The 136502-nt window shown below is 39.3% G+C and overlaps 1 long non-coding RNA gene, 1 other non-coding gene and 1 pseudogene across 3 annotated transcripts; all 3 read left to right on the top strand.

Moving 5' to 3' along the window:
- Positions 1–19540: 19540 nt before the first annotated feature.
- On the top strand, positions 19541–19670 carry LOC123615104 (small nucleolar RNA SNORA18). The gene has a single exon (XR_006722637.1). It is a non-coding gene; the product is annotated as a small nucleolar RNA SNORA18 (small nucleolar RNA).
- Positions 19671–43858: 24188 nt separating this feature from the next.
- LOC141575008 (KANTR integral membrane protein-like) lies at positions 43859–44341 on the top strand (annotated as a pseudogene).
- An 18273-nt stretch (positions 44342–62614) lies between these two features.
- On the top strand, positions 62615–128703 carry LOC141574970 (uncharacterized). Of its 2 annotated transcripts, none has more exons than XR_012502144.1 (3): positions 62615–62920; positions 122941–122992; positions 127875–128703. It is a non-coding gene; the product is annotated as an uncharacterized LOC141574970 (long non-coding RNA). The 2 variants fall into 2 exon arrangements; XR_012502145.1 differs by having other exon boundaries at positions 125555–128703.
- The last annotated feature ends 7799 nt before the right edge of the window (positions 128704–136502 follow it).

Here is a 136502-nt window from a genome sequence, read left to right as displayed (position 1 = left end):
TAGCTAGACTCACTAAGAAAACAAAGAGGATTCAAATAAATAAAAATCAGAAATGAAAAAGGGATACAAACAATACCACAGAAATAAACAGGATCATAAGAGACTAATATGAACAATTACATGCCAAAAAACTGGACAACTGGAAAAAATTGATAATTCCTAGAAACATACAACCTACCAAGACTGAATTATGAAGAAATAGAAAATCTAAACAGACTGATTACTAGCAAGGATATTGATCAGTAATCAAAAACTTCCCAGCAAACAAAAGTCGAGAACCAGATGGCGTCACTGGTGAAATTCTACCATTCAAAGAATAATTAATGCCAATTCTCTTCAAACTTCTAAAAACACAGAAGAGGGGATAACTCTTCCAAACACATTTTACAAGGCCAGCATACCCTTAAACCAAAACCAGACAAGTTTGCCACACACACACACGCACAAACAAAAAAAAAAAAAAGAAGAAGAAGAAGAAGAAGAAGAGAAAATTACAAGCCATCCCTGATGAACACAGATGCAAAAATTTTCAACAAAATATCAGCAAATTGAATTTAACAACATACTAAATGGATCATACACCATGATCAAGAGGGATTTATTCCAGGGATACAAGGATGGTTCAACATCTGCAAACCAAACAGTGTGATGGATTATGTTAACAAAGTGAGGGATAACAATAATATGAGCACCTCAATAGATGCAGAAACAGCATTTGACAAAATTCAGCAACCATCTATGATAAAAACTCTCAACAAAGCAGGTATAGAGGAAACATGCCTCAGCATAATGAAGGCCATATAGGACAAGTCCACAGTTATCATATTCAACAGTGAAAAGCTGAAAGCTTTTGCTCTGAGATCAGGAATAACACAAGGATGTACACTCTCACCACTTTTATTTAATATAGTATTGAAACTCTTAGCCAGAGGAATTAGGCAGGAAAAAAAAAATAATAAAAGGCATTCAAACTGGAAAGGAAGAAGTAAAACTGTCATTACTGGTAGATGACATGATATTATATACAGAAAACCCTAAAGACTCCATCAAAAAACTATTAGAACAAATTCAGTAAAGTTTCAGGATACAAAATCAATATTCAAAAATATGCTGTATTTCTGTACACTATTAATGAGCTATCAGAAAGAGAAATTAAGAAAATAATCCCATTTACAGATACATCAAAAAGAATAAAATACCTAGGAGTAAATTTAATCAAGGAAGTGAAAAACCTATATATTAAAAATCTACAAGACATTAATAAAAGAAATAGAAGATGACACAAATAAATATAAAGATATTCCATGCTAACAGATTAGAGGAATTTGTTTTGTTAAAATATCCATACTATCCAAAATAATACACAGATTCGATTCAATTTTTATCAAAATTCTAATGGTATTTTTTATAAAAAGAGACCAAACAACCATAAAATTTGTATGGAACCACAAAGACTCCAAATAGCCAAAGCAATCTTGAGAAAGAAGAACAAAGCTGGAGGCATCACACTCCCAGATTTCAAACTATATTCTAAAGCTGTATTAATTAAAACAATATGATTTGGGCATAAAAAGAGACACATAGTCAATGGAACAAAATATAGAGCCCAGAAATAAATCCACACATACATGGTAGATTAATTGACAGCAAAGGAACCAAGAATATACAGTGGGAAAGGGGCCATCTCTACAATAAATAGTGTTGGGGAAATTGGACAGCCAATTGCAAAAGAATGAAACTGGACAACTATATTACACCATACACACAAAAAAATTACTCAAAATAGATTAAAGACTTGAACATAAGACTGAAACAATAAAACTGCTAGAAGAAAACACAGGCAATAAGCTCTTTGACATAGGTTTTGGCAACAATTTTTTATATCTGACAGCAAAAGTGAAGGAAAAAAGAAAAAATAATTGGGAATGCACCAAACTAAAAAGCTTCTTCACAGAAAAGAAAACCATCAAAAAGTGAAAAGTCAACCTACTGAATGGGAGAGAATAATTACAAATCATGTATCTGATAAGAGGCTAATACCCAAAATATGCAAAGAACTCTCACAACTCAATAGCAAAAACAAACAATCTAATTATAAAATGGGCAGAAGATCTAAATAGACATTTTTCCAAAGAAGACATACAAATGGCCAAAAAGTACATGAAAAGATATTCAACATAATTAATCATCAAGAAACTGCAAATTGAAACCACAGTGAGATGCCACCTCACACATTTCAGAATGGCCATCACAAAGAAGACAAGAAATAACAAGTGTCTGCAAGGATGTGGAGGAAAGGGAACCCTTGTGCAGTTTACATTGGTGGGAATGTAAATTTGTGCAACCACTGTGGAAATGGTGTGGAGATCCCTCAAATAGTTAAAAATAGAACTACCATATAATCCAACAATTCCACTTCTGGGTATTTATCCAAGGGGAAAAAAGCCACTGACTTAAGTAGATATTTACATCTCCATGTTCATTTCAATGTTATTTATAATAGCCAAGATTTGGAAACAACCTAAGTGTCCATTGATGGTGAATGGGTAAAGAAACTGTGGTACATATCTACAATGGAATCTTGTTCAGCCATAAAAAGAATGCAGTCTTGCCATTTGCGACGACACAGATGGACCTTGACAGCATTATGCTAAGTAAAATAAGTCAGGCAGCTAAAGACAAATATCATATGGTCTCTCTTATGTGTGGAATCTTAAAAAAAAATTTTTTTAAAACCTCATAGATACATAAAACAGACTAGTGGTTGCAAGAGGCTGTAGGTGGGGTGAATTGTTTTTGTTTTTGTGTTGTTGTTTTTGTTTAATAAAACTAATTTAAAATTTTTTTAAGAATTACAAACTGTATTAATTAGCAGTACTAATTTTAAAAAGAAGAAATGAAAATATGCAAATCAGACCAGATTTGTTTACAACTGCAGACATGCCTTAGAAAAAAAATATTTGCTGGAGTTGCCAATAAAACCATCTGGTCCTGGGGTTTTCTGTGTAGGGAGTTTTGGGGGGGTTTTATACAAGAAAACAGTAGGTGCCACATAAACTCTACCCTGTATCTCCCAGTGACAGCATCTTGCATAAGCATAGTACAGTATCACAACGAGGGGAATCGCAACTATTGTTACAGTCAGGCTGTATTATAGTTCTATCACCACAAGGATACCTCATTTTCCTTTTTCAGAGCAACAGCCACTTCCTTCCGCATCTCCTACTTAATCCTGGCAACCATTAATCTGGTCTCCATTACTATAATTTTGTCATTTCAAAATGTTACATAAATGGAATATACAATAGGTAATCTTTGGGCAATGGCTGTTTTTCACTCAGCATAATTCTCTGGAGATTCATCCAGACTGTAAATAATTTGAAAATAATTCAGTCTTACTAGTAATGAAGGAAATATAAATGAAGAATGATGATGATACTATTTTGTTAAACCACCAAAGCTTAAAAAACAAACACACAAACATCCAATGTGTGCAACACTGCAGGGAAATAACTTTCATAAAAACAACAACAATAGCTAATATTGGTTGAATGCCTGTTACTCAGGCACGGTTCTAAGTATTTTACTGTATTAACTTACTAATCCTTACAACCACCCTATAAAGTAAGTGCTACTGCTATCCCCATTGTATAGATGAGCAAACCAAGGATTGAGAGGTTAATTGCCCAAGGTCACAGAGCTAGTAAATGTCAGGGCCATGACTTAAACGTTTACTTCCTAGTTACTTTTAAATAACAGATACACACTACTTATAACATCAAAAATTCATCTGCTCCAATTAAAATATTTCTCTCCTAAGGTAGTATGACCAACTGTTCTGGCGTCATAATTATTTCAATGTTTTACTTTATCGCCTATGTCCTGCAGTGCTAAATGCCATAGCAACCAATAACCAATCAAAATTGGTATCATTATCACTACTGCAAATAGTAAACAAGTCATTTCTGAATTATCCATAATTCAAAAATATTTTTCTTTTTGATTGTGTCCAAAAGTTCTGAAACCATGATTATCAATATCTAATTTAATAAAATGTTCTATAAAGTGTATTAACATTTTACTCAGTGTTTCTTCCAAAGTTCTAAAATATCTGAGGCATCTACAATAAAATGAAGTTTGTTTCTTAAAATGGGAGGATTTATTTTAGATATATAGACACAGATATTTATAACTGAGGGGGAAAGAAATCAGTTACCCTGAAAATGTCATCCTCTAAAACAGTATATTAAAAGAGCAAGCATTCTTTATGGAACCAGAAATCCATATTAACTCAATGAGTTCCAAACAAGCAAAAGTATTATGTTTATCTAAATGACTTCTGAGTATGTATTAACGGAACAGAGTCGTAATTTATATAGATTATGATAATGAGTTAAATATTGCCTGTCTACTTTTGTAATAAAATCTATGCTATTTACCTTTTTCCCTCTGATATTTGTTCCGCTCTAAAAGTGCTGTTATTGTTTTTCAGTTGTAAAACTTTATATTTTATAAATATATGTACATAGATATTAATCAGAGAAAGAAAATTATGTAATTGTCTTTATATTACTCAGTTAAAAATAAATTCTTTATTTTCCTAAACTTAAAAATACTGTTTTATGATTACTATGGCATCTTGTCTTTAGGTTGTGATTAAAATTATAGCAAAGTACTTATGTTTCCAGGTTAAAATGTTGCATATATAATCTGCTAACTCTTATCATTATACATACAGCTGGGAAGGTGTGCTGACAATCTACTCTAGTAACACACCCAAACCAAAACAAAATCACTGAAATGTTTGTGACCCACAGCACATTTAACAAATGATTTTAATATGTCATGTGATAACCCTAACTTCAGACACACAGACTTATTCTTGTCACTAGAAATAATAACAACAAATGTATCCTTTTGACTCCTGTCCTATTATAAATTAATGTTGAAATTTTTTTCATCTTGGGTTTACTTTTTTATGCTTTTTGAGATTTATACTATCCCAGAGTTGAATTATTATGTAATTTTGTAAAGATATTCCTTTATAGCAAATTCTCCATAGGTGAAAATATAGAGGACTCAAAATAATTCTCAATAGATTTTGGATATGGATTATATGTACTAGTGGGAAATAAAGCACTAATTAAATTTGCCCTTCTGCCACAGAACATATGAACTGACTAAATGAGATGCTAATACATACATGAGCTAGAATCTCTGAGAGTTAGATTCTATTTAATATTAAAGGATTAAAGTTTTAACTCTCCATTCATATTAACAACTATCCAGTTTAATTTTCAAAATAAGTAAAATTACATCATGAAGTTGACATTCAACTTTGTAAAATTTTCCAGTAGTAATACTTATGCAAAACCCACATTATCTTAGGTTCTTAATGGTCAAAATAGATAATTTAAATGATATTCTCTTTAATGTAGAAAATAGATTCATTTCTGAAATGGGAATCTGTGCTTTGGATCCTGTAAATTAGTTCCTGTTTGCTCACTGAATTCTATTATATACCTTGGATTATTCTTTGCAAAAATGTAAGTCACAATCTGGTTTAGATGTGACACTGCTCTTACAAGCAGAGCGTGAAGATTTCCTTAGTAATAATGTAGCACTTTCTCTAGTGACCCACTCACCTCCTGGGAAGTTTGTGTGTGTACCTCTTTATTCCAAATGACCTGGCTTACTCATATTTAGATAGACCCAGAGGTTGACTATGAGGTAACAGCTAACTTTTTTGGGGCTCTGCTGTGCATCAGTCATAATTCCAAGCACTTTTAGGGATGATCTAACCCTAGCGGGAAGAATTGATTAGCCCCTTTTACAGATGAGGAAACTGAAAGGTGGAGAGCTCTCCTGGGCTTGAGAACACAGCTTGATTCCAGAGATAAATTTAGAACCACCATGCTGTATTGCCTTCCCATTTCCAAGACTAGAGCTTTTCAATCATGAATAAGGTTACAAATATGTCCAGCTAGGATCCTTTCAGTCCTTGAGATTGATGGACAGGACCTGGAGCCCAGACCCCGGGTCTACTCCCAAGTCTGTGAGCAGCAATATTTACTTACACCAGCGGGCTCCCCGGAGATGACTGTTCTCTAGGTGTGCCATGGTGTGCCATGCACACTGCCCTAGAGTGAGGAGAACATTTAGACATAAATATATTAACTGTGTTTCCTAATTTGTAACTGACTAAATTTTCAGAGTGTTCTGACAAGGGATGACGTATCACTTACACGATTCTACTTCACGTTGCTTTGTTAATAATTTCTTCTTGGTACTTTGTTATGCTCCATGTTAATTGTTACCTGTATAGCAGACAACATTTATTCTGACCAGAGTTACCATGAAGTCTTAACATCATTAAAGTGGAAATTATTTAATTATTCTTGATAAATCAATTTTTACTGTTCATATGGACTGCCTACTTCTCAATCAGAATTGGCAAATATTTTGCCTTGAAGGCTGAAGTAGCACAAGTGCATAAAGGTGCATAAAGTTAATGAGGGAATGCTTACTTTCTTCTTTTTTAAAGATGAGGTTGGGGGGCAGGGGGCAAACCTCCCTCAAATCCAATGAGAACTGTTACTCAGGGACTTCACGGCCCAGCCTTCCTTTCTCGTCCCCCAAGCTTTCTACTCTGGAGACACCGAGCCACTGCAGCCCCAGGCCCTGCTCCACGCCACTCCCCATGTCACCACCACTGCCACCACCGCAGATATCGCAGATACTGCAGGCACAGCTCGCACCAGGCCCTGCCACCCAGCCGAGGGCACACCTGCCAGTAATGCTTTCCAAAGAAGTGATGCTTCAAATGATAAATGCTGGAGAGGGTGTGGAGAAAAGGAAACCCTCCTTCACTGTTGATGGGAATGCAGTTTGGTGCAGCTGTTATGGAAAACAGTATGGAGAGTCCTCAAAAGACTAAAAATAGACTTACCATATGACCCAGTAATCCTGCTCCTGGGCATATATCCAGAAGGAATCCTAATTAAAAAAGATACCTGCACCCCAATGTTCACAGCAGCAGTATTTACAATAGCCAAAATATAGAAACAACCTAAATGTCCATCAACAAATGAATGGATAAGGAAGCTGTGATATGTTTATACAATGGAATACTAGTCAGCTATAAAAAATGATAAAATAATGCCATTTGCAGCAACATGCATGTCCCTGGAGAATGTCATTCTAAGTGAAGTAAGCTAGAAAGAGAAAGACAAATAGTATATGATATCACTTACATGTGGAATCTGAAAAAAAAAAGAAATGAACCTATATATAAAACAGAAACAGACTTACAGACATAGAATACAGACTTGTGGTTGCCGGGGGGGGGGGAGGGAGGTGGTAAGGGATAAACTGGGAGTTCGAGATTTGCAGATACTGACTGGTATATATAAAATAGATAAACAAGTTTGCATAGCACAGGGAAATATATTCAAGATCTTGTAGTAGCTCACAGTGAAAAAGAACATGAAAATTAATATATATATATATATATATTCATGTATGACTGAAGAATTGTGCTGTATAGTAGAAACTGACAGGACATTGTAAACTGACTATACCTCAATCAAAAAAAAAAAAAAAAAAAGGAGAAGAATAAGGAGAAGAGGAAGAAGTGATGCTTGCAAGTTAAAAAAAAATACACAGAGAGGCCAGGAATGCTGTCTTTATGAAGAGACTTGAGTGGTTTAAGAGCCCCGGCATACCACTGAAGTGAATTCCGAGACTTCACATCATTTTAATGCCAGGATGAAGTAAAGACAGAAGAGTTTAGAATCCCCAGGCACCTTAGAAACAGCACAGGGGAACCCAACTGGCAGTCCCAACTGGTTTAAATCACAGTGTAGTGATACATAAACACTCACACACAGGTGTTTTCATTGTGTTTAAAATGATTTATTCACAATGCGTTAATCATGGAAGCTCGTCTGGAAGTGTGGCTTTCCAGATTTTACCTTGATAGAAGTTTTCAGTAAAGATAAATGCTGCAGGTGAGCGAAAGAGGGGAAAAAAAAAACCCCTCTTGATTGCAATAGCCAGAGAAGGACTGCCCAGGTAGCACAGGGTGTTTCTGGTTCCTGGTGAGGGCCATCCTTGGAGCTTTGACTGTTTATCATCCGGGCTGGGTATGTGATTACACGTGACATACCAGGGAGGGGGAAGGAAAGGTGACTCCGAAGTCGTACGCCTCACTGATTCCACAGTAATGGCCATTGTCAAGGAAAATATTACCAAGAAGAGCGGTTGGTTCCACCTTCACAGGAGGAGAAAGGTGGGCAACCTGTGGCACAGGCCACACTGGCCCCCTTGCCGTCCCTGAGCCCACCAAGCCCAGCCCCCTGAGGGCTTGCACCTTCCATTCTCAGCCCGAAATGCCCATCCCACTGAGACAGGGGCTTCCTTTGTGCTCCTGTGATGTTCTGTCTATGTCACTGATGCTACATTCACCACACATTGTGGTGTCTGTGTAGGTACTTGTCTCACCTGCTGCATAATAAATATTCATTGAATGAGTAGAAGAGGAATGAGGAGAGACTGCGTCGGGGCCACGTGTCAGAAATCAGGGTCTTGGAGTTCTCATAAGTTGGTCAGAATACGTGTTATTTCAAGGAACATAATACTCGCGTGCTCGTTGTGGGCCAGGCATTTCTGGAACAAAAGCCAGACAGTTTTAAGCAGCGTCAAGATGACGCTCTCCATTTCTTGGCTGTGGTATTCTGAGCACTGGCCTCATCTCCAGGCAGGTCATTCCCAAGTGGCAGCCAAGTCAGCACTCACTCCTTCAAAACAGCTCTGTCTCCCCTGGAGTCATTGTCTCCCTCTTTGTAACTGGGGGAGGGGGGCCCCTTAGTGGGTCTGAACCCAGGCCAGAAGTGGGAACGGTTTTGAGAGCAGGGTATGATATGAGGGCAAAAACAAAAAGTCACGAGTCCATTCGGGAAATCGTAAGAGGCCAGCAAGTGGCACAGGGGTCTGAAACAACAGCAGGGGACAGAAGATAAATTCACTCTCCCCCTCCTCCACCTTACTGTCAAAATTACTCTCTACTGCCAGAGAGAAGGATGGGTGCTGGTCCCTGAGATTGTCTTTGCTGTGTGTTTGAGGTTCTGTAGATAAAGGAGAGTTGAAACAAAGCTTCAGCTGACATTAACAGAGTAGGTTCTTGTCAGAGACGAGACACAGAGGTCAAGGCAGTGAAGTGAGGATTTATTAAGTGATAGGTGCTCTCAAGGGGAGGATGGGCAGACTCGTGTGCTGCAGCGGAGCTGCTTGGGCAAGCTGGTTACACAGGGTGCAAACATGAATGGGCAGGACATTCATTGGAAAGGGAGAGATTTGGGCTTGTATTCCCTGATTTTAATCCCAGATCCACCTTCCAGAGAGGAGGAGGGATTTTTGTCCTTGTTCGGAAGTGTCATGGCCTCGGTACATGATGGATATTTCCTATTTGTAATGAGGGCATAATAAGCAAAAGGTTACATTTGGACACTGGAGATTCCTGCCTATCTCACCTTTCCTTGTCTGCCTCTAGGACACTTGTCACCCCAAAATGTGATTTCTTATCAGTCCGGAGTTTCCCGCTTTCTCTGTCTGTACAAGCTCCCCCGTTGTCCACAAGATGTATGGTTTCCTGCTATTTGGCCCATGTCCCCCTGTCTCTGGTCACATCTATCCTCCTGCTCTAACAAGGTCACCGGTCAGCATGGGAACATTGAGCCTCAGTGTTTTTATTTGTTTAAACATTGTGTCTGGTTTGATATAAAAATATAAGTCAAATATAAAAGTTTTATATAAGCTTTTAAAAGGTCTCTAAAGCTATTACATATATGTATATATATTTGTGTGAAGCCTAGACAGATGACTTAAGCTTTTGTGTCTCATACTCTCTGGTACTTACCTAAAGGTTAACTAAGAGAATGCATGAAAAGCACCTAGCACATTGTCCAGTGCAACCATCAATACTGATAACTGTTATTGGCATCATTGTTGTGGCTTAAGAATTTTTTTATTGTGGTAAAATATTCATAAAACATACCGTTTTAACCATTTGTAAGTATGCATTTAAGTGGCATAAAGTACATTCACCGTGTTGTACAACCATTACCAATATCCATCTCCAGCACGTCTTCCTCTTCCCAATCGGAAACTCTGAAACCTAGTAAACAATAGCTCCTTTTTTGGCTTTCCCCCCAGTTTCTGATAAGCACTGTATTTTCTGTCTCTCTGAGTTTGCCTAGTCTGCACATCTCATGTAAGTAGAATCATACGTTTGTCCTATTGTTGCCAGTGGCTGTAACCAGTGTTGCAGGTTCTTGTCCCGTCCCAGAAAGAGTTCAGAGACAAGATGTAGAGGTTAAGAAAAGTAAAGTGAGGATCTATTAAAGGATGGATGGGACACTCTCAAGGGAAGAGCAGGCAGGCTCAGGTGAGAGGCTGCCCTGAGTTTCTTTGGCAAGTTAGCTACACAGGGTGTAAAAGTGAATGGGCGGAATATTCACTGGGGAGGGAGGGGTTTGGGGTCTTATTCCCTGATTATCATCCCAACTCCACCTTCCCAAGGGGAGGAGGGATTTTTGTCCTTATTTAGTCTGGATCGGAAGTGCATGGTGTTGGTGCATGATTTGTACTTCTGATCTGCAAGGCTAATTGTATTGAAATGAGGGCATAATGAGCAAAAGGTTACAGTCAGATACTGGAAATTCCTGCGTTTTCTCAACTTTCTTTGTCGGTCTCCAGGCCACTCATCATCCCAAAAGGTGTGACCACTTATCAGCCCAAAGGTTCCTGCTTTCCTTTCTCTGCCCAGGGACCCCTGGTGCTTACATGATGTGTGGCTTCCTGCATTTGGCCTGGGCCCCTCTTTTCTGCCCAGATCCTGCCATGTGGTCTGTGTCCCCCTTTCTCTGTTCACATCTAGCTGTCTGCCTGCTCTGACACTATTGTGTCTGGCTTAATTAAGATTTTCTAAACAGCAAATGCTAAATCTAGAGTTTTTAGTCATTGATTTCTGAGGTTTCTGTACTACACAGGCCCTAACAGATAAGTCTAAATTCCAACATCTCGTTGACAGTATATACCGGTTTTTATCGGCACAATGTCAGAAAGTGAGAAACTGTCCCTGCAGTGCGGGCCCAGTCTACTTCCACTGCATCACAGAAGCAGAGGGTTTTTTTCAGTGACTGTAGAATCTGTAAGTATTTCTGAAAGGTAGCTCAAGTGTGCGGGTGCTTCAGCTGTGGATGAGGATAAAACATCTCTAGCCTGAGTATGGCAGCTTTTTAGTGACTGGCCTGAGGATGTCTGTCCCAAAGCAACTGTTAACTGTGCAGTCAGTAAACAAAACAGACGTCAGCAAGGCATTTATATTTATAATTAAACAATGATGGAGGCCTAAATCAAGAGACAAAATCATTCAGAAAAAGCTCCATTTAAAAACTTTCTCACAGGAATCTAAAAATAATAATAATAAGGACATAAATGAACTAATTATTATTTTGATTTCTTGAATATGTGTCAGCACATCTGACTGTCCTTTGTGATTGGATTACCGCATTCTGTTGGTTCTTATTTTGTAGTTGGCTTTATTCCTTTGATAACTATGTAAGTTTAAAAATCTAACGCTCTAATCTGTTCTTAGAAACAATAATTAGTACATATATATAAACTAAAAAAAGTGCAATATGCTGTATGTATGTATTTACATGCAATACAATGTGTATGTGCAGTTGAACTGTAATAATTCTACCTAATAAAACTGAAAAAGGAAAAAGCTGTGCAGCAACTACACAACCTGCTTCTTTTTATCATGTTACGGGCTCAGTGAGCTGTTTCCCTCTCTGGCAAGTCTGCATGCCTTCAGTTCTGCATAACAATGCCAGTTCTGGGACAGAAAGCAAGAACTGTTCAGCCCACAATCATCAAGTACCAAGCAAAGTTGTTGCTGTAGCAACAAGTCACCCATGCGAAATCTCTTAGGGTTTTTACCTCTTTACTTCAATGACTTTTCAATGCAAATGCAGCCATTACCAGTCAAGTGGAACATCCTAAAACCGCTGCTTAAAAACCTGGGAGCAGGCTCTTTCCCCTAAGCTCAGCTCCCTCAAGCCTGGTCTTTCTTGTATTGCTTGTTTTCTGAGGGGAGGTAATTAGGTTTCTTCACTGATTTCCACTTGGAGGAGGTACCGGGGATTAAACCCGGGACCACCTGGGCGCTGAGCCCGAGCCCTACCACTTGAGCTGTGCCCCTCCCCCAAGCCTGGCCTTTCTGATGTCCATAACCCCGACTCCGATAAGTCACCACAAACCACAGTGCCACTTCGGACTGTAATTTCTGCTTTCTCTGTATAATCTTGGGCAAACAATTTATGATCTCTGAACCTTAGTGTTTCACCTGCATAACAGGCAAAAAAAGGCAGCTTGTGAAAACGCCTGGCCTGGCGTGTGCCGCGTAGTGAGGCATAAAGGCAAGTGTTAGATTGAGGAAAGAAGCATGTGGAGTGTGTATGTTGTACTTTTCCAGCTCTCTTTCTCCTTGAAACGCTTTCTCATTTCTCTCCTAACAACAACCACTTCGCAGCTTCTTGCTCCAGTATTTAGGGCTGAAATTTTTACCTCATTTGCCCTTCCACCAGCAGAGCCAGTCCTGGCATAAGCTGAGGCTACAGGCTGGAAATCACCGCCCTGCGACTTACTTATGTTCATCTCATACATCCCTTGGCCCTCAGGACTCTCTGCCTGATGCTCTGCAGAAAGCAAAAGTTCGATAGCCTGCTATTTCTAGTTTTTAACCTAAATGAAATGGCATAGTTTCAGTCAGTCATTTGAAAGGACTCTGTGATAATTAAGAAAGGCAAACATTCTGTAAGAACAAAAGCAAAAGAGGTGTTTACATTTTATATTAACCCTGCAGTCTCTGTCAGAAAGGGTGATGCTGTGGTTGTTGCACACTTCTACTTCTTTGAACAACTATGCTGATATTTATTGAGTGCTTACTACAACCCAGGCACTGCGTTAAGCACCTCACATGTATTATTTATTTCACTTAATCCATCCAGCATCCTAGGAGGTAGACGTCATAAGGTTAAGCAGCTTGCCTAATTACCTGCAGAGCTGGATGAAAACCGCACTGCCCCAAGGACCCGCAGTCTGGCTACCGTGCCCGGGTGCTCCGTGCTGTGTTCCAGGGCAGGTCCTCAATCCAGAAGAGGCAGCGCTGAGTCATTCCTGTAAACGAGCAAGCCTCTGCCAGACTTTAAATGATGGTCTTCTTCCTGCACATTTCCCCCTCTTATTCTCTTTATTTTTCTCTTATTGAGGTCCTTAGGTTTAAGTTTTTAATACTAAAACCTGTCTGTTCTCTGTTCCTTGCAGTAAGAACCGTAAGGCTTCAAGAGGGCCATCCAGCTTTCCAAGTTTGAAATCCTCGCCGAGGACGCGGCAACGGAACACTGCGTCCATCCAAGAGTAAAAGGTGGCCTCAGAGATTCTTGTGGTCTGGATTTCTCTTTCGTAATCAAAATAGTTAAGGACACTTGATTAATTTTCTGTGTAAGTGTCCCTACACAATATTTTATTTCTTCAAGTAGAAAATATACAGTCCCAGGTGCAGAATTTGTTGTGTATGTGAAAAAGAAAATCAAGACCCAGAAGATTTTATGTGGGATATGACAGCTTCCCAAGACAGTCCCTTGGGAAGGGTCTATTTCTTCTATTAGAATTTTGATTTCTACTTTTTTCCTGCTCATTATTTTTTTTATTTTAATTTTTGTGTGTACTTTATAATGTATATGGATATTTTATACAAACATAATATATACTTTATATATATGATTAATCTGAAATTATGTACTACTGTTTTATGTAAATGATAACATGTAATATATGTTCACATGTATTCATTATTTTTACTTTATTCTATATATTCATACATTTTTGTTCATATATGTAAAGTATACGTCAAAGCGTTTTACTGATGAAATGAGTGATCATAAAAAGCCTGGAAAGCACAGAGATCTTTTGAAATTCTAAAGTATTAGTAATTCTCATGAGTTTGATAATTAAGCTTCCAGCATTTCTAAAACGTAATAAGCATTCATTTTTTGTAACCTAAACAATCAGAATTTTTTAAAGGATACAGTATTTTCATAAGAGCTAAATCATAAATAAATACACCAGGTGATAAAATCAAAAGGCCACTTTTAGGATTCACCATGTTCATCTAAAGTATAATGATGATTAAAAGCTATAGCATGTTCTTGGGGCTTTGCAAAATTCTCAGTTACCCTCTAGCATAAATTGTCTTAATTGCCTCTAGTCTAAAAGCAAAATTATATAGTCCAAGTCATTTGCAAGTTATTTTTTCTCAAGCTGACGTCATACACTTTCAGTGGTTGCATTGTCCCTGAGATGACGTGCAAGGTTATCTAGTATCCTGATGGCGTCCAAGCCTACCTCATTGCCCAACACTACACCCCTCCAAGTCTATCCTAAGTTCAATTTTCTTTGACAATTTTCTTGCCTTTGGGCATTTACAGGATCTATTTCTTCTTAATGAGAGAGAGAAACCCTTTCCTGCTCTTTGCCTGGCTAACCTCTTCCCATCCTTCCCATCCCAGTTAAAATCCTTTCCCTTCCCTTAGTTTGTATTAGTTGCCTCTTCTATGTGTTCCGTGGCATCTGGGGTGCTCTCCTTGCCTTTAACGTTTATCACATTGCCTATTTAGATGTCTGTCTTCCAACCTTGAATTGTAATATTCACCTCACATTTCTGGCAGATTGGACCATCTGTCTCAATTCCTTGGATCCAAGTCTGGGTGGAGAAATAATGGCACATGACTGAAGCCTTCTTACTTGGTAATGCAGAAGTTTCTCTGGCCCTTAAGTGGCACACTGCATACCCTCACTGGTCAGCTAGTTTATACCTTGTGGACTATTTATTATATGCTTTGATCTTGATGCTATGTCATTAAAGAATAACTCAGCAATTAGTATCAAGATGGCAGGAGATCTGACTTCCAGTAGACCTTGAGCTTCATTATATGCTCATTGTAATATATTAGCGTGCTAAGCGACACACCTACAGGCACCAAGACAGTTCTGAGCCTGGTCATAAAAGGTCAAAAAGTGGGCAGTGGCCCAGATCTTGGGACTCCCCACCCCTTCCTCAAAGTAGTTAGAATAATCTTCCCACTTGTTAGCATATGAAGTTACCAAACCCATACAAACTAACAACTCCCACACCTCATGGCTAGTCTCACTTTTCTAGATGACCCCATGCTCTGAGGCTGCCAACTCTAGCCTCCTTCTTCTCAAGATGGCCTGTGTTCTGCCTATGAAGTGTGTATCTACTTTTGCTTTAATCACCCCCCACACCTCATAGCCTGTCTGGCCTCTGAGATGGCCCACACTCAGTCTATAGAATATGTATCTTTCTGAATAAGTCTGCCTTCACTCTACAATGGTTCGCTCTTGAATTCTTTCCTAAGCAAAGCCAAAGACCCTCATTTGGGAGAGCACGTCCCAGGGACTCGCCTGAGACCTGGGACACCACCATCCTCTCATGCCTCATTTTTCCTGTATCAGTATCTTCACTTAAATCATTCACCCACTCCTTTTTTTTCCCCCTCTTGTCTCCTTGTCTTCTCTTCTTTTGTTAGACTGACAGGCTAGCCCTGCTAATATTTCTGATTTTCCTCCACATATCTACTGTCTATAGGAAATTAACCTTGCTCCTCCAGGCAGTGTCAGCAAAACTTACCCACTGATCTAGAATGGCCAGCTGAGAAATGCTGCTTAACAGGGGCAAGAGAATGCACTAGCAGCATGGGGGAAGGACCAAACTGATGTTAGATAAGATTTGGTAGGATATTTGACCCTTGATTAACAGTCCTTTAATGCAAATTTTCTCTAATTTGGGGAAAAGGAGTAGGCTTTTCTTTCTCATTTCCTAATCTTTTTTTTTTAAATCACAAAATGCTTTTTCTCTATCTTTACATCTACCTGATTCTAGGGCAAGGATGTTAGAAATTATGCTGTCAGAAAAATTATATTTGATTATGAAAACAAAAACATTGCTGAATTATTTGAAATTCTATTCTGTTTGTGTTCTAATTCAAATTTGAGCTTGACTTTGTTTGATGGCTATAGATTGTGTATGATAATCATTCATCAGCCATTTTTCTGGATTATGAATTCAGATGTATATTCTTGTTAGCTGATTTGAAAAGTGCTTTAAGTTTTCATTGTGTTGAATGGATCTGAATTGTGGATTTCCTCTTCTCCTCTCTCCCAGTGCTAACTTAAGCAAAATAGACCCCTAAGATTTACTTTTACAATATTTTCTTTTGCCTCTTTGTGAAATTGTTGGCTTTAAAATCTTCTCAAGATCTCAAAGCCTTACCACCCCTTCTCATGAAGGGATGATGCAATCAATTAGATTGGAGTTTGAATGTCAGTTTTCAGAAATTAGTGGTGGGAGGGGGAGGTGAAGCATTGTTTTCTATCAAAACTACCTGTTTCTCAGGGAAGGGACTTTGCTGCCTGCCAGCCTCTCCCACGAGAGATTTACAGATTCAAGAGTGCAGGGAAGCAGGAAGTAGCTCAGTGGTAGAGCATGTGCTGAGCATGCGTGAGGTCCTGGGCTCAAACCCCAGAATTTAAAAAGAGAAAAAACAAAACAAAACAAAACAAAACAAAACAAAACAAAACCAAACTACAGATCATGCAGGGAAATAAATTATATTATGATGGGGGGAATATTATGCCTTATACTGGAAATTAATTTGTCAATTTCTTAGTGTCCAAAAGTTTTCTTTTAGATTTTTGATAAAAAGTCAGAATTATTTTAACTAGCTGGAAGTTAAAGTGTGAAATTCCTGTTAAGGACGTTGTTTGCCTTTTAATGTTTGGATATATGATGAAGTAAACATCCTAAGGTTCACATTAGTAAAGTTACCACAGTAGTTTTCAATAATTTATTCTAATTAAACGTAGAAATGGTTGAGCAGGAGACCATGAATATGCAGAATCATGTCCTGTTACTAATCACCAATTAAGAACAGGCTGAGTTGGATTTACATGTTAATCAGTTTATTTAGCTTTTAACAAATAGAGTGGACTTATCTGTCTTGAGGAGTGAGTTCACATAAATGACTTTTAAAAAGCTGAACTAGTTACTTGAAAATAATATATATACACACATATGTATTTCCTTAAAATTCTTTTTTCTTACTGCAAGATGTGGAGAATCCAGAAAATACAGAAAACAAAATAACAGATAATTACCTGAAATCAAACTACCCAGAGACAACTAATATTGTGTATCAAACTAAGTTTAAAGTAAGTGTACAAGTAGTGTGTATAAAATACCTATTTGTGCAAAATGATAGAAAACGGTAAGGTCTCCTCAGTTTCTGGCTGTTGTTTTGTTTTTGATTGTACACTTCCTGGTTTTTAACACAGAAACCTTGTAGATATACATATATACACACACACACACACACACACACACACACACACACACACACACACATATATACATATATATATAACTGTACCAGAAAATATGGGTGAATACATTTATGCTCTTGAAGAGACGATGGCCTTTCCAAGTATGACCTAGAACTCAAGGGCCAAATATTCGGTGACTTGCTGATTTGATTGCACAGAAAATTAAAATTTCCATACAGTGAAAGAAAGTGAAGAGGTAAACTACATGAACTATATAGCGAAGAGCAAACAGAATGGGAGAAAATACCGAGCTTCTACAAATCAGTAACTAAGACAGACACCCTGAGTAGACAAACGAGCAAAAGCTAAGAGGAAGCAATTTACTGAAGAACACAAATGATCAGCTAACACAGGGAGAGATGCTCTACCTCACCAGTAAAAAATAATTAAATACAACATTTTTAATCAGGCTGAGAAAAATGTCTGAGATTCTATCTGCTATTTACAAGAGATGAGAAAGCTAGTACTCTCTAACATGCTATAGTTTGGGAGTGCTATTACAAAATATCGATTAAAATCTCAAATGTACATGCTGTTTCTCTCACCCAACAACATCACATCACAGAATCCATGTTAGCACAAGAGAAGAACAATACATCTGTAAGGATGTCTATCTATTACCAACTGTCATTTGAGAAAAGGGAAATAATATAAATTTCCCTTAAGTGGGATGAATAGATAATTTAATTATGTAACTCCAGCAATGAAAACTGCGAGCTTGATGAGGTAGAAGAGCATCTACACAGGCTGACATGTGAAAGGGCCTCGATCTACTGTTAATTTCAAAAACATTTATATAGACTAATAGACATAATGCTTTAGAGACATAGATCAAATTGTTAGCAGCACATCTGTATGAAACGAGGCTAGTGCACAAAGACTCACTTTTTAACTTCATATCTGAGAGTACAAACTGGTGACCTGTCAGCTAGATTCAATCAGCAGCTATGGGTTTTTATTTATTTATTTATTTATTTATTTATTTATTTATTTATTTATTTATTTATTTATTTATTTGACTTATAGTTCGTTTACAATGTTGTGTCAATTTCTGGCATACAGCAAAATTTTTCAGTCATACATGAACATACATATATTCATTGTCATATTCATTTTCACCGTGAGCTACCACAAGGTCGTGAATATATTTCCCTGTGCTGTACAGTATAAACTTGTTTATCTATTCTATATATACTTGTCAGTATCTACCAATCTCGAACTCCCAGTCTGTCCCTTCTCACCCACAAATTCGTATTCTATGTCTGTGAATTTATTTCTGTTTTATATTTAAATTCATTTGCCTTCTTCTTCTTGATTTTTTTTTAGATTCTACATATAAGTGATCTCATATGGTATTTGTCTTTCTCCTTCTGGCTTACTTCACTTAGAATGACATTCTCCAGGGACATCCATGTTGTTGCAAATGGCATAATGTTGTCATTTTTATGGCTGAGTAGTATTCCATTGTATAAATATACCGCACTTCTTTATCCAGTCACAGCAGGTAAGGTTTCTACAGAGAGAATGTTATAAAAATCAAAGGCATTCATGAGAAAACCTAGACTTCCAGTTCTCTTAAAATAAGAAGATTTGGGAACTCAGGGCCTGTATTCCTGCCTAGCAACAATTGGCTGGATCTGGATAAACACTGACCCCTTGAAAAGGAATGTGCCTGCTCTGTGTTAAACTTAGTTCATGATGTTACCTGCCAGGCCTCCAGGGGCACTGGAATTTGCTTTCTTTATTTCATATGCTCTTATATTCTGTGAATTTGTTACAAGTATGTTTTACTCTTTTAAATAAAAGGTAAAGATTAAAATTTATGGTGGCACACTCAAAAATTTGTAATAAATTACAAAAGGATTTCAGTGGTGATATATTAATAGTATTGTAGTGCACTTCAATTTCTAGTAGTTATAAATCCAGCAATTTTAGTTAGTTGCCACAGAATTGAGGCCAGTTTACCCAGGAATATCCTGAATATTGAAATCATATGTTAAAAGCAGCTCATCTGGTTGAGGTCTGTCCCGATGGGGCTTTTCCCATAGACCTACGTCATTTGCAACTCCTCATAGAGTAACTATGTGGTTTCCATCACTCACAGAACTACATGTTAGATCTGTGGAAAGAATTACAAGACAGAGATGCTAAATAAATATTGAAAAACCTAACAGTCAAACTTTTTTATCTTAGGTATTGGCAACGATCGGTACTGTTCTAGGGTGTGATGAGCTTAGGAGTAAATGATTTGAACTGAATGCATATTTAGAGGGTGTCAGAAATTCAGAACCAGGCAGATCCATCTTCCCTGACCCCAAATATGTAACAATCCTAAAGTAAATTCCTTGAGGAAACCAGATCCCAAAGATTACAGATGAGGAGCTTTTGAAGTGTCCTCATGTTCCACTGGAAATCAAAGAAGCCCAACTCAAAGAATTATGGACTGACTGCCAGCTGTTGATTGAGCAAAAATTATTGAAAGGGTTGTCTTGAAGATTATGACTCAGACATTGGAGGAACTAAGGGTTAATGGGCTGTGGAAAGAATCAGAACATGTGTGAAATTCTTTAAAAATTTATTGACTTAAATTATGTTACACAATTTAAAAAAAAACCTTTACACTTTAAAAAAAATCATCTAAATCCATATGTATAGAATACCTACTATGTGCAAAGAAAAATGATAAATGCTGCATAGCTAACAAAACAAGCAGTGTGATATCATTCCTTTCCTTTCTAAGTCGTCCATGAGGTCTACAATAGCTGACTGGCTGCTGTACACTGACACTATTTTTTCATAGTTTTCATTATAGAACTTATTTTAACCCCTTGTTATAGCACTCAGTTATTTTCTATTCCTGCTTTCAAGAGAGCTTTACTATTATCTCAGTAATCTTTGAACTATTTTTCCACCCTCCTGATTAATCAGTTCTGCATTTTGGGATCAAATTAATCTCTAAAACATTGCTCCAACCTTGACATTTCCCTTTTATTACATATTAATTCAGTTCTGTAATTTGGAAAATCAAAGCATGCTACAGGCTGACCCCAGTGTCTAGATTTACTGTTGTCATGTGCTCCATGTTTCAGCCAGCACTGGGCCGCTGATGACTTTCTAAACATAATTTCAGATCTTCCATTCTCTTGATGATTTATTCTTCCTGGAATGTCAACTCTTCTGTTTCAGTTGTGGTTTAAAACCCTAGCCAGCCTTCACATCTTTAGCTCAGACGCCGTCTCCTCCGTGAAGCCTTCTGCCACTTCATCCTTCCTGTGAACTTCTGCTGTGGTTTGCGTGGACTCCTGACACAGCGCACAGTCAGCTGATCGGCATCACAGTAATTAAGGCATTACTCTTTTCTGCTTCTCAGTATGTTTCTAAAGATCAAGGATCGCCATCTGCAAGCACAGAATTTTGCATACTATTAAAATTCAAAATTTCCACTTGAAAAATGAGACATACAAAGCTGATGTTAGGCAGAAATGAGGAAGCAGACAGAATTGTAACGGGGAAGATAAAGCAGACCTAATAGAGGTATCTTACAGGAACTTCGGCTGCATTAGGGTGTTCGTGGGGGTGACGGGAGGAGGGTATCACTGCCTAAGTGTAACACGTGCACCTGGTGCCTCCTTGACAGGATGACAACAATGGAACCTCTTCTCAGTAACCACCAGGTGTCCAGCTAATGTCAACTGAGGATTCGGAGCAGGCTGGTTTGGTGTAGCCTATGTTGAGTGGATTTGAAATTTTAGAATGAAAAATTATTTGAGACAATGTTCTTAGGAAAGTCAGAAAACACTTAGAGGACAGAGTGTCAGACTGGCTGTTGGAGGACTTCTGGTAACTTCTATCATTGGAAAGCTGTTGGTGGTTTGCAAATGAATCGTACTAAAGTAATCGGCCTTGACTGTCCTGAGTCTGCAAGAGGAGGGGACACCAAGCCTTGATAAACCTTAACAGTCATCAGAACTTCTTATGGCTGTGAGAGATGCCATGATTTATCAGGCTCCCAGATTTAGCAAGTAGCTAAAGTTCTAATGTGAAACTAGTTCAAACCCACCCCAAAAGGCCAAAAACCATGTAGTTTATTTCAGCCAAGACTAGACTTCCATAATAAGCCAGCCACATGGCTTGTGGCAAAGAGTGGTTGCCTGATTAACAAACTAAGGGGGGTGTTATACAAGCAAAAAAAAAAAAAAAAAAAAAGTTCAAATAGGCCTTCTTGGAAACATTTGGAGGATGAATGGTTTGGCATAAGGATGAACAGCCTGAAAGGTAGCCAGGATTCATTTCATTCATTATTATTTTCCCACATGGGAAAATCCTGTATCTTGAGATTAATGCACAGGGGAGTAGAAGCCTGGCCTTGGACTTCTCTGACGTAAGTCAGCAATTAGAACACAAGCCTCCAAAAATTTTCAGAGGGTCAGATTCTCTACACCAAGTGAGTGTCCCTACACTGCACTGGAGCTAGACAAATCTGGAACTAGGGCAGTTCCAAAAATCATTGAACAGGAAGGAAGTTCAATCTTTGTTCCTACAGGCAGGATTTCATTTGGCAGCCCAAGTAGCATCTGGGAGAGCATTAAGATATGCCTAGTGGATAAAAGGGAACCCTTGTGCACTGTTGGTGGGAATGTAAATCGGTGCAGCCACTTTGGAAAACAGTATGGGGTTTCCTCAAAAAATTAAAAGTAGAACTATCAGATGATCCAGCAATTTCACTCCTGGGTACTTATACAAAGAAAACAAAAACAAGTTTGAGAAGATATATGCACCCCTATGTTTACTGCAGCATTATTTATAATAGCTAAAATGTGGAAGCAGCCTAAAAATGCCCATCTATAGATGACTGGATAAAGTAGATGTGGCTTGTGCATGTGTGCGTGCGTGCGTGCATGCGTGCATGCGTGTAGTGGAATATTACATAATTATAGAAACAGAATGAAATCCTGTCATTTGTGACAACATGAATGGACCTAGGGGGTATTATGCTAAGTGAAATAAGTCAGAGAAAGACAAATACCATATGATTTTATGTATTGTACAATCTAGAAAACAAGTAAATTGAACAAACATAACAAAACGGGAACTGATAGATACAGAGAACAAACACATGGTTAGCAGAGGGGAGGGGAGGTGGGGAGAGGAAATAGCTGAGGATGATTAAGAGCTACAAACTTCCAGTTATAAAATAAATGAATCATGGGGATGAAATGTACAGAAGAGGGAATATAGTCAATAGTAATGTAACATCTTTGTATGGTGATAGATGGTAACTAGACTGATCCTTATGATCATTTTGTAATGTACAGAAGTAATGGATTGCTACGTTGTGCACCAGGAACTAACATAGTGCTGTAAGTCAATTATACTTCAAAAAACAGACTCATGGAATAAGAGATCTGACCTGTGGTTACTAGAGAAGGGGAGGGGGAACTGAATGGAGGTCAAAAGATAGAAACTTTCCGTTTAACTAAGTGCTAGGGTTATAATGTACAAAATTATTATTATAATTAACACTGCTGTGTGTTATACATGAAAGTTGTTGACAGTAAATCCTGAGTTCTCATCACAAGGGAAAATTTTTTTTCTTTCATTTGTATCTATATGAAATGATGGGTGTACACTATACTTACTGTGGTAATCATGATGTATACAAGTCATATTATGCTGTATACTTTAAACAATGCTGAATGTCAAGTATACGTCAATAAAACTGAAAAAAAAAAAACCAACCACTTGGAGTTTATTAGTGTTGGTGACAAAAGTTGTACAGCTACCCTTTGTATCAATGGGGGATTGGTTCCAAGACCCACCCCCACCCCCAGTACCAAAATCTGAGGATGCTTAAATCCCTTATATATAAAATGATGTACCATTTGCGTATAACCTATGCACACCATCCAGTATACTTTAAATCATCCCTAGATTACTTATAATATCTAATACTACTATGTAAATAATTGTAAATACAATGTGAGTGCTGTGTAAATCATTTCTGGCACACAACAAATTCAAGTTTTGCTTTTTGGAACTTTCTGGAATTTTTTTTCCTGAATGTTTCCATGCTGCAGTTGCTTTAATCCAGGGATTCAGAACCTGAGAAGTCGGAAGGCCAACTGTAGATGAGAGCAATGGATTGTGAATCAGGTAAACATCAAGCAAAAAGATGCAGAAATGTGAGGACAACTTTTTTTTCTTCTCTTCTTCCTTTGTTTTTTCTTTCTCTCCCTCCCTCCCTTTCTCTCCCCAATACCTTTCTTAATGAGACATACCAGCTCTTGTCTAATGGCTCTTTAAAACGGCCACTGGATACTTTACTAGAATTTCAGGACCACCAGTCTAAGTCTACGATAGATGTGAACATATCTCAGTAGCCCCTGAGTAAATCATTATACAGTTAATACTGGTAGAGACTGTGAATCATTAAGCTTAAATCATGTTTGTTTTTACTGTAAATGGATAAAATTAGTCATATGAGTGTATTTTTCACATAATATTTGATTGTACTTATATGATTTCAGTTTTGATAGCCAACATATGCACGTGATTCAAAATTGACATTCCTGTCCCAGTGACGTAGTCCCCTTCCCAGAGACTATCAATGATACCAATTTCTTGTATATGCTTCCAGAAGTTGTTTTTGCACACACAGTTACATGCACAGGCATTTAACACACCTATATAATTAGTGTTAATGCCTGCACATTAATGTTAATTGTTATTAATGTAATAGAAAAGAACAAATCTGACTCCATATTAGGTCTGTTTCTTTGGCTTTAACCCTGTGCCCTGTTTTCTAGGCTTAGTCTTGCTGGTGCTGCACCTTTTGTGAAACAATGTTGCCGTTAGCCTGAAATAGACAGGAGAGCCTATTTTCAAGGCTATGACCTTTAAAGATATTAATACTTTTGCACTTATAGAAAGATAACAAGTTGCAGAATAGAAAATAGCATTTGTTTTGTTGGAGGTTTACAGGGACACCATGATCTGACCCTCCTGGATGGCTGCAAGAACAAAGAATTTCTGCAGCAAGAAGTTTGCAACAACCAACCACACCCCTTCCCCTATTTTTTTTTTTTTTTTTTTTTGTATAAAAGGAGCCTGTATTCTGACTGGAGTAAGATGGTTCTCTAAGACATTAGTCTACCATCCTCTCGGTCTGCCGGCTTTCTGAATAAAGACGTTATTCCTTGCCCCAACACCTCATCTCCCAATTTATTGGCCTGTCATGCAGCGAGAAGAACAAATTTGGTCTCGGCAACGTTAACATTAATAATACAGTCCTGAAAATCAGCAAGAGAATGTTAAGCAGGTGTCTGTTTTTCATCATTCTAATGCATCTTATAATGTATCATATCAGCTCCCTATCTCCCAAATTCCTAAACCATGTATAAGCCACACTAAATGTTTATATATGTAACATACTATCATATTAGGATATAAAGTCCTTGAAACATCACTTACTAATCACTAATAATAGACCTATTAATAAACCTTTGCCTTGTATGCCTGAACAGGGCATTTCAGGTACTCACTTCAAAGAAGCACGTGACTTTTTTTGGACACTTTGTGAGCACCCCAAAACATGTACATTTGAATCATAACCTACCAGATGTATCTGCAGTATAACTTGAGGCTTTCCCAAGCATTGCTTTGTTAAAATTGTACTAAGTTTGGGTGGTGTAAATATACATTTTATCTATTAAAAAGACGTATTGAGATATATATACATACACACACATATATATACACACACACACACACACACATATATATATATATAAAATAGAGATATACGCTTATACATATTATATACTACTATACTGAATTGAGATATGTAATCCACATGAAATTTATTTCTCTAAAAGGTTGAGGTAGGGATCGACCTGGTTTCCCTCAAATGTCCAACTGTCCAAATACCATTTATTTTGGCAACTGGATCACGACTTTGAAGAGTCACCTTTGTTATATATGATTTCCCGTACATAACTGAGTTTATCTTTGGTCTCTCTGTTCTGGGCTACTGATATATTTATCTATTTTAGTACCAGTACCAGATTTATACATGTCTATAGCATTATATTACATTCTTATATCCAGTAGGAAACTCCTTTTTTGAAGAATTTCTTGACTATGCTGAAGCATTCACTCTCCAGCTAAACATCATTTGACATAGTTTTATGACTCAGTAATATATCATGTATTACTACGAATACAAGATTTCTACAATGTTACTTGAAAAAGTTTGAGTTTACTCCTAGTTTATAATTGAGGTTGTTGGTGAGTGAAGTTCTTTAAATTCATTTTATTACTTGGATACAGTTGTTATATAGGAAATCTCTGATTATTTATACATCATTGGCAGGGACTATCTTATCTAACATAACTCTTTCTAAGCAGCTGATTTTAGCCCCCTGTTCTGTAGAATGTTGGGAGAAAAAGATCAGTGAGTTAAGCTGTCACAGAAGGAAGCTGAGGTTTTCGCAGTCTACTGTGTTTTTCTGAAAGTTTGCTCAGAGTAGGCGATGGTAGTATGTGACCTATTAATGCTCCACAAAATGGAAATGAGGTCAGTTCTCAGGACTCAGAAAACTCTCAGGACTAGTAAGTACTGATAATATACATTCTAAAGCAAATTAACTACTAACTGAAAATAAATTAAGATGTTTGTATTGCATTTCCAAGGGACAGTGGCACTCAATGTTAAGTTCTGAAGAAAACTGTTACGAATAATTCTGTTAAGAGGCCTTGGTTTGAAATGTCTGCACAATGATTCCGCAGTTTATTGAGGTCAAATTTTAAAAACCCCGATCACCAACTTTGATCAATAAGCCTGTTTTATAAATGGGATTATGTTGAAAAGGTAAAAAACTTCAAGTTCTTTTTGAGTGTATTTAACAAATATTTCTTGCAGCAGTAGTAACAATCTAAATTTTACAAAGCTTTGTAGTTTACATAGATACATACCTACACATGTATATGTACATATCTCTTTTATATATTTGAGATCATTTAATCCTCAGAAAAATTCTTTGAAATAGAAAATGAGGCTCTAGTGTTACCTTGCTTTCTCAAAGAAGAAACTGAGGTTTAAGAAGGTTCAATGAGTTGTCCAAATTTATATAAGTCTTAAGTGGTAAAATCAGGGTTTAGATGCAGATCCCCTGAGGCTTATGTCAATATGCACCATAATCTACACTGCTGCCTCCAGAAAGATCCAGCATATTGTAAAATGTGACATGAAATACCCCAATTGTCTTGTCTCTGATCCTGGATTACGTGGTTGTGCAATCACATATACAATCTGCGTGACCCTGCTCTGACTTTAACATTGCCTGGATACACCAAAATGCTCCACCATGCAAGTCTGAAACTGCCTTTCTGCCACGGCCAATGAAGACTTCATTAAATCCCCCCCAATGCATTTTTTTTTGATATCTATATTGACTTTATGCTAAGCAACTGTGTTTTATATTATAATCAATTACAACATCATTCCAAAAGAAAATTTTCAACATCTACAATCTTAAATTCAGTGAGCTGCCTATCCTGCCATTAGTATGACTATTTGATATTCACAAGGATTTGATGTTTTTGTGAGTTTTAGAATCTAGAATATTTTTAAAAGCATTTTGAACTTTTGTCTTCAAACTGTGAGGCTGTACAATTTGTATATTGTTTTTCGTATGTCATATACACTTTTCCCTGGTAGAGAGGGACTGGGGAAAAAGAGGATAGAATATTAATAGATTAATCTCCAACAAATGTCCTTTGATGGCTGGGGAACATACTTTTAAAAATGCAGTTAGTTACACACTGAACCTTTTGAAAAATTGAGATCTTGTTATGATTCTTACTTCTAAAACCGTCACTTCCTCTTTTCTACCACTTTCCTCTCCTACTCTTGTCATATAACTTTTTCCACAAATTCACCAGATCCATTTCATTCTAAGCTATCTCTATACAGCAAAGTGCTGGATAACAGGTAGGGGGAAAAAAAGGAATCTTTCAAATATTTTTCAAGTTGAAGAATAATATAGATAAAAGAATACCTTGAAGATTAACTTTAGAGTTCTATTTTGTGCTGGGTCCTCAAGCACAATAATTTGAACTTTGAATAAAAAGAACATATGACCTAAAAATAAGTAACCAAAGTGAAGTAAAAACAGTACCCTTTCTGTGAAAGTCTCAGAAAGTTCTGATTAAAAAATGAAAAGTCAATATATCATATACTGTGTTCATCATACCACATGCCAGTTTTTAACAGAGCAAACTATCAGTCCAAATTACAGCTAGATGAAAAATCTCTTTCTAAACCAGTGACTGTAGTAAAGACAGAGACTATAAAAATAAAACATTTTCTCTGAAACAATAAAAAAATGCATAGAGTATCCTAACCAAAGCAAACTTTGTTTCATGCTTACAACTGAATTTCTCATAAAATAGAGACACACTGTCATGGTGTTGCACCTCTAGGACCTCAGGGAAAATACTGTCAGTGTAACAAACTTATATAAAAATACACAAAGCATTCACAAGCCTTTCCATATAATATTCCAGCATATGTTTAATTTTCTCACTTATTTCTATGAGTTATTTTCTGTTTACTTGGTTAAAGAGTAAGATATTACCATAATGAGTCTGAATGGCATATTCCCTTGTTACCAGTAGAGAATTCTCTAAAGGTTTGGTTTCTTAGCATAACTTTTTGCTTGCTAAGTTTAACAAGAACTCTCAGGTTGGTTGAGTGTGAGTGATATTAGTAACATACAACAGAAGTTTTAATTAAACATCAATTTTGATATGAACATAAACTCCCTCTATTCTTCACCAGTAAAATATGGCAAGTAGCTTTTATGTCAATTACAGTTTTTCTTTATTTTAGAAAAGAGGAAGTTGCTCAAAAATAATAATTCCTGAAACTGACCCTTGCTATAGAACTAGGCTAAAAATCAAACAGGATAGAAAATGAGTTTATTTATATCCATTTTTCACCTAAGAAAACTTGAAGGACAAGGTCACAAAACCAGTAAATGGTGGGGACAGGATTCAGTCCAGGTCTACTTAAATTTAAAACTGAAGTTTTAGCTGGACGTACAGCTACAGAGGAGCATTGGGAGTAGCTGGCTTCCCCTGAACATATTCCTCAAAAGATATATCTTTTTAAGAAGACAAATTAGAACATTATACTGATGTGATGGCTGTTATGATTATGATAGTGGCAGCAGCATGAAAATAACAATGTCACAATCTGGCAACAATCCTGCTTTAATCACTACACTAGAGTGCTTTCCAAGACACTGAGTACTTCATGAGGATTTTTGTTTGTTTCTATTTTATCTTTTCACCCATTATCTTATTATTATTGCTTGATCTTCCTAGAATTCCTGGAGGGACTGGGTTATCTTTCTTCTCCCACAAAAATAATCCTGTCTTCTTATGAAGAAAACGACAGCAGGTCATGAGATAATTACTTTTTCTGTTAGTAGTGGTAACTGCACCTAGATGTAGTCTTACTCTTTCATGTGCCCTAGTTGACGTATATTTTTAGGACATCTGGTAAGATTCAGTAGGTTAGAGAAGCCTGCAAACTATCATGGGGTACTGAGTTACACCTTTAAAGAAAGGAACGTGAATGTATCCACCCAAACATCACTACTGGAAAAAGACTCCAGAGCATCTCTCACAGTTAAGAATCTCACTTATTAGGTTTTCAACAGAGAAGACTTCCTGCATACAAGTAGATGGTAGAGCACTTGGTCAGGAATTAAGTATGATCCTGGACTTCTCAGAGTTTGCTTATGACATTGGACAAATGCTTTATCTATTCAGTGAAATGCCTCAGGCTTGAATCTGTGTTGGGACAGCTCATTGGCAACTAAAATATTTATCCCACATTATCTGGGTCTATTATTCGTTGAACTGTGTCCTCTACAGATTCGTATGTTGAAGATCTGACCTCCAGTAACTGCAGAATGTAACCGTATTTGGAAATGAGTCATGGCAGATGTAATTAAGTTAAAATGAGGTCATATGGCAGAAAGGTGGGCTCCTAATCCAACACGGACTGGTGTCCTTGTAAAATCAGGAAGTTTGGACACACAGACACACATGCATGTGTATGTGAAGGCAGAGATGGAGGTGATACATCCACAAGTCAAGAAATAGCAGATTTCCTGCCAACCACCAGAAGGTAAGAGAGACACATGAAGATTATCCCTCACGGCCCTCAGAAGGAATCAGTCCTGCCAATATCCTTGATCTCAGGCTTCTGACAATAAATTTCTGTTGTTTGACTAGCCTAGTTTGTGGTACTTCGTCATGACAGCCCTAGCAAACTAACACATGGTCCTTCACAGAAAGGTCTTAGTTGATTTAGGATTAAATATATGTCTCAATGCCTTCAGAGAGTTGATACGAAAAATGTTCTGTTTAAATAATTCTTTATATTTTATAAAGCTATTGTTAAGATAGCAGCACACTATGAAAAAGACTATTATAATAAATTCCTACCTGGATTTAGTTGCAAGAAAAGTTTTGCCTTAGTATGCTCATATATATGTTTTCCTTTTAAAATGTGTCTCATTGTGCTTCTCTTTTTACTCCCGCACCCAGAAAGCTTAGAACCAAGTGTATTGCCCCCAAACTGAACACATGTATCTGAAAACATCTACTCCTGAAATGAAAGTATTTGCCTCCTTTAGATGGTTTCTCTCATTGTATCCTCACTTGTCTCGTTGGATGTAAATTGTAGGTAGTTTCAAAGCCTTAATGAAATGAAAGAAAAATCAATTTCAATTTTTAAACAAATAAATGATAATATATGCCCTCTAGAAGTTAGTCAGAATTTGTGACAGTCTAGAATTATTAGCTGGAGAACAGCATTTGGGTAGTCTTGAGTGCTGAACAGCTACTGATTTGGAAAAAAGTGTTTGGGTCAGGGGCATGGAATCATGCTTTTGAGATCCAGGAAAACTCTTGTCCAAGCAACAGAAAGCATCAAAAACCTGAGGATTTTCCTATATAGTATATGGTCAGTCCATCAATAGTATTATTTTCTGTGGTTGGTTCATGATGTCTATAAAAGGCTCAACTTTTTTTTGTATACAAACATTGAAACAAGCAGAGATAGCATAAGATTAATGTCCTAGGAAGAAACAAAAACCAAGCAGTCAGAAGAGGATCGATGGTGGCAAAAGCCAATGCAAGAAAGCACAATGACAGCTGTGGTAGCAGGGCTACAAGGAAGCAGGTATCTTGATGTCAGAATGAAGTGAGTCAGTGAGTCAATCCTGAATGTCAATGAGGTTTCCAGTCTGATGATACAAACTGAAGTTTGCATTTCTGCACTGAAGTCCATTAGCCAGAGACGCAAGACATCTGGAAATACAGAGCATCAACAGTGATGACACAAATGTGTGCAGGGAGGACAGCATGAAATTCCAAAGTTCACCTGAACCTCAGTAATTCTCCAGATGATGCACAGCGGTGCGCCAGGGCACATCGATAAACACAGCCCAGCAGCTGGTTACTGAGGTGGGTGTTTGCCCTGATTGCCTATAGCTCAGCATTCATAGCTCCATGTCATACACCCTCTCCCTCTGCGATCACTGCACCTGCACTTAGGGCTGCATGAGCAGCCATGAGTTCCAGGCACTCGGATAATTTATGATCTCATATAATCCTCATAATAACCCTATGAAATAGATTTTTAAAAAAAATTTTGCTTTAAGATAAGGAAATTGATGGGGGGAGGGTATAGCCCAAGTGGTAGAGCACATGCTTAGCATGCATGAGGTTCTGGTTTAAATCCTCAGTACTTCCACTAAAAATAAACATAAATAAATAAATCTAATTTACCCCCCCCAAAAAAGAAAGAAAAATAAGAATGTCCTTTGAAAAAAAAAATAAGGAAACCGAGAATCAGAAAAATTGAGTAATTTGTTCAAGCTAACCCAGCTGCTGAATGGCAGAGGAGAATTCAAACTTAGATCTGTTGGAATTTAAAGTGTTCTTCTCCAGCCTTTTCAAAGAGTCATTGCTATTGCTAATTCAACCATTGTCACTGCCCAATGTGGAAATCTCCAGATCAAAGTCATTTTTCTTTAGAAGAGTATTTCTGACTTTCCAGAAAATGCCTTGCCCTCATGATAGTCACCCTTGTTATTTCCTTAATGTCATTTATTCTTTCTCCCCATAGTGCTCAGCTCCGGGTACAAGGGCTTTTAGGGGACGGCAGATAATTACGTCTACTTGTCATCAGCTGTAAGTATACCTTCTGATTTCTACTCAGCATCTCAGAATGATTGATTTTGTTCCTCAGCGTGACCCAGTTGTCTTGCCCCTTTACAAAGTTGGGGATTTGGAGTCACAGCAACTTAAGGTCTTAATTGGTTTTATGGAGAAATTTCAACAGCTCTAGGTTCACACAGTGGACAATGACAAGAGGGTCTTAACATCCATGGGTCATATAGATCTTGCCACCAGTCTATGCCTTCCTTCCTTCTTTCTTTTTTTATTGAAGAACAGTCAGTTATGATGTGTCAGTTTCTGGTGTACAGCATAATGTCCCAGTCATGCATATATATGTTTTCATATTCTTTTTCATTAAAGGTTACTACAAGCTATTGAATATAGTTCCCTGTACTATACAGAAGAAATTTGCTTTTATCTATTTTTCTATATAGTGGTTAACAGTTGCAAATCTCAAACTCCCAAATTTATTATGCCTTCTTTCTATCAGTTTACATTATAGTGCTTAAGTCAAGCAACCACACTGACACTCACTGTAGTAGCCTGAATCATGGCCAATTACGTCCATGTCCTAATCCTGGGATTGGAATGTTACCTTATAAAGTAAAAGGGACTTTGCAGTTGTGATTAAGTTAAAGATTTTGACATTGAAAGACAATCCTGCATTATCTGGATGGGCCCTAAATGCTATTACAACTGTCATGAAAAGAGCTGGGGGAGATTTGACTGCAAAGGCACTGGTGATATGATGGAATCAGGGAGAGAGTTGAAGATGCCATGCAGCTCTAGAAACAGAAAAGACAAGGAAAGGGATTCTGCCCCCTCAGAGCCTCCAAAATGGGGTACAACTCTGTTAATGTCTTGACTTTAGCCCCATAAAACCAACTTCAGACTTCTGACTTCCAGAATTGTTAAGTACATTAGTTTTGTTTTAAGTACCAAGTGTGTCTTAATTTGTCATAGCAGCCATAGAAAGCCAGTGAACACATAGTTTTAACTTTAAATGAAAAGGGCCCCAAATATTTGAAATGTTACCATCTTTTTTATCAAATGGCTTTCAGAAAATTTTAACACTCAGAGAATTCCACTCAATTTTACTAATACAGAGCTAGAAGCCCAGTAATAAAACTTCAAAAAAAAAAAAAAGCAACCCTTCTTTTCAGGAAATGTGTTAATTAATGAGGGTCAACACTTTGCCTTCTTAAGAGTCTTTGTTTCATTAGCATAATATAGCTGGGAGTCCTATGTTTGAAAAAAAAATAGGAAGAGTTATTGAGTGTCCTTGACTATTTCCGCCCCCCACCCCACTTACTTTTAGCGCTGTGTGTCAGGCTGCAGGATGCAGATTTATTTTGCAGATTACATCTGTTTCCTGTATATCAGGTCTGTCCTAGCTGCTTATTTCTAGTATCTGGGTGAAATCACAAGTCTAGAAAATGCCAAGTAGCCCTCTATAAAGGTGAAACAGATGAAAGATTATCAAAGAATGCCAAATAAATACTCACACTTACCATAGTCATTTTTGTGTTCACTATGTAAGACAGTTAAAATATTACTACTCTTTCCCCTGTTACTTTTCTGTGGCTTACAGAGATTTGTATTCAAAACCTATTCTAATTAGATGTCATGAAAGACCTTCGGATTCAGCTACTTTCCTTTTCAAATGTCACTCTTAAGAAGGTGAAACTAATGATCATGAGTTAGCGCAGTGTATAGTTTATACAGATTTTTAGACTCATGACCCAGCTCTGCTACAGCTCAGATTTCTGACTCCTGCTTGGAGCTTGGCCAAAAACACCTGAAAGCTATTATCTACTTAGCCATGGCGATTTCAGAGCCCCATGGAGCTGGTACATCTCAATAAGGCTAGTAACTCACTGAACAAACATACTTAGAAGAGGGAAACATAAAGATGCTTTCTGGATTTATTTCAAATGACTCAGAGCAAGATACTATTTTGTTCTTTGTGGCAAGTGTTCCTGGTTTAAACTCACAGTAACACAGGTAGTCTCCCAATTGTGACCAGGAGTTGCTTTTTGAAACTCAGAAACTAATGACTGAAAATGTTACTGAGTACAAACTCGTTCTGCTCACCAACAAATCGGGAGACGAGGTGTTGGGGCAAGGAATAGCAACTTTATTTGGAAAGCCCAGAGACCAAGATGATGGCAGATGAATGTCTTGGAGAACCATCCTGCTCCAGTCAGAATGCAAGCTCCTTTTATACAAAAAAACAGGGGCGGGGATGTGGTTGGTTGGTGCAAACTTCTTGCTGCAGGCATTCTTTGTTCTTGCAGCCATCCATCTGGGTCAGGCCATGGTGTCCCCATAAACCTCCAACAAAACAAAGGTTATTCTCTATTTTGCAACTTGCCATGTCCACATAAGTGCATAAGTGCTAACATCCTTAAAGGTCAGAGCCCCAAGAATAGGCTCTCCTGTCAATTTTAGGCTAAAGGCAACATTGTTTCATAAAAGGTGTAGCGCTGACAAGACTAAGCCTAGAAGACAGGGCACAGGTTTAAAACTAAAGGAACAGATCCAATATAGAGTCAGATTTGTTCTCCTCTATTACAAAAAGACTTTAAATCCTTTTCTCACAAATTCAAATAGGTATAAAGACTTCCTGTTATCTAAAACTTTCTAGTAGGAACATTCTGAATCAAATAAGACTTGGGTCATATTTGAAACTATCAGTTAAAGATCACCACTTTATAATTCTTCTATAATTGGGTGCTGTTTTTATTGCACAGATTGAAAATCACTTACTGACTTGAGAGAGTAAATTGCATGCCCTGGGTGGATGGTGAGTCCTTTTCATAATTCACCGCACCTTATGCAAAGCTCAGTAGAAATACTACGGAGCAGAAGGAAGACGAGAGGCTTGACTAGTGGGCAGAGAATTTGGGCAAATTGAGGTTACAGGGGCCAGCACGTGTGGACTAGAAAAAAAAAAGGATGTAATTCAGGAAAGAAGCTGAAAATGCAAGAAGGGGGACAGAAGCACAAGTTCCTAAGAGGCACGAGGGGTCAAGGGAGGCAAAACTGTAACAGAGGAAGGGGAAGTTCATGGACTTTGAAAAGGGAAAAGTGGGACTAACTGCTAATGTGTTGAATTTTGAAATGGAAATTGAGGGATATCAGATGGCATCTATTGTTTTGGTTAGTAAGATATGAATGAGACTAGAGTTCAAAGAAGGGAAATGTTCAGACACTATTTGTGAATAATGTGATAAAAGTCAATTAAAGATGACTGAAAAAAACTGTAGAGCAGTATGAAGGCTGGGGCGAGATTGCACAGCAAAAGTCTATAACAGAACAATCAGGTACCCTGGTGTCTATCAGCCTGTGGCTAGAATAAAAAAAAGCTGTAGGAATAACAGCACATCTTCCTCTAGTGTCAATTTTACTTGAAACATTTGGAATGAAATTTTAATTGCTTAACTGAATATTTTAAAAATATTTTAAGATAGACTGAAAATCAAGGAATTATTGAGAGAACGCTTCAAAGGGTTTAAGGGCTTCTCAGTGACTAATTTCTCAGTTACGCACAGCAACTCCTGGTCAAAATGGGGAGGCTGCAGTGTGCTGTGTTTAAGGTAAATGAGAAACGTCAGATAAGCTAAACGCTTGTGGTAAGCTGCTCTTGATAACCCCCAACACTGTCACTCAGACCCGCTACATGTGTCTGTTCATTTTCTTCTCCTCTTGGAGGAATGTTCATGGAAAAATTTCAGATGCTAGGGGGCTGTGCAATGGGAGGAGGAGCACAGAAAGCAAGGCAGCAGCCTCTCCCGGGGACTGGCGGAGGCTGGAGGCCAGCAAAGCGAGGCGTTCTAAGGTGCTTGCGAAAGGCCCTGCAGGTGACCCTTCACTCCGTATGACAAAGTGCTTCTCTCAATCTGTCCAACAGAGATGTTGTATTTATCCCTGTTTGACAGGTTTGGAAACTAAACCTCAGAGTAGTAAACAGTTTGCCTAAGACACATAGCTGATAAGTAACGAGGGAACTAAGTGTGGTGGGAAAGGCTCTGACAGCTTGTGAGACCAAGAGGCAATGGAGTGACTGCAGATCTGAATGAAGATAAAGCCAGGGTCGGCTGCGGGCAGGGCCTTGGCAAGGTGGAGAGATATCAAAGGGAGGCGCTGTTATTTATTGGTTGTTTGATACCAAAACCATGATTTAGATTTAACACAACTGTGTAAGCAGCGTTCAAAAAAGTCAAATCAGCCTTATACTTCTTTTAGCTATTCAGGGTGGTTTTTCCTTTGTCTCCTCATTTTCCTTTCCCAGAGGACAGATGCTGCAATGAGGCTGAGGTTTCCTTCTGCTGTGCGGCAATCACAAATTAAGACCACGGAGTTAGCTACATTGGGTTACTTCTAAGTAGCTCAGTTTTCCTCCACACCATGTATGTGGGGAAAAGTATGAACTCCAGCAAGTTGTATCTTCTGCCTCTGCTCAGTAACATACGTACAGTGCACCAAAGACTGGGGACCAAGTTACACATCACTGTGTTGTCTGTGGTCTATCCTTAGGCTCCTTCACTACTTTAAAAGACTTTCTCCATGTTAACATTAAGAGCAAACTTTTCAATCTCTTGGGGGTTTTAAAATATTATTTTTGTTATTGTTCATTTAATATGTATTTCTTGAACACAAGCTGCATTTTCAACATTGTGCTATTTTGGGGGGTAGGGGTGGAGAGTAGGGGGAGGAACCAAAAGACATTTACAACCCAAGAATCATCTTTAACTGCTACCTGATTTACCTATGAATCAGCCTTAAGACTGTTTTCTAATAGATGGAAATCCTAAATTAGTAAGGTCAAATAAAGAAGGTCTGGTTGGTCCATTTTGGAACCTGGTGTCTCTAGAGAAGCAGGATTCATGAGAGTGTAAGAGTCAGGCAGAGGACTTGGAGATGTGAGGTAAAATCAATGTGTGCAACAGAGCTGGAAGGTCACAGTAGAACTCCCACAAATTAAGGAGGTCAAAAACGCACCTGGTGCACTGTAAAATGCATTCACAAGCTGTGTGCCAGATGGTGAGAACCAGCCAGGGCAGCTCCGTCCTTACCCACGACTCCCTTCCTCAGCTCAGCCCATCAGCAGCAGCAGCTGCAGATTAAAAACAGCTCCAGCAGGTCTAATCCTACTCCAGAGAGGCCACTATGTCTATACATTAAGTGATTTTATCAAAAAATGTTCCTCTGAAATGAGGTAAGCCTGGCAAAGGAAGTGGTGAATGTTGGTTAGAAGCGTGTCTTCCCTGAACTCACGAGTAGATTTCTCTGTCAGGAACAAGGAGCAATCTTAATGCTTTTTCTGGGAACCAGTATTTATAGATTCTTTGATATGTTTCTCTGAACAGTGGAGGCTGATTGGAGAAATGTTACTGATTTTCACATTAGGCAAATTCATTGTTATACTAATACAGAACTGACTAACTTAACAAGTGTGCATCTGTGGTAACCAGAAATACCTCATCTCCTTGCAAATCAGTTTCCTAATCAAAAGAATTTTGTAGAGCATTTTGTTAAAGGCAAAAGGACTAAGCTTTCAATGTAAGGTACTAAAATCATAAGTAAGACTTAAAAATGGGAATGAGCTGTCATGAATGCCAAGTAGGTAAACCCTGAAATTTATTTAGCCATTCAAAAGCAGTAAGGCAGAAATGTCATAAAGGACATGACGCTGAATTCACAGCATTTCAGGGTGATGACAACAGTGAGAGCCCAGTGACAACAAAAACAGTAAGACTTAGGGGGCCTTCCTGGCCTTTCCAGCAAACGTTTACATGACTAGTCTGAAGATGTCTTAATAGGGATTTTGGAGATTTTATCAAAATGACTCCTTCCCAGATGCCAAAGAATGAGACACATGCATGCAGTTCGTGCAGACACTGGGATTAACTACCCTCCACAGTGCTGTGCAACACTCGTTAAATGTCCTGCTGTGCAAACTATGTCCCAAGTCTTGGGACAACTCTGAAACATCTACTTGTGCTATTTTTTAATCTTTAAGTGGAAAAAAGAGGTGTGGGGAGAGAGGTACATGAAAATGGCATTAAGACGGATATGTTGGGAGCACACTAGAAAATCAACCAGGTTTCTGAAAACTTGGGCAAATTTAATGACTATGCTTAGGAGAGAAAATTTAGAAATTGCGACTATAGGAGCCCCTGTGTTGTGTGAGGTGCCTTTGCAAGAGCAAGGATGGTGTGAAAGGGACACCCCAGGCTGCCACCGTGGTTGATCTGGGTGGGTCCTGGGGAATGTTTCATACAAATCTTCCTATTAAATTGCTAGTTGTGGTAACATATTTGTGATTTCTGAAAAGCAGTTGGGTCAAGAAAAGATCACTTAGAGTTTCTGAAGGTTTGGGGGCTGAGGATGAGGGCACCATGACCAGGATGGGAGGTCTGAAGCCCAGCTCCATCCCTCTCAGCCTTGTGTTAGCACTGGTGGTTTTGATGAAGATTCAAGGAGAAGCATACACCGAGTGTCTGCATTCTACCTGGCACAAATAAGAGCTGTCCTGATCACCAGTGTCTTTTTTATCACCGCTCATCACGTGCTGGGATGTGTATGAGAATGGTGAGAACCTACATTTAAAGAAAAACATTTAAAATGAAGAGGAGAATTGTGAAAACAACAAGAATGAACAGCTAAACTCCGGAGAGCCCTGGGCCAGGTTCCAGTGAAAAGCCACATGTGGCAAGGGGAAGGGCTCCCAGCCTGGGGCCTGCCAGGGGGTTCCTGTCAGCGGGCAAGTTCGGACACTGGACCAGAGCTCGTTTCTCAAAGGACGTCCACCGCGTTCACCTGGGATGTCTGGTTGAAAGGGCGGACTCTTCCGAGCCACTGCCCGTGCTCCCCGGCTCAGGAGTGCAACAAGGCAGAAACGAGAAATGGGAAAGGAGCCACTGTCAGCTGGGGTGACTCATGGGATGTCAAAACTCACTTGCTGCTCCCAAACTTCTCAGCTGCGTAGACCCTTGAGTCCTCTGTTGCTCTGGTGGTATGAGAGAGCGTTTCCCATGGGAAAGGCCACGAGGAGGAAGCGTTTCTTCTCCATGACATTGTAGGAACACCTGATCTTTTGGAATTCAAAGGACAGGACCTCCTGCCTGTTTTTGCACTGTGGGAAAAGGTGCATGTGTGGCAGAGGCCTGGCAAGCAGTGTCTTCTCATCGATGTGCAGGTCCACAAGCTCAGTGGCACCATTGTTAGGGGCTGGCACCACATTCATGACGGTCACTTTGCCGGGGTCCTGCTCCAAGAGGCAAAATGTTGCTGCTGAACCCACTGTGGGGTTGCTGGTGCTGCAGCTCTCTGGACGTGTTCTGAAACATGCCCCTGGGCTCTGGGTGCTGGACTGGCCACTCCCCAGTCTGTCACTGGGCCGAGGAACAGCACCTCACCAAGCCTTCTCATCTTAAAGCTGGGTCACAAATAGCACCTGATGCCCAGAGCTCTGCTCATGACGACATGATCTCAGACAGGAAGAAGGCTGCCTGGGGTGAGGTTCACTCTCAAACCACAAGAGCCAAGTCCTGTCACAGCTGACTGGCTGCTGCTCCTGCTCTGCCTCTTCCTGTCCAACCCATCACTATTCTCATTGTGTCCTTAAGTGAGGAGGGGCAATGAAACTTGACGATCATTCTTGCCTCAGCTAAGGGGCTTGGCGTGTTCTGTTTTCTCTACCTGGAACGCTCAGTCACACAGCCACTTCGTTCAGGTCTTTGGTCAAAGTTACCATCTCAGGAAGCTGCCTCTGGGTGCTCCATCTAAGTTCCCTCACAAGGTTCCTACCCTTGCCCTGATTTTCTCTCTTCAGCGTTGACTGCTGACTACAAGTTCTGCTGCCCCCACCATAAAAGCAATGGGTTTTGTCTGTTCTGTTCTCTGCTATTTCCCCAGCACCACGGAGGCACTGAAGGGAGCACAGTTCATGCTCCCTCAGTCCTGTGAGCTGCATCAGCCCCGCCCTGTGCAGCCACATGCAGTTTAGGGGAGGTACAGCCTTGATCCTCTGGGAGTTCATGGGCCACCAAAGCAGGCAGGTAATAGTGACAAAAGACATTACGACAAACTCTGATACTGCTAGCTAAGGAAAGTGCAGAGCACTAGATGGGGCCACCCCCACGGCAGGCCCTTTGCAGATGTCATCTGTTTCTGCTCACAAGAGGACCTGAGGTGGATGTTATCATTCTTACTAAGGACCGGATCTAAGATCTCTGACGCAAACCCAGATCCTCCGGTCCGAACCCCCGAGCTGCTCAGCTCTTCGTTGTTCTCCATCCTTGGAGAGAAAGTCAATAGTCACACTTTTTAGCTGCAAGCCAATAGGCAGCCCCTGCCCCAACTCCCCTTCATCCTTTTGTCTCTCACTGGGGTCTTTCACTGTACTGACCTGAAGCCTCCAAGCCCAGGAGTTTGAGCCCCTCCCTGGCACAAGGCTTGCTGGGATAAGGAAGACTTCACTCCCTCAGAAGAGAAAGAGGATGCAGTCCTCCCTTGGCGGGTGGGGTGGGGTGGGGTGGGGTGGGGGGTTCCTGTCTCTTTCTGCACCCCTTCCCTATTCTTTCAGCAAACACATGCCTGGGATCCAAGGGGAGGCTGACTGGAAGTGGACCTCAGTGCCCATGGCTCTTGTGTCAGCTGAGGCAGGCCCAGAGGTCAGTGGCGCAGTCTCTGATCTCAACTGCTGACCCAAGGCAGCTGTCACTCACCTGTGTCTCAGGGCTAAGGGCCACACCCACTCCTTTCCTGTTGTACACTGACCCCAGGCCTCACTACCATCACTCTCATCTTGCAGAAAGGCATAAAGACTCCCAGCAGTTAAATCACTTGCTCACAAATGGCTCCTGTTCCTCCCAGATGCTGCCATTAACTGCGTTTCAAGCTCATTCTGATGCATGCAGAGTGGGGGCGTGAGGGGCGGGCCTCTGAGCCCTGTGCAGTAGGACTGAGGCTGCATTCTCAAACCAAGAGTCACAGACAGGGAGACCTACCCTGCAGGTCTAGCTTCACAATTTGAAAAGCATGGTAGCAGACAGACTACAGAGGAGGTAGGACCACTTCCATGAAAAACAGAGAACTGGCTAGTTTGGAAGCTGGAATGAACAAATCCCATCAGTGACATATGCTGGGCCCTGCGCTAAACTTTCTACAAGTCCTGCCTTATTGAATCTAAGTGACAATACCGGGAAGGAATTCCAGAGGAGGTAAGTAACCGGCGCCAGGGTCACAAAGCAAGTCAGCAGTGGGGCTGTTGTGGAAAGATCGGACCCCATCCCTGATGAGATGAGTAACTCAGAGACTGGGTCTTGGAGCTGAGAAGACAAGAGGCAGCTTAATTGCTTTGCCGGGCAAAGGGGACTCACAGCAGGCTGGTGCCTTCACAACTGTGAGCCCATCTTAGGGTTGGGGCTTAGTGATTACACAGTGAGCAAACTGGGGAGTAAAAAGGGGATATCAGTCAACAAGAGTCTCTGGTGAAGCTTCCTTCTGAATCTTGGTGAGTCTGTCCGGCATCGTGGGACCGTCTGGTGGTTTGGAGGGTCATCAGCCCATGACCTTCTTTATCTGATCAGACTCACTAGGCACCAGCAGGGACTTCGGAGGGTCTGGTCACTCTCCTGAGGTTGTCATCCAGTGACTCCCTTCCTGGGGGAGTGACTCAGAATCCAAATATGATTGTAAATTTCAATTGCCAGAGTGAGGTAAACAAACAGGAAAATGAATAACTCCAACTCTAATTGTAACTGTGGGCCTGGGGCAGTGTCCAGTCAGTCAGATTTGCTGACCATTTTAAAAGCAAATGGCAAGTATAAGGCCAGGAACTAGTTAGCCTAAGCATAGCCATTTTGTTATTTCTCCTTCAGGGTCAGGATTCAGTCAGTGCACAAAAGGGGAGGGCGCCGCTGGGGACGCAGGCCATGCAGATAGGAGGGCCAGGCCCAGTGGGGGACTGACACAACGCAGTGGTTGGGAACCATGGTGAAGCCCAACCGTGCTGGGGGTTCAGCTTGTGTGAACACACTTACCAGGTTGCCGGTGACCGAGCACTGAGCGTGCAAGGACCAACGCCCCGAGAGCACGGTGAGTGTGTGCGCAAAGATGGTGGGGAGCATGAGCAACAGGGCCTCGGGTGTTGGAGGAGAATAGGTTCTTGCCTCGCCCAGGAAAGATTTTGAGAGCAAGGCATGGTAAAGTGAAAGCAAGTTTATTTAGAGAGACACACACTCCATGGACAGAGTGCAGTCTGTCTCTCAGAAGGGAAAACGGCTTAGGCGATACACACTCCTTGGGAGGAATGCGGGGCATCTCAGACAGGTGAGAGGGAGTGAAGCCAGTAGGTGTGGGGTGTTTACTTCAAAGTAAAAGCAGATACACACTCACAGACAGAGTGCAGGCCGTCTCAGAAGGCGAGAGAGAGAGGGGGAGCGCCAGAGCAAGCAAGAGCGACCGTGAGGGGCAGGGTTGTCAGGTTTCACGGGCTCGGTAACCTCACGCGCTAACGGGCAGGAGGGTTGTTCCAGCTACTTTGGGGAAGGGGTGAGGGTTTCCAGGAAACGCCCCCCGACTCACTTTTTGACCTTCTATGCTCAGCCTAGGAACTGTCATGGCGCCTGTGGGTGCACCATGAGGCTCAAGGTCTACTGGAAGTCAGAATTTCCACTACCTGAGTTCCAGCTAGTTTGTCCTGTCCTCAATGGCTGTGTCTCTCCTTCAATGGTGAGTCCTCAGAATTGTCCACCGGAATAAAACATACCTCCTTAGGCTGTGCCTGTATTTCAGTCGACACTACTACTAGAAAAATGTATAGCTATGGGTTTATTATGTTCCTTTCTGTCCTCTGATAGAGAATTTACTTGAGCTACTTTTTAAATTTTTTATTGCATATTGAATTTTCTGGGTTATATTGCATGTTCTTAAGATTCTTGAAACACATAGGCGTAAGATTTCACAAAAGGAGAATGGAAATGTAACAGGACTTTGATAATATTCTATATTTAATAGAAATAACTACGATGTTTCTTTCTGCCCCATTACAGAGTAGGACATTTTTACTCTTTCACCAATTTTCTAATAATATATGTGCCAGAACAGTCTGCAACCTTTCGAACATTCTTTTCTTTTGCGTAGTGGTAAAATGAAGGCAAAGATGACATCACTTTGTCTTCCCTGCACTTATCAACTCTGCAATTCTGGATTCTTGGTGTCATTCCAATGTGATGACATCAGCTAAACACCCTCTCAGCTAAAAGCTTTCAGCATGGATTTTACTTACTGACAACAGCAAGCTTTTGACTTGTGGAACTTCATTTCTAGTTCTCCCGAACAGGTTTGTTTTGTAGACCACCTTACTTATCAATCAGGTCTTTGCATCTATAAAAGCATCATGTGCTACTCTCAGTCTCCAGAATGCCCAGTGGTTCTGAATGCTCAGAAGTGCATGGGATATCAGCGTAAGTTAAATCTTCCTTTCTCAGGGAGAATCATTTTAAAACAAAGAGATAATTTGAAGTTGTGAAATCACAGTTGGATTCCAATTAGGAAAGAAACTGAGACTATGCTGTTTAATTTGACTGCCTTTCCTGGTGACATTTTGAATTCTGAAGCAGTCTTATTTTTTTAAAAACAGGCTTTTTTTTTTTTTTTTTTTTGCCACATGTGTTTCTGTCACAACCTACATGTAATATTCAACAACTTAGGAGAGGTTAGTTCATCCTTGTCTTGTGCTTTTGATGTCACATTCAGGAAATTACTACCAAGATCGATGTCAAGAAGCTCATTCTCTTATGTTTTCTTCTCAGGTTTTTACAGTTTCAGGTCTTCTGTTCAAGTCTGTAATCCATTTCAGGTTAGTTTTGGTGAGTGGTGTAAGATAGAAGTTCAATTTCATTCTTTTGCTTGTGGATATCCTGTTTTCCCAACACCATTTGTTGAAGAGACTGCCTCTCCTCATTGAGAATTCTTGGCTCCCTTGTCAAATATTAGTTGACCATATATGCATGGGTTTATTTCTGGGTGCTGGTGGCCTTATGGAATGAGTTAGGAAGAATTCTCTCTGCTTCTATCTCTGAAAGAGATTGTAGATAATTGGCATACTTTCTTCCTTATAGCTTTGGTAGAATTCACCAGTGAACCTGTCTGTGCTTTCTGTTCTGGGAAGTTATTAATTATTGATTCAATTTCTTCTTGTGTGAGTTTTGGCAAGTTATGTCTTTCAAGGAACTGGTTCATTTCATTCAGGCTATCAAATTTGTGGGCATGGAGTTGTTCATAGTGTTTCTTTATTATCCTTTTAATGTCCATGAGGTCTGTAGTGATGTCCCCTCTCTCATTTGTGATGTTAGTAATTTGTGTGCTCTTTCTTTTTTGTCTGCTGGCTAGAAGCTTATAAATTTTATTGATCTTTTCAAAGAATCAGCTTTTGGTTTTGTTGATCTTCTTTATTGATTTTCTGTTTTCAATTTCATTGATTTTTGCTCTAATTCTTATTATTTCTGCTTACTTTTGATTTATTGTGCTGTTCTTTTTCTAGTTTCCTAAGGTGGAAACTTAGATTACTGACTTTAAATCTTTCTTCTTTTCTAATATATACGGTTATATATAAATTTTTCTCTAAGCACTACTTTTGCCATATCCCACTAATTTTGATACTCTGGATTTTTTTTTTTTCATTTTCTTCTAGTTCAAGATATTTTAAAATTTCTCTTGAGATTTCTTCTTTGGCCCGTATGTTCTTTAAAAGTGTTGTTTAATCTGTGTGTGTTTTGGAATTTTTCATTTATCTTTCTGTTACTTGTTTTTGTTTAATTTCATTTTGGTCTGAGAGCAGACAGTACATGATTACTTTTTAAAAAAACTTTAAGACGTGTTTTTGGCTCCAAGTGTAGTCTCTTGTGTTAAATAGTCCATGTGAGCTTTAGAAGAATGTGTATTCAGCTGTTGTTGGATGAAGTAATCTGTAGATATCCATTATAGCCAGTTGATTGGCTATACATCTCTTCCAACTGGCTGTTCCTGAGTTGTATCTTTTTATAACAGACTGGTAATCTAGTAATTAAACTGTTTTCCTGAGTTCTGTGAGCTGCTTTAGCAAATTAATTGAACCTGAGGAGGAAGTTGGACGAACTTTTGATTTCTGCCTGTTGGCCAGAAGCATAGGTAACAAATGGAGTTGTAACTGGCCTCTGAAGTTGAGGGGGAGGTGAGAGCTAACCTGTGACAGCTGATGTTATCTCAGGTGGATAGCATCAGAATTGAGTTAATTGCTTGGTTTCGTTGGGTAAAAACACAAACCGAATGTAGTTTGGTGCAGCCACTGTGGAAAACAGTATGGAGATTCCTCAAAAGACTAGGAATAGACTTACCATATGACCCAGGAATCCCACTCCTGGGCATATATCCAGAAGGAACCCTACTTCTAAAAGACACCTGCACCCCAATGTTCATAGCAGCATTATTTACAATAGCCAAGACACGGAAACAGCCTAAATGTCCATCAACAGATGACTGGATGAAGAAGATGTGGTATATTTATACAATGGAATACTACTCAGCCATAAAAACTGACAACATAATGTCATTTGCAGCAACATGGATGCTCCTGGAGAATGTCATTCTTAAGTGAAGTAAGCCAGAAAGAGGAAGAAAAATACCATATGAGATCACTCATATGTGGAATCTAAAACAAACAAACAAACAAACAAAGCATAAATACAAAACAGAAATAGACTCACATAGAATACAAACTTGTGGTTGCCAAGGGGGCGGGGGGTGGGAAGAGATAGACTGGGATTTCAAAATTGTAGAATAGATAAACAAGATTATACTATGTAGCACAGGAAAATATATACAAGATCTTATGGTAGCTCACAGAGAAAAAAATGTGACAATGAATATATATATGTTCCTGTGTAACTGAAAAATTGTGCTGTACACTGGAATTTGACACAACATTGTAAAATGATTTATAAATCAATAAAAAAATGTTAAAAAAAAACAAACCAAAAAACCACACAAACCGGAGTGTCTGGTATTAGCTGGGGGGAAATTCTCAGTCATTAACATTTCAAACTATTTTTTATGTTTCTTTTTCTCCTTCTTCTCCTGACAATGGACTCTGGCTAGAGCCGCTGCCACTGTGCACTCACTCCTGCCGTGGCAGACATTGTAAGTGCACACATGGCGTAGTGCCACAAGAACACCCAAGGGCTAGGCGCCAAATCTCGGGTGGTCAGGCTGTGGGCAGGAGTATGCCAGGATTTGTATTTTGGCAGAAGCGCCCCAGCTCTACCCACTCTACACTGCAGCTTAGTGTCAGATCTGGGGTGGACAGGTCCTGGGAGGGGTCTTCCATAGAGGCATCCCTGGTCCCCGGCAGCAGCGCAGCCACCTCGATTCCTGAAGTGACAATGTCCTGATTCCCAGCCCCAGCCTTCCCCACACCACAGCCTTGCACTACGTCTGGGATAAGCACAATGGAGAAAGGGACGAAACCTTGGGTTGCTTCTGAGCAGAACTGCAGACACGTACACGGGCAGTTCATAGGTTCACTGTGACCACACAGGTCCCACTTGCTTCAGCGGTCACCTCCTTTGGGATGAAGCATGCACTGAAGGGCGATGGAGATGGATGCAACCTGACCCTCAGGGCTTCTACTTCATCAACTGAGGGGCAGACCCCAAGCCCAACAGGGCAATGACAACCACAGAGCTCCGGACACCACAACACCAATCACAGCCCCTATCAAGGGGATAACAGACACGTGCTCTGAGGAAAGACATGGCTGGCATCCATATGAAAACCAGCCCTCACACCAAAAATGTTTGACACAGTCTGCACAGAGATGCTCCCACATAAAAACACTACTTCGAGACCACAGTAGATAACCATTTCTCCTAAATTCATAGAGACAGAGGAAGTTAGGTAAAATGATCAGGCAGAGGAACCACTCTTAATTAAAGGAACAAGAGGAATCCCCTGAAAGAAAAAATAATGAAACAGATCTCACCAGTCTACTTGACCCTGAGTTCAAAAAGGAGGAAATAAAAATGCTGAGAATGAGGAAAGATTATTGATAGAAATGCAGATCTTTGTAACAAGGAACTAGACAGCATAAAGATGACCCAACCAAACAAGTCAAGTTCCAAGATAAAAATCAATCACACAGACAAAAAAATCGAATGACACAGAACAAATAAATGATCTGGAAGGCAGAGCAAGGGAATGTAATCTCCAAAACACTGAATCACTATGCTGCATGCCACAAACTAACCCAATATTGTACAGCAGAGTACTTTAATTAAAAAATAATTCATTGGGTTTATCATGGGTAATCAAAGCAGTGAACATAGAGGCTCAAAACCAAATTTAGTCAAAACCATGATGGATACCACTTCAACACCCATTGTAATGGCTACTATTAAAAACAAAACAAAACCAACCAAACAAAAAGCCCAGAAAATAACGTTGTAAGGACGCAGTGAGACTGGGACCCTTGTGCACTGTGAGTGGAACTGTTAAATAGTGCAGCAGCTGTGGAAAAGAGTATGATGGTTTCTCAAAAAAATTAAACATAGTATCACCATATGACCTAGCAATTCTATTTCAGTGTATGTGACCCAAAAGAAGTGAAAGCAGACACTTGAACAGATATGTAAGCATACATGTTTTTAGCAGGATTATTCACAATAGCCAAAGGTGGAAACCATTGACATATCCCCTGACAGATGATTGTGTAAAGAAAATGTGACATATACATACAATGGACTCATTCAGCCTTGAAAAGGAAAGACGTGGTTACATGTTACAATATGGATGACCCTTGAAGACATTATGCCAAATGATACAAGCCAGTCACAAAGGGATATATACTGTATGATTCCAATTACATGAGGTACTTAGGGTTGTCAAATTCATAGAGACAGAAAGTAGAATGGTGTTTAACAGAGGATAAGGAAGGAAAGAATGGAAAGTTAGTATTTAATGGGCATGAAGTTTTAGTTTTTTGGAAGATGAAAAAGTTCTAGATATGGGTGGTGGTGATAATTGTACAGTGATGTGAATTTACATAATGCCAGTGAATGATAATATAAAAAAAATTAAAATGATATATTTGAAAAATGGTTCCTTTCCCCCTCTCCCTGCCAGAACCACAAGGAGATTTTTTTTCTGTTATTTCCTCTCTGTGCTTCATTGAGCTCCTGAAAGATAAATCTCAAAAAATTGTGAGGGCTCCCTTATGACTGTGTCCCCTTGGAGTTTTTAATTGTCAGACTTGTCCACTGAGCCCCTAGCAATTTGTCAATTATAGTTCAAGTTTTCCTAGCTGGGTGTGGATTCCTGCAGTAGTTTCTGCTCTTGAGAATTTGCTCTGTTTCCTGCGTTTGCCTGTCCGTGCCTCCAATCTTGGGGGCAGCGGTTTTCCCTGTGTCCTCACCTCTCTGAAAGATCCTAGAAGAGTTGTTGATTTTTCAGTATGCTTATCTTTACGCATGTTAGGACAGAGTGATGACTTACAAATTTCTTATATGCAGAAACCAGAAAGCCCAACTTAAAAAAAAAATGCCAGCTTTATTGAGATACAATCCATATGCAATACAGTTTACCATTTAAAGTGTACAATTCAGTGGGTTTTGGTATATCATAGGTGTGTGCAACCATCACCACGTAGCATAATGTTTTCAGAGCTCACCTATGTTGTAGGATGTATCAGTGCTTCATTTCTTTTTATGGCTGAATAATATTCCATTGTATGGATGGAACACATTTTGCTTATCCATTCATTAGATGGTGAACATGTGGGCTGTTTTCACCTCTTAGCTTCTATGCATAATAATTGTCCTTAGCTTTGGCTGTAGGCAGACCCAGGATAACCTCTCAGAGCCTCTCTGTTTGGGAGGGTAACCAAGAAAAAATTTTGTGTGACACGTGGCTGTTGATGAATCCAGAATGCTCTGCGTGAGTTTTCCTCTTTTTTTAAAAAAACTTCCTTGGAGATGTTCTTCATGTAAGGGTCCCATACAGGACTATGGCCAGGCTTGGGACTCCCTTCCAAGGCTTTCTTGCATAGCCTGGACCAGTCTCAGCCTCCAGTGAGAAACTTTGAAAAATCTGCCCCTGGACTGCCGCTAAGCCTGGACCACACTCCTAGGTTTTCACAGGCTGGCCTGCACCAGCTCTGCTGTTGGAGGGTGACTGAGACATATTTTGGGGTGGCTCCTTCAACTATCAGGGCCCATGTGGGCCTGAAGCTGTTCCCAGGAGACTCCTCCACGGCTCCCTGAGTGTGACTGCATGTTCATTTTCATAATTAGAATTAGCTTCATCTTCATTTGTTCTAATTTGATGTTAGTTTTGCATGATTGTATGACCCTGGTCGTCTTTTCACAGGCGATACACTGCTTCATCTTCATTTGTTCTAAGTCTCTAAGTCAAAATACGATGTTAGTTTTGTGAGCCCATTATAACTTGTGATGCGATGGTTCATTTTATGGGTCAACAGGGCCAGGCTATGGTACCTAGATATTTGGTCAAATACTAGTTTAGATGTTATTGTGAAGGTATTTTTCAGGTATGAGGAACACCTAAATTAGTAGACTCTGAGCAAAACGGATTATCCTCCATGATAGAGGTGGTGACCTCATCCAGTAAGTTGAAAGACTTAAGGGAAAAAAGACTGACCTCCCACAAGGAGAAGGAATTCTGTCTCCAGACTGCCTTTGGACTCAAGCTGCAACATTAACTTTTCTTTCCTGGGTCTCTAGCCTGCTGGCCTGCCATGTAAATTTTCTACTTGTCAGCCTCCACTATCACTTAAGCCAATTCCTAAACATTAGTCAATCTTTCTCTATTTGTCTCTCTCCAGTTGATAGATAGATAGATAGATAGATAGATAGATAGATAGATAGATAGATACATACATACATACATACATACATACATACATACATAATAGATATATAGATACATAGATGATAGATAGATAGATAGATAGATAGATAGATAGATAGATAGATAGATAGATAGACAGACAAAGGATCTATCTTTCTGTACATACTACATCCTAAGGGTTATCTTTCTCTAGAAGAGGCTACTAAAACACATTTTCTCAAGTAATGTATTGCTTCTTCATTTCTTCTAAATTGAAATAACATGGCATTTTTATTGCCCTTTGTGAGTCTGAGCTTGTTTCATTGTTGCTTAGCTGCACTGTGATTTGCTCTAACCTGAAAGGAGACCTCTATTTGGAGAGCACTGTGTAACTTGGCACATTTTTACAGATAATGCCTTGATTCACCTTCATGTGCTTAACTTGAAATGAGGGATTACTCCTCAGAGTATGACTGTGGGCTAGTTTCTACGAATTCTACTGGAATAAAGGATATATTTTTGTTGTTGATTTGTTTTCCTGTAACCACTGACAACATTCAAGCTCCCCTCTCCCCTCTGCCTCACTCAGGTGCTTGCTGATTAGATAAACTGGCATGGTTTAGTGGGCATGTTACTTTGCCAAGCACCTTGTAATGGGCTGAATGGTGCCCCTGCCTCCCTTCCAGCCCCATTAAGAGATGTGTCCAAGTCTGAATCCCTGGAACCTGTAAATATAATCTTTGCAGATGTAATTTAGCAAGGATCATGAGATAACCTTATCTTGGATTTAGAGTGGACCCTAAGTCTGATGACAATTAATAGAGACACACAGAGGAGAGAAGAGGATGAGGCTGTGTATATATGAAGGCCGAGGGGTGCAACCACGAGCCAAGGAATGCCCGTGAACACCAGAAGCTAGAAGAAACAAGGAAGGATTTCCCCCCAGGACCTGTGTAGAGAGTGCAGCCCTGCTGACAACGTGATTTCAGACTTCTGGCCTCCAGAACTGTGAAAGGATAAATTTCTATTCTTTTAAACCACTCAATTTGTGTTACTTTGGAGGGCAGTCACAATGGATGGGAAGCCCTAACTAGCCCTGAGAGGGAACCTTTTGGCCCAGAGAGCATGAGATGAGCTTTAATTACAGGGTTGCATGGCTCCCTTTGACTGGTTCAACAGTCACCATTAAAGAGGTACTATCACACTGCACACAAAAATAAACTCAAAATGGCTTAAAGGCTTAAACATAAGACAGGACATCACAGACCTCCTAGAAGAGAACACAGGCAAAACGTTCTCTGATGTGAATCACAGCAGTGTTTCCCTAGGTCAGTCTCCCATGGCGATAGAAATAAAAGCCAAAATAAACAAATAGGACCTAATCAAACATAAGCTTTTGCACAGCAAAGGAAATCACAAACAAAATGAAAAGACAACATACGAACTAGGAGAAAATGTTTGCAAACAATGCGGCTGACAAGGGCATAATATCCAGAATATACAAGCAGCTTATACAACTCAATAACAACAACAACAACAAAAAACCAAACAACCCAATAAAAAAATGGGCAGAAGACCAAAACGGACGTTTCTTTAATTAAGACATACAGGTGGCCAATAGGCCCATGAAAAGATGCTCAATATCACTGATTTTTAGAAAAATGCAAATCAAAACTGCAATGAGGTATCACCTCACACCAGTCAGAATGGCCATCATTTATAAGTCCATAAGCAATAAATACTGAGAGGATGTGGAGAAAAGGGAGCCCTCCCACAGTGTGGTGGGAATGTCATTTGGTGCAGCCATTAAGGAAAACAGTATGGAGATTCCTTAAAAAATTGAAAATAGATTTACTATGTGATCCAGCAATCCCATTCCTGGGCCTATATCCAGAGAAAACTCTAATTTAAAAAGATTCATGCACCCCAATGTTCATAGCAGCACTATTTACAATAGCCAAGACAGGGAAGCAACCTAAATGCCCATGGATAATATATAATATTATTCAGCCATAAAAAAGAACGAAATAATGCCATTTGCAGCAACATAGATGGACCTAGATATTATCATATTAAGTGAAGTAAGTCAGAAAGAGAAAGACAAATACTGTATGATACCATTTATGTGTTGAATCTAAAAAAAAGTGACACAAATGAACTTATTTACAACCGAAACAGACTTACAGACATGGAAAACAAACTATGGCTACCAAAGGGGAATTGATAAATTAGGAGTTTGGGATTTGCAGACACAAATGACTATATATAAAATAGATAAACAACAAGGTCCTACTGTATAGCACAGGGAGCTATATTCAACATCTTGTAATAACCTATATGAATGGTTATTACAATAAAAATAATATGAAAGAGAATATATATATATATATATATATATCTGAATCACTATGCTGTACACTGGAAACTAACACAACATTGTAAATTAATAAAACTTCAGTTAAAAAAAGAGGCACTAGATGGTTAAGAAGTGCTACCTGCTTATGGGGTGTGACCAACACCCAGGGTTTTGCATTTCAAGGCAACAAACACCACAACTGAGGTCATCCCAGTGTTTGAGAATTTTTAAGGCTACCCTCCTTCCCCCCCACCACAGGAATGTTGTGGAGCCTGGTTGCTGGAAGTGTCCCCTGAAACATTTCCAAGTCTCTGATGGCTCTGAGAGGCCACGCTAAGCTTGGCTGCAGTAACCGGTCCAGGCCACAGACTGGGCATCCTCCTGGGAGTTGGTGACAGTTATGTCCCAGATTGGGACTTTCAAGACAATCAATGCTCTCTAATAGATGCCTCTGATGGATGTCCTCTGATCAGTGTCCTGATTGATAACCTCTGACTGATGCCTTTGCTGCATGCTTCTAATCAATGCCTCTGATGGCTGCCCTCTAGTTGATGCCTTCAATGCATGCTCTTCTGGACAGGGCCCCGGAGTAGATGGACATTAGGGCTGCTCTTCCTGCTACACCTGAGGGTCCCATGCACCTCCTCCCCTCACCCTGTCCATGCTCCTGCCCTCTCTAACTTGGCTTAGGTGAGTCAGAGTCATCCCTGGCCCTTTGTATCTCTCATGCTTGACCCTCCCTGAGGCAGGAACATTGTCCCATTGTTGCCAGCATGGCCCTCCACAGCTCAGGGAGCTCCAGGCTGCCCATGAGGTGCCCCCACCCAGCATCTTTCTTGCTCTCAGGGCCCCAAGAGTCCTTGCTGTGTGGCATGTGAAAGGAGGAGCTTGCCTTGGCAAGTGGTAGCAGGACTTTGAGAGCATGTTCCACTGTGAGCAGGGCTGAGAAGAGCATCATGAGGTTGCTGTCAGCCCAGAAGCTGGATGGTCCTGTTGGTCTGAGCCCAGGATGCTCACCAGCTTGGAGTCCTGTTGCTGTTCAAAGTGAATGTTTGCACTCAAAATGCCCAAGGAAGGCATTGTTCTATCTTTTGTTGCCCATGACATTCCTGCAGCTGTCACATAGTGCAGCCCCCACCAAGCCTGCATGGAGTGTGGGAGCATTGGCTTGGCTTGATGGATGCAGCACATTCAGTGCTTGATGCCAGGAATTGCCTGACTTCTCCTCTCCCATTTCCTTTCCTTTCCCCCATAGCCCCTCTTCCAGATGGGGGACTTAGAAATATTTGGCGGGCATGCCTCCTACCACTCGGCCTCATGTGTGATTGTGGCTGGGGCTAGAGACCCGCTCCTGCATTTCTCTCACTGGCCAGAGTTGGTCTTCACTGTGGAAGGAGACAGAAGAATTTTGAGAAGCTTATCTGGTGACTGGGCCCTCATGTGACACTCCTTGGGCCTCAGTGTCTGGCCTGGGCTGGTCCAGGTTTCAGGAGAGAGACTTAGAAAATTTTTCAGGAGGTGCTCCCCAGGAACCAAGGCTTAGCTCTGGGCACCCTTCCTGGGACTCCCTGGCTGGCCTGTGCAAATGTGCCCATTCTAGAGGGTATGGAAATGAGAACAACAGAGGCTTCTTATTCAGAGCTTGCTAGAGCAAGGGGTCAGCCACTACCACCGCATCTGGCAGAGATTCAAAGGCAGGCAGGGAAGGGAAAGAGCTTTATGCCAGAGAAAGGAAGGCACAGGTGTGCCATTGAGGCTATTGGCATGAGGAAGGCAGGGGCAGATGATGAGAAGTGGGTATCCCATGTGATGGGTTAGAAGAGAATATTTGGCTTGGGGAGCAAAAGTCTTGAGTTTCTGGGACAATTGTTGCAAAGTTTGTGGATCAGAGATCCATCGTCATGTATGGTTTGGCCTTTGTCCTTTCATATTTTCCATCTCTCAAGGGTGACTTGAAAACTTTTGGGGAGGCACATCCCACAGTCAGGGCCTGCACGGGACTGTGGTCAGACCTGCCACCTTCTCCCTAGGCCTGTGCCTGGTTGTTTGGTCCCCATATTGGAAGGGGGTGGAAAGGCATTTCAGGGAGGCGAATGTAAAGAACGGTGCTCATGTGGGACAGTGGCTGGGCACAGGATACCTCTCTGGATGGCTCTGGATAATTGCCTCTGGAGGGAGACTTAGAAAAATTTGTGGAATTCTGTTCAACAAATGGGCCTCAAATGAGATGCCGCCAGGCCCAGGGCACCTCCCCAGGTCATCCTGCTCATCCCAAGCCATTGCCCTTCCTCCAGAGGGGGACTTGGAAAAGGTTTTAAAATTTCACAATTTATATATTTATTTACATTTAATTATAGTAAAATACACATAACATAAAATTTATCATCTTAGTCATTTTAAAGCATAGAGTTCAGCAGTGTTAATTAAGTATACTCACATTGTTGTGCAAAAGATCTCTAGAACTTTTTCATCATCCCAGACAGAATCTCTGTACTGATTAACCAACTCCTTGTTTTCCTCTCCCTCCAGCCTTGACAACCACTAGTCTACTTTCTGTCTCTAGGGCTTTACCTATTTCAGACATTTCACATAAATGGAATTATACATTACATGACCTTTTGCATTTGGCTTCTTTCTCTCGGCATAATGTCTTCAAGTTTCATCCATGTTGTAGTATCTTTCAGAACTTCACTCCTTTTAAATATACATGTGTATAAACAAGAGATTCATTTTAAGGAATTGGCTCACATAATTATGGATGTTGCAGTTGGCAAGTTAGAGCTCCAGGAAAGACAGTGGTGTAATTCCAGTCTGAATGCTGACAAGGGAGACCCAGAAAGAGGTGACATTTCAGTCCACAGGCAGGAAAAACCCGATGTTGCAGCTCAAAGGCAATCAGGCAGGAGAGAGAGGTTCCCTCTTGCTTACAGAGGACCAGCCTTTTTGTTCTATTCAGGCCTCTGGCTATTGGATGAGACCCATCCACGTTAGGAAGGGAAATCTGACTTACCTCAGTCTACAGACATACCAGAGTAATGTTGACCAAGTATCTGGGCACCTGGTGGCACTGCTGAGTTGACACATAAAATTAACCATCACATCAGACTCACACCATAGTGCAATTGATTGGAATTATAAATCCACTAAACATAACCAGGATTTTACCAGGGGGGAAAATATAGACATTATATAAGGATAAACCTGTTGGGAATCTGTCAGTACAACACTGTAATGTGAAACAGAGCAATAGCTCTGCCCACAGGAGCCTTGGAATCCCAGATTAACTGAGACCTGGCTTGTGATCTGTTCCCCAATCCGTGACAGCATATGCGCAAAGATTGACTTTGTTAAGAAGGCTGAGAAGATGCTACTGTAATTCAACTGATCTGCTTTGTAAGGATCTTAGACTACTTATCCTGTAATTGCATTTGGCGTGATACTGGGGTAATTAGTGACACAAATTTGATTTTACTGTTCTATTGGTATCAATGATGAAATTTATTGGGAAAATGAATTAAAACCCCTACAAGCTGTTCTTCTGATGAAAGCTGATTGAGAAAGAGAAAGAACAGATTTTGTTAGTCATCAATTAACTGTTTCTTAAAGTTCACATGGTGGAAGGAGGCAAAAGAGTTCTCAAGCTTGTACATAGTTATGAATAAGTCTGTGTTGGAATATTTGGTAAATGGAAAGATTTCTTTAAAGCAATATCTATCCCTTATTGGAAAAGACAAACAATCAGCATTTTGGTGTATATCTTTCTTTTTTAAAAACATTTTTATTATTTTTTAACATTTATTTAATTTTATTTTTTATTTTTTGGAGGACGGAGGTGATTAAGCTTATTTATTTAATGAGTTTTTTTTAAACCGAGAAATGGGGATTGAACCCGGGACCTTATGCATGTTAAGCATGTGCTCTACCACTTGCGCTATACCCTCCCCACTCAGTGTATATCTTTCTGTTTCTTTTAGACTATAAGCATTGAATGATGCAGAAGGAAGAATAATGATGCGTGGTTTGTAATTCAAAATGCTTGACTAAAAGTCAGAGGCGTGGACTGTGTAAATGCAGGTCTATTTCAGGTGCTCTATTTCAACCCTATGCTTATGTTTGGGATACCAGTGTCACAGTGCTTACTCTTGGCTACACCTGAATGAAATGTAGCTAAGTAATGATTGCTATAGCTCTGTGTAGGGGCTGCAGTAAATGAGGAGGCAACCTTAGCTGTTTATCAGCATTAGTTTTAGAAATTGTGCAAGATTGAAGGTTTGCACCTGGTTTCAGTTATGTTCTTTGGCTTCTGCTATTGAGATTGGCCATGCAACTTGGTTTTGGCTGTGTGATCTGAAGGATATTAAAAACTCTTCCTCACATGAGACTGTGGCTCTGCTGCCACCAAGATGTTTCACACAATCTTGGTGATTCATGATCTGGACATAAAGTGTGTTCTGTGAGACAGAGAGGACCACAGGACTTATAACTAGAAGCCTCAGATCTCTCTGATGTTTACATGTGCCTTATTTTTCCTGCTGTACCAGATAATGTCTTCAAGCTTTAACCAAGCTTTAGCATGTGTCAGAATTTCATTACATTTTAAGGGAATGATACTCCATTGTATGGATGTACCATATTTTGGTCATTCATCTGTCAGAGGGGGGAGTTGTTTCCACTTTTTGGCTATTGTAAACAATGCCCCTAGGAATATGGGAAACCCTGCACTTAATTCTTTTGGCTATATACACAGAAGGGGAATTGCTGGATTATATGGTTCTATTTTTTAAATTTTTTTTGAGAAACTGCCAGACTGTTTTCTATAGTGGCTGCACAATTTCGCCTTTTTACCAGCAGTGCGTGCAGGTTCCAATTTCTCTACATCCTCGCTAATATCTGTTGTTTTCTGGGGTTTATTTTGGACCCCTAGCTGTCAAGAGTTTGCTGGCTGCTGCCTTGATGTGGCTTTTCCAGAGGTCTGAGCATCCCTTAATAGAATGTAATCTGGATGTGGTGACTGAGGTAGGACTTCAGGGGGCTAGCAGTGATGGCAGGATCATTCTGCTGTGCCCAGTGTGGCTGGGGAAAGCATTCTCCACACATTTACTTACATTTAGGGGATGGAAGCCACTGCCACTGTTCAGGTAGCACCTGGGGACAGTTCAGGAGGGTTAACTGGCATATGGAAGATCCTCCACTGGTCAGATTGTCCCAGGCAACCAGGAGTAGGATGTGTGGTGCTGGGTCATCTGATGAGCTTCCCAAAAATGTTTTCAAGTCCTCCTCTGAAGGCCTGAGCTACTCCCTTCCTGCCTGGCCCTGGAGTGGGACTCATGAGGATCCAGATTCTTCTGCCACTCCATGTGAGGAGTCGACCAGATGACCCACAGGGCTTTGGGTCTCTCATGGTGATGGGACTGTTATCAGTGGCCAGGCTGAAGTTCCAGGAAGTCAGCCTATAGGGCAGATATTCCACACTGACTGGGTGTGTGTGTGTGTGTGTATTTTCTGAACTGGCAGACCAGATTGGACCACCAAAATGGTGGTGACACATTGATCTTTGGTTACTCTGAATGATGGGCTACAGATAGTTCACCACCCAAGACAACTGCTGCTTGAATTGTTTATGTATTGAGTCTCCTCTGTCCTCATGTCCAGGCCTCAGTGCTACTTCTGATCCACCTGAGAGTGGCAGAGGTGGTGGTATGGGTTCTTTACCCCACACAGGATATGACCTTGAAAATTATCAAGGCCAAAGTCAATCGAAGGTCAAGTTTAAGGTGATGTTCAAGGCCAAACTCAAGATTGAAGCCAAAATTTCAAGCAGCAATACAAGTTGTGAGGATGATAGTCAAGGACACTATATGATGTGAAAAAGATCAAGGTCAGGGTCAATTTGCTAGTCAGTGACAGAAATAAATGTTTGATTATGGTCAATGCCAGGATTTGATCTGAAGTAGGGTCAATGTAAAAGTTCAGTTCAAGGTCCCATAATCACTCAGTAATAAAAATAGTCAGGATACAGGATATGGATCTGATAAGAGTCAAGGTCAAGGTCAGGTCCAGATCAAGTTCAGGGGAAAGGACGAGGTCAAAGTTAAATCAAGGACAATTTATTAGTCAGTAATAAAGAAGATCAAAACAATTGTAAGGGACAAGATATAGGTGAAAAGGGGAACACAGATGAAAAAGGTCAAGGTCCAGTTCACAATCATGTCCCAGGGTCAGGCCAAGGTCAAGTTATTAGAGGGAAAGTCAGGAAGATGGTCAGAGACAGGTTATGTTAGAGGGTCTATATCAAGTTCAAGATTATGTCAAGTTCAAAGTCAAGTCAACAAGACCAAGGTCAAATTCTCTGTCACTATTAGAAATGGTGAGGATGACATTTCTGCAGAGACTTAAGTTCTGAAAAGGGTGAAGATCAAAATTAGGCTATGGTCAAGTTCAGTGTCATAAAAGCTAAAATCAAGGTCATAATAACTGTCAGTGATAGAATGGATCAAGGCAATAGATAAGGACAGGATTTGTTTAAAAAAAAGTTCAAGCTAAAGTTAAAGGTCAAGGTTATTATTAAGATTAAAGTCAAAGTCAAATTATTACTCATACAGAGTGCTAAGATGATAGTTCGGGATAGATTACAAAACTGAAACTGATAACGGTCAAGAACGATGCCAGTTCAAATTCACATTCAAGGTCAGATTCAGGTTCAAGTTTTTGTGTTTTTGTTTGTTTTTTTAGTTAGGGGTAGAAATGAACATTGAGGATAATGAAGGACAGGATTTGATCTGAATCAGAGTCAATATAAAGATCAAAGTTAAGGTCAAATTAAAATAATTATTCAGTGATAAAGAGAGTTGTGCTAATAAGGACAGGACATGGGCCTTGGTCATACAAAATGGGTCAAGGTCAAGGTAAGGTGAAGGTCAAAATCAAAACCTGGGTCAGATAGTGTTACAGATATCAGGAAGACAGTCTGACATAGGGTACTGGTCTGAAAAGGTCAAGATCAAGGAAAGGATAATGTAAAAGTCAAGAGGAATCAAATTATCAGTCAATGAGAAGAATGTCAGGAAGATAGGCAAGAACATATTATGGGTGATGTCTTAGTCTGCTGAAGCTTCTGTAATAAAATATCACAGACAAGGTGGCTTATAAACAATATAAATTTATTTCTCACAGTCTGGAGACTGAAAGTCCAAGATCATGGTTCCATGGTTGGGTTCTGGTAAAAACCCTCTTCCCAATTGCAGACTTCATGGTGGAAGGTGTAAGGGAGCTCTCTTAGGCCTCTTTTCTAAGGGTCTTAATCTAATTCATGGGAGCTCTGCCCCCATAGCCTAATCACATCCCAAAGGCCCCACATTCTAACACCATCACAGTGGGTATTAGGATTTCAATGTGTAATAGAGGAGAACAAATCTGACTCTATATTAGATCTGTTCCTTTGGCTTTGACTGCTGTGCCCTGTTTCCTAGGCTTAGTCTTGCTAGCTCTGCACTCAAGGAAAGATAACAAGTTGCAGAATAGAGAATAACATTTATTGGAGGTTTTGCAGGAGCACCATGAGCTGGCCCATGTGGACGGCTGCAGGAACAAAGAATTCCTACACCAAGAAGTTTGCAACAACCAACCACACCCCCTCCCCTGTTTTTTTGTATAAAAAGGAGCCTGTACTCTGACTGGAGGAGGATGGTTCTCCAAGACATTAGTCTGCCATCCTCTCGGTCTGCCGGCTATCTGAATAAAGTCGCTATTCCCTGCCCCAGCATCTTGTCTCCTGATTTACTGGCCTGTCGTGCGGCGAGCAGAACGAGTTTGGACTTGGTAACAGAAATAGTGAATAAGTAGCCCTGGAGTTTGCAGTACTTCAGAACCACCTACAAATTATAGAAGGAGAAAAAATAAGCAGGAAAATAAGAAAAAAAGAATACGGAAGAACAGAAAAGAACTAGCAGGAAGGTAGGTATAAGCCCATATTATTGACAATTCAATTAATTATAAATGGTGCAATTATTCCAACAGTCAGAGACAAAAAAATTAGAAGATCCAACTGTATGCTACCTATAAGTACCCCAGTTTTAAATTAAAAAAATACTAAAAGTGAAAGACTGAAAAAACATATATCATAAAAACCTTAATCATAAAAATGTATGGTGGCAACATTATATATTATATTATATATATTATACATTATATATAAGATAGAAATATTATATATAAGATATAAATATTACAAGGATAAAGAGCATCATTTCATAATGATAGAGGAGTCAACCTGTCAACAGGCTATGAAAACACTAAATGTGTATGAAGTTGAACAGTTGAGCTATAAAGTATCTGAAGAAAAATATATAGAACTTAATGTATCACATTTTCTTCACATCCATTGATCAATCTCGTAAATATCCATTTATCACATCTACCATATATATGACATATATATACGTACATATGTATCTCCAATATCACATATATAGCACATCCCAAACCACTCAACAGCCACTCAGGGAACATTAACAGAGATAGAACTTAGAAATAAAATGTGTCTCAATAAATTTAATATGATTTATATCATAGTATGCTCTCTATCAGAGCAAAATTAATTTAGAAATCAATAGCAGAAAAAACCCCAATAATTTTCGAATATTTGAAATGTAAACAACACACTTTATAATTCATGAGAAGAAAAATTTTGAAGTAAATTACAAATAATTGGAATTAGATGAAAATGACAATTCAACATATAAAATTTGCAGTGATAATGTTCAATAAGGTTCTATTAAATCATTGCTTAGTAGGAGTTACAATTTGTAATGCTTTTATTAGAAAAAAATAAAGCTGTAAACTCAAGAAAGACTTGTACATGGATCTCTAGACGCGTGCATCTTTTGACCACCTTCACATATTTGCCATCTCCGTATCACTATATCATGAGATACTCTTATAGGCCTCGAGTGACAACTAAATCTTAGGGAACACAGATCATTTTAAAGTGGTGTATTTTTACATAGAAAAGCTCTTGATTAAAAAAAAATTCCTGAAGAAATGTATTTTTTTCCCATAGTCAAAAAAAAAAATTATCAATATGTCACAGTTCTCACAGCTTATTTCATGAACTTTTAACATTACTATCACATTTGTTAGTGACATATCCCCTTCCCATTGGCCACGTGGTAGCAGACACAGCTTCTGGGTGTCATTTCGCGGGGGCCAAACGAGGTCATACTTGTTCCCTCTGGGTCACTGAGCTTCTCTGTCTCTGCCTTGGTTTTAAGAACTATAAAACGAAAAGAAATCATCCTTGTGTGATGTGTTCCTGAGCGCTTTTGTAAGGACAAATTGAGATCATGGATGTGAAGGCATATTGCATTTTAAAAACATTATACGAGTAAAAGATCATCTCCCAACCTCAAATAGAAAAATAAGTAAGGAAAAACATGAATACATTAAGAGAACTTGGAAAAGTTCCAGCACGCTTTATTGGTGGCAAACTTAGCCCTCATTCTCACACAAACAAAAATGGTGGGGGAGGGGCGAGTTGTAAAATGGCTGTGAAAAGAGAAGGTAGAAAGATTGTTTTGTAATATCTGAAGCATGCAGGCTGCATTTTCAAGCCCGATTTGTAAAAGGATGGGCAGTGCTGGTGACACCTGGAGGGCTTAACCCTCCTTTAGATAGAGGTGAGAGAGATGCGAAGTAGCCCAGCACCAGCACCTGGTGAGAGAGATTGTCACTTTTCAAATAAGAGAAAGGGGGAAATCAGCCAGCACTGTAGTCACCTGTCTCCTAGTCTCTTCCTTCTTCCACATGCTCTCCCAAATCCTTCACAAACTGTGCTTAATTGATTGTATAGCTTTTTAGTTATAAAATTCAGCCCCTCCGAGAACCCTTCCCATAGATAGGAATTGGGCGAGGAGGGATGTACTGAGGGGAAGCAGAACTAAGTCAATACTCCAGTGACCGCACACGGAGGCATGTCGCTGTACAAGATAGTACAGGAGCCGCTTTATTTGTTAATCAATGGACATCCAACTGCCGGCCTGAGATGTAGGTCAGGCTCATTGGAAATACCAGCTACCGATCACATGCCATCTTCATTATATTTCCAGACCGGGTGTGCCTCTGATTCCTGCACACTGGGGTGCATCTGAGCTGCAGGAGGGAGAGGAAGCACCTGTGCCTTAGTGGCGCAGGTGAAGTCCCAGCTACCTTCCTGAGGCTTTCTCGGGTGCTTTCCCATCTCTTCAGCAGTCCCTCCTCACCACCATCTCCCCTGCCGTCTTGGCCCCCAGCCTCTGTTTAACCCATGCCTTTCCCGCTCTCTCCGGGCGGAAGACACAGAGGGCTCAACACAACCAGGCCTGCCTAACAGCCTGGAGGCCTTGAGCTGCAAGAAGAAAACACTCGCACCTTCCGCGCTCCCCTCCGCGCTGCAGCTGCCTCTTGCCACTCAGGCGGTTCGACGTGGGAATGGCCCAATTAGGGCCCGCGGTCTCCTCGGGGGCCCCGCCTCTCCCGGCAACTTCGCCAATGAGCGGCGGGCGGAGGCGGGACGCGCTCCGCTCTTACGTCTGCAGTTCGGGCGACGGGTGTGAGCCGACGTGGGCGCGAATGAGGGACTGCGGCTGGGCCGGCGGGTGGCGCGGGGCTCTGAGCCCGACAGCGGGGACAGGCGCGCGGCGCCGGGTCGGGGAGGGCGTCAGACCCTGGCCGCGGTGGAGGGCGGCCTAGCGGGGCTGCCCGGCGACCTGCGTCCGAGCGCGCGGAACGCTGCGCCTCGCTGGGGACAGTCCGGAGTCCGCGCTGTGGAAGAGGAGGAATACTTGCCGGAGCTGATGGCGGAGAAAGAGCCTGGATCCATGGTTTGAGCACCGTCGCGCCTTTTGGCCGAAGGTGGGACTGGCCCCCTGCGCTGGGCGCAGAGCGCTATCCCCCTCTTACCGCGGCGGGGTTCGGGGAGCGAAGGTGGGGAAGCCGCCTGTCTCCCTCGCGGGAACTGTCCCTGAAGGTGCTCCAGAGCTGCGGACAGAGCCCGGGTTCGGGCGGGCAGATGCTACCTCCCCTCCCTCCACGTCTGAAGCTGGGGAGACGAAAGCTGGGAGGTGTAAGGGCAGGGGAGGTGTGCCATTAGGGTCACTGACGGAGGAACGAGTAACAGGGCTATTTTCACTCCGCAGAGGGAAGGGAGATCAGTTTGGAGTGATCAATGTAGTGTTTTAAGAGCTTCTTAGCTACGAATCAGCATTTCTTTTACTTTAACTTTTTTTGGTCTTACCTTTTTTCCTTCCTTCCTAGTGATTTTGATATCCTTTCGTCTAATTACAGTGTTTCCTATGGATGGTCTTGGGATAAACCTAGATTAAATGATGCAAGTTCAACCGTGTTTGTGAATGTGGAAGAGGCCGAAGTGCGTATCAGTTTACTTGAAGTGTGGTGATTGGGGGCCCTGGGAGGTCTGGTCCCTCGCGTCGCTCCACAGTTGATCAGCTGTTTTACCAAGTGTGCATTTTCTTTCGTGTACTTGTATTGTTAAAAGAGATTTAGTTCTCAGAGGAACATAAATATCTTGTCTTTTGCTGTCTTTTGAAAAGGTGGTTTAAACACACACACACACACACACACACACACACACACACACACACACACACTTCTATATGACATAAGTATTAACCAAATTACTCCATTATCTTGAAATAGTGCTGTCTAACTGCTCAAAGGTGCTCACGGTATCTGTAGCAACGTACATACACCTTTTTAAAACAATTCCAGATTTTTTTTTGATTAATGCTTCATCAGTAATGAATTGCTTCATCATCAAATTGGCTACAGTGCAGTTTTGTAGGTTAGGTTGTTGTTAACTTACCTATAGGAAAACTAACAACTTTCTCTTCCTCAGCCCATCAGCATTAAAATAAATGCTTTTTTGAGATTTAGTTGACATTGGAAGGAAAAATCCTAATCCTCCATGTATGATTCAGATAGGCATTAGGCTTATTGAAATGCTTTACTGATGGATTATTATTTACAACAATAAAGTGTCAGGGTTTTTTCTATTCTGTACACCAGGCAACGAAGAAAAGCTTTATCATCAAACTATTGAACACGTGAAACAATGAAACTTTCTCAAGGAACAAGTTGTTTTTGTAGAGGATATGGAAAGGAAAATACAATCATGCTTACTACTTTCTTGGTTACTGAATGAAAAAAATAGAAATTAAACGAAAATGAAAGCCAATTAAAAAATTAAACTCACCTTATCTATTAAAAATAATTACATAAAATACTAAGAATATTGAAAATTAATGGATTCATCAATGATTAAGAATGTTCAAAGAGATTAAAAATGCAGTTAAGTCTTTTTAAATCGTTTACTTCAATGTATTTTCCAGAAGTGTCTTAATCTAACTGATCATATCTTTAAAATGGAAAAAAAGAAGTTACAAATTGATCATTTTCTCAGATGGGCTAATTAGACTTCTTTCTCGGGACAGCAGGCTCGATGATTAATTCATCAGTCACTTAATGAGAGTTAGTGGGCTTACTATTGAAAACTGCCAAACTAAGTGCATGTGAGGAAGTCTAAATCGCATGTACAGGTATTTCTGCAGCTGATAAAACTGTCAGAGAAGGCTGTGCACCTGCTTCCTTAACATTTTATTTTTCTCAGGAACTTGAGTTTTTGCTCCTTAGGAACATGTTCCCAGGGACCTTGTAATTTGGTTTTTTCCCAGCAGGGGGAAGCATATTCTGCTTTCGTGAAGAATTGGGAAGAAAAAGCTCATAAGTAGAAAACCATCTAAGTAAGAAACAAAGAGAGGGTCCAAATTTCAGAGAAATCATAGGAAAAGAGAATGGAAGTGATGATAATAACCTTGATTATATAAAGAGAGAGGCAGAGAGATCTTTAAGGTTTAAATTAATCCTCTCATTGTACCTGAGACTCTATGCGTGCTTATTTAAGAGTAGAAGCTGAGCGTCCTTTTGAATCTCTGATAAATCGTTACATACATTTTACATTATAGATCTTTTGTTATCTTTTGAAAAGCCGCTTGCCAAGATGTGTAGGTTTTGTTTTGAATCTCTGTAGGAGAGGGCTGTTGAGATGATTTTATTTGCACACCTGGAAATGCACTGATGGAAGGCAGTGGCTGTAAATAAACCTGCCGTAGATACTCATTTGAAAAGAAGGTGCGCACTGAAGGGCATTTCAGTCGGCACTGTGCAGACGCTCTCAAGTCAGAGTGAATAATAAAATGATCAGAAGATTCCGGGCTTCAGAATGATTTTCTGGAAGCTAATATATGTAAGGGCAATGATGTAAACCAATGAGCTTTCACAGTGATTTATTTTGCTTTTTTGATTGATGGTTGATGCAAATCAGAGCTCAATTGTGACTACTTCACTTAGAACTGAAGGCCACTGGTGGAGTTAAAAGTGCTAATTTGTTGATTATTTTGTTATTTTTGTTGTAGTTTGTTTATTTCACTTGTTTCTGCTGTGTGTTTTCAGTAGGAATGATTCTGAGACAGCTAATGAAAGAGCCTGAAGATTGTATTTTGTTGCTACTTTGAAAAGACTGATGTGGCTTGAAGATTATTTACGTTTGAGTTGTTAAAATGATTTCCTTCTGTGATTATAATATTGTTTAATTATCCATTTGTACGGAAGGTGCTTTTGTGGATAAAACAGCAAATTCAGCATGAGCTTTAAAGTTCCACTCAGCCTCTGAATTTGCTTGCCAGATGAAATGAGATGAGGTTACTTATATCTATGCTACTTCTGGGAAATGCACCAAACTGTGAATCCAGATACCTGGATTTTAATTTAATTTAATTTACTCCTACTACTTATGTTATTATAATTAATGGACAGAATTTATTACATGATTTTTAAAACGTACACACAACGCTTAATATAACAGTTCCAAAGCCTTGCGTATCTTCTGTTCCAGACTATTTCAATTCTCTATTATTTCATTCTGTCAAGAAAAATGCTAATGTATACTTATGTTAATAATTAATGGATAAATTAATTTAAAAATTATCGAGAAAAATACCCTGTCTGCAAGGAATTCATAAATTAGTTCATGTGAAAAATAGTTATTTAACATTATCTGAGAAGTAATGTAGCATGATAGTTAACTGCTTTAATTCTGGACTCAGGCAGCCTGGGCTCAGCACTGCTGTGTTACACCATGGTGGGCGTGATCAGCTCCCCTTCCCAAACCAGTTCGGATGTCAAGGACTGATGGTGCCAAAGTCACACACAGCCAAAAATGTGTAGTGTTTTTATAATTCACGTTCTGAGGTTTTCTCAGGAGAGGTGGGCAGCATCTGAACTTGTCTTAAAACATCTTGAGCTAAAGGAGCTACTGGCTTTGGTTTTTACTGTGGCCAGGCTACAGGGCTAGGGTGAGAATTCCAACGTGTGGGCAAAGGTTTATGCTTACACCGCCCGCTGGTGTCAAGAGACCTATCCAGATGTGGAGCAAGAGAGGGTGAGAGAGGGCTGGGGTCCGAACGCTGCCAGTGGTCAAGCACGGAGATGGAGTCCGACTCTTAATTACAGCAGTCTAACCCCGTTACTTCCTAACTGCGAGAGCCTGGGTGAATTACTTCTCTCACTATATAATCAGCATAAAAGCAAACTCTTCCTCATAGATTTGCTTCATTTGCTTTATAAATGTGGATAATACAATTCCTTATCACATAGTTAAATGTGTGTTTTATGAGCATTAAATTTAAATGGGCATATGAGCATAATGGCATATATATATGTTTCCTTAGAAGCTTTTCTGGCACACAGAATGATCTCGGAACTGATTTTCTTCTTAGGCAGCCATTATGTGCTAGACCCTTTGTGCTAAGCAGAGGATGTGGCATTTAACTACCATCAAGAGCTCACACTGTCACTGGGGAGAGCTAAAAATAACCAGGATTAGTGCTATAAATGAGAGAAAGGAATAGTTTAGGTTTAGAGAAGGGGAAGCTTAATCCTAGCTATGGAGCAGTTAAAATTTGAGGTCCACTTTGGAGGCTGAGTAGCGGTCCCACAGGGAGAGGGGGTAGTAAAGCTCTTGCTCACAGAGAGGGTGTGTCCTAAGCAAAACGCTGCGCTGTGGGGCGTGTGAGGTCCGCAGTGGGACGGCAATCAGAGTGCAGGCTTCGTGGGGAGGACTGGATGCCCACAGGGCAACCAGCGCGCTGTGAAAGAATTCTAGTGAATTTCCAAATTGTGCTTTGTAAATTATAAAACCCATGTAAGATTTCAAAAACAGAAGTGAATGGCGATGGGAACAGCTGAAGAATCATTCATACATCCTGTTAGAGGTTCTGTTTCTCTAGTTGAATCCTGACCAATGCAGCCCCCTCACCAGCCTTTGCTGTATTTTGGAAACAGGGGAAATTAGAAGAAATGATACATTATATTACTCTGAGGTCTGAGCTGAAGTGGCTTAAGGTCCCAAGTAGAGAAATGAATGTGCTCTAGCAATGTTCTGAAAGAGTGACTTCAGATTGGTGGACAGAGCAAACAAAGGTTCTTTAAAGGTTCTTGAAACAAGTCGTAAGTAAACTGTTGTTTCGTTAAGTGAGTTTTCGCTCAGCTTAATAAGGACTGTGTGATTATTACAATTTTATCAATTCAATATTGTGTAATTATTCAAATAATGTAAAATGATACCTTTCTTTTCAATGTGCATCCCTTTGTACAGTATCATTCTACTACTAACATACAAATTGTGCGATCACCTTTGAATATTTAGTTTCAAAGTCTGAGAAAATCATGCAGTTTTGGTTCTATAAACACATCACTTATGCTGGAAAAGTCGTCACTATTCTTAGAAAAAAAAATCAACGGGATCCCTTGCTGCCATTGTGGTAAGGGTAGAAGGTGGCAATTTAGCAACTTCCTGTCTGTGACTGTTACCCGTATGTGCCCTGGTTATGTGTTGGCCCAGGCCACCTGGACAGACGTGTGACTGACTGGGATTTATCCACCATGAGCTGTTCAGGGTGCCACCGATGGCTCTGCCTTCAGTACTCTCCCCTGATGTCCATTTTATACATTTTGTAGATTAATAAGCTTATAGTGCAGATTTACCATTGTGATTTTTTTGGTTCATCTAAATAATTTTTTTTTTAAAGTAGCCACCCGTATGTCTACTGATTCTCAGATCTACTGAGGTTCTAAAAAAGCAAATGCTCCCCAGAATGGCGGGAGAAAAGGAGGCTCCTTGGAGGAGGGGTACTGCTTTTTTATCACTCAAAAGGTTTGAGTTTTAAAGAATTTCTGATCTGGAATCCAAAAATCTAAATTTGACGCCTTGCCATTTCAATGTCAATATATTAGTTGTCTGGGCATTTAATAGTATTTTAGGAGTATTTCAATCTTAATTTCCTTATTTACAAAGTCTGGATAAGAGTTATTTTATCTATCAATTAGGGCTATATTGATTATAGTCCTATAAGATAAAATACATGATAATAATTGTTCTTAAAGTGCTATGAAAATACATAGTCATATTGCACAGTGAGGGATTTTTATTCCAATAGTAATAATTATTAGGATTATCATAATTAAAATTAACTGTGTCCAATATGCCATGCAATCTTTTATGTGCTTTACAAACTTCTACTCTCACTATAACCCTATGAAGAAAGTACAGTTACTACCGTAATTTCACAAATGAAGGAAATTAGATTTTCCAAGGTCATGTACCTGACAAGTGGTACTTGTCTAGTAATTTAAAGGATGGATGATTGTTGTTTTTCACCCAAAATATAGTTCCTCAGTAAGGTAATATATATATTTCTTAATTGCTTATTATGTCACCAAGAAGTATCCAAAATAGTATTGCGTTTTTGCTCCCTGTCTTTGCTAAGTAAATTTGGAGGCAGAATAAACTGGAAAACATGCTGTTGGCTGCTTACAATTCTTGCATTTATCTATAATAGATGATCAGGAATTTTCAAAAAAGCTAGAAATATTCATAGTTCTCAATACATGGAGCAATTGTTACCTTGATATAAATAATGTTAAACTCAGAACTTTTCTTACTCATTTCTATAAGCTAGAGCTCACAGGGTTTGTATAAAAAAAAAGTCACTTCTGCAAATGTCAAAAACATTACAATTCAACTAGTGCTGTAAATCCCACAACACTATCTCCATTTTTATTCAATCTAAAGTAAAAGAAATTGGGCACACTTTAAAAAGATCCAATCTGGTAGGAAGGGCTTTAAAGAATACATTTTAATTACGTGTTTTAAAATTAAATGATGTGAGAAAGTACACAAACCTCATTTATCAATTTTACACTATGAGTAACAATAGGCTTGATAATGATGTAAATTAAACGTTACTGGAGAAAATTTTGTCTATTGAGGCTCAAAAATAGAAGACCAAAGATACAGTGGCATAGTTGAATGACTCAAAATCTAATATATTTTGTTAGTTAACATTCAGAAATACATGATTACTAAACTACCATGTAATAATATCATCTATGGTAGTGATGCAAAGGAACTCTGGCATTTGACCTAAGAAATGATGGAATATTTTTTAAGTCTAGGAATTAGTGATTATTGCCAGTATAAATCTAAATCCTTAAAGTACATAGTGCATTTGAGAATCTGAGAACAGATTCACATTTCTGTTCTAAAAGTTTCTAATCTTTATCTCCAGCCCCTAGAAGTACGTTTTAGAATAAGGATGGCAAAACATACAACCCAGATGACTAGGAAATGCTTTGTCAGGAAATATGCAGAGAGACAGCTGAAATCTACAAGTTTAGTCTGCAGATGAGCTTCTGGACCATGAAACACACCTGTTGGAGGAGGCTGCTTGTCAATACTTCCAACATAATCAAAGATAGATTAATGCATTGTCACATTCAGGTAGTCAGTGTTGTATGGGAATATTATTTTCTCTAAACGGAGCCAATTCTTTTCTATTCCATCTCTCATACATGTAACAGCAAAGTTATGTATTTTGAAAAGGTTGTTTCCAGAAGACAGATGAGCTCTTTTAAGCTTTTGATGGCCTGTATAAATGCCTGCCTTGAAGCTGTAGGGATATAGCACAACTCGTGTCTTCCTCAACATATTTCAAAAGTAGAATTCTGAAGCAGCAAAGAAGGGCCTTAGAAGGGCTCAAGTGTATGAAATAACTGCAGGAAATTCACTTCATTTTTTAAACTTCATTAAATGCTCTGTGATAATGACTGAGTCACCTCCAGAAGAAATCTAGAGGAGTGCCATCAGACTCTGCCTTTGGTCATAATCTAGTGAAAATCAGTATCCAAACCAAATTCTTAAAAACACAGATTTCCTAGTTATCACATTGGTGGAATTATGTAAGTAGTGTCTATAAAACACAATTTTCAAAATTTAAAAACATGACTCTCATACAAATACAGAATAAACGTGTCAAAGATACTTGTTGAAAACATTAATCAATTAAGGAACTAGTAAGATGGTCATGCTAGTTCAAGAAATAATTTGAGAAATGAATATTTATATAATCACCCAGTCAAAAGAATGCTAAATTAAACACACTAATAGATACAAAACTGGTTAAAGTCCTACAGAATATTAAAAATACACCATTGAAGTTATCTTTTCAACCAGTAAGAAATCCACTAGCTAACATGTAACTCCATAATGTCTGGGTGCTAATCACCTAATAAATAGCAAAGATAAATACAAGCACACTTTCCTACATAATTAATAATAGTTCAGGAAGCCTGTTAAATAATACTTCATTATGACAGAGGAAGGAAATTAAGATATCTTCTCGCTTTATTTACAAATATTAGATACACACACGTGTGCACACACACATGAACACATCTCTCCCCTAACAACCCACAAAGTGGTTACTATGTGTAATTACAGTAAATAAACAAGTTTCATAGACACACATAAAGCATTCCTTCAGGGAAATCCAAGTAAATTTGCATGACATTTTAAGAAGGCATGAAAGTCACTGTGGTTTATACTAAACATACTAAATATAAAAGTGACCTTATTTATACTCACTGTATAGCTAACTGCAGTAAACACTGAATAAAGTTTAAAGTGAACATAGAAAAACATTTTGCGGAGTATTCATTTTAAAGCATGTACACAAGACGAATGTTTCATTAAAATATTAGCATTATATGTGTTTCTGTTTCTACATTGATGATACAGTTTAGGATCAAAACTTTGCTGTCACAACACTCTGGACAGCAACTGCATGTCATGGTTGTGCTTGGTGACCAGGCGGAGTAACATAAAAAAATTCCCATAAAGTCAATTTGACACCCCCTAAGTCTTAGTGTAACAGATAACTTTAGAATAATTTCCTAACTATATATTACATGTACACAACCAAAATGCTTACTGGTAATTACTGCAAGATAATTCCCAACACAATTAGTTATGCTTAATTGATATTATAATGAAAGAGATACAATCAATCAGTATTTTTGTTAAGTCCCTTAATTTAACAGGCTGAATATTTTTCAGTTTCAGTTGACTGATCAAGTTTGAAATATTTTCAATTTTCTCTAAAAATTAAAATTAAATGAACATCACAAAATAAGTTTTTTTAAGTTTGGACAACTTTAAAAATCCATCCCATTTGTATACACAGATTGAAGCACAGTATAAAAGGGGAAGTTAGATCATTTCCTGCAAAATAATTCCCTTTTCTTTGATCTGTGATAATCACAATCCATCAATAAATACTAATAGTTATCAATTTATCCCTTACAAGACTTAATACTCATAAATCTATAGGACTGTCAAATAAATAATGTCGAATTCCCTTTTCCAAGTACTTCATGTATCATGGATGCTATTTCACCTCTTCAGTATATTAAATCAATTGAGTTTTGGGAAAATTGTGTAAAAACTAAAATTGATATTTCCTAACATTTATTTCATCACCATCATGAAACTGTATGTAGCTTATTTTATTTTGCGTTATTCAATAGATAAGTTTGGTTCAGTAAATACAATTAAAAGGATAATTTTGCTCACGTAAATTATCTCTCATATATAAGAACTCAGAAATGCTTACAGTCACTTTTATATAGAAGGCCAAAAGTCCATTTTACTACCATTTTCCTTTTTACAATAATATATTGTTAAAGTAAAAAATAAAGTTACCATTCTACTTAATTGGTCCTATATGGCAATAAAATGAAATAAATGCTTGAAAATACACAAATCAAAAAATGCTTCCTTGGAATTATACGTAACAAGCAAGAAAATTATTAAATGGTTATAAATATTTGACAAATTTTGTGTGCTCAGTAGCATTCTATAAGTAGTTAACAATAAGATCATTTTATAGTTAGTAGGTAATGATCCACTCTTTCTATAGGTTTATGCTTTATTTAAAATGAATGCTATTTGTTGACTTTAATATTAGGCGACAAGAGAACCAAATGAGCTATATATATTGTGTTGCCTACTTTTTCTTTTTTGCCAAAATACTTTCCTTCATCTACATTTTCAAGGTATTTTTCAATGATTAACTGATTTTTTTTGTCATGCTCTATTTGTGAATTTTTTTCTTCAAATGGTTTAATAAAATGGTTTAATTAACACATGTAAGAGACCAGTTTTGTCCTTTCAAAACTGGGCTAGACTCATTATTCCATTTTCTATAGTATTTCCTGAATATATATAATCTCAAAGCAGGATGTCATACATAGATGGTACACTTTTTATGAACATTGTATTATTATAATCTCTTCCTCTTGTCTTATTACATTTCTTGTTATGCTGCAGTAGGAGCCAATATATAAGTAGGCTCATAAAAATTAGGCATTATGACCCAGAAGGACATCTTTGAAAATGAATTCTCAAACACAATTGGCTTTTAGCTTCATATAAATCTTGGTGGTTAAGTTACCTTTACTCCTAAAATCCAATGATACATGAATAAAAAATAATGTTTTCATACAGGGTAGGCTTAATTTTATATTTAAGCACAGTTTGCTATTTCACAATAATACTAGAACCAGAATACTGTGTTTTAAGACTTTATGGAACTAATTTATAGTGTAGGGCAGGCACAAACTTGATCTCATGGCAGCAAAGTTTTGTTTCCATTTCAGCAATACTGCCTAACACAGTATCAGGCCAGCAAATCTTAAATATAAGTTAAGCTAACATGATCCATTACCTTATAAAGCTAGAGCACCCTGAGGAGTCATGCTGCATATGCCAAGTGATTTTTCAAACTTTAATCATCTTAAATGTCAGATAAAGGTGCTTTGCTGTCATTCTTTAAAACTGGGGCAGAAATCCCAAGCATACCTGCAAGTTACAAAGAAAGCCTCGTCTTAATACTAGTATTAAATAAACAACACCCTTTCCAATCACCATTCATTTTGCCGCTCACAGTAAACAAAAACATGATAATGCTATAAGGCAAATTCAAAATAAAGTTATTTTTTAAAGGTAAAAATATAGACATCTCCCTAGCAAGACACAAACTTCTTATAACCATCAGGTCAATTTGAATTTCTGTTTTGGTCATTACCGGCGACACTGACAAAAGTTTGGCAGCTTTACAAACATCTTATTATGAGCATAGACCCAAATGTCCTCCACAAAAATACGAGCAAATGGAATCAAGTGATAAATAAAAAGACTAATACATCACAACAAAATAGAATTTCTTCCCATAATTCAAGGCTGGTTCAAGATATGTATATTAATCAGTGTAATTCATCATATTAACAGACCTAACAAGAAAAAAGCTCAAGATCCTATCAGTAAGTGCAAAGAAAGTACTTGAGAAAAAACAACAGCAACATCTGTTTATGGTAAACTCTCTGAATTTGGAATAAAAGGGAATCCCTCCACTTGACAAGGGTATTTGTGACAACCTGCTATCAGCATCATACTCAATAGTGGAGGCCTGTGTGCTTTGTCCCTAAGGTCAGCAGGAACAAGACAAGAACACACTGTCTCCTGAGTCGTATTCAACATTGTAGTACATGTGCTAACCAATGACAGGGAATAAATGAGAAGCATACAGAATATAAAAGTAGAAATAAAATGTTTTCTATTCACAGATGAAATGACTTTCTCTGTGGAAAATCTGAAAAACTTTTTTTCTAGAATACATAAATGAGTTTATCTAGTCTTAAAATACAAAGTCACCGTCGAACTATGGATTTTATTTCTACCTGCCAGCAATGAACAATCATAATTTAAAAATAAATATTTACCATAGCACTAGATAAAGTTGAAATATTAGGTAAAAATCTAACATTCAGAATCTATGTTAAAAACTATAAAACATGAAAGGAAATAATTAAACAAGAAATTAGTGAAAGATGTTTTTGGACTGAAAGACTCAATTTTGTTATGAAATAAATTATCCCCAATTTGATCTGTAGATTAAGTGCAATCCTAACTAAAATTACGGCAGGATTTTTATAGGTATCTGTTAGCAGGATTTTTATAGGTATCTGTTAGCTGACTCTAAAATTTACATGAAAAAACAATAAAAAATGAATAGACAAAAATTATTTTGAAACTGCAGAACAAATTTGGAAGAGGCACACATCTCAATTTAAATATTTACTTAAAAGCGGCAGTAATCAAGACAGCACGGTATTGGTGAAAGCAGAGATCCACAGATTGATGGAACACAATAAATAGATTAGAAATAGACTCCCCAAAGTTCAGGCAATTGATTATAAAGTAATCCATTTGACGCCTCCCTCTGCCGCCCTCTTTTCCTTTTCTTTTTCTCTCCCTCTTACCATACATAGACACACAAACACACGCACATTTCATTTATGCCCCACAAGTTCCATCTCCACCAGAATCCCAGTTCTGCATTTACCATCTGCAGGTTTACCTTGTGGTCCGCCAGCTGCAGGATATTGTTAATTATATACCGGGCCATCACTGGGCGCTCCAGGGGGAGGCTCAGGCAGTGACCGACAGGTTCGCGGTGAGCCGCGTGGGCAGCAGCATCTCGGGCAGAAGAGGCAGGAGTTCCGGGCCTCCACGCACCTCTTCAGGGCTTGGTAGGAGCTGAACATCTCCATGCTGGGCGCTGCATCAGGGTTTTAGGCTGGCCTGAAGCTCAGCTGAGGGTCACTGAGCTCGGGGAAGCACTCGGGCATGACGCCCAGGAGAAGGCCCAGGGGAGGCCGTGGTCAGCCACAAGCCCTCCATCCGGTGGGACCTGGCGAGGTGCATGGAGTCCAGGGGCTCCTGCAGGAACACACGAGTGGATGGAGAAGTGCTCGGCGGCAGTGGAGGGCTTCCTCTGGGCCGGGCTTTTTCCAGCCCGGCTTCTTCTGGGCCCGGCCCGAGTACGGTGGCGCAGGCTGACGGGTGTGGGTCCGCAGCAGGTTTCCACACCCCCGCCGCCTCCCGCTTCTTGTGCATATACCCCTGACATCCGTACCTGCCCTCCGGGCAGATTTTCTTCACCCATTTGGAGAAAGAATTAATTTATTATGGTTATCATCACAATCATTATTTTTAAAATTGTGTCTTCTAATTAAAGTTTGTGTGTGTGTGTGTATGTGTGTTTTAATGCGTAAGTTAACTCCCAAGTTGACTGGATAAATATTAGACAAGCAGATACACATTTAAAAGAATCCATTCTGAAAACACTAAATTATTCGGTAAACCTTCTGCAGATAACTTAAATAATTGTTTCTCAGAAATATTAACTACATTTTACATATAGAATACTAAATGCAAATTTTACTGTCAGAATTTTTCAAATATAGAATTAGTAATTTTTTTAAACCATTACTGGAGAATTTATAAGCATAGATGTTGAAAGAAAACCCAAGCCAGCATATAAAAAAGCAATAAAATAATTGGCTGATTCAAAAATCATAATTACTTAATTCAGTTATCATATATAAAATCATCTAAATGATTATATAACTTATGTGCCAGCAATTTTGCTTACATATCAACTGTGTAATATGTTCTAGTTAAGCAGAATATTAAAATTTGCAGATATAAATATCACTTTTTCAGCAGTAACACTTTACTGAAGTGTAATTTATATAAAAGCAAAACACCTATTTAAAGTGTATATTTTGATGAGTTTCAGGAAATGTATACAGTCATGTAAGAACCACTATGATCAAAATAAAGAATAATTCCTTCAGATCAGAGACAATATGTTATTACCTTTATTCTAATTATTAAAAGTAGTCTCCATTGTAGATTTGACAGTGTGAGCAGAAGATTTCTCTACCTTTCCACTTAGATTTCATTTCTGTGGTATTGTAGAACACTAATGAGTTTGTGATAAAGTGATTTGAATACTTCCTTTGACATTATTTATGTACTAGATGGCTCTAGACAGTTCCTTGAAACCCTCAATTTTCCTGTTAGATATGATACCTTCTGTCCTATCCATGAAGATCTGTACTTGATCTAAAAAAGTTTTCATGAAAGTCAAATGAGATAATGGAGTTAAAATATTATAAATTAGGAAACAGTATACAGATACATATTGTTTAGCATAATTATTCATTCAGCAAGAGGTTCACAGTTCACTCCTGATACAATTTTCTGTCAATCAGGTTTTGCCCCCTGCTTTTCTATTCACTTCCTGCAAATACAGGATAGAGAGAAAGCATGTTAGTTCCAAATGAACACGGAAACAATGTGTCCCAGGAGAACATTACTAAAATCACAGAAGTAGTGGGTGCACCCCCGTTCCTGCCTCTGCACAGAAGTAAGGAAAGTGTGCCCGCGACAGGGGTGCTACAGCTTGTTCTCAGCCTACTAATTCTGTAAGGTGAGCGGGAATTTGGAGTGAGGTGTATGTGATGGTTTCCATTTGGAAATATCTTGGAGATAATAAAGCAGAGTGGTGAAAATTATGGTGACTTTCTAAGCAGGAACTCTGGAAATCATGACAAGTTAGACACAAAACTTGAGTTCTATTTAAAAGTTTACTAGAAAATGTTAGAAAACACAGAAAGAACTCTAGACGTGGTTATGAATACAACCTACCAGCAAAGGGAATCTCACGAGCGGTCATTACGTCTGCCCCCCATTATGCCCAGGTGTTAGAGGATGCATTCTCACTCACCCACAGCGGTACATGGCTGTTTGCTACATGTGCGGTGCCATTTTAGGGGGCTGGTCCTGCTCACAGTGATATGGCAGGGCTCCAACACCCACTCCGTAATTGCTAAGTGGTTTTCTGCAACTGGCAGTCCAAATATTTTGATGCTGCTGAAGCTAAGGGTGATTAATTGGGCCTTTCCTACTCAGTTGTTATGTGGCAACGTAGGTTTAATGTTTTGAGCAGGCTTTGAAAGGCCAGGGGATTTTTTCATTGTGTTAGAATTGTGACAGCACGGGAAAAAGTTAAGGTATGAAAATACATTTCTTTCCAATATGCAAAATGTATTATCCCTTAGGGACTGTGTTTTTCATATTTCCATCCAAGATGACTTAAAACCCAGTTAAATATTAACTGATTGTGAAAAAGAGTGAGCATGTTCTTTTTTTCAACTCCCTTTAAAGCCAAGTTTTACCTGAGCTTGGGCTCATGATGTCATTCTGTAGTATTTAAAATCTAATTTGAGTCCTGTTTCTATTTAAAAAGAGCATTGCAACCTGCTAATAAAGACTTACTTTATCTACCACGTATTAAACATTTACTACAGGATAAGCACTTTGCTAAGTGTATACACAAAATAAGCTTATTGAGTATCCTTGTCATACAATAGAATTCACTTACTAAACTTTATACTTCGATGGGTTCTGACAAATGAATTTGGCTGTGTGATACTATCACAATCAAGCTACAGAACATTTCCTTCATCCCCAAAATTTCCCTCACAGCCCCTTTGCAGTCCAGACCCTCCCCTCAAGCCCAGCCTTTCACAATAACTAACTTGTTTTGTGCCACTATAATTTTGCCTTTTCTAAAATGTTACATAAATGGCAGAAAACAATATGTAGTCATTTGCATATGCCTTCATTCACACAGCACAATGCTTTTAAGATTCACCCATGCTGGGCTTTACATTAGCAGTTCACTCAATTTTAATCACTGAGTGGTATTTAATTGTGAGAATAAACAAAATATGCTTATCCATTCACAATTTGGTGGACATTTGGACTGTTTCCAGCTTTGAGCTAGTATGAAACAGTCTGCTATGAACATTTACATACATGGACCTATATTATCTTTACCCTCGGGCAAAAATCTCATAGCAGATTGTTGAGTGATTTGGAAATGTGTGATTAATTATATAAAAAGCAACACACTATTTTCCAAAATGGCTATTCCATTTTGCATCCCCATACCCAATGTATGGAAGTCCCAGTTGCTTGGTATCCTTGTTAATATTGACTGTCTCAGTCTTTTAAATTTAGCTTTTCTAGTATTAATTTCAGGTATTCTAATGGGAGACGGCCTTTCATTGGTTTAATTTGCATTTTTTGTAAAAACTAATGTTAATGAGCCACTTTAAATCAGCTCATTGGCCACTGAATTAAATTGTTTGATTAAAGTGTCTCAAATGTTTTACACATATTATAAATTGGTTCATTATTATTGAATTTATGAACTCTATATATAATTCAGATACAAATCTGTATAAATATATTATATATTATGTAAATACAAGTGGCAATTATTCTTCTACTCTATATGCTGACTTTCACATTCTTAGCAATGTTTGCAAGCATGTTTTTAAACTTTTGATGTTTATTCTATACATTTTTCTATATATGGTTCTTATTCTTTGCATCTTAAGAATTATTTCCCTAGCAAAAGTTACAACAGTTTTCTTCTATGCCCTTCTACAATTTTTATTGGTTTAGCTTTTACTTTTAGGTCTACAATCAATTTCAAGTTTTATTTTGTATATGGTGCAAGATAAGTGTCTTAGCTCAGATGCTATAACAAAATACCTTCGACTGGGTAGCTTAAACAGCAGATACTTATTTCTCATAGACCTGGAGACCTGGAAGTCCAAGATCAAGATGCCAGCATATTCAATTTCTGGTGAGGGCTCTCTTCCTCGCTTGCAGATGGCCACCTTCTTGCTGTATCCTCACATGGTAGGGACCAAGAGAGAACTCTAGTCTCTTCCTTTTTTTATACAGACACTATTCCCACCATGGTGCTTCACCTTCATGACCACGTAAACCTCTCAAAAGCCTCACCTCCTAGTATCATCACATGTTCCAAGATTATTCCATCCCATTGAATTACCTTGGATTATTTGTCAAAAATCAATTGATGGATCTGGACTCAATCCTACTCCATTGTATATACATACATATGTATATACACATACACACATATATAAAATATTAAAGCAATAAAGTATTTTTATTGAGATATATTTTTCATATGATTAAATTCAATCACTAAAGTTTATACTTTGATGGGTTTTAGTGACATTTCTGGCTACTATAGTTTTATAGTAAGTTTTTAAAACAGAGTTCTCCACCATCTTTGTTCTGTTTAAAAATTGTTTTGTTGTTCTGGTTATTCCATGTACTTTGGTCTTCTATATAAATTTTGAGATCAGCTTATCAATTTCTACAAAATGATTTTTTAATTTCTTTGAAATTAGAAATTAAAAATTTGGAGAAATTGGTAACCTTAAATATGTTGAAACTTTCAATACATAATTATGGTAGAAATTTCTATTTTTTTGGTTCTTATTAAGTTTCCTTCAACAGTGTTTAGCAGTTCTTAGTTTACAGGTTTTACACATATTTATATTGCTTACATTTAAATGTTTCATGTTCCATGCTGTGCATTTGGTCTACAAATGCTCTAAATTTTATTGGTAATATTTTTTAAAACCATCTAATTTTTAAATATTGACCGTCAGTACAATAAAGCTGGCAAATTCACTTAATTATAATAGTAGCTTTTTGTAGATTCCTTATTATTTTTGATATATGACTAAAAAGGGATATCTTACTTTATCATATTTATGCTTTCTTCTAATTTTTTCCATTTTTTACTTACTGGAACCTGAGTTCAATGATAAATAAAAGTAGAGATAGTAAACAACATTGCCGTGTTCCTAGTCTCAGGAGGAAAACTTTCAATCTTTCATTATTACAGTGTCAGCTGTAGATTTTTCATAGTTTCCCTTCATCAGCTTTAGAAATGCTCTTTCGTTCCTAGTTTGGTGAGATTTTATCATGAATGGATGTTGAATTTGAAGTGCTTTTTTTCAATGTCTACTGATAGGATTTTTAATTTTTTTTGTTTTTATTCTTTTAATAACATGAATTACATGGATTGATTTCCACATGTCAGTCTTGCATTTCTGGGATAAACCCTACTTGTCCTTGATGATTAGACCTTTTATATATGGATAGATTTGATTTCTTACTATTTAGATTGGGATTTTGTATTTATGTTCACAATAAATATCAGTATTCAGTATTCAGCTCTTGTAACTGTTTTTCTAGACTTTATTATCATGGTAACAGTAACATCATAAAATGAATTTGGAAAATACTCCCTCCTATAATTTGTAAAAATATGCAAGAAATTGATGTATTTCTTCCCCAGATAATTGGTAGAACGGACCATTGAAGTGATCTGTGCCTGAGGCTTTCTATGTGGAAAGGTTGTTACACATGAAGTCTCTTTCTTTAGTAGATATGGGCAATTGTGATATTTCTTCTTTAGTAAATTTTCATAGCATGACTATAAAGAACTTTTCTGTTTCATCTAATTATTTAATTAAACCTTTTTCAGAATAGACTTTTGAATTGGTAGTAATGTCTCCTCTTTCATGCCTGAAAATACTAATTAGAGTTTCTCTCTCTCTTCTTTTTTAATTGATCAATCTAGCTGGATATTCATCAATTTTATTAACATTTTTGTGAAACCAGATTTTGCATTTTCTATTTGGATTCCCTCTTCCTATTTTAGTATGCCTACCTTTGCCATTACTCTTTCCTTATTCCTGCTCCTTAGGGTTTAAATTGCTTTTCTTTACTAGCATAATAAGGTATACGCATAGTTTATTGAATTGAGAACTTCTTTTTTTCCTTGTAATATCAGTCTTTAAAGGTATAAATGTCTCTGTAGGTGCTGCTTGAGCTATATCCCACACATTTTGATATATTGTGTTTCCTTTGTTATTTAAATATTTTCTAACTTTGTTAGTTCTATTATGACACATCAACACATGAATTATTTTTAAAGATCTTGATTTCTTGCTAAATACTTGGCAATTTTCTGTATATCTTTCTGTTATTGGTTTTAACTTTGATCCCATTATGGTCAAAGAACACACATTGGATAATTTCAATACTTTTGATTCAGTTAAACTGTTTTTTTGGCCCTGAATATGGTCTCATCACAGAGTATTTCTGATGCAGCTCAAAATAAAGTACCTCCTACTTTTGAGAGTTGGACGATCTATGGCTATCAGGTAGGTCAGTGTTAGTGATCCTGTTTTCTCGAACTCTGTAGTCTTACAGATTTTTTGTTGACTTTTTATGTCAGTTACTGAGAGAAAGGTATCAAAATTTATTACTGTGTTTGTAGATTTTGTGATTTCTCCTGCATTTCTGTATGTTTCTGCTTTTAAGTATTTTGAAGCTTTGTTATTAGGTTACTACATACTACTATGCTTACTATCTTTTGATGAGTGTATTTTTATCATTTTGCAATGTTCTGTTCATGCCTGGTAATCTATCCACTCCAGCTTTCTTGAGTTTCTCTTAGTACCTGCACATACATATTTTTTCATTTCCTTATACTATTTTAATAACTTTTTATTTTAACATAATTTCAGATTTACAGAAAAACTGTAAAGATAATACAGAGATTTACCATATAGCAAACACTCAGTTTACCCTGTTAGTAGAAATGTACATATTATGGCAAATTTGCATTAGACACTTGTATATTCTCCCTCATTCATTTATTTATTCAGTCATTATTTATCACTGTAGACACATGAATATGTATGTTATACTTTGGGATAACAGTTTTGGGTGATTATGAAGATGCTTTAAAATCACATGCTGGTTTTTGTGTGGACATAAGTTTTCAAATAATTTGGATAAGTACTTAGTATTCTAATTGTATGCTATACTATATTTAGTTTTATCAGAAACTGCAAATTGACTTCCAAAGCAGCTGTATCATTTTACAAAGAATAAGGGTTCCTGTTGCTCTGTGTCCTCTCCAGCAAGTGGCATTTTCAGTGATTTTATTTTTTAAGATTTTGGCCATTATAATATTTGTATGGTAGTTGATCTGAAAATGTTTTTATTTTCTCTTCATTTTTAAAGACATGTTAACTAGGTATAGAAATCTGGGTTAACAGTTTTTTCTTTTTCTTTTCTTTTACCACCTTGAAAAGATAACTCCATTTTCTGATTTGCTTAGTTTTTGATCAAAAATTTTCCATCATTCTATCTGTATTCTTTGCATATACTACATATTTTCCCTCTGGCTTTTTTAAAAATTTGAGTTTGGAGTTTATTTAATGACATCAATGTGTGAATTTACACTTTTCATCAAATTTGGAAAGAATTTGGAGTATTATTTTTGATTTTTTTTCCTGTCCCTCCTTTTTTCTGGGAGTCCAGTTGCACATTCATTGATTGTTATTTATTACCCCATGGATCTTTGAGTTTCTGTACATTGTGTTGGTCTTTAGACCCCTGAATTTATGTTTCATAGTTTCAATTGACATTCACTGATTTGTCTACTCATGGACTATTACAGGCCTCCGTTGAGTGCTCACTAGGAAGACTGTAGAGAGGGGATAAGACTGAGACAGTCTCCTCAAAAGAAAAAAGAAAAGAACTAGAAGGTAGAGCTTTCTAGAAAAGCAGCTATTTTCATTAGGTTTTGTTTCAAGGTATGACAAACATATAAATAGCAATTAAACAAAAATAGAAAATTGAATTTCTTTTGTGGAAAATATTAGAGCCCCCCTTTTTAATAGCACTGTGAATTTCCAGTATAGAAGACAAAGTTGGAAATGATGGAGATATAAAGGTAGTTACTAAAACAAAGTCCTAGAATAGATGATCAAGGAAATCAGTGTACTATAGAATAACATTTCTCCATAGAACAGTTGTGTCTTAGACAAATGGCTCACATGCCTCGGTAGCTAATGTGTGACATTCATCCAGATTGTTTTCATCTCACAAAGTGATGTTTCAGATAAGCAACAAATCATAGCAGCCCTGTTTCAGTAACCATTCTGAAATGAGTACATAGGAAATAAAGTTTAAAAATATTCCAGAAGGGTAATATATTTGCCTGTAAGTGGGTTATCATGTTTACAGCACTACTAACAAGACAGAAGTCTGTTCTTAACGATATTGGATGAGAAGAAGTAATGAAAATGATGAGGCTCCTTTTCCCTTTTTCATTACAACCAGGTAACACCTGCCCTGGAGGAGGTAACATTGCTCAGAGAAAGGCAGAGAAATTCTACTCAGGAATAGTGATGGACAAGTCACCTGGGTACTTAAGAGTTAACTATTCACAACTTCTTCTTTCTCCCCAACCAAAAATGATTCTAATTTTCAGCTCAGATTTTTGATTCTGTCCTCTTTCTTCCTTGCCTTAGGATCTGGCTATACCCTAATACAACCCCTCCCCTCCAAAATTCCAGTATAAAGTTGGTAAAACACATAGCTTTCACCCTTGGCCCATTTTCTGTTTAGAATGTGAGGATAGGGCATGAAGGAATGTTAGAATTTGAATTCCAAGTTGAAAATTTACATAGGTTCACATATGAGTTACTAAGCTAGTGTTGTAAGAACATTAGTACAACAAACTGTAATTTAATGTTCTCTTTTTCTAAATTCCAGTGGATTTTGAATTATGAATAATTATTGTAATTCTCAGTCAATTTATTTAAAAAACCCCAGTACTTTAGCTTGTACTTGGCCTTGGAATTGAACATAGTGTAATGCATACTGTGTTTTGGATGAAATGAATTAACATAGTACAATGGTAAAGGAAAATCCTGCATATTTCCTCATTATACCAGTTTCTTTTCTGGTGGATTCTGTGAAATATGAGCTGAGCATTTTGAGCTACTATTTGACAATAAGCTTGACTTCCCCTTTCCTTTGAAGTTAGTATTTTAAAAAATAATTACTTGCATAAGTTATCAATCTCTTATTTCTTAACATCTTATATCATTTCTCATTTTTGATTTAATCTTCTGAGTTGGTTATTTTTGGGTGACTAATTTTCAGGACACAAAAGAAAGCATGCATCAGAAACACCTTGAAACAATTATTTGTCCTCTTCTGTCCAAGCAGATGCTGCCCTGACACCCCAGCTCTCTACATTTGGCATCATCAACACACAGAGAAGTAAATTAGTTGTTATTCTTCAAGGTCCTGAGATACACAATTCTTGACATGTTCTTTTTGTTATCAATACATTACTGCAAGTTTTTTGAGGACAGAGACCCTTTCTGTTTGACCATTTTATTCCCAAGAGTTTAACATTGTTCCAGGTCCATAGCAGGTAGAAAGTAAAGATGCATAAAATGCCTGGAAAGACTAACCTGAGACTAAAGCAAAACTGTAAGGATAGTATTCTCTGCTGGATGGTTGAGATATTTAAGTGTGTCTCAAATTATTTGAGATTTGTGTTCTTCTTTCATTACTATCATAATTTTCTGGCAGGAATTAAATACTTAAAATTATTGAATTAACCAGTAATAGTAATCTGTATTAATTACAATATGTAGTATAATAATTATAATATATAGTCTATATATTATAATATATACATATACATATACACATACATGTACATATATATACACATGCACATAACTGTATAGCACAGTAGGGTCTTCAAATCCATGGATGTAGAACTCATGGATATGGAGGTCCAACTGTAGAACTTATTATACATACAAAGATTTATAATAATAAATGTTAACCATATAATGTTTAGTTTCACTGTTCTCTAGAAATATTATAAGCCAAAATCCCAAGGATAATCTCTTTAAAGCACAAATATTCTATATCTGTCTCTTGACTAAAATTCTTTTATGGGCTTCTTCACTTTCCAGGAATAAAAATTTATATTTAATTTTATTGTCATAACAAATAAGAATCTTATTGCAGTAGTGCCTTTTTTAGGCTTTGGTCTGATCTTGAAGTCCATCTCACTGTACCTGTTACGCTTCAGTCATTCTGGAAGTTCCCTCACACCACTTCACATGTTGCTGCCCTCTGCCTGTAACAGACGCCCCTCCTCCAAGTCCCGACCCTTTGTAACTCTCCTGTGTTATGTCTCAGAATATATTACCTTCCTTTGCTCCCTTGGCAACATAATCTTACCATTATTATACAGTTTGTCAAATTGAATTTAATTGATGTTTTTCTTTATGTCTCCACATTTATATGATGAATGGAAGGAATTGCATGTGTAGTTTATTTTTACTTTTGTTCATTTCTGTGTTCCTTCTCTTAGAACATACGCTAAAATTAAATTTACTTTTTATCTAATTAAGTATTTTAAGCATTGGACAACTGTGGCTTTGTCTTAAAATACGCTATTTAAAAATCACTTCACATTTAAATGAATTTCCAATTTTTCACTTGCTCTAACAATTATTCTTACATCTAAATACTCCCCATCCTGGGAATCTAATGATCAGTCTGCATTTAAACTTTAATACATGTAAAATTCCCAGTTCTTCCCTATGACAACTGATTAAAACTTGTAATGACTTTTGAAAAGGAAGAAAGTTCTGTGAATAAAAAATATGTTCTTGCAATATTAATAATTCTAAAGAACGTCCTCTTTTATAGTCTTTTTTCTTTAAGAAATTATATTAACAATTAAATCATCAATCACAGGATTAATATTTGCATCAATTATTCCTTAAGGAAAATGTTCATGATACATCTATCCAACTGGTTCCTATGTATAAAAACCTCCCTGTAAAGTAGTAAGTACAACTATGCCTTTAGATTTTCTTGAGCTTCATATACTGTAAATTCAAGCGTACCTAACTGGTTTTAGAGTTTAAATTGGTCACACAATTTAAAATGCTATGTCTGTAAAGTTTTCATTATCTTTGTAGTAGCAGAAGTTTTGTTTCTGCTCCATGCTACTCCTGCTGCATCTGTCAATAGAATTTATCACAGTGGATCACAGAGCATAATCTTCTCAGTTATCGTCTCCATCTCCGAGACTAAGGGCAGGGTGTTTATGTTCCATTTACTCTCTTGTTGAACATTTGTTTCAGGCGGTTTATATTCATGCTTCATGTGTGGTTAATTTCCCCCCATATTTTTTTGACACTGAAGCTGTGGATATTAATCCTGCCATAGCAATGCTTTGTTTTCATTTTTAAAATTCATTTGCCTCCTTCAGATGTTTGGCCTTTATTTCATTTGGTCTTTAAAAAAAAATTCCACTGGAAAATTGTTCCTGCTCAGTCTGATACAGAGAAAAATTTCTTCACAAAATTTACATTCTAGTATTTTAAATGATATACCAGAAATAATATTCATCTTCTCATTTTTTAGTTCTGGATATTTTGCACTCTCAAACTCTATGCAAACACCTTCTATCAAAACTTACAGATACTGGAAAAGCTTTAGAGACATTATTAATTATTTTTCTTGAAATGGTGAAACAACCAATAATTAGAAGTAAATACAATTTTGCTTATTTTACTGGTAATAATGCAAGGAAAATATTTAAAATTTAGTAGTTAAAGTATTACTTTGTGGTCTTTTTGTTCCCTCAAAATATTTTACAAGCATAGTTTTTTAGTTATTGAAAATCTGAATCACTGCATATACACAGAAAAGTGTACAACTCATAATTATAAAGCTTGATGAACTTTCACAAAGTGAATTCATTTAGCAGTTACCTAGACCAAGAAACAGATCCATACCAGAACTCCTACAGCTCCCTTATACCTCTTTGCTGTTGCAAGTCCTCTCCCCAAGGATAACCAGTATCCTGATTTCTATATTCAAAGCAGTTGTTTTTGCCAGCTCTGAAACTTCGTTCAAATTGAATCATTGTGTTTACTTTTGTAAATTCAATGTTATGCTCCTGAGACAAATTAAGTTTTACTAGTAATTATCAAGTTCCAATATATAGTTGCTTGATTTATATGTCAGGAGTTCATGTGTAATGTGAGATATCTCAAGGGAGCAGAGAGTTGCACAATGCAAGTTAGCTGACTATCATTACATTGTCTTTCAATATAATGTGACATCTTATAGTTTATTTCTGCTCTACTTAATAGACTCGTGCATTTTGTAACTTAGTGTTAGTTAAACTGATTATCACAAAATGTTCAAGAAACTTAAAAAGAGCCTTGCAAAGAAAACAAGTGTTTAAGATAATGCTGAGTATACAGTATTTACCTTTAATAATGCTACTTGCTTTAACATCTTCTTGTCTGAATTAGATTGCCACACCAGCTTTCTTTATTGTTTATGAATTATATTTCTTTCCATCTTTTTCCTTTCATCTTTATGTAACATCATTGTACTTAAAATGTCTCTTGAAAGCAGCATATAGTTAGGTTTAACTTTTCTTAATCAAGTTTGACAATATTACTCTTTTACATAAGAGAATTTACTCAATTTACATTTAATGCAATTACTTATCTAGATGAGTTTAGGACTAATATATTACTGTTTTTAATCAGTATATCAGTTGTATATTTTTCTTCCCTCTTTTCTTGTCTCATTTTTAGTTGTTGTTTATTTAATAAGAAGAAAGGAGGCCAAGGGGAAAGGCGGTGGGAAGGGATAAATTGGGAGTACAAGATTTGCAGATACTAACTACTATACATAGATAAACAACAAGTTTCTACTGTACAGCACGGGGAACTACATTCATAATCTGGTAGTAACCTATAATGAAAAAGAATATATATGTATGACATAAACATTATGCTATACACCAGAAATTGACACATCGTAAACTGACTATACTTCAATTAAAAAAAAAAAAAACCCTCGGGGGAAAAAAAAGAAAAAGAAAAGAGGTAGTCAAGAAAGCACAGTAAAGTATCAGTCTTGTCAAGAGTGAGAGAAACAAGAACCAAGACAGAATGAAAGCCAGTCTCCTTGGTGTATTAGTCAATATTTGCTCAGGCAACACACACTCCCAAATTGATTACAGGTGACAGTAACAGACGTTTACTTACGTGCTTTTATATTCAAGGGCTGTGTGGGTCTGTTGCAGCTCTTCTGGCTACAATATCGTTCCACACCTGAAATGAAGGAGCAGCCCAGCCACTGCAGTGTATTTACAGGGCTTTCTGATTTGGAGGACAACCTGTATGTTCACATTTCATTGATCAAAACATTGTATACAGAAACAAAAGATATTAAAGAGATGATAAGACATTTGGACATTAGAATGAGGGACTACTGTATACCTATCAGATCTCTAGTAGAAAATAATTTAAAAGAAAAAAGAAATAGTATGTGATGAGATAACTGATAGTAATTTCCTTAAAGAAAGAAATGATTGTTTAGAATCAGATAAAACATATTAAAAGTAGTATAAAGATAATTCAATTTACACAGACAGTATTAGACACATACTAATAAATCTACAGAATTCAAAAGAAAATGAAACTTGAAGCAAAAGAAAGATAATCAAGGACAATTCTACTGATAGCAGATTTGTCAACAAATAATTTTTGAAAAGAAATATATAAGTGAGTAGGTAAATTTGAGATTATATCGACTGGCTAAAGGAATAATACATAATTTATTTTAACAAAAATGTATAGAAATAATTTTATAGATAAAAATAGCAGGTAAATAGGTGAGAGTTGTTTTATTGGCTGATTTGTCTCCCCTCAAAATTAATCTGTTGAAGTCTCAGCCTCCAATATCTATAAATATGACCGTAATTCGGGACAGAGTTTTGACAGAGGTAATTAAGCTAAAATCAGTTCATTAGGATGCACCTCAATACAATATTCTTAGAAGAAGAAGAAATCTGGACACCGACACAGAAGAAAGACAATGTGGAGACACAGGGAGAAGACAGCCATCTGCAAGCCGAGGAGAGAGGCCCTCCCTTCATGACCCTCCAAAGCACCAACCCCGCAAGTACCTTGACCTCAGACTTCCTGCCTCCAGAGCTGTGAGAAAATGAATTTTGGTTGTTTAAGCCACCTGGTCAGTGTTTCCTCATCCTGGGAGCCCTAACAAACTAATACAAGAGGAAGTTGAAATTCAAGTATTTGATGGCATTGTCAATGACAGACAGACAAGTGTCTGATTTACTTTATCTTTCTTTTCCTTCATTTATTTTACATCCGACATCTACTTTTAACCTTTAGGGGTGAGCACTAAAATAATCAAAGTGTATATCTTACAAACCACTATAAGAAAACAGTATGTATAAAATAAGGAATATGTGTAAGTAAATCATGAAACAAAGCTAAAAATAAGATGCTGTAAATAATCACAAATGAAACAATAATCATAATAATTTTATGTGAAGTAATTTTCTACATTCATGTGAAAATTTTCAACCTTTATAAACCAAAACTGGTGAAATGACAAGTGGGTATTGAAAACTCTATAATTATTTTGGAAGATTTTTGTCAGTCCTTTCTCAAGATTTAGTATTTCAAGCAAATGGACATAAAATTTTGAACATATAATTTAAAAGTTCAATTTAATTATCACAGAATGCATGTTTTTCTATTAATTGGGGTATGATATAAGTTCCAGTCATTTAAAAAATTCAAACAATATAGATGATTAGGCATTTGCCTTATTCTCCCTTGAAATCAGGCAAAATAAGAAAGGAGAAAAAAGCAAAGATTCCTCATTTAAGCTAAATATGGAGAAAGTTTAAAGCACAAACAGGCACTAGACTAGCCAAAGAACAGCAATGCGTATCGAGGGAACGGAGCGCAAATGCCATGGGTGCAGCTCTCAGACAAGGCTCAAGAAAGAAATCTACAAAAGGCAAGTTACATATAGTGAGATACAATTTCCAAAATATTTATTTGTCACTAGTGAGAATGGGGTGTGAAATCTTTCTGCAGCGTCTTCTGTGGAATCAGCTGGTTCCCAACACCAGCCTGGGATCTGCTCCTGCTGCTCGCAGTGCGGTCTGAGGAGCAAAGTATGAGCTTCGCTGAGGAGACTGTTAGAAATTCAGAATCACAAGCTCTGAGTCATTGCGGCAACATGACAAAAGGATGTGTATTCACATTAACCCGAGGACCACTGGGGTAGGTCAAATGAGAATATTCAGACAAGCAAGCCGTATTTTCAGGAAGCACTCAGTCTCCAGGGCAGCAAACTTGGAGGGCAGAAAGGAGGACAGACAGACAGACAGACAGACCAAAAAACAGGGAGACAAAGACAGAGACAGAGACTTTTCACTGGGTAAAATGTTCAGCTCCTGTCTCAATTGTTTAGGGAGAAATAAAATGTAAACACTCTCAGAAACAAAACTGTAGGATGATATAGAAATACTAGCCTTTTAAAAATATGATTTTTACTTCACCCCTATTCAAGAATGCTATGAATGCGTGATCTGAGTAAATTTCCCCTGCCTCAAGGATAATTATTTTTTCAAAGGGAGAAATAATATGATCTATATAAAGATATTTGAAAGTGCAAAATTAACATGCAAAACAAATGATAGCTGAAGAGCACTCAGGACAAACGGATGAAAATGGAGACAATCGTGCAATATGAATTAAAAAATCAATGGAATATTTACCAGTCTGAAGAAAAAGCACCAAGCCCAATGACACAAGGAAGATTAAAAAGTGGGAAAAATAGGAGGTGATGAAATGTAATAAAAATCAGAATGAGAAAAAAAAAATGGAAATAAAATAGTGACAAATAAAGTTTTGAAAAAGGAGTGAAGAAGATAGCAACATAGAACACTGAAGCTACTAATGAGAGGAAGAAGGAAAAGAAGGAAAGTTAGCAGTGGGAAGAGAGACAGAAGAGATCAAGTCCACATCTGGAATGCATGAAGAAGAAGATCACAATAGAACAAGATAACTGTCCTGAGGTGGTAGGCGATGTAGAGGTAAACAGTGAATGCTGACATTGTATCATGGGAAAACTTACCCAGTTCAGTCAACAACAAGATAATGCTCTTAATTTTTAAATAAGAATAATTTTAATAGGCATTCAGGCCAAAATGTCTTTCCATTTATAAGCATGTGGAGGGATAAGCAGGATTATCGGCTGTAAAGTCACAGTGAGTTCTTCCAGGTGTACCTGTCAGTCGGTTATCCGAGTGCAGGACTAGCCCTCCCACGCCCGGCCTCTCAACTGCTGCCAGACGATCTGTGTACAAACGATCCCTGTGAAAAGCATGGCTACCCCTCACTCCAGGGGGAGCAGTGACGCGTGGTATCAGCATCCCCCAGGTTTTCCCAGTGGAGGGCAGGCGGAGTTCCCGTAAGTTCCTGCGAGCCTAAATTGCTGTTGTGCTGATGCAGTTGGACTGCCCCTCGCTTGCAAGACTGGGCCCAGAATCTCTCCATACAGGAAAGGGCTGGGGTGGGAGTAGGAGCTTGGAGGTGGGGGAGTGGTGCAGTGAAAGTGAAGAAAAGTTCCATACAGCACTGAAAATAGATACCAACACATGACTCCAACATACGTCTCTCAAATAGAATAGTAACAAGAAAAGCAAATGGAAGTATGGTATTTTATAGTGTTTAAAATATGCAAAGCAGTATTATTTACTGGTCACAGCATCTGTAGTAAATTAGAAATACATCCATGGTATGTGATAGGTCTTCCATAGTGAAATATTGCAGACTGGGTGGCTTAAACAACAAATTTATTTTCTCACTGTCCTGGGGCTGGAAGTCTTAAGGTCAAGGTTTCGGCAGGGTTGGTATCTTCTGAGGGCTGTGAGGGAAGCATCCTTCCAGGCCTCTCTTCCTGGCTGGCAGATGGCTGTCTTCTCCCTGTGTCTTGTCATACTGTCTTTCCTATGTGTCCTTATTTCCCCCGTTTAATACAGACATCAGTTACATTGTCTTAGGGCCTACCCTAATGACTTCATTTGAACTTGATTACCCTATCTTCAAAGAACTTCACATTCAGAGGTACTGGAGGTTATGACTTCACACTGGAATTTTGGGGGGACACAATTTAACCTCTTAATACATGGCAATAATAAATACTAAATTCATATTTATGATTACTTTTCGAATTTGATGTTTTAATCCTAAACTGGGCAGTGAATACAGAGGTGATTGTTTTAAATTATTCATAATTCTACATATACCTGAATTCTTTAAAAATAAATTAAAATTAATAATACAAAAGCTTAGAGAAAAAAATTAAGAAATAAGTGAAACCCTCTGTTCCAAGCACATAGAAATATATTTTTTTAATTAAACAAAGACAGAAAACTCTATGTTCCAGAAGGAGGTTGACAGCTAAAATAGAGTGGATTTTGCTGCAGATAATTGTTAGGGATACCAAGCCTGAATAACAATGCCAAGCAGAATTGCATTAAATTTTACAGGATCTTTAGTTTCTGGGAGGTGGATCTTGGTTTCCTTCATGAAAGGTACTCACCTGAACATTCCCTGGGCTTCCTCTCACTGGTCTTTTTTTCAGAGAGAGTAATCTTAGTCTGTGGACAATTTATAGAAGCCACAATTTAGTAAAAATTACCTTCTCTAGGAAAGGGTAACCACTTCACATACCCTTCATCCTTTCCTAACTTCCCCCAAATAAAAGGCTGAGTTTGTTTGTTTTCCCGGTGCTCCTGCTGAGTTGTCATTGTGCTGCAGCAGCTCTCCTTATCAGGTAGTACTGTGATCCACGGTTTAAGTATCTGCCTCCAAAATACGCTGTAACCTGCACACGAACAGCAACTAAATGTTCATCTTCATCATCTTATCAAAACGGTTAGTTCCTGTCACTTATAAAAGCATCAGTACATAACTGTATTCTTGATGGACTGAAAGTGTCTTCCCATTTGACATGAATAATAGATTTTACTCTAAATACTCATTTTTTCCTGGATAACCATTTTTACATACCAGGTCTCTATCTGTATGGTTTCGATTCATTCTGCTTTTATTTCTTCAAATATCTGGAAAGTTGGCTGTCAGATGTACAGCCACAGGGAGTACCTATACTGAGTACTTTAGTTAGAACTCAGGATTCATCTGAGCATGAGTGTTATACGTGACATTAAGATTCCTGGCTACGTGCAAAAGCCACTCCTCCCGTGTGACTGACACAACACTCAACAGTCACGGTTGCATGGATCTGTATAATGCTATATGATATGTATGTACAGGGAAGCAAAGTTAGAAATCCCTCTTTGGAAGACAGAGCATCCTCCTTTCTTGGCAGGACCAGATGACTTGATGACTACAACTTCCCTGGGAATCTAAACCTGAAAAAAATTGTCATTTAAGTATAGTCTTTAACAGCTCCTTCCTCTTAATTATCATGAAACTATAAATCTATTTGCATATGAGTAATATGGGCAAGTTCTTGGAATTTAGAATCAAACTCACAGGACTAACCAAAGACCATTTTCTTATTAAAAGTGTTCCGCAAACCTTGTGGCGGAAACCTACCCACATTTTCTAAGCAATCACAGCAGCCACTAAACTAGGGACGTCTTCTCCATTCTTGTCCTTAAGATCTTTAAACCTGATGGTCTTTCACGCTGTGAGTTCTTGTTACTTACTGAAATTAGAAAACATTTATCAATTATCTCCTATGAAATTTTATTAATTTGCCTCTCAAACATTTCTATTCATTTATATAAAGTGTATCCTGCTATCATCCCACTATCCAAAAGAAGGGGAAATCCATGGCTGTTTGTCCTCTCTGTTGTGAACTAAATGTGACTAAATAAGGTTTCTTAGAACTCCCTACCCCTTTGAAAATCCACACTTCATCTTGTTGTTTGATGGATCATAATTTAATGGAAATAAAAAGATAGCAAGCAGAATACACCATTATAGCTCTCAATTCACCCCTATAAAGTGATCTCTGACTAAAGGTGAAATCAGCTCAGTTATCAGAACTTATTACAATTTCCAGAAATTACAATTACCAGGATATTGCTTAACTTCTGAGAGGTAAGGTTTTTAACATATACATGCTATCAGGTGTATTTTTGGAGTAGTCAGTGTGGAAACAGGATTTTGACCAATTGCAAATGGTCTGTAAGTTAATTTTTCAAGGGCTTTAATGGCAGAATCTCATTGAAAAGGAGATAAAATGCCTTAGCTGAGCATTATGCTGTCTGTCATCAAGATCCTGGCCTCTGTAATACTCCAAGAAGTCAAATCACTGGAGATATGAAAAGAAGTTGTAATAGAATTTGCTTTGGATTCTGCAAAAAATTACTGAAAAAAATCTGACTGTAAATTCATGAGGATAGTTTCTAGTACATCATGAAAGCGGCTTGGTGGTGACAAAGACCTCAGATGGGAACTTTCAAAACTTTGCCTCTATACCCCATCAGTACTGTGAAGAAATTGTACTAATGTTGCTGACTGCTTCTGGTTTATGTCTCATCTGTCACAATGATCATCGTGGCAAAACTGTGAATATGGAACTTGGATAGTAATCTAAACCTCAGTGTCCCTTTGAACATCTCCCAATAGATTTCATACAACCACCTACCTGCTAAGGGTTTTGAAAATACGCTTTTATTAAAAAAAAACCCTAATCTGTAGGAAGATGAAACTTTCCTTTCTCAGAGAGCTAAGGCTCTGACTGATGGACAATTTTTGATTTGATTTTGTGTCTCAGGCTGGGTAGTTCCAAGCTATGTCTCCAATGACAGAGGCATTCATTCTACTAGAGTTTTAATAGGGAAATCTGAAAAGTTTGATCACTTACTGAGAGACTTCATTTTGACCCTATCATTCTTAATACTTAGGAAAGGAAAATAGAGTCAATGACATTTTTAAACTAAATTAGTAAAGTTAGCTGGCGCTTGGGCTTCCTTGGGCCAGAGTGCTGCCTCTGGCCCTCGTGTCCATGAGGCCCACACTCTCCAGGGCCCATGACTTTCATCATCAGGTTTAATGCAGGTCACCTATGGGCTTGGATACTTCACTCATGATTCTGGACTCTAATTTACCTCAGGAGTACATCACAAACTATGTAGGAGATTCGTGCAATATATCCAGTCTTATTATGGATGGGTACAAACTTCCTTTCCTTCCATTCTTGCTCTAAATGGCCTAAGACTAAATAATTTGCCTCCTGGAAAATATACCAGAAGGGGAAAATGTCTTAGTATCATGTTGGAAAAAGGCTCTTTTGAAAAACTTCAGCATCACTCAATCTTCAGACTATTTAGACCATGGTTAAATGTGTCGTAGCTGAAAAGATATGACTTAGGCTACCATTATGACAGGAAATGTAAAACTAAGCATCTTAATAATCTTCCATAAATAGGTTTTAGATGGTATATCAGTCATGGTTTGGTCAGGAGAAAGAAAGAACAATGTAATTTGAAAAGACAAAGGTCAATATAAAGAATTATTTACTATTACAGGGGATTGGAGTGATATGAAATTGGTTGATGAAGTAAAAATAACTATAAAGAATATAGAACAAAGCTCATATCCAGAAATTATTGGAGAAGGCAAGGTGGCGGCTCACTGAGGGGCAAAGATACTGCTGTGATGCTTGATCGCTTAACTTGCTAGAAATCTGTTCTCTGTAGAGTGTTGAAAACCCACTCTTAAGACCTAGAGGAAGCTAGAGGTGTTCTGCTACAAAACTACCTTAAGAGAAGGTGGTCCTGGTGGAGCCATTGTTCTCTAGGAACTGCTGAGCACCATGTGCTGAAGGTGCTGGATGACTGAGAAGCACCACACTGCAGGAGTTGGACGGTAGGGAGTCTGTGTGCTACAGAGCCAGCCAAGTGAGTGTATCGGAAACAGGAAGGAAAACCTTCCTGCTATGTGCCTCTAAAAACCTCTACTGACAATGTCTAATGTTATAATATCTGGCAAAGGAAAAATGTTTAAAGGACCCCATCCTGCTTCACAAAGCCCAAAATGAAAGGTGAATCTGGAGCTAAGAGACAATAAATAGGTAATTGGCTCAGAAAGAGACAAGGCTTTGCCCAAGAACTTTGTATCAACAAAACAATTGCATTAGGTGGGTGAATCCCACACAAGAGCTACCAAACAACATCTACATAATTATAGTCACAAGTTTCATGCTTTAATTGGCACACTGTTGTTTTTCTATTTTTCTGGTTACTTTACTTTCTCTTTGCTATTAGTAATGTAAAAAACAATTTAACCATAATATTTACAAAGTCTATATAAAATTTTCTTCTGTGTATTTAGTCTATCGTTGGTATGAGTCAAACAATCAGCTTCAATTTTTTAAATGATTTGATTAAATATTAATTCAAACAGTATTGGTTTTCACACATTTTTTTACTGAGTTCCAACCAACTCCTTTTAGAACTAATCAATTATTAAAAAAAAAAAACAGTAATTGGACTCAACTACTACTTGTTATTTTATATATAGTATAGCAAAAAAATGCGAGGCAACCAAAAATCTAAAACCATTTCACATCATGTCCATGACAAAACAATGAAACAGTATCCAGGGGCCATGTTTAGAAATTTGCCTCTGTTATCAAACTTTCTTACAGGTAAGGCTGGGAAAGAAAACAGAAAAAAGTTGACATATTTAATAAAAATCTTACATAGAAGTCTTAATGTTTAGTACATACATTTTCCAGTTCTTTTTCAGATCTAGTCCTTCATCTATTTGGTTATATCTCCTTTTTATATTCTGCATAACTAACTATGCTCCTCACTGTCTTAGAATGATACCAAAACTATACAATAAAATGTATCAGCCTTAGTAGGGGAATTGGGGCTAGAAACAGGTGATTGTGCAGCCTCCGACAGCTAGTATTAGATTTGTGGTACAAAAACCTATTGGCTGTTAAATGCAAATTAAATTGTACCTATTACTTGGTAATCTGCTGATGGACTGAAAAATAGCCATTGATGGGGTGATGTTACTTACAGTTCATTTAGACTCAATATTTTCCTTTTTATCGAGAGAAGTTGCTAGATAACTTAAATCGAGGATAAAAACTGAGTTCTAGCTGAGATCCTGAGAAACTCTTGACGGCTTTTTTCTATCCTTAAATCTCCTCACATAGTGCTATGAAAGTATAATGAGAAATAGGAAAAATCTTACATGCCATAGTTCATATAATAACAGGGGCTAGAAAATGTCATTGAAACTTCTCAACAAAAATGTTAGCAGTAATGGGCAGAAATGAGGGAGAGCAAAGGGAGAGCAAGGTAGATACGGTATTGTTTTTGCAAAAGGTCCATGTATCATTTTAGGAGAATGTTGCATTTAAACACCCACTGAACTCTCTCATATCTTTAATATTAACAAGATTCTGAAAACAAAGAAATTATGAAATTAGGCAATTTAGCTAATACTTCCATATATAATTCTGTGACCTCTTCAAATTGGAGAAGGGATTTATTTCTTCTCTTGGTTTAGTTAGGACACTTGATTTCTGGTTTCGAAGTCTGAAGACTTTGAGCACTAACCATCACCTCTGATTTGTCTTTGTTGCAGTGTTCAAGTATGTGAGTTTCAGAATCTTAAATTCCATTTTGCAGATACTTCTACCAAATGATTCAGTAAATGGTCTTTATTTAAAACACATAACCTTGATAAATGAAGTAGAGCAAATAACTCCCACCAAAATCTGATATATAATCATGACTATTCAAAGAGTGGTGAAAATCAAATGATCAGCTCCCCAGTTGGTAATGGCCTATCTGCCAACCCCGGCTGAGGAATGAATATGATGGGGGGTTGAGAGTCAAGACTACACTATGCCTGTCAATGTGACTTAGATCCTTCTGTGGACTACCGATGTCAGTATTACTTTGGAAAATTCTGCCACAGAGAATTGAGACTATAAAACAATAAATAATTTCCATGTTTGCTTGAGGAAATCCCTACAGATCAATATCCTGGCCATCTGGGTGAGCAGCCCATGTACAAAGCAAAAGCGTTTCTCAGTTCATAGCAAGGTCCTTAGACTTCTAATCCTAAACTGTTGTATCATAAATTCTGCCCAATTTCAAGATGGTTTTGCCTTGAAAGACCCATGGTAAACTACTTGAGCTCAGACTGCAAAGCCTTATAAACTTTATTTATATATGTAACTTCCGCTTACTGAGACACAGCTCTGCTAAGGTGGTATTTTTTCTTAAAACTTTGCTTTGTTAACAAATTTGTGGTATTTTCGAGAAGTCAATGATCCTATTCTTTGTGATCTGAAATCCTCATTAAAAAATTAAAGCATTTAAGCTGAGAAACTGTTTTCCAAAATGTGTTCTTCAAAAACTCTGTGAATTAAAATGCTGATAAGCAAATTTTAAAATGTCTTACTGCAAGTATTACAAGTCTTAACCAAGTGTGTGATCTTTTATTCCGTAGTATCCTGTAACATTGGGTAGGATGTTATATGTAGAAAATTCAAGTTTTATTTTATTCTTAAATATAAATTTGTGAACTATCAAGTGTAATAAAATCCACTGGAGACGAGTTGGGAGATATCCAGATTCCTAAGGGTATTTCTGATTCTAGAAACTTGAAGTCTTTTCTTCAGCAATAAGAAACCAGTCCTCATTTATATATTTTGACCAAATAATACTTTATACATTGTGTTTATCAATACATTTATTCAATTTTTACCAATTTCTCATTACTCAGTGTTCTTTATGAGATAGCTGGCTACTCATAATGAAGAGTACTGGTCACGGGCACCTGTGAGAGGGAAGGGAAGAGAGCAACTCTTAGGGGAGGCTACACGTACATTCCCACAAATTTGCGTGGATAATTAATTGCTCTCTTCCACAGTGCTGGGATGCAGACACACACAGCATATGCATGGTATTTTCTGTAAATGCGTTTCCCTGCACATAAAATTTATCTCCTTTGTTTCTCTTGTGAAGCATATAAATTTTCTATTAAAATATTAATTTTCCATTAAAATATTAATATTATAATACCTTATATTGTGTGACTAAAATATATATTTAAGAATTACACTTATTTAACTCAATAAAGAAATGTTTAAAAAAAAGAATTACACTTATGAATTGGATATGATTACTAGTAGGCAGTTCATTGTGAATTTGTTTTCTTAATATCAGTGAGAGTATGGCTGGGCTGACCATACCCTTTGTATTTAGTTTCACTTGTGACACATTTTTCTAGCCCTGGGCAATGATAGAGTTTACCTCTAGACTAAGCCATCCACCCTGAAATGGGTTTGGATGCTTGAATCTCTAGTAATTTTAAAGTTATGGTTATTATAGCTAAGTTAAATGCACTTCTTCCCTGGTCAATAAAAACATCTTTAGGAAAGCTCTCCAACCTCCCCTCTTACGCTACTATATTGCCAGTCAAACTACAGCCAGAGTCAAGCTCACACCTTTACAGTGACCTCTTCTGTTACCTCTGAAATCTAAGCACCAAATAAATGCAAACATAATGTTTCAGAAGATTGAAAGGCTATGATAATGGATTTCCTAGGAGGAACTTTGGATTTTTTCTAATAACTTAATGTGTTAACATTTCATTTGAGGATTCCAGAATAGAAATTGTTTTTTACTTTAATGGAGTGTTTTTATATTTGTTAAGATACTATTCTATGTGTTCTGCTAATTATAAGCCTTTATGCTGTTCTCTTGTCAGGCTAGTTTCATCTTGTGTTACTTCTTTTTCCTATTTTCTATGAAATTATTGCTAATACAATAATTAGATCAACTCATTGGAAAGCACATTAAAGAATAAATAATACTAACACTTTCATCAAAGTGTGAGAAGTCTGGGACAATGGCATTTTTAAAATAAAATTTGTTTTAAAAAAGTTCTTGTTATGTTACGGGAAGTTTTATTCATTTGTTTGTGTTATGTAGATTTGTATACTGTGTCTTCTTTTAGGAATTATATTTGAAGATTTCAGTTGAATACATAAAGCTACAGACCGCTTATATATACAAATATATTTTTTATGCTCTTAAACAAATTTCACCAGTCTGTGTGCTTTCATCTCTTGAGTACCTTTTGTCTTCCTTTGATGAATTTTTTCTTTCATTGAATTTCATGAGCTATTTACATCTGTGTAACCCACCTTTGTTTTGGATGGCTCTTTCCAAGTCTGATGCTGGCACTAAAATTTATGGACAGCAGGTTCTGAGAATACTTTTTACATTATTAGCATGACAGATGTCTTCTGAAATAGGCAGGTTGTTCTATCTTCAGCAGCCAACTAATGTATATTCTTTTTCATCAATGCTGTTTCTTTAATGATAGAAATGCTCTAAAGTTGCGATTCAAGGCAAATACTCTGGAGCCTTGTTTTGCATACCCAGACATTCATGACCCATTCTTCCTCTATGAATAATATTTAAATAATGCTACTAAGTGTGGCTTTTTATTTGGGAAACAGCATGCTTCTGCAGGCTGACCTTTGAATCAAAATCAAGTCTAACAGTCAGGACTTCCTAGTTCCAAATGTTACTATTCTGTGCAATCAGCAAGATCTGTCTGTCAGCAAGCTGCGAGATTCTAGGAAATTTTCTAAGAATGCCTACGAAGGAAGAGCTTTTTAATGAATCTCATTTATACTCTTTAGACTTTTATTGTGACAGTCATCAGATTAGTCCCTTTACTGCTTTCAATAAAAGAGGAAGATTGTGGTTTAATTTCTAGGGTTCCTAGAGTAAGGAAAAAAATTGAAAACACTACTTCTGTTGTCTTTTAATTTCTCCTTTTTCAACACGAGTCCTGTTAAAGTTGAATTTATATCATAGTTAAGAAATTAGCCTTTATTTAAATGTCTTTGAGCTAAATAAATGAGATTAGACATCAATTCATTAAGGTGAAAAAAAGTAGATGAACCATAGTTCTTCTTTAAACCACACACACACACGATGACATAGGCCCTTCTAAATATTTTTCTGTAATTAAAGTAGAAAACTCTGTACTTTTAGTGACCACTGCAGGGTTTATTTTATTTGATTGATTAACTCAGGGTCAAAGATTCAAATTAATTACTCTTATTAATTATTCTTCTGTATTCATAGCAATGAATTACATCAGTCCTCATAAAGGCTCACTCCTGTTTTATTTGTATATTTGTCCCTTTATTCACTTTATTCCTCATTACCTATTTCCATATCCCTGCATGATCAACTATTCTGGCGGCTTTGGTGAGTATCCTTTTACTGATACATGTACTTGCTAAATATTTAGTTTTTATTCTGAACTATTTTTTCTGCATGTATTTTTATTTAAAAATAATACTCTGCTCTGGGTGTCTTTTTTACCTCTTAGCACTACACTTCTAAGATTTGAAAACCAACCTTGATAGCCATCTTAACATTTTGCTTTTAACAAGTGCATATTATTTTATGGGATAAAGGAACCCACTTTCCTTACCAATCGCCCTAGTGTTGGAAACCAGTTTTCCTCCACATCCTTTTCTTGGGCCTTTGTGACACTTTTTCCTGGAGGCAGACCGTAAGGTGGTAGGGATGCAGATGTCTGTGTGTCTGCCTGTGTTGTCGTATCCCACTTGGTGGCCTTCTCCACATTGGTAAGCACTGCCAGTCTGAGGGTCTAGTCAGCTAAGGTAGGACTGGAGCGGCATTTAGATTTCGTTGTTGCTACTGCAACCCTCAAAGCACCACAGGCTGTAAACGTGTCTAGTGTTCCCTTGTAATGTGAATAGAGGCTGGCTGGCAGTGAACTGTTCTTCATGCTTTCTCTGTCCTCAGCTTCCAGTCTTCCCTCTGTAATCCCTCCTCTTTCCCTTCCCGACAGTAAACTGCTGTTACTTGTTACCTCACGCCTGTCAGCCTGGGGTCGGTAGGCAGGGAGACGAGAGGGTGCATTCCCCACGGCTGGGCTTCATCTCCAGCCCCTGCAGCATCTCTTGCCCTGGAGATCAGGGCTGTGGCTCCCTAAGTGACCCCCCTTCCCTTCCACAGGACACCTGTAGTGTTCTTGGCCCGTAACTTTACCACATTCCCTTGGGTCTTCACTTGTGCCTTACAGGGAACAGGTGTGCTGACTTCCACAGACAGCTTAAGGCTTCTGCTCCACTGGGAATAGAGGAGCCAGTCCTAAAGGGTCGTGCCTTTCCTTCTGCAGCTGCTGTTTGCCTCCCCGGGAGGAATCACGATGGAGACTTTCTCAGGGCTCCCATTCAACTCCCTAGCTTTCTTGGGAAAAGCAGGTGAAGTTTGTGGTGAAGAGACCACACATGAGGGTCAGTTCCCTCTGTGTCTGTGACTTCCAGGACTTCAATATCATCAGTCTAGTCTACGCTTAGCTTTTAAAACTTCATTACGAATTTTAACTGGATCCTTCTTACTGACTGTCACTCTGTCTGGATCTCAGCATCTGCCCCAGGCACTGCTCATACCATCTCTCCTTAGGAGTCACCTGTCTTTCCTTAAACTTCAGATGAGTTAGTTGTCCTGTAATCTCAGCTTTCTGATGTGTTTAAGAAGAGCTGTGGTGTGTGTATCATCTGGCTTTTTATGTCATAAATGAGAGCCTAACCTCAGCAGGAGCTGAAAGTTTATCAGGGCTACAGTTGACGTGGGTTAGCAAGTGTTTTAAGCACTATGCCAAACACATTCCTTCCTTCCTCATTTATTAGACAGTCTAAATTTATCACACGTCAAGTTTCCATATATACACTGTCTGTCTCCGAGGTCCCCATTCTAATACTGTGGCATCTGTTCTTAAATAGTACCAAAATATTTTTGTTACTATAACTTCATGGAATATCTTTAGTCAGGTAAATACTGTTCTTTGCTTTAATTTTTTCAAGTCTACTCAACAAATCAGGACACAATCTTCTCCTAAAAAGTTTTGGACAAATATATTGTGTTATTCAAAATGAAATATAAAAGTAAATGCTATTGATTTATAAAACAATTGGGGAAAACTGATATCTTTTTAAAGTTCAGTTGTGTGATTGAGGACTGCAGAAAGATTCTATGCTAGAAAAGCATCATTTGTCCCTCCAAATGCACTCTCTGCCTCTCTGCACTCTTGTTACCTGTCTCAGGAGACTCATCTCGATACAGTGCAGGAACCAGGACCTTTTGCTCTCTAGTTTCTGTTTAGATTTTGTCATATGAAGCCACCATCTGAAAATCAGAGCGTGTGAAAATTGAGAGGTCAGGGTATATAATCCCCCAGCTACGACCTGGTGGGGATGTTTGGCCTCGCTCCTCTATTGAAGGCCACTGCCCCCACTGGACAGGCTTCTCCTATGGTGATGGCTTTCATGGGGTTGCAGAATCTGCTACATCATGTTACCACTTCAGATTTTCTTATAAATTTCCCTTAAATCTGAGCAGAGCTCTGTAGATGGTCTTCAAAGTCAGCTATCAACCAAATCTCCTATATCCTTAACCTCTTTTCAGAATGATCCCTCGGCTTTCCCCCTTGAACTATGGCTTGTTTCTTTAGCATAGTTTCCCTTCCAGCTTTCTCAGGATGTGACTGTTTCTTCTTCTGCTGTCTAAAATGTGAGTAGATTGCTTGTAACAGCCACCTTCTGTTTGCAGTTGTTTCTTTCTTCGTCCTAAAAACAGGAAACTCTGAATCTCATGACATCAGTTTAGCCATTGGTGTATCTACTTACAGCAGAAATCTGCCATCACAGAGTTTACTTTCTTTAAAGTTACTGGCTCTTGGCATACTATGTCTTTCCAACAAAATTTGCCTTAAATTTGACATCGGTATCAATAAATATATTTCCAGATCTCTGGTGTCTCACTTTCTTGATTGTTTCCTCTTTAAATATTGCTTCTTCCACCTTACCTAGTAACTTGACCCAGTGGTCCAAATTTAGACATGTCATTGCCAATAAATACAATGTCTCCAATAACTTGATTCAAGCATGTATCTTTGTGGCACTCCCTTTTAGCTTTCCTTTGCAATTCTTCTGGTAACTCAACTCTAATCATCCATTGACCCCACTGGGACATGTAATTAACTAATACCATCAATTTTTCATGCCCTCTCATTCAGTCATTTATTTATTCATTCAACAAATGTTTAGTTTGCATTTACTCTGAGAGAGGAATTTTCTAGTCAGTAGAAATAAAGCAGTAGATGAAATAGATAAAAAATATATGCCTACTTGTAAGCAAACTGAAATAATATATGCTTTTAGATAGTGATAAATAGGAAGATAATAACAAAATAAAGAAAGGGGTCTGGAAATGTCAAGAAGATAAATGCAATTGTACTTATGGTGGCATAAGAAGGCCTCACTGAGAAATAACTTTTACAGCTTTACTCCTGTGTAATTGTTGTGCAATAAACAACACATATGTAATGTATGCAATTTAGCTAGTTTTGATGTCTGCGAATAGCCATGAAACCACTATCACAATTGAAATAATCAGGACAACCAACACTCCTAAATGTTTGCGCATGCCTTTTTGTTATCTATCCTTCCCTCCTTTCCTCTCTCATCTCGAGCAACTACTCCCTTCTGCACGTATTGATTAGTTTTGTACGTCTAGGATTTATATAAATTGATTCTTGTGGTATTGATTGTCTGGCTTCTTTAACATCGTGTAATTATTTTGAAGTTCATCCACGTTGTATCAGCCATTCATGTATTTTTAAGAGTGAACACGTTTCTCTTACATAGAATAGTGTATAGTTTGTTCATCCTTCACCTTTTCAAAACTTTTTTTTTCCAGATTATGGCTACTAAAATTAAAGCTACTATGAAATTTCACATACAAGTTATGCACATATGGTTTCATTTTCTTTTGCTAATTGCCCAAGATCGTATTGGCTGGGTCATATGATGGATGTATATTTAACTTTTTGAAAAACTGCTGAACACTTTTCCAAAATATGTATACCATTGTATATTCCTACCAGCACTTAGTTCAAATCTATGGCGATATTTGCTATGGCCAGACTTTATAAAATTTAACCATTTTATTGGATGAGTAGTGGTATTTCACTGTGGTTCAACTTGAATTTTCTTAAGTATTAATGATGCTGAGCATATTTTCATGTGCTTATATTCTGTCTTTATCCTTTTGTGAATTTGCCATTTAAAGCTTCGGTGAATTTTAAAAATTGCCTTCTTATTAAATTATAAAAGTTATTTATATATTTTAGAAATAATTATTTCAAAAGATACATATGCTGCATATATTTTATGTTTTTCTTTCACCACCTTTTTCAGTGATGTTATGAACAACCAATCAACCTCACTATATTTTAGTTTTCCAAAAATGTTCAAAAATACCATATACAGATTTGTCTCCTCTTTTTTTTCCTATTTTTAAAAAATTTTTAATAGACTTTGTTCTTTTAGAGCAGTTTCAGGTTTACAACAGAATTGAGCAGAAAATACAGAGTTAGCACATAGCCCTCCCCACCCACACATATATACTCCCCTACCCTCAACATCCCTCATCAGTGTGGCTCATTTGGTACAATCGATGAACCAACATGGGCAGATTATTATCAACCAAAGTCCATAGTTTACATTAGGTTTCACACTTGATGTTATACATTCTATGGGTTTTGACAAATGCATAATGACATTTAGCCACTATAGTATCATACAGAATAATTTCATTGCCCTAAAAATACCATGTGCTCCATCTATTCATTCCTCGCTCCCTCCCTCTCCACAAACCCCTGGAAACCACGATCTTTTTATTGTTTCTGTAGCTGTGCCTTTTCCAGAATGTCATTTGGTTGGAATCATACAGTTTTTAGCCTTTTCAGACTGGCTTCTTTCATTTAGTAATGTGTCTTTTAAGTTTCTTCTGTGCCTTTCATGACTTGATAGATCTTTTTTTTTATTGCACATATGTTTTTTAATTTATATATATGTACTGTTCATTGTTTCTAAGAACATTTAGAGCTTTAGCTTTTGAAACTTACATAGTTATCAAAGAAATAAAGCTAACCACAAAATAAGAACTAACTCAAAAAGATACATACATCTTGCTATTAATAGCAACATTATTTGTAATTGCCCAGACATGGAAGCATCCTAAGTGCACATCAATAGCTGAATAGATAATGGAGATACAGCATGTGTGTGTGTGTGTGTGTGTGTGTGTGTGCACGATAGAATACAACTCACCCATAAAAAAGATGGATATTTTGCCATTTGTAGCCCTTCATTCACATTTTTTTTTCACTTCAAAAACCAGAACTTTATAACTGGCAGAGACATTTCCATTACATCAAAAACAACAAAATGCCTACAAATAAACTTAACCAAGGAGGTTACCTGTACCCTGAAAACCGAAATGAAACAAAGAAAGGAAAGATTTCTTGTGCTCTTGGATTGGCAGAATCAACACTATCAAAATGGCCACACTACCCAAAGCAACCCACAGATCCAGCGCAACCCCCATCAACATACTTGCGACATTCCTCACAGAACTAGAACAGACAATTCGAAAATTTATAAGGAGCCACAAAAGACCCCTAATAGCCAAAGCAATCTCTTGTAGGTCTTTTTTTTCTCTCTCTCTTTCTTCTTTTTGTTCTCTTTTCTTACTTTTTGATGACTAGAGAAGGTCCTTTAACATTTGTTGTAAAGCTGGCTTGGTGGTGCTGAAATCTTTTAGCTTTTGTTTATCTATGAAACTTTTGATTTCTCCACAGAATCTGAATGAGAGCCTTGCTGGATAGAATATTCTTGGTTGTAAGTTTCCCCCTTGCATCACTTTAAATCTATCGTGTCACTCCCTTCTGGCCTGTAGAGTTTCTGCTGAAAAATCAGCTGACAACCTTGTGAGAGTTCCCTTGTATTCATTGTTATTCATGTTATTCATTGTTATTCATTGCTTTTCTCTTGCTAATTTTAATTTTTCTCCTTATCCTTAATTGTTGTCAATTTGATGAATATGTGCCTTGGTGTGTTCCTCTTTGGGATGATTCTGTGCGGTACTCTCTGCACTTCCTGGACTTGGGTCACCGTTTCCTTTCCCAAGTTGGGGAAGTTTTCAGTTATTGTCTCTCCCAAAATTTTCTCAGGTCCTTTCTCTCTCTCTTCTATTTCTGGAACCCCTATAATGTGAATATTAGGGTGCTTCATGTTGTCCTAGAGTTCTCTTAAACTATCCTCATTCCTTGTTACTCTTTTTTTCTGTTCTGCAGTAGTGATTTCCACTAATCTGTCTTCTAGCTCACTGATCCGTTCTTCTGCCTCATTTAGTCTATTCTTGGTTCCTTCTAGTGTATTGTTCATTTCAGTGATTTTATTCTTCAACTCTGGGTATTCTTTATACTTTCCAACTCTTTGCTAAAAACTTCACTCTGTGCGTCTATATTCCTCTTGAGTTCTCTGAACATCTTGGCCATCATTACTTTAAACTCTTTCTCAGATAAGTTACCTATCTCCTCATCACTTATTTCTTCTTCTGGGATTTTATCTTGTGCCTTGGCCTGGGAGATATTCTTCTGCTGCCTCATATTGTCTATCTTTCTATGTGTTTGTGGAATCCTTCCACAGGCTTTGGGATTGTTGTTTTCTTATTTCTAGTATCTGCCCCTGGTGGATGAGGCTGGACTAGAGGCTTGTGCAGGTTTCCTGGCATGAGGAGCCGGTGCCTACCCACTGCTGGGTGAAGCTCAGTCCTGGACCTCTGGTGGCTAGGGCTGTGTCTAGAGGCCTTTGTGGCTCAGGAAGTCTGCTGATGGGTGGGGCTGTTCCCACCCGGTATGTTGTTTGGCCTGAGGCTTCTCTACAGGCTGTTGGGTGGGACTGGGTCTTGGTGTTAATGATCCAGTCAAGATGTCAGCCTCCAGGGAAGCTCATGTAGATGAACACTCCTGGAATGTCTTCCACCAGCTTTTATGTCCCTTGGGTGAGCCACAGCTGTCCCCCACGTCCCCAGGAGACCCTCCAAATCCAGCAGGCAGGTCTGGCCCAGATTCCTATGAAGTCACTGCCTCTGTCCTTGGACCTGGTGCACATGAGTTTCTGTGTATGCTGGAATGGAATCTCCATTTCCCCCAGTTCTGTGAGGCTCCCAGAGCTAAGCCCCGCTGGCCTTCAAAACCAGATATCCAGGGGTCTCCTTCTCTTCTCAAAGCCAGGACCCGAGCTGGGGAGCCTGATGTGGGGAGAGCTCTCACTCCTGTGCAAGGGCCTCTGCAACTTAACAAATCTTCAGCTTGTGGGTCGCCCACCCCGGGATATGGGGCCCAGTTATATCACAAGCATGCCCCTCCTACCGTCCTGCTGTGGTTCCCTCTTTATGTTTCCAGTTGCAGAAGATCTTTTTTGCTAGGTTCCTGTCTTTTTTTGATGGTTGTTTAGCAGTCAGTTGTGGTTTCATTGTAGTTGTGAGGAGGGGCGAGCTCGTGCTCCTACCACTCCACCATCTTGACTGGAACTTTCTCTTTTGCTTTCATCAATGGAATGGTGGTACAGGCTAAGCCAAGGACAGGAAGGGAGGCTGGGGGGGTCCCAATGCCACTTACTTTGTCAACCATTACCCAATGATGGCCTTGGCATCCCAAATAGAAATTTGAACAGCAAATACCCAGGCAGGCTTTACATCCATAGCTGTGTGCTCTGCCTCCCTGCATTTCCCACATGACATTGTTTCTCCTTCGGTGCTGACAGATGCAGAAGCCTGTAACCCAGTGTCTCCTGGGAGTTACCGGTTCCCCTACCTGCTCTTCCTTTGTGTAGTATACTCTGTGTGGTTTGGTTAAGCCCACCCTAGTCTTGCCAAATTGCTGTCCTTAGAGAAAAATAAACAAGTGGTCAGTTTTTCAAATCCCTGAGCATGACTTTTCGCTCAAGGTTGAGATGGACGCAGTCTCATGAAAGCTGCAGAGGAGCCTCAGTGAGCTTGACTCTGAGATGTTTTTAAAGCAAAGTGCTTGCAAATCTTACCGCCAAGACTGTGGTGTCTGGAGCAGGAGAGGATGGAGAAGAGGAGGATGCTGGGTCCGTGGGATGGACCGAGCCCTCGGAGCCTCCTGGCTCTCATCACCTCTGCCCAGCCAAGAACTTGCGACCCGAGAGCAGACACCGCCCACCTGGAGGCGGGTGGTAGGGGTCATGTTCTTGCTCTTCTCCAGGGACCCTGCGGAGAAGCAGGCATCAAGACCACTGATGAGCACTGGGAAATCGCAGGGTTGTGATGTCCGCGTACGTGATGAGATGCCGGGGTGGCTAACATGAGGGCAGACATGTTCACAAGCTGGGAGTCCTGCTGATACCGGAGCGAAGTCAAAGCAGGGCTCCTAGCAGGAGGAAGCAGTGTGTCCTGAACCATCTGCAGCTTCCAGAAGCTGGTCCAAGAGAGTCTCTGAAATGGAATAAAAAAGAGCCACAGTCAATCTCAACAGGATCTGTAGTTGTCAGTGACAGAAATTAACTCCTGCTGATTTGAGTGACCATGAGTTCTTACGAGTCATCGTTTATGCTTTGCTCCTAACCACTCCTTGGAATCAAGACACCATTCCCCCCTGCTGGACATAGACACGTGTCAGGCTCTGGGGACTGCTGGCCACCAGCTGCACCTCTGCCCGGGCTGTCCCTTGGGACCAGGCCTCCCAGCCCTTCTAACCAGCTTTGGACCCCAGGTCCTTGTGTCTTTCTGAGACCGCATCACTTGACTGTGCTCATCCGGCTCCCTAGAGAAGGCCAGCATGTTCTGTCCCCCACGGGAAGACCCTGCAGAGGGGCTGGGGCCAAAGGAAGGATAAGGCGGTGCCATTGGACACCTCCCTGGGGTGAGGGGCTCACTCCCAAGCCACAGGCATGGGAGGTGGAGACACACTTCCTGTGTCCAGCCGGCTGGAGGCAGTGAGCATCCAGGCGGGGCAGGCTGTAGGAGTGGTTGCTCTCCCAAACTAGACCAGGAGCAGTCAGACTGTGGTTCCACCTTGAGCTCAAAACCAGGCACTGAAAAGCTGAAAGTGGAATTTGCCAGTTCACCATGGACGTCAGACCTCCCAGGCTGATGCCACAAAGTGCCCATTCTGGGGCCTAAAGCAGACATCTTACCCCTGCCGGTTCTGGGGCCCAGGTGTGAGATCAGGTGTGGGCAGGTGTGGTCACCTGAGACCCCTCTCCTCGGCTGCTGCGGACGCCGCCTTCTCCCCGCATCCCCCGAGCACAGGAGCCCCTGTCTCTCTGGCCCACATCTCTCCTAGGAAAGACACCATTCGCGTTGGATCAAAACCCATCCTCATGGCCTTGCTTCTGTCTTTAATTTTATTTTGTATTGAAGCATAGTTGATCTACAATGTTAGGTTCAGGTGAACAGTAAAGCAATTCAGTTATACATATACATACACATCTACATATATATATTTTCAGATTCTTTCCCACTATGATTTATCACAGGATATTGATTATTATTCCCTGTGCTGTATGGGAGGTCCTTGTTTTTTTAATCTATTTTATATACAGCCATATGTATCTGTTAATCCCAAACTCCTAATTTATCCCTCCCCCCTTTCCTCTTTGGTACCAGTTTGTTTTCTATGCCTGTGAGTCTACTTCTGGTTTGCAAATGAGATCATTTGTGTCATATTTTAGATTCCACATCTAAGTGATATCATATGATATTTGTCTTCACTTAATGTCATCATTTCTAGGTTCATGGCCTCATTGTAACTCCTCAGTCACCTTCTGAAGGGCCCCATCTCCAAATACAGTCACGTTCTGACGCCCTGGAGGTTAGGGCTTCGACACGTGAGTGCTCCGAGCCCAGTTCAGTCTCTTGACGCGGCCTCCCTGCTTTTCCATCACCGAGGGCCCGCTCTGCGTCAGGTGCATGGCAGCCTTCAGCCTGCCCCGCCCTCCCCGGCTCAGCCGTCACAGCTCACCCACCTCCTCCTGCCTCGCTCAGACTTTGTATCAGAATAACTCAATGTCACCAAGCCGGAAAAACCTAAAAATCTCATCTCTTGTGTGGTGTGCGTTTAGCACCGTCCCGTTCTGTTGGAATCGTTTCATGTGCAGTTAAATGAATGTTGGGCGTGTGATCAGCAAGCCATAAACAGAAAGGGCAGGGACTGCACAAGGTGGCTTGTGTACTGTCTGATCATGTAGATTAGGTATTATGATGGACAGATAATATATGTCAGATACAAACACAAAATAGGAAAGGACTAAAACAATAGCACTCATTTCTGCAATTTGTTATGCACCAAGCACATTTCTTTGTTTCCAAATTGATTTTTATTGGACCATGGGACTTTTAAAAGACCTATAGTGTGGCTGTCTGAGGTGCGCTGCGTTGACGGGGAGCTTCTGCACAAACTGCCGATTTATTCACGGCCTCACCCAACTCCGTGACGTGTACAGGTCGACCCCACAAAGCACCTTTAGCTGTGGACCCACCAGGGAGGAAGAATGTTGGGTGTTGGGTGTTGGGTGTGGACTAAAGCAGAGGAGGCCTTCAGCATCCACCCTCCCACCCGCGGACCTTTCTCCTCTCCTCCAAGGACTGAGGGCTCTCCCGGGCTTCCTCTGTGGACGATGTACCCCCAGGATGGGTGAGTGAGGTTGCGTCTGGTGCGTCTTCCCTGTCGGGTGGAGATCATGCCAGCTAGCTCGGCCTCAGCCAGCCCTGAACAGTGCTCAGCCCCTTCCACGTAATCCCCGCCCCAAGCCCAGCTCCCAGCCGTCAAAAGAGTGTTGCTTTTTATTACAATTTCTACCCTGTTTTCTAAAACAGAAGTGGTTGGGCCCTACCCTCCCTCTCTCTCCCCCTCCCTCTGTTTCTCTTCCTCTCTCTGTCTCTCTCTGTGCTGGGAGCAGAAGGGTTTTAAGAAGGATGAGATTATTTATATCTTAACTCCTGATTCTTCACTCTCTCAAACCACCATGAAAAGTGTGGCATGCAGAGGGGAGATTCACCTTTATCTTCTTAAAGAGATTATTTTAATAAATCAAATCATCTTCTGGAAGTGTGTTGTTGACAACAGTTTTTGTTGCTGGTTCTCTTGTGATACGAGTGAAGCATACTTATTTTTGAAACCCGGGAATACCTCTGGGCCTTGGTTTGTATATTAAGAATGAGAATATTTCAGTAACAGTTCACAGAATAACCCCTAGTGCGTATGTAGCCTTTCTCCGTCCTGACCTAATGAGATCATTGCAGATGGGACTTAGGGGAATCGGCCTTGACTTAACTTTAACTTCTTCTCAATTTTTTTCATGTATGGGTGACATTATTCTAAAAAGTAAATGTTATTCTTTTTGTTGGTGTTCATATGGTTTCATTTTGAAATTTTAAAATATTGAAATATTTAAACATGGAATTTGATTCCATTGTAATTTTGGAGGTAATCATCAGATTTCCCTGTCTTATTCAGTCATCAATTACTCTCCAGTAGATTTATTCATACTCAGCGTGAATATACACCTGCGTGCTCCCTGTCCTCATCTGGGCTCCGGCGACAACGTGGAATACAGTCCTGGTTGAGTCTGACTTCATCCAGACCAAGCCTCCCTTCTATCCTTGTGGTCAGGGGCTGGAAGTGTGGGTTACAGATCCTTTAACTCTGTTAATGGATGTTTAGATTTCAGGAGCCAGACCTGTAGTGGCGTCAAGAATCCATTTGTTCTTCTCTGTGACTCAGGAGCCGGGTGGAGGGATAACTACTCAGGCCTTGATGGATGTGGCTCCCCAGCCTGCCTCCTGGCTCCGCAGTTCACGACACCGGTACCGGGTGCCAACACTCCTCGCAAGGCAGCAAACCCCGGTCCTCTTCCTCCCGCTCCCCTCCCTTCAGCTGTCCTACCGTCTCTTTAGCATCATGCCATCTACACCCCTGTCTCTAGTTCCTCAGCCACCATTCAGACATTCACAGGACACCCCTGTCACCCTGGGGCTGACAAGTAAAGAGGGCAATTAGCATCTTGGTTTGAACCTCCTTTTACTTCTGCATAAGTGGCAATTTTTAGTCACAAATCCAAGGTTAAATCGTTTCTATCTTTTATTTGCTATGTTAACATTACATTGTGAATATTTTATGCATATTTAGCCCTCTTAAAAAATTTTAATGCCCGTGCAATGAACAGACCCGTGGAAACACCATCCGTGTTCCATTTAACTTTTAAAAATTTAGGATTGTAGGTGATACTGAGGTGGAAATGAATGTAGATAAATTTCACAATGTTTTGCAGTGGAATTGTTGGGTTAAAGCGTGAGCATATTTTTAAGGTCTTGAAATACATTTATTACCAAATGCCCTTCTGTAAATCTTGATCCATTCCTACATCAGTTTCACCAACAGCAGATGTTTCTGCTTGTCTTTAGCAAGACTGTATATTTCCTGTAAAACAGCTTCGTTGGAAACTTAAACCCATACAAAGTCATTCTTTTAGGTAAATTTGGATTTCCTTTATTATAGCAGAAGTTGGATGCTGAAGACACACAGGACTGTCTTCTCTGTGCAATTCCCATGTGGCTGGTGCCTGCCTTCCGGGCGGGTGCCCAGTTCTGGTCATTGTGTGTGCTGTGTTCTCCTTAGTTTGGGGGAGACCCCTTGCTGAGCATGTTAGCCCCTTGCTGGTGTGACAATGAGGAAATTCCATGCCCTCCCTGGCTCCAGTGTTCTTTTATCTAAGACACTTAACATTTTAGACAGTTAGCATCTTTATCACCCAGCAATGGTCAGTGTCCACCATCTCTAGAGCCCACTGGGACCATCACCACACCTGCAGGCTTCCCTCCACCCTGAGGTGCACACCCTGCTCACACTGTCTCAGCTCACTTTTACAGGACCACTGTGTGTTACACCTAAGTAGCTGTGGTTCACATACTAACAGAGTCCTGTGAGTTCTCTGAAGGCGGGTCCATGTGGATGCCCCCTTGTGTCGCACCTTAGCAGACACACAATAAATGACGAAGGGGACGTTGTGATGCCCAGAGTATCCTGAGAACTTCAGGGCATCTCGGAGGTGAGTTAGCCCTGCAGGACCCACAGCAGGTGCCAAGGCACCCGGGGACCTGTGGGATATGTTTAGTTTTTGAGGATAACACAGATATCCATGGCAGCTGCCACGCACCACACAGACCATAAGCACGAGGTAATCGGAGTTCCCATGTTGGATGGTGCTGTTTTTTCTCAGTGATGCCAGGCTCGGGGGTAGCTGGGTTTCGGTGGTTGTTGTGTTGGAGAGCAAGTGTCACATGAAAATCCGTGCAAATAAGAAGAGGGTGGTAGTGTCTGAGCTGATGCTAAGATCTGAGAAACTGTGTTGTGCCTAACAGGTGCAGAAATCCCCCCTGCTAGTATTGGCTGTTATTGAAGAATGGAATCAGATCTGTGCTTGTTCTTTGCATTATGTTTATTTTATTTCCAAACATCTACAGAGTTGTTAGCATGGAAATACTGATGGAGCTGCTGAGCCTAACCACCTAATACACTGAATGGTTAACCATTTCTTTCGGCCCAGCTGCACTTCGAAAGAATTGCCGAGACATGAGAGGCACCATAAGCTGAGAAAGTTTGGGAGCCTCTTGGCATAATCTAATTTGATGGCTCTTAACAGGGCGATTTTGCAAGCCCCCCTCCAGGGGACATGCACAGTTTCCTGATGCCAAATGTGAATCCCATTACCCCATAAAACTAATCATTGATTTGCACACTGTCAACCCTTGATGGCTTTTTGACACTTAATTTGTATATGATTGATGAGGACTCTTTATCCACAAATAAATGAACAAGGAGAGGTAACCAATCATGCAGTTGAACACAGCGCTAAGACGCACATCTTGCAGTGACACGCCTGCCGCTAATGGGAGGGGCATATTCCAAGTGCGTCAAATCTTAGGAGACCACTTAAAGTATAAATAATAAAAAACAGCATTCCTGGCTCTGACTTGGCTTATCTCAGATGAAGGTTGAGACAACCTGTCAAGATTTTCCTCTGGGCTTCGCTGCGGTGTAACGTCTATATTTTGTAACAAGGAATGATTTAACCCAACATGCTTTACATGATCCTATTCAGGGCTCTGGGCTGATAAGAAAAGCATTAATCATAAATATGAGAAACTAATACTTTAAGCCCTTACTCTGAGGATCCCATTAGCTCTGGTCCCAGAACTAATTACGCACAGTCAGGAGGCTCGTTCATGTAAATATGTGTTTTGTCACTAATGTGGAACCTGATCCCACTGTTGAAGATCCAGCTCACTTGCATGTGCAAAATTTATGTGGGATCAAGTCAAAACGACCATGCCAAGCATAATTAAAAAGCTGATGGAAATGGAGTAGATGTGGCGATTCAGTCGGCTTCCCTGTTGTCTTAATTAAAATATAATTTCCCAAGCGTAATGTGTTTGAGATTGTAAAGATAATCGTTTCTCCCAAATCATATAAGGCTTGCTCCAAGAATAATACAAATTCTGTTCTTAATATGTAATCATAACAGTATTCTTACTCACCTTTATTGAGAGAAATCATTTAGACTCATCCCTTGCCTGCACACGTTGATTGTGACAATTTTCATCCTTGGGACTGAATCTAAAAATGTGTGTGTCTACTGTGTTGAGTCAAGGGAACAGTGTTGGGAAGGGTGGAAGGGAGAGTCTCTGAAACACAGCGCTCAAACATCATCTGACACGACTTAGGCACACCCCCGGGAAGGAGACTGTATCACACAGAAAGCCGGGAAGAGCTGCCTAACTCAGCTCCCGTACGTGGGAACCTTAAGTGAAATGTTGGTGATGGGCTGGGTCCTGGTAACGGGGGGAGGAGACAGCTTCTGGATCTTACAGCTGAATCACGAGCCTCAGACACGTTTGCATGGTGATAAAATGCACGTAAATAGAACTGGGCATTTTAACTGTTTTAAAGTGTCCAAACCAATGGCATTTGGTACATGCATGGTGTCATGCAGCCATCACCGCTGTGTGGCATTGGAAGTCTCATCGCCATTGAAGGAAATGCCATACCCATTAACCAGTGTACTTTGGGCTAGAAGTTTTCTAATGGTGAATATGATTTATTTACAGAATACTCTAATCCACTGAATGGCAAACTGTTATAAAATGGCTCTGCTGTGTTCATTTACAGTGAGTTTACAGGGAGTGATTCTAGGTTTCTGAGTCACACCAAGTTATTTTAATATTGTGCTGAGAAGGTCACTATCAAAAAACAGTGGCGAGCTTTGCTTTTTGATGGATTCACATGCCTGGGGTAAGATGATCTGCAAGTGACAACAGAGCTTAAATATGTCTGGGAAGCAAAGAGCAGTGTACCAGGCTTCACATGCAACATTACAGGCTGCTAGCAGCTGAAGCGGGTTTACTCTGAAGAATGGTAGATGTAACTTCTTTGAAAGAATTATAAGCAAAAGGATTGCATTTAATCTAATATCAGCACTAAAGCTGGTGGCAGTCTTAAGCAGCATTTGGGTGGTACCTAAGAGGGCCCTGAGTTAGCATAGCATACGAATCAGCTTTTCGATTTGTACCAGGTTACCTGCATTACTGGCTAACGTTGATACACTCAGTCACATGCGAGAAGCACCCTGCAGGATCATATTTGTGCTATAAAATACCCTCAAAAGACATTTTAATTGTTTTAACAAGATAAAGTGTGTTATTTTTGCATGAATAATATTATCAGTATTGCATCAAATCTCTTCATTTATTATCATTAATGGTACTTAAAAGAGATGTTAATAGAGTAATTCATTCTCTTGTGACCTTGGTCAGGAGTACATGATGGTTTGTATTCGTTATGCTGGCCTAAGAGAGGGCTTCTGTTATAACATCACTTAATTTATATTCTGGAAAAATGCTCCAGGGACAAGTTGCTCTCATGCATTAGAGTTGTATCTAAATCACAATCTTTGAAGACAGCTGGGGAGGGCAGATAACTAGTAAACAGCCCCTCTGGGTACTCTGGGCTCTTCGGAGGTGGAAATGAAAGGGCGCAGTCCCCGTGACCTCAGCTAAACACACAGCTTACCTGTGCACACTCAGCGGGCGCGCACGTGCCATATGCTGGGGTCTACTTTAGATCTAAAGTCCTGGCTAAGTTCTGTAACGTGTGTCCTTCCCGCCACCCCTCACAGAGCTGCAGGTGCCGTCCTCGTGCCTAATTAGGGGGACAAGACCAACGACTGCCTTTTAAAGTGTGAACAGCTCTAGTCCTTAGCTCCCTTTACCCTTGGTTTGAACACCAGCAGGTGCGTGTATGTGTGTGTGTGTGTGTTTGCACAAATGATCTGTAAGGGACACGTGATGATACACCTGCTTAGAAAAAATGGTTCCCCCGTCTTCTTATAAAAGGGGCTCCATATACATCTGTAATTTTGTAGATCACAAAAATGGGCATGTATACAACACAACTTTGAAATGTCAGTGTATTTTTCATCAGTTAATTAGATTGGCCATGGCTTTACTGTAATATAATTCTTTAGAGGTACTTTAAAAATAGTTTAAAACTTGCCTGGGGACATCAGAGTGGACCCGATAATTTAAATTTGTGATCTTCACAGAGCAGGTGTTACTGCTGGGACACATGATACGCACAAATCTGGATTTTAGAGCAAAGACGGACAGGTTACTTCTCTTTATTTTGCAGAGATGTGAACCAAATCCAACAGATTAAGTGACATTATCTAAATAATGTCATTATCTACATAACTTAAAAGGTAGTTAGTAAAAATTCACAGCAGTGTGTAATAAATACAGGCATAACTCGAGCTGAGTGTGAGATACGCAGAGAAGATGGCAGAAGGGAGAAAACGCACAGGGGTTCAGAACAAAGTTCTAGAATTGGGTCAAGTCCTCCCTCTGCTACTCAGAGTCCAAGGGTGGGGCCGGCGGGGCTGGCGTTCCTGGTGTGGGTGGTGACGCTGGGGGCGTTGGCTGTGGTCTTGGTGGAGATGAACGTTATGGCGATGGTGGTGTTGGCGGTGATGTTGGCATTGCTGATGGTGGTGGTGTTGGTGTGGTGGCTATAAAAGATCGAGGAGGGAGAAAGATAAGCAGGTCTTTCAAACTGTCTAAGAAACAAAGTAAATGCAGCTGGCCCTCTGTACCCCTGACTCTCTCATCTCTGGACTCAACAAACCTTGAAGCCTATGGCATGTTTACTATTTGCTTTTGGCTGAACCAGGGATGCAGAACCATGAATGCAGAGGGCTGAGTGTGGGACCTGAGCATCTGTGGATTTTGGTCTCTGTGGTGGGTCCTGGAACCAAGCCCCAGGAAACTCAAGGGACAAGTTCAAAGTGCTGCAGTTTCCATCCATGTCTCTAGTGAGCAGCCTGCCCTGGTTTTGAAAACTGCCCCAAGCCTCCCTCTGAGTGTAGATGGCGTGAGCAAGGAGGAGCGCTGACCTGACACTGTTCTGTTCTGTTTTGTTTACCTACTTCTGAATCCTCTGTGAATGACAAAGTGAAATCAGAAAACCTAAACCTTTTGTGTTGCTGAATATTCTGATCTTTTTTTTTTTTTAACTGTAAAGATGTATGATGAATGACAGTGAAAATATGATGAATTATAAACATGGAATCAAAGGATAAATCCTCACAGCACAGCTCTAAAATTAGTGGCAATAACTGACATTTTTATAACACTAAAAGGAAATATTTTAAGGTCAATATTGAATCAAGTCTTTTTGCCTTTTTAAAGACTTAGTAAAAAGCATATTACTGAAGGCACAATACTATGAAGAACATACTAAATCTTTTATACTAAGCTAAGTGTAGTTATTTTGCTCCCTCTTGGTCTTTGGAATCTGGATTCAGACATCAGCGCTGACATGTACTAAGGAAAGTTGTGTGTTTTTGACTATTCAGAATCTCAATTTTCTTATCATAAAAGTTAGGGAGAACAGTATTCCACTTAAAAGGCAATGCAAGAGTTCTTGCTAAACATAATAGCGTGTATCTGAGGTGTTTATCACAGCACCTAAAACACAACAGCTGATCAATAAATGCTAATTTCCACCATCTTTCCTGGTAAAGAATCCCAGGAACACAAAGAGGAGGCCAAGTTTTCCATGGTTAGTCATCAAAGGAAAAAAAAAATGTGGGCCTAGAGACAGAGCATTGTTTTCAGCCTGCCTTGGTTTTGAACATTATGAATTTCTGCTTCAATTTTAACAAACAATAAACATTTGTCAATTTGTTTTACAGATAGTCACACAGTAACAAAAGCTGCACCTGCTGTGAGAAGTAACATCAACTCAACTGTCCCCCTGTGTTGAGTTGTTTCATAATTTTAACTTCTATAGAGTTTATTATTTTTTATTGAGGTATAGTCAGTTACAATGTGTCAATTTCTGGTGAACAGCATAATGTTTCAGTCACACGTATACATACATATATTCATTTTCATAGTCTTTTTCATTCTAGGTTATCACAAGACACTGAATGTATTTACTTTAAATTTTGTTCTTCTTTCTGGTTTTTAGAAGCTGCTGGCATTCTCTGCTAAGTCATGTTTATTATAAAAAAGTCAATATTGATACTATATAATTAAAAAGACTTTTTTTCCTTCCTCTTTTCATCAAATTGTGTGCACTAATCCCAGGCCCACCCAGCACTCCGTGCCCAGGGACCCTTTATGGGGCATTTGAAACTCAGCTGATTCTCAATCTCAATGTTTGTTGAATTGAATTGAATTGAATTGAACTGAATTGAAGGTAATAAAGGGAGTATTTTATATTATGCTAGAAATAACATTAATTTTCTCAGAAGCCAGCAAACAGAACTACCTTATTGTAGTAAACTATGTTTGCAACTGACAGAAAAATTTGAAATATGCACTTTGAAACGTTATCGCTGGTTGAAAATGGCCAAAATTGTCATACTCGGCCACCAATGGGCATAAAACCACAACTGGTCAAATTACAGTTGATAAATAACAGCGACCAGTGATTGACGGCCATTACGGGGATCAAGTCTTGACAGTTCGGAAAAAAACCGTCAGCGTTTCAAAACAGCACTGCCCAGAACACCAGCATGGGCTTGGAAATTCTAACTTTGATTTGTGTTGCTTCTGAGCTCAGAGACGTTTAGATGGTGAGGAAATGTACAGTGTATTTGTGAAAAGCAATGTTTAGGGGGAGTAAAGAGGACACATACGTAAAAGGCATTTCATAAGTTTGAATTTTAGTGTTTTTAGATCTATTAAGTCACCCCTTTGGGGACTATTTGAAAATACATGAAAGTGGAAACTGTGAGCCTAATGGTATGGCAGGAAAAGGAGTAAATTGCTCCTCTGAGGTTGGGGAGGGTTGACGAGATATATTAACCCTTTCAAGACCCTTGGGCAGATTTCTTCCATGGATGTTAAAAAGTTTAGTGTCTTCAAACTTTTGTAATATATCTGCCAACATGATCAATGACTGTTAAATCCAGTGTCTTGAGAACTAGTTCTGTTTTCAGGTCTGGAAGAAAGCACATTTTTCTGTGTTTTCTTCTTAAAGAATATAAACACATACACTCCAAACTTTAAACACATAAGAATATTTCTTTAGTGTTATACTGTTTCCGTGTTTTACCTTGTTATTTTTAACTTTTTAAAAAATATTTTGATGATGCACTCCAAAGATATTTTAAAATGAAGGTATTGTTTAGTTCATATAATTTAATGCTTTCCCGATCTCACAGTTTTAAAATATCTGCAGCTCTGTGCATACTGTAAGTGTGGGGGAAATCATGGATGTAACCCCGAGCAAATACTGCTTTGTGCTGCCGTCCAGCCTGGGCAATAATGACCCCATGTAAATGTGCTGAGTAATTTGAGTTAAATATTGCATCCATGACCACCTCTTTGGGCTCTGCCTACCTTCTGTTTTGTTTTCACTCTGCTTAGAGTATTTATTACAGCATCACAACAAGTCGTGGACAGTCGGTGTTTTATTCTGCGCAGTCAGCTGTGGAGACGGACAACTCTGAGGGCCCCCTGATGTCCGCCCTCTTCTGTCCCACAACAGTTATCATCTCAAAGCTCGCTAGATTTTGAGTCCAGGAAAGCCCCAACTCTACTGCATACTTAAGATCACTTAAAAAATTGTTTGCAAAATTACCGACTTTGTGAGGAAATACTGGTATAATCACCTTATAAAACTTTTCATCGGCCAGATCGATCCATCATCTGTCTGTCAACCTATGTATCTTCTATCGATCGATTGATCGGTTTATCTGTCCTCCTCCCGCTCCTCTGTCTCTAGGCTCGTTGTCTGTCTCTCGCCTATAACAAAATGACCAGGAGGGCAAGGACTCTGTCCGTTTGGGCCACTCTACTCCCAGCTCCGAAAACAGTGCCCGGCACACAGCAGGCACTCGGCACACACGTGCGGGATCTGCACGAGGCAAGACTGGCCTAGCAGCGCCTGCTCGGACGCGGTGAAGCAGGACCGCGGATCCCCCACCCCACCCCTCTCCCCGCGCTCCGCCAGCGCCAGCGGGGACGCCCTTGCCGGCCGCACGTGTGCCTCCCGCCTCCGCCAGGAGAAGGTCCCAGGAGGGGCTGCAGGAGGGGCCCAGGAACCACGCAGCCACAACCTTGGGTGGGTGGGTGTCACTGCTGTCCCCACGCGGTGACGCCTTGCCCACCTCTGCCTCCCTTGTCACAAGTCCCTCCTCTCTTATTTCAGTGTTGAGCTAAATGACAGGCCCCCCTCACCCTTCCTCTGTCCCTGCCCTTCCCGTCCCCCCAAGAGCCTCGAGTCCCCCGGCGCTGCCCTCCCTCCCCTCTTTCCTGGGGAGCACTGCGTGGATTTGGGCATCCCGCTGGGGCAGCATCAGGCAAAGCGAGGCAGCTTCCCTCGCCCCGACCCGTGAACCGGGGTCAGGGAACTAAGACAACCCGAATCTTCTAGAGACATAAGTTCTGTCTGGCTTTGACCCTCTGCACTGTCTCACGAAATTCCTCACGAGAACATTTTCAAAAACACGTTGAATATTGTAGATTTCTCATTCTATTTGGCCATGCTGCCTGATAACATATTTAAGTTTTCAGAACGGGTGATTTAAGGAGCCAAGAGGGGATGCAAATAAGGGTGGCCGGGTCAGTGAGCTTCCCAGGAGCTCACCTGCATCAAAAGAAGGTGTCAAGTGTGAGTGCCCAGGCGTGAGCGTCACCGTACAAGGAACAAGATGGAAAGTGTGAGGATACCGCGCTGCTTTTTACCAATAAGCAACATCAGTACGCTGCTAAGTTTTATATTAATTACCTTCTCATTCCAAGTTTTCATTTTCTTTGACTGTTTTTATTTTTTTAGAATCCAAAGTAGTACGTCGGCAGATAGCAAGCGTTGCACAGGTATCAATATCTAAATGGAGACAGGTGTCTGTCTAGACATACGGTGCCCTGTGCGGATGAGAGAGTTGGGCACATTGTAGGCAGCCTGGACGCGCAGGTGTCCAGGCGGGTGTGACTCAGGTTGTTACACCGTGATTTACTACATCACGGCTGATGCTCAAGAAGGCGTGGTTTAGTAGTCACTGGTTATTTCAATTTACTCTTTTTGCGTTTTTAATTACTAAATGAATCCCTCATGGTCAAATGATTAATTGCCCAATAATTCACTGCAGTACTTTCTTTTCCTATTTGCGCAAAGCGCAGTGCATAAAGAAAGTATTTGGAATATGGGCTGACGTTATATATGATAGCAATGCATTCACACCACTCTCCTTCAGGGGCTGTCAGGACTTTCATGATAAAACTCCCATTTTCAAGGTGCTTAAAACTAAGCTGGGAAAATTCATTTTCAGCTGGCAGCTGGCATACTGGATGTCCACCAGAGAGCAAAGTTTTTAAACCAAATTTGAGAATTTATTGGGCCATTGTTACAATGTCCCTTTGTTGGAATCTGTCTAATGTTTCTTCTTTTTTTTATAGTTGGTGAACAATATTATATAAGTCACAAGTGGACAATACAGCGACTCACAAGGTCAGTTATAAAATAATGGTCGTATCCCCAGTGCTGTATGATGTATCTCTGCAGCTTACTTTATACATAATAGCTGGTGCCTCCGAACCCCCTGCCTCTGTACTGCCCCCCCCACCAATGCTTGTTCTTATGACAGGATTTATGGGAGTGGGGACAAAGGACCAAGCATATGGTGTCATCTCCATCACCTGCTGTCTCGGTACATCCCACCAAGTCTGCAGTCATTTTAGAGCAGACTACCTGACACTACTCGAAAGCTCCCTGCTTTTATGTGACTCCACATTCCTTCTTTCTGGACTCAGGTCCTGTTTTTCCACCCTCCCACCTTCCACGTGCTAATCCCCCTACGAAGGCTGAAGTTTCTGCCCTTCCAGGACACCCCACGCTCACCTGAGGTATTACCACTGAGAGCTGGCCTTGAGATGAGTTAAGGCCATGGGACCCAAGGCCACGATCAGAGCATGTTTGCAGTATGCAGTAAATAATGGCTGTACACATGCGTCAATTATGTAAGATTTATAACAAAGGAAATAGAAGCATGCATGCACTAGAGATACTCTGTAAGCCTAATAAACAAAGAAATTCACATTCCGTATGTGCTGACAGAGAACAGATTAAAAGCAGAACAGGTGCATCATAGGCGTGCACCTCCCTGTGGCAATAGAATAAAGTGTTGTTAACCCCATCATGTCTCCTGCTTAAGTCTGTCCAGTGGTATGGCAACTCCTCGTGCATTTTTTCATTTTGAGGCCGCTCACCTCCTAGAACCCCATGTCAGCCTCCCTTAGCTGACAACTGCCATGACTTACCCTGAGCATCATTCCTGCAAGAAATTCTGCTTTTCTTTTCAAAAAATAATTTAAATAATCATTAAAAATAATTTTTATATGCCAGTATAAAATAGATTAAATATACGGAAAATCAGAATTCATTTTCTTTTAGTCAAAAATCAGAGTCAGTTTTGTAAATGTCCATTTTTTCTAAAATATATATATTAAATTATATGAATTGATATTATGGTTGTATGATGTTTTATATCTATAAAAAGTTCCATATATAGTATACATAAAGTTTTTTATCTATAAAGGGTATATATATTAAAACTTTACATATAAACATACATATAAATTTTATACATGTTACTATATATAAGGAACTTTATATATAGAATACATATTTATATATATAATTAATTAATGATATAGAGTTATATGCTCTTATAATTTTCAAAACTTCCCACTCTTGTTAGGTACTCCTTATAATCCAAATATATATGTTTTCATGTGTCTTTTCTCACTTAAACAAGCCTGCCCATTTTGCTGCTTACTTCAAAGAACATGTTTTCCTGAGGTCGATCCTCTCAATCTTATCGTTCTTCCCCACTGGATCATTTTCTGTTCTTAGGTTAGTCATTTCTTTTATCCTTCTGGGTTTACTCTGTTACCATTTCAACTTCTCAGTTTGGTTACTAAGCTAATTCATTTTCTTTCTTTTAGTAATGTTTGTACTTAAGTCCCCAGTTTTCTTAGTAATTATTGTTTACCTATAGCCCAGAAATTTTGGTATGTCGGATGATTGCTGTTTTTACAGATTCCTCACTGCCATTCTGCCCATTGTAATGTTTCTACATGAGCTCTGGGCTCAGATTGGACAGGTCTTCTTGGGTGTCTGTGTGGTGACACTGGCTGGGAGAAGAACTCTCTAGAAGCCAATATAATGCAACAAGATCCCAGAAACACCACCACCACCACCACAACCACCAACAAAAATCCATAAAAACAGTCTAAATGATAGAGTAATACACAGAAGAGACATTTAAAATAACTTGATTCGGAAGAGAATTCCATCCCCATCACTTCTTTTGAAAATCATAGTGGAGACTTCAGGCAAGGAAAAAAATAGTAAAATAAAAGCATCCAGGGAAACACTGAGGTGAAAACTCGAGGACAGTGTGACCATCTAGATAGAGGGTTCGGGGGAGCCAACCACAAAGCACGGAACTGACGAGTCATCTTGGTAAGGTTGTGGAATAAAAGATCTATGTACAAAAATCCATTAAGTCTCTGCACTAGCAGTGTATGTGTCGGGTGTGCCTGTAGGCTCTTATTGCAATATATTGGTTTCCAGGGAGTTTTTCAGTTTTCACTGTTTTCATCTTTGAAGGGGATTGCTTTTTCTGTCCCAATTATGTATAGTCTGAACTGTGCAAATGTACCTCAGAAAGGTATTTTTGTTTGATCATATGAGGTTTTTACTAGTCCAGCATCAATGATCATAAATTTTTCTCCACTTGGTGAGTAGAATAAACGCAAACACTTAACCCATGGGAAATGCAGGTCCATGGTTTCAGATTCTTGGGAGCACTGCTTCTTTGATGTTCACCTACAGCCTGGAATAGGCATAAAACGTCCTTTTGGTTTCTCTGAGTCAACTGCTATGTTTTTTTCTGGTCAAAACTTTTAATAAAGTTACAAATTTTCAAGGGTTCTGGCAAAAGGCATTGCCCCATTTCCAACTGTCCATCTAAGCAGGCTGAAGACTTCATCTTCTGTGTCTTCACAGACAGTGAAGCCTACGTAAGAAGTGCCTCCACCCTCATCACCACCTCCATCAACACCATCATCACCTTATCCACCTCTACCACTATCCTCATCACCACCACCACCTTCACCACTGTCCTCATCACCACCTCCACCACCTCCATCATCACCACCTCCACCATCTTCACCACCTCCATCATCACCACCTCCACCTCCACCATCTTGTCCCCCACCACTCCCTCCATCCTGGGTCCCAGCACCATCTTTCATGCTGATGGTTTGATTTTCATTTCTTTCTTGTGGCTTTATTTTTTGTAACATCAACACTGCAATAAAGTAGTTTTACTTAGAAGTTTATCTAACATTTCTAGAGGTTTGTACTGAGAACATTTTTGTTTTCATAGTTGAGCAGATTGTTGTAAGTGTACATAGGGTATTATCTTTTTCATGGTGGAAATTTCACTAGCCTCTAAGCCCCACAGACGACCACACTGCCACAGTGTTTCACTGGTGGTTGGCTCTTCCTGAATGTTGGATGACAGGTCATCACTTTTCCAAAGAAATCTTATGCAAATGACCTAATTTAACTGCCTTCAATAGTTATAAATTTGTTGCTTTAATAATTCCTTTTGACTGGCAAAATTATGCCTTTCATTGTGTCTGGTGTTTTATTCCCAGATTTATTATAAATGTGATAGCATCAACCATCTATTCTTTTCTTTTTGTTTTCTGCCATGTAAACTCAGCTAAATGAAAGTGCTTTCCCATCAAATTTTAATAAAGACTTAGTAACTTTCATAGTCTACCTTTGCTTGGAACAGATCCTAAAGTAACACCTGTTACCTGTGAAAGTATTTCTTATAAAAAGATAAGGCAGCATTTTATCACTGCGTGGGCATTGGGTCCAACCCGTTCCACCACAGGTTGGGGTGACAGGCCAATCATTTAGATAGTTACTCATTTCCTGAAGTAAGTTCTCAGATGAATTGGAAGGAAGAGATAAATTGCATACGTGCAAGAAAAGAGACAACCAGGCATCTAAGCTAGAGAGAGAGAGGGAGGGAGAATGAATGAGAAATTAAATATGGACAGTTGGGACAAAGAGAAAGAGACAGAGAAAGAACCCCCATTTCACATGAATTAGCCACATGCATTTGAAGAGATCAACATTTAAATGCATCTTTTGATGAGTTTTTTGAACAACAAAGAATCTTGTTTTTAACTAGTTAATCAAATCTTAATTAACACATACATTTAACTTTTACATTTTATATTACGTATTAAGCAAAGTTCCTTTGTCCTTAAAGTAGGAACAATGCTACATTTTTATTCCTGTGTTCTATTTGCTGATATTCACTTACCTGTTTTATCAAGGCTGCTATAAGTATTTGTTGCATTTCACTGCTTAATTAATATAAAATTGTGAAATATACCATGTTGATGTTTTCCATAGACATTCCAAATGTTCTGTGTGTATGTATATATTATAAAATCTTCTTTAAGGAGTTCATTATTTTTCTGTTTTGCTCAAATACCTGATCTTATTGCCTTAACTTTTTAAAAATTGCTTTTGATGTCGACCATGAATCAACATCAAGCTATTTGACCAGCCAAATGATTAGCCAAAAAAATAAAATAAAATAAAGAGCACGTGATCATTAAAATGTAAAAAGAACAGGAGGTGTGCCAGTCAAGCCTATGTCAGTGGTGACCAGAATCAATCTGCTTGTTGGTGAGCGCAGCCTGTAAGGACCAGGGTGGAGGGCAGGCTCCTACACAGGTAAGCATCCCCCGGAAAGGGATGCAGGCACCGCCCACTGGGCCGCCTCCCCAGGGGCTGGACAGGAAAGGAGAGCAGCTGTCACTGAACACAGCACCTTCATCATCCACTGACCCTCGTGGGCCTGGGGCTGCCTCCAGCCCCCCCTCTCCCCTCCTGTCCTCAACAGCACACCATCCTCCAAGGCACAGTCTACCAGCTTAGTAACATTATTCCCTACAGCAGATGTCACTGATTTAAGACAATAATAATCAAAAGAGGTAAAAATGTGGCATAACCTGCTTATCTGAAACAATTCAGTGCATCTGGGGCCTGCCTCATCTGGTCTCCATCCAAAAAGGTGTGTTTGTTAACAGGGGCAGATGTAGACACACCTGCAGTGTTGCAGTGGTGATTGCTTGTGAGTTTACGGAGTGTTTTGTGGTCTTCAGTACACTGTCATACGAACGTGTGAGAGAAAAGCAAGACTTAGATGTCCTGGGTGGTCCCACGTGGTCTGGCCACGCTGGCCCTGCCTGAGGTGGAACTTTCTCCTGCACCCCCTTTTCTCCTCCTCATACAGGCATTTCTCCTGGAGAGCTAGCCGCATGTTTGCATCTATGTGTCGCACTCAGAACAGATCTTCGTCTGTCTGCTCATTAAAATCCAGGAGCTACAGCATAAAAGCATAAAGAAAAGGACCCTCACACTGCAGCCCAAACTTTGCTGCACGTGATCAATACACACCAGGCGGAGGTGCGTCTCCTCAATTGTCTGTTACAGATGTGCGTGATGCCCTGTGTCCAGGTAGCAGCCCCTGTGCCGCGCCGGCAGGAGTGCTGTTCATGGAAGGTTCACCTGCTACCTCGCCTCCCAGCCAGCTGGAGGCAAACCAGACTGATAGCCCTGAACCAGCGCGGCACAGCCCTGATGATCTTACACCAGGCAGCCTGATGTACTGCTCTGTCATCTACCAATCCCTTTCCAATATAGATCCGTTCCTAAATGAGCCGTCCCTTGTTTTGTACCATGAGCAGTAATTTAAAAAGCAGCACATTGGTTTTAACTAATATTATGAAGGCTTTGGATGTGCACATGCTTACAGCTGAGTGGGCTTCACTCATCTTTCACTGCACAACAAAGGATCCTGATTAAAGTTCAGACACAGGGAAAGAGAAATGTGTCTGCAATTGAATGTGTCAAAACTTATACCTGCTCTGTTTTATTATAAATCTCGTTTCAGTATCAGTGGTGATTTTCTTCCCTGAGTTTTCAACAAAATGGAAAGAGCATCCTTAAGCCCAGGAGAGAACATAAGAAATGGGGGGAAGTGCTTTTTGTAAAATGCTGTTGTCCTACTATAAATGCAGTTCGCTTTAAAAAATAAAATCATTTGCATTGTGTGTAACTCATTTGAAAGTGAATCATTTATTAATGGATGTCCAGTATTTGCTTTGGTACCAAAAGTGAAACTCTCTCCAGTTGAAAGTAGCTTCTGACTGTCCTGTGTAGTCAGAACTAACTTCACTAAACTACCTGTGAAAACAAAGAAAGTGGGATGCAGTTTTGCAACAGCATCAGAAATCAGAAGCCAATCTCTGTAGGTGTGGGTGGAATTTCCACTCACTGCAAAACTAAAAAAAATCTACATTTAAAAAATATGCCAAATTGCGCTCTGCTGGCTGAAGAAAGCAAGTTTTCTGATTTAGAAGTAACTAGGGGCGCTTATGCCCCCATTTCCTCTCTCAGGGCGGAGATGCAAGGTCCGAACCAAAACGAAGAGCACACGACTATTTATCCTCTCCAACCATCCAGGCAGCTGCAAACCTTGCCTCCACCCTCAGCATCTCCCTTCCTGGAGGACAAGATAGATCTCACGTGAGATTACCTAAGAATACATTCCAACACATGAGTAACACAAGTAACATTTGCAGATGTTAAAATATAAAGGTCTCATAATGTTTTTAAAGTACACTGTTGGTAAAGTAGTTAGCAGGCTATTTTAAAAGAGCCTCAAAGCTCCAAATGTACCTTAGTCTGTGTAAGACTGTAGCACAGTAAACGTGCAAGACACTTTACCCCCAAATACTGAAAACTCCGGGATAACATGCTGGGTACTGACACCTGGCCCCGGCCAGGCGCAGGCCTCAAGTGGTGGGGAAATTAGTGCTGGCCTTCTGGTTTCGTTTGGTTTTAATGGGAGGTGGTTAGGGATATATATGATAAGAAATAATGAGTTCATGGCCTCTAAGGACTTTCTTAGTTTGTACTGTGGCCCATTATGTTTAAATTTCACTATTCTTTACTTTTGCGCATTGTGTGTTAGTACAGACTGAAACCAGTTCATTTTTATTACTTCACAATAACACAACCGTGAAGATGACACAACTGAAGCATGTTCACCTCATTTATTTTGGTGGGAAGTTTTCTGACACAAACATACCACCCAAGAGGAAAAATATTTAAAACTTGTTCTAACAGGGGGAAAAAAGATAGACCTTTTATTATACTGTAAAGACAAGTTAACTCCAAGTAAATTGACATGTTAAATACACCTCCCCCCAGACGCACACATGCCTCTCCCCGAGCAAGTGTGGGTGGGCAGCTACATCATCTGGGGACAAAAGACGTTTAAAAGCATAAAGCAATAGAGAAACGTGCATTCAGCCTACAGAGACGGCCTGCTCTTCTACGCGGTGTGTTAAGTGCTGAGTGTCAGCCGTGATCTGTGACGTGGACCTACTTTCTCCGCGGGGCTCAGTCTGCCGAGACTGAGGATAAACAAGTGTGGGAGATGCTTGGACTCCACCCTTTACCCACCTCACTTCATTCCCATGGAGGATGCGCAGACCGCCTTCCACTCGGAGCACACATTTAGAGTTTTGGGGCTAAACCCGTGGCATTAAGTCCTTTCTCAACTGATTTTCATTTCCCTGAAGCTTAAACAATTGAAAGATTAAATAAATTGCCCCTCAGCAGGAAGAGACCCAGAAAGGGGCCCAAGAGCATCACTGAGGCAAAGAGCATGCAGGTGAGAAGGTGGACCTTGTGCTGTTTGCACAGATGCCACGCTGTGTCCTGGGCACACATGAGGGTTAGGTGAGAACAGTTACACGATGCTCCCAGGATCACCTGGCCACTGGGAGTCACAGTCCTGCCAGGTGTTCTTGTCACGTGCATTGGTTCTCTCATAGACAACCTGGGCATATGGGCTCTGGTGTGTTCCAGCAGACAGGCAGCTGAGAGGATTTGGGAGGGGACCTGAAGAGGTATCCTTGGATGGGCTTTCAGGACCAGCTCCCACCCACACCCCAGAGCTGGGCCACCAGAAGAGCTGCTGCCTCTGAGGTGGTGGATGCCAGAAGCCTGAGCCAGGGCTGTCAGTCTGGTCCCTGAATCACCATCCCTGCCCTGGTCTGGAGCTGCCTTTCCAGCTGGTGCACAGGAGGTGTAGGTCAGATGTGAATGGCTCACCTGGTGGGTCTGCCCCATCCTGGGAAGAGCAGAAGCAGTGTGGTGAGACCAGCCACATGGGCTGGGCGGTGAGTGTAGTAAGTTAACATTTATTGATGCATGACTAGTTCCTCAAGGGCTTCTCCAGGGAAATTAAATTGACTTTAATACAACATCAATATTTTTTAAAAAATGAAATATTTCTTCTACCCACGTTTGCAGACTAAGACTTGTATTTGCTATCCAAGTAAGTATGTGTGTGGGTGGGTGCTTCAACGTGGTAAGTACCAAAAAGTTCAGGGTACAATGACGCTTTGACAGTTGGGCATCTATATACAAAATGTACACGAGCCCCTACATCACACCATACACAGAAATTAACTCAAATGGATCACAGGCCTAAAAGTAAGATTCAAAAATATAAAACTCTCAGAAAAAAGCACATGAGTAAGTCTTCCTAACTTTGGTTTAGGCAATAATTTCTTGGGTGTGACACCAATAGCACAAGCAATGAAATTTTAAATGGACAAATTGGACTGAAAACTGAAAACCTTGTGCTTCAAAGGACACCATCAAAAAAAGTGAAAAAATAGTACAAACACCAGAAGAAAATGTTTCAAATCATTTATCTTGTATTCAGAATTTTTTTTAAAACTTGTAACTCAAGATAAAAAGGCAACTAACTCAATTTAAGTGGGCGAAGGAGCTGAATAGACATTTCTCTAAAGAATATATATAAATGGCCAATCAGCACATTAAAAAATAAATCTCAACATCGTTAGTCATTAGGGAAATGCATAATGATACCATTTGTCACCCACTCTAATAGCTGTAATAAAAAAAGAGAAAATACCCAGTGCTGGGAAAGATGTGGAGAAATGGAGGCCCTGATACACTGCTCCTGTGAATGTAATGCGGTGCACTCACTGGGAAGAACAGTTTGGCAGCTCTTTAAAAATGTGATTAACCCTCTGACCCAGAAATTTGACTTTTAGGTATACAGTCAAGAAATGAAAGTATATGTCCATATAAAAACCAGTACACTAATGTTCATAGCATTATTCATAATAAGCAAAACTGGAGACAGCCCAAACGTCCACTCACTGGTTAAATGGATAAACGAAATGTGGCAAAGACATGCAATGGGAATAAAAGGATAAAAGGACAAGGTGTGGGAAGTACGACGTGGCTGAACTTCAGAAGGATCAGAAGCTCGGGGCAGGGGGAAACAAAGCAGCGCACGGGGTGTGAGTCCATTTCTGTGAAATCTCCGAAAGGAGAGAGAAGGGAGGTTCAGGGCTCCCCAGGGCAGGGTGCGGGGTGCGGGAGTCAGTGTCATTAGGTATGTGTTTTCTTTTTAAGCTGATGGAAATATTCTAGAATTAGATTGTGGTGACGTCTGTACAACTGTCTGTACACAGACTCATTGAGTGTGCATTAAAATGGGTGAAATTGATGACATCAAAGAAACTTTTCAAAAAGAAAGAAAGAGGCAAAGAACAGAAATATCACCTCTAGTGAAACCACAGGCTGACAGCTGACTTTCCAAAAGCAGAAAACTGAAACACCATCAAGTTGTTAAAAAATAAACTTGACTAACTACCACTGATACAATGTAAAACTGTTTCAAATATTACACATTTTTCCACAATTTTTTCACACATAAGCGCTCAAAATATTGAATGTTTTTACCAGTAGATCCTCACTAAAATTACTCCTAAAAGTAAGCACTTGAAGAAACATCCTTGATGCAAAAAAGAATGGTGAGGGAAGAAAAGAGTAAATATGGACACATTGGCTGTAAAATAATTAAAATGTCTAATTTTGTGGAGTTAAGCTCAAAGTGAAGTATTGGAAAATAGTGGCGTATATGTCAGGGGGGTGACCGGAATGAATTATTACACAGGTCTTGTTGGATGTTGTATTTAATAATAATTTTCTAACATAGGTGGCAAAATGGAAACCAGGAATGGAGAGGAGCGTGTGTCATTGGTAATAGTCTCATCCTGAAAAAAAAAAAAAACTGGAGTCAGCTGATACTGTCAAGAGGTTATTGAAAAAACCCAGCTCGTCAGTGACGTGGTGTGAGATGTTATTCTGATGGGAGAAGAATGCCGGGGGTAGCGGGGTGCGTGGATCAAGGAACGGTTCATAAAGTGAAGAGGAGACAAACCTCTAGACGTTTTTGCATTGTCCTACTGCCCGTGTGCAGCGGGAGGTCACGCGTTCTTGTGCGCACTGTCCAGCGTCCAGAAAACCGTGCGTTTTCCTGAGTGTCTCCGTCTCGGCTGACCTGGTCTCCTCCTTTATCAAAGGGCCCTGCTGACCCCAGGAGGCCACAGCATTGAGCCACGGAGAACAAAGCAGCCAACAGGTGCAAACGTTTGCGGCCTTCGGTGGCGGTCAGGGAAGCTGAGCCCTGTTTGTTGAGCCCTGGGGTCTTGTCAGGGCGCCCTTCCTTTCTGATGTGAAAAGGTGGCTCTCTGCAATGCCTCAGTGTAAACCCGTGCAGGCCTGCCAGCAACCAGCGACAGGTGACTTCCAAAACACGTGCTCTCCAGTGACAAGACCTGCTTTCTTGGTACCTACTTTTTGGGGGAGAGGGGGATTAAAAAATACAGAAAAAAAATCCTTAAGGCAGTGGATTCATAGCAAACAAGAATACGTATCAGGTAAATTACAAAGACAGAGTTGTATTCTCCTTCGTTCTTTCAGCATGTTTGAACCCACCATTCGGATCACCTGCCTTAGGCAGTGAGCTCCCCTTTCTGGTCAAACCATTAGTTAAGGTCGGCCTTAGGCTGAGTGAACTTTCCATAGTTCCATGTCTTTGGGAATGGCCCTCAATTTGTGAGACTAATAATAATCCAGCTTTAGATGAAAAACGTTCTCTTAGAAGTGTCCAAAACCAGTTACCTCCTGCCCGATATATACTTTTTATAATGCCACAATTTGCAAAGCACACAATTTTTCTTATTTATATAACTGGTTTAAAGATGAAAATTGTTGTCCGGGTGACTTCTATAAATTATCTAAAATAACTAATCCATTAGTAGTCCCATTGCACCATGTGGATTATTTAAAAACAAATATATCTAGAAATTATTGGAGCTTTTAAAAAAAGCCAAATAGAGTTTTCAAGTGCCCTGATGACAAATACAGCCACATCTACAAACCTGAAATCAGACTGCAGGAGGGTTACAACACAACACCCAGCTGGTTTTTTGTTTGTGTTTGTTAAAACCTGTGAAAACCAGCCAATTAATTCCATTGTCTGCTGTTCCAGCTGCCTGATACGGTGAAGGTGCAAATGCCAGAAGTTAGAACAAGTCACCTATAATCGGATGTCAAAGTAATTTTTTTTTATTGAAGTGTAATCAGCTTACATTGTCAAAGTAATTTGGCAGGAACCAGGCGAGGCTTTGGCTTCTGAAGTCCACCACGTTTATGCGTGTTAAACGTTTGCGTGTGTTGACTCTGTGAAGTCACTTACACTAGTGTGCACGAAAGAGGTTCTGAGACGTTTTTCAGATTTCCACAACTGGCTAAAGATTTAAGAGAGGACCTGGGAAATTCTTACGTGTATGTGTGTATTCAAAATCAGCTGTTAGTCAGCAGTGACCCAAAGAAGGTAAAAGACTTCATTTAACACAGGTTACTTATGAGGTAAATGTGTGAGCATTATACTTGTAATGAACTGCGTATTTAATCAGCATTCTGCAATTGAGTCATTATGGTTTCTAAAGAACCAGGCCAGTGAGAACCTAGGGGCTAAAATTAAGTTGTTAGGGTTTAGTTTTTGATGGCATGTTAAACGGCTGTGTATAACTTCTCAGTGGAGTGGGGTTTTAGAGCCAATGGTTGGCTGTATGTGGGAGTACTTCCAACAGTCATAAAGTATGGTCTAAAACAAGCCCACTTTCTTAAACAGGTGATTGCTTTGGGAAAGATTCTGGAGAGTTGCAGAGGTAGTTTCAGAACTGCTGTGGCTGACAGGAGAAACTGAAGGCATATGGCGCCTTGGGTGGGAGACAACATGGTTCAGCTTGCAGTGGGGAGACTCATGGGTTTACGTGACTGTGTCCATGACGTGCTGCGGGACCTCCAGGGAGTTCCTTACACCGTCAGACAAATGGAGTGGGTGGAGCCACTGTGGGATGTTAACATCTTGACATGTGAGTGAAGAGAAGTAAACAGTTGTCAACACACAGCCCTCCTTTGGCAGGTGAGCAGCTGAGAGATTTGAAAGTGACTTTTCTGAGCTACCTGGCAACTCAGTGGCAGGGTCAGATTGACCCACGTGTCATCTTTGCTCATTGTTAGTCCAGCGCCTTTACAGCCCCGCCCTGCTGTTCTTTTTCTCCCAGAGGCAAAAATACATGTGTCAGAAGGCTTACTTAATCTTTCAGTCTGTTCAAGGACAGACCAAGAGCAATGAGGTGGGAGAAATGGTGAACGGGGAAGAGAGCAGCAGGTGGTGAAGGGCGGCGATTCCCCCGAGGCTGCGGATCTAAACTGGGATCGCCAGGGGCAGTCAAGATCCAACCCCCCTGCATTCCAGGGAACGTGTGCCTTTTGTTGTGAAAAATCACTAATTGGAAATTTGCAGAAAAGAAGGGAAAAAATGAACAAACCCAAAGTGATAATGTGCAAAAAGTATACAATATAAATGAATGAAATGAAACAGCCAAGTTCAGAGGCTAATGTTAAGAATAATAAGTTGTATTTAATGTAACGTGACTGTCGTGTCAAGCGGATACTCAGAACAGACCAGAGAATGTGGTGACAAAAACGTATGAATCAAAGCAGAGAACTGTTGTAAGTTCTTTAATCATGGATTCTCTAGAACCTAGTTGAATAAAAATATTTTGAGGCTATTCCCTGTGGAGCTTGTTATAGAAAGTGAATGGGGTTATTTTATCCATATTAAAATGTGGGATTTTCTGTTTATGCCATCACCATTTGATTAGTGCTTAAATTTTATCTGAGAATTAAAAGTAAGTATGAGATCATAATAATATAATACTACTTTTAAATTGACATCTTAAGAAAAACTTGAGTAACTACAATAAACACAAGGTATTGACAACAATGAATACTTAGAGAAAATGGTTCCATGGAGTTTTTTTTTTTTTTTTTTTAAACTTAGAATTCGGTTTTGGGCGTGAAAACTCTGCCTTTGTGGTATGTCGCAGAGTCTAGTTTACCCCAGATCCCAGTATTAATGCTCATACTGCTTCAGCTTGGTCCGTTCTCAGAAGCCTGGGCTGCATTACCAGGGGTGTTTGGTGTTTCCATAAGCTGAAATTGTGCACCTGGGTGTGTGTGGAGATGACCGAACACTGTGCTGACGTATCCTCTCAGGCACTCGGGATCGAGGAGGAGGGCTCCAATATCTGAAGTGCAGAGTGCAAATGGGTTTCTCCACTTCATGATACAGGGGAAGAAACCGAGACTCAGCGGGCAGAGTGAGGCTTCTGTTAAGATATATCTGGAAATTAGTCATGTGTAGGTAAATTATCAGTCACACTTGAGATCAGACATCTTGCTTAGTCATTCAAGAAGTACTGGGTGGATGCAAACAAAGGTAACAAAGTGGATTCCGAAACAGGAGTCAGGCGCCGGTACCTTTCATTACCGATGTGATGGGTGGACGAGCATCAAGAACCCAGTCTCAGCTCCCAAGACCCTGGCTTTTAATCCACAAGCTTGGAAAACAGATACCATGTTGTTACACCTAAAAGGTCCTTCTTTTGTT

This window comes from Camelus bactrianus, chromosome 25, assembly GCF_048773025.1.
Source record: "Camelus bactrianus isolate YW-2024 breed Bactrian camel chromosome 25, ASM4877302v1, whole genome shotgun sequence".
NCBI classification, from domain to species: Eukaryota; Metazoa; Chordata; class Mammalia; order Artiodactyla; family Camelidae; genus Camelus; species Camelus bactrianus.
Note: the sequence above shows the minus strand (reverse complement) of the source record. Positions and strands in the feature narration are given on the sequence as shown.